The sequence below is a fragment of the Leuciscus leuciscus genome (assembly GCF_965113295.1).
Source record: "Leuciscus leuciscus genome assembly, chromosome: 25".
NCBI lineage: Eukaryota > Metazoa > Chordata > Actinopteri > Cypriniformes > Leuciscidae > Leuciscus > Leuciscus leuciscus.
In genome coordinates this window covers 24,067,188-24,190,562 of record NC_138724.1, presented here as the reverse complement: position 1 = coordinate 24,190,562, position 123,375 = coordinate 24,067,188, and the positions used below count along the sequence as shown (strand labels likewise).

The 123,375-nt window shown below is 38.7% G+C and overlaps 3 protein-coding genes across 3 annotated transcripts; 2 read left to right on the top strand and 1 right to left on the bottom strand.

The window, feature by feature from the left end:
• Positions 1 to 4,231: 4,231 nt before the first annotated feature.
• furinb (furin (paired basic amino acid cleaving enzyme) b) lies at positions 4,232 to 88,370 on the bottom strand. Its single transcript, XM_082159887.1, has 16 exons — positions 87,903 to 88,370; positions 83,782 to 84,060; positions 42,306 to 42,404; positions 38,237 to 38,332; positions 35,620 to 35,748; positions 33,632 to 33,708; positions 22,377 to 22,465; positions 20,913 to 21,085; positions 17,438 to 17,650; positions 10,996 to 11,096; positions 8,443 to 8,546; positions 8,232 to 8,349; positions 7,875 to 8,054; positions 7,164 to 7,288; positions 6,627 to 6,755; positions 4,232 to 5,081 (listed from the first exon to the last, which is right to left on the bottom strand). The coding sequence occupies exons 2-16, from the start codon at positions 83,959 to 83,961 to the stop codon at positions 4,429 to 4,431; spliced, it is 2,466 nt and encodes an 821-aa protein (XP_082016013.1). The 5' UTR covers positions 83,962 to 84,060; positions 87,903 to 88,370; the 3' UTR covers positions 4,232 to 4,428.
• A 1,441-nt stretch (positions 88,371 to 89,811) lies between these two features.
• accs (1-aminocyclopropane-1-carboxylate synthase homolog (Arabidopsis)(non-functional)) lies at positions 89,812 to 108,824 on the top strand. The gene is made up of 15 exons (XM_082159886.1): positions 89,812 to 90,717; positions 94,616 to 95,220; positions 96,315 to 96,374; positions 97,309 to 97,379; positions 97,491 to 97,560; positions 97,691 to 97,757; positions 98,857 to 98,954; positions 99,087 to 99,164; positions 99,991 to 100,091; positions 103,630 to 103,719; positions 104,044 to 104,089; positions 104,175 to 104,316; positions 105,038 to 105,180; positions 105,297 to 105,450; positions 106,894 to 108,824. The coding sequence occupies exons 1-15, from the start codon at positions 90,120 to 90,122 to the stop codon at positions 107,298 to 107,300; spliced, it is 2,730 nt and encodes a 909-aa protein (XP_082016012.1). The 5' UTR covers positions 89,812 to 90,119; the 3' UTR covers positions 107,301 to 108,824.
• A 921-nt stretch (positions 108,825 to 109,745) lies between these two features.
• On the top strand, positions 109,746 to 115,419 carry LOC309490686 (uncharacterized protein). The gene is made up of 4 exons (XM_082159893.1): positions 109,746 to 109,913; positions 110,030 to 110,223; positions 113,806 to 113,997; positions 114,083 to 115,419. Exons 2-4 carry the CDS (start codon positions 110,034 to 110,036, stop codon positions 114,391 to 114,393), a joined length of 693 nt encoding a protein of 230 aa, XP_082016019.1. The 5' UTR covers positions 109,746 to 109,913; positions 110,030 to 110,033; the 3' UTR covers positions 114,394 to 115,419.
• Positions 115,420 to 123,375: the final 7,956 nt, after the last annotated feature.

Here is a 123,375-nt window from a genome sequence, read left to right as displayed (position 1 = left end):
ATCATGTTCTCTGCCTTAGTTCTTGACACAAAAATAATTGGTTGTTGCATGTCTCGTAACCAAACACAATTTTTGAAAATGTGAAAGTGAAAAGGATATTCGAGAGGATTTTTCGGCAAGAGACTCAAGGCCCATTCACATGATAATGTCCGCACAAATGCCCAATAATGTTCTTTCATTATAAGTGAGTGCAGAAGATATGGCTTTTAAAGGGCTGTTGACACCAAGAACGATAATTATATATTTTCCAAGAATGCTGTGGTTTTGTCGTCTGCTGCTTTAAAGCTCTAGATTGGATTCTGATTGGCTCTCAATGTTTTCATTCATCGGCTTAAAAAAAAAAAAAAAAAAAAATCCAATGATATAGTTTCTTTGTCTCGTTATCAGTGGCGGATTTAGCAAATCGGGGGCCCAAGGCGAAGGTAGGCTATGGGCCCCTCCCCATCCAATCTTTAAAAGAGAACGAAAAAAATATGTACCGACTGAATGGTGGATAGGCAGGTAAAGCTAATCTACGGGGAAGTAAAGGTTAGAGAGGAGAAAAAAAACACCCCCTTTAAATCCTGCATACACTTCTTTACTCCTAAACAGAAACATGTTACAATGTTTACATGGTACAATTTCTGGTAGGCTAAGCTATGTTTTTTTTTTTTTTTTTTACCATTTCGATTCAATTCTTGTGATTTGATTCAATATTGACTCATTTGGATAAATATTAGGTAACGTTTCACAAGATAGGCATTACTTTTTCTCAAGAAAAAAAGCCCTATCAGCTGGTATAATTTAAGGTTAAAATAAGTAATATAGTACACATATTTAGCCAAATACTCTCTATAGCTCTTTTTTTCTAGCCAATTAAATGGCTTTCCTGAGGTAAATGTTATGTGACGATTGTTCTCCAGCTGTTTTACCTCTTTCCGCGGTTGAAAAACACTTTGATTGATATTATGAATGAGGAATATACATTTCGGTAAGTTATACTGTATCTTTCAACATTGTTAATTCGTGTTTATTTACTATTAGCTAGAGATGATCAGTTCACGTGCCGCTATAGGAATCTGTCACGTCACATTAAAACGGCAAAAACGGTATTTATTGTTTGAATTTCGTAATAGAATTGACAGAATCTGAGAGCTGAGATTTTTTTTAAATATCATGATTCAATTAAACTGCTCAGTTTTGTCTGTCGATCTCCGTGTCCTCTTTGCTTCACGATTTTTCTGTGCATTGGACGTTGTTGTTCCTGATCTGTATCCCCAACAGTAGCCGTAAAAAAGTTTGTCATTTTTGCCAGCGTTCCCAAATAACGTTACTTATCAGCGTCTTTTCACTTTTTTCTTTTATTTGAGCCGCTTGGGTAACTTCGAAACTTAAAATTTTCGCGTTTAGACTCGTCTTGCTCTGTTTGTGTATTTCCTAGTCCTCCTGTTACTGCGTGTTGTTTATCTTTCGCGGCGCGCACCTTTACAGACTTTTTGCTTTCCTCCCGCTTCCTCCTTTTTTCAGCACCGCTTGGATAGCTAGCCTCGCTTCATTTTTACTCTGTCTACTACTCTGTCTGTCAATCACTTCTTTTTCTCCATCAGTTTTTTGGCACAGCCTTGTCACTTTCGCAGATGCTCAGTAAGTGAGATAATGGAATAGTCCAATGTAGTGAGGCGGGGGGCCCCCTCCTGTCTGCGACACTAATGATTTGATGCCATTTTTCGCAAATGGAGTTTTAGAAATATATAATAAAAAAATAAAAACCTTAAGCATAAGTTAATAGGGCATTTTGGGGGCCCCAAGGTAGCTCGGGGCCCAAGGCAATTGCCGACCTTTGCCTAATGGTAAAGTCCGCCCCTGCTCGTTATTACAGTTACACAAATATAATATGGTTTCAGAAGACTTGGAAAATAGCACACAAGTAACATGAAGCAGTTTTAAAATGCTTCGTTATTTTTGGAGCTTGACAGCTCTTGTATTCATTCTATGAAAAAGAGCAGCGTGAACATTGTTAAAAACATCTCAAAAAGAATTAAAAACACAGGTTTGGAACTAAGTAATTTACCATTAGTACTATTAGTCAAAGACATGCTTGTTACATTAGCGGTTGGATGGCAAATCAATGGGAGCGAGCGGAGCATGGTAGAAATATATTTCCAATATTCCCTTTAGAAGAGCAGTGAAGATGAGAAACATCATGACATCACTCTCAGGAGTAGCTGGACCATCCATATCTCTGTCTTATTGCTCAATTAGTATGTATGTAGCAGCCTCAGTCTCACTTATAATGCCAAGTAGGCAAGAAGCTTTCAGCGCAGAATATGAGATCCTGTCCCTCCCAGCTGAGCTAATTACGGAAAGCATTTTAAATGTGCCATTTCCATAAACTAGATCTCTCCTCCCTGAGAGATCTAACTGAAAAACAGTGTCTCTGCCTTCATGGAAACATGAAAAGTTTAGGCCATCCTATAAAGTACACATGAAATATTGATGATCCTCCAACTGCACACCTCGTAGCGAAGTGCATAATGTGTGTGTTATTAATTTAGACTGATGGTGCATGTCTCCGTGTGAATTATGGCAAATTGGCATCAATAAAAAAAACACATTTCAACAGATATTCAAGTACTTTTAAACGGCATCAAACATGAATGCAACAGATGTTTGTAATTAATGTAATGACTGCAGTATTGGCAGCAGCAACAAAAATGTTAAATGCTTTAATGTAATGCTGATAGATCTGTTAAAATGAACCATTCTTCTGATGAACATAAAAGAAGATATTTTGAAGAATATGGGTGACCAAACAGTTTATGACTTTCATAGTATGGAAAAGAAAAATATTATGGAAGTCAACTGTTTGGTCACCGAAATTCTTCAAATATCTTCTGTGGTGTTCAGCAGAAAGAAAGAAATTCATACAGGTTTGGAACAACATGAGGGCAATTTTTTTTTTTTGGGTGAACTAGCCTTAAAAATGAGCTATTTTACCCATTTTTGAGTGTATTTTTCATTATTTTCATCATTAGCTTAGCATCATGCTTAGTCAACTCTATTTTAATTAATTATGAGTTTGGATGTCTTTGTGGCTGCTTATAAAACAGCTCTCCAAATCGGTAAACAAGCTGCCTTAGAAGGTAGTATACTAGCTCTCTGGATCAGTTGGATCGTAGGGTTTGTAGTGCTATTGTATTTCTGTACCACTCAAATGTCACATGATTATGAAAGAACCCAGCAAGAGCTCCTCAAATAGGAGTTGAATTCATATCTCAGGGCTGACACTGACCTTTTGAGAAATATATGACACATTTCCTCTTGAGGCTCCTCTGTGTTAGCGCAGGCGAGTTTTGAAGTCAAAATCTGGTGTGAAAATCATTAAAATAACCTCTGGGACAAAGTTTTCTTTTTGTTCAAATACTAATATTGAAAACCCACTATAAATATCCACTGAGCCATTGGAGAAAGAACAAGCTAATTAGTTCAGAGACAAAACCAACATAAACGATCTAAAAAAGTACTGTAAAATAAAGTTAACAAAAAATCATAAATGTGATGTTTGTCAAGGTTTTTTGTTGTTGTTGTTGTTGTTGATTGAGAGCTCCTCATATCAACCAAAGATAGTGCTGTCTCTAGCTTGACTGACAGATAAGATCTCTGCACATCGAGCTGTTTCAGTTCAGCATTTCGATCGTTTGTCTATGATTCCCACTGTTCTGAATCCGTGCCGGAGGCTCCTAGCAGGCAGAGGGTTGTGTGTGTTATCTAATTCCATGATGTTATGGTTCACTCTTGCTGATGTTGTTGCAACATTTCTATTGCAACAGAAGTTATGCACAGTTAAATCATCCCTGATCGAATCAGCGGAAATGTCCCGGAGCTGCCTTTGACTAGCAGAGAGAGCAGAACGCAGACTTTATTTTCAGGATGCAAGGACTAATCGCTCAAATGATGCCAATGGAGTAATGGAAGTTATAGAAAGTGCAAGAAGTTTTGTGCATAAAACAGTCCGAACTTTTAATAAAAAGTTGACTGGAACAAATTACAGCCCTTTTTCGTGTTACAAAATCTGCTCGAAGTTTACTCAAGCCCTGCACACTCACAACAAACACATCTACGCGCCGTGGCACGCAAACAAACACACACCCACTGATGTTATTGATCCTCTTTAGTGGTTCAAATCTCAGGGCAATAGAGCCAGACCAATAGGACAGATAAAAGTGAAAATAAAGGGAATCATTCAGCGCAGTGGAGATGTCCTGGGTTTAATGACATTCGGGTCAAACCACAACTGCAACATTATAGCTCATATATAGCATTCTCTCTCTCGCTCAAACACACACACACAAACATCTCGCAGTGGATCTATAAGTCTAAGTAGTGCAGACTAGTTCTGTATCCCAGTACGAGGAAGACAGATGTACAAAAAATGCCCAACATGGGGCGTTAAAGGGCACTCTGAGTCCGTATAAAGGCAGTCTTTTCGCTGTGATACTCCAGCTCTTCGCTGTCTGACTCAGAGTTCATCGCCATATCCTCGTCCCCCCACACAGTGGGGATTCCCCGGTACGACACTTTTCCCCGGCTGAGTCCAAACCCAAAGCCGACTCGTATCCCCCCTCCGCTTGTGTCCGTCACCGGCAGTTTGGTCCTCCGACAGAACGGGGCGCTGGCTGCTCCGGAGTGCAACTGAAGCAGCACGAAAACGGCTGCGAAAGTGGCCAGGATGAAGGCACAGCTGAGCACTGCCACCAGCGCCGGCAGTCTCGAGGACAGCCCAGGTTCACGCAAGGATTCCTCCGAGCTCGGATCCACCTCGTGCTGGAGCACAGGAATGCTGGGGGATTTCCGCTGCACCTGGTTCTGGTGCAAGCAAGAAGTGACCGTTAAGTGACTGTGGGGGGGACAGGAAAGACACTCGTTCTCCCCAGACCCGAAGCACGTCAGACAGGCCGGGTTGCAGGGCAGGCACGCTTGTACGGTAGAGTGCTCCACCCAGTTGTCCAGCGACAAGTTAAGCACCTGCAGCCCAGAGCTGAAGCCGGGAGGACAGGACTTCACACAGCCTTGCAAGAAAAGCGAGAAACCCGTGCTGCATTCTGGAAAACAGAGATCAGAAGAACGCTTAATCGCAGATGTTACGAATCTGTAAAAAAACACGAAATTGCATTTTAAACATATTGTACTTCTGTAATGTGACACTTTTGTGAGGAACAAAAAGGATTGTGGGCTATGATATTGGTTAATATTATTTCCCCCCCCACTCATGCAGGCTTGGTTTATGTCAGTAGAAGAGAAATGGTTGTTTCAGAGGTTGTGATGAAAGTGAATATGGAAATAAACATTTTGGTAACACTTTACGGTACATTAGTTACCATTAGTTAATGCAATAGGTATCATTAACTTTTTTGTTTGTTTGTTAAGTTAGGCCATGCCAGCTACACCAGCCATATTCATAGCAAGAGTGAAAACATACACACACACACACACACACACACACACACACACACACACACACACACACACACACACACACACACACACACACACACACACACACACACACACACACACACACACACACGTTAGTATATGAAGAAATTAACATCAATGCTATACAATGTATGAAAAATGGAGTGTTCACTGTTAATTCATGTTAAATATTGTGCTGACCTCATTGTAAAGTGTTACCACATTTATTTTTATAAAGAATAACATAAAACAATAAATAACCTTGATTGCAAATTTTTCTAGCTATGCAATTTTAACACCACACAGAGATCTGAAATGTGTCAGAAAGCAAATAGCGGCCATTAACTTATCAGCTCAACTACTGCCAAGGTGGCTGTTAACTTCAGTTAAACTGTCAACCTATTTATATCTAGTTTCCTGGTCAAAACAATGAAGCAGAAATTTGAAGGAATTTACTTTGCACCCTTTAGTATTATGATTTGTTGCCACGAAATACGACACAGTAAGTACATACTACGGTCTGCAAACTTTCAATACATTAGCTAAACATTCACGTCAGTATTTGCATTTGTTTTTGGAATAAGACCAGCTGACCAGGTAGGCTACATTTATTAAAGTCAATAGGGTCAATTTATACTGATTTTCCTAATAGGACAAATAATTGACCTTGTAAAATTCAGTAGTACCTGCAGTCACAGTGAGAACACCTAATGAAAAATGAGTAAAATAACTTCTTAGCAAAGTTTGTCCTTGAGCACTCTGCAGTACTGCAGGCACAATATGAGGCCATGATGGAGAAATCCATCAAGTCTCCACAGCAACTTTAAATAATACAATATTCGTTTAACAAAATTAAGGTTTGTTTACTGCCCTCTGAAGGAGTGTACGACTTCTTTAATAATGCACCGTTTATTAAATTTAAAGCTCTCTGGCATCACTCTGAAGTGCAATATTTATACTCATAAACAAATATTAATATTCATAAGCACAATGGGTAGTCATACTGAGACAATTATTTTTATTTTTTTTCTTCTTGTTTTGTCAAGGGAATTGCTGTGTTTGAGTGTAAATATTTCCTTCTGGTCATGAATGTCTTCACCTATAAAAGCTTGTCTATTAAGGGTTGTGTATGTTTATTTGAATGCCCCTTTGGTCCAGGGCATGTGTCTTACCAATGCAGATCTGCTGGGTGTCAAAGGTTTTGCAGCTGTTGTTTGAAGGCCGGGTGTAATCGGAAATGGACGGATCTGTTGCACTAGAGCCGGTGCCATATAAGATGAGTGTGAACTGAGAAAGTACACCTGTGGAAAAGACCTTGAACTTTAAAGAAGCTGTGACCGTCAACAAAGACCCAAATAGAATAGACCCAATAGAATAGAAATAGAAATCCTTTTCTAAATCAGTGTTTTTTTTTTTTTGGTCTTGTTTTGCAGTAAAAGTACTTAAACATCATTAAAATAAGATAAATATACTTCAGAAGCAATTTATGTAAGATTCAGAGAATCTATCTTGAATTAAGTTTATTTTTCTTTCAAGCATAATTCAAACAACATTTTGTGAGATTTCTTTTTAAAACTAGAAAAAGCTATTTGCCAGTGGGGTAAGAAAACTAAACTTAATTCAAGATTTATACTCTGAAATGATGAAAGGATGTTTGAAGTAAAAAAACAAGACAAAAACACTGATTATAAAAAAGCTTATTGCAGTACCATAGTCATTAAGTCCAGCCACATTCTCGATCTCCAGGGTCCATTCTCCCCGAGGGTCCTCATCCCAGGAGTGGGTGGTCATGAACGCCCAGTCGTTGAAGCCTTCGGCTGAGTTATCCTGAGGCCTGAAGACAAACAGAAGAGAAAGAAGATCTCTATGTGTGTGCAAGTCTATCTGAGATGTGTCAATAAGATGAATTGAGTGTGTATTTACAATACGAATAATTATGTTTCATGAATGTTTTCTTGGGCATCAGATGTATTTTTTTTAATTTTTTTTTGAGCTGATGAGTTGATTTAGAGTCTATGCATGTTACGGTTAATCGATTACACATTACCATTCAGAAGTCTTATATTCCGCAAGGATGTATTAAATTCATAAAAAAAGTAAAGACATTTATGTTACAAAATATTTCTATTTAAACAATCCTGTTCTTTTGAACTTTCTAAACAATTTTGAAAACAGTTTCAACAATTAACAATTTTCTTGAGAATCAAATATCAACAAATTAGAGTGATTTTTTAAGGATCATGTGACACTGAAGAGTGAAGTAATGCTGAAAATTCAGCACAATTAAATTACATAAAAAATTATAATATAATTGCACAATATTACAGTTTTAATGTATTTATGATCAAATAAATGCAGCCTTAGTGAACATAAAAGACTTCTTTCAAAAACAAACTAATAGCGTGTCTGAGTGTGTTTACCGTGGAGCCAGTAGCGTGGAACGAGTTCCCAGTGGGCTGATGAGGTGAACAGCCAGGTTTCCTCTGTGGTTATAGGAGAGGGTGAGTCTGGCCTGCACGTGCTCCAAAGAGCTCACAAAGTCCGGCTGCCCTGAGCAGGCCTCTACACTTCTGCTAAAGATCAGGTGGTTTCTTATGTCCCTGCAACACAGAAGAATCTGAAATTATACTCCACTCTCACAAGCAACTGTATAATGATTATGATATAATATAATTTAGTTTGCCTGCCCTTAAAAGATGACCTCTGTCTCCCCAGGTAGCAAGCATTAGTGGGCATTACCCACTATAGTGGGCATTAGTGGGTTTGACTGTCATTACCTGGGCTCGGTCAGCATATTAATGACACATTTGTGCTGTGGCCCAATGCTGGTCCAGTTCTGGGCCAAAGCGACCATGGCACTTGCATCCAGCAGACCGTAGCCGTAAGAATGGCTCACTGCCACATAGAGAGAGATGGAAAAATTAACTAGGTCAGACATATCCAATGAATAAATAAATAAATTGATTGGTCACGTGAATTGTCATTTACCTAATCGGCCCACGCCATTGGTCCTCCAGTCGTTGGTTATTAGGTGGGCGGGACGTGAGGTTCTTACTACGAGATGCTGCATGTCTCTCCATGTCAGGTTCATGCTGGATGTCATACAAAAAATGAAAAGCGATATGAGCATTACATGGCAGCAGGGCCACAGATTTTTTTTTTAGATTAAAAAGATAATTTGCACATAATTATCCCTCTTGGATGTGACAGGATGTCTTTTTGAAAGACACATAACTAAAGCTTTTCTTTTACCCGAGGCACAGAAAATTGCAAATGGAAATATTACGTCCCGGGGGCCATGCATCATTTTGCAATTAAACAGCAGACGAGACCTTTATCTCCCCCAACTAAAGACCCAAAATTGTATTCCCTGAAAATGCAGCAAATATCAGATTCAATTTATAACAGTTTTTCCTTGGTTCACGACTCCAGCTTATTCGTTTTGTCGGCTGTAGCTCTACATGGTGGAAACAAGCAGCTTTGGGACTCGTGCCCCCCACGGGCAAGGTTGAAAAGCCCTGTTATTTCTCAACAGGGTATTTCTGGGCAAACCATGTTTGCGATTGACAAAAATACCTGCATGAAAAGCCATTTCCACCCAAATGAAATGGATTTAGCGTAAAGATGGAAAGGGAACAGTATGAAAAACATCCTGCTCTGGCATCCGTATAGTTTTCAAGGTGATCCAATTCATAAGCTTTCAATATTTTTGACCTCACAATAAATGACTTAGGTAAATTCTTGGGTAAATTCATGTCATACGCACAATTTATAAACCAAAAGACACAGCACAGATGCAGTGATTTACATTCAGTGATTAATAGATGCCAGACTACTGAAATTCTCATGTTGTACATAGAAGGACTTGCACAGATATTGAACAGATACCCCTTTTATATGGATGAAGTGCCAGTGCTGGAAAACATGCCAGAGCCTTTAAACATACTGGACTCAAACCAGGAATCAGAAAATTAATGGAAAGGGGGAAGAATGCCCTCACCACTCAAAGGTTTCATAAACAACAACAATACGGCTAGACTTATGATAAGCAGCACTAGATCACTCCTATAATAAACAGTAAATTACATTAGAAGCTTTGAGACGCGCATTCATTTGGCAGACACCCCAATCCTGCTTTCTGTCTCTGTATATATATATAAACACAACATATGATACTATAAATATATATATATATATATATATATATATATATATATATATATATATATATATATAAAACAAATACATTTGAAAAGGCTGGGGTCAGCCAGATTCTTTTTAAAGAAATTAATATTTTATTCAGCAAGGATGCATTAAATTGATCAAAAATGACAGTAAGACATTTATAATGAATGTTGCAAAATATTTTTATTTTAAATAAATTATGTTCTCTTAAACTTTCTATTCATTAAAAAAATCCTGAAAAACAATTATTCATGGTTTCCACAAAAATATTAAGCAGCACAAATGTCCTCAACACTGAATTAATTTCTTCAGCAAATCAGCATATTAGAATGATTTCTGAAGGATCATGTGACACTGAAGACTGGAGTAATGATGCTTAAAATTCTTTGCTATCGCAGGAATGCATAATATATATATATATATAAAAAAATACAAATCTTAATATTATTTCACAATATTGTCGTTTTACTGTATTTTTTTTAAATCAAATAAATGCAGCCTTGGTGGGTATAAGAGACTTCTTTCAAAAACAAAAAGTCTTACTGACCCCAAATATATTTATGTATACACACATTTTACATTTTACATAATATATTTTTTAATGTTTGTTATATTACAAATTAAAATGCAAAATTACCTCTGAGACAGGTTCAAAGATCCCCTGGCCAAGCGCTGGCTCAGGCACAAGCACAATTACAGTGGAAAATGAGTATGACAGCCTTTCTTACACACAGACGTTCAAAAGTCACCTACAGCGCGACATCACAAAGACTTCTGCCCGACGAAAAGAGCAGAGCTGTGACAGAAAGAGAATAGAAATCTAGGACCTTAGAAAACATTTCTCCAAAAACGTCCCTATCTCTTTCATTGTGGGGCAAGCGCAGTCAAAGCTGGCACCAGCGGGGTTAACAGCCCTGAACAGCAGGGGGCGAACTCACACATAAACAAACACTGTGTACGAACTAGGAGCCCCGAGACTCCACCACACACAAAAAAGACAAAGAAACCCGACGCTTGTGTGAGACGTGAATTCCATGTCTTATTACCGCCTCACAGCATACAGGATTAAATACTCTGCAGGATCTTTTAATTGAGCATGATGACTTGATGTTGTACAGGGGCCTTGGGGTCAATCGGCCCTGAACGAGGAGTGAAGATTGGCAGCCATCACACGTCTCTTTCCATCTCTCCTTCTTTATTTTGGATGAGCAATGTCAGAGCGTGTCAGAGGGCTGAAGATGATGTGCATGGGGTAATGAAGTCTAACCGATGAGGGGGAATGATGGACAGGAGTGGGTAGAACATGTGTGTGTATGTCTGTCCGTAGAGACAGGTGTCATTGTTGTCATCACTCACTTGGCCTCCAGAGCGAGAGCGATGATTCCAGCGGCCAGGGGAGCCGAGGCGGACGTGCCCGTGTGCGAATCTGTGCACTTCTTCCTCAGGTCCGTCGTCACCTGTACAAACAAAGTTAGATGGAAAGGTCAGACGTGTTATTGGCCAGTTATCAGAAAGGACATAGGTTGTAGCTATATATGAGGTGTTGGTGTGGGCGTCTGTCAGCCAGAGGCGCCTGCAAAGTGCCTGACAACAATGCAAGTCCAAGAGGGAAGGAGAAACCTCATTCACTGCAGCTTCAGTGATGAGATGTGTGACAGCTTGGGAGACTTAATAAGCTGGCACCTCAACACCTGAGGGTTTGGGGTTTTAATCATGCCGTAGGAGACATGGGGACATGTGTGATTGACAATGGTCAGGATGAGAGGGATTCCAGCCCGAGGCTACAGAACCATCAGTGCATACACAGGTGAGTACCTGCCAGACACCCACACATACTCGTTCTTTATCATTGTTTTATTTGTCTCTGTCCCTTTCAGTCTGATTTAAACATGTACAGACACAGACACATAAAATCCCACCCCACTGCTGTCGGCAAGATTGCGTCCATTTTTAAATTGAATCTGTTATTGCCTTTGTCATCCTAATGGAACAGGGGGTCTCAGAAGAGGGAGAGGGGGAGTTATCGCAGTCAAACATACTGGGACAGCCTTGACATCCAGCAAACAAACACTCTAAAGCCACCCGAAACATCTCAGATGAGCTTCAGTGAGCTGGCAGAGATAGACCTGCCTGGAGAGTCTGAAATCACTTTCACAGGAATGAGCATATCAGAGATTCAAACAGAGCTCGGATAACTACCCACAGCACAAGAAATCATATTTTCCCCTCAATGTGAGTTTGAATTCAACTGAAATAAATTGGTCAAAAAGACCCAAGTTCACAAGTTATCAGTTTGAATATCCAATATTTATTTTGCTAGCTATATAAAATTAAGGAACATAAAAAAAATTGCAATTTTTTTTTTAATACTATTTATTTGTCCATTAAAAATATCTAAAATGTGTCATATTTTGAGTTAGTTCTTTTTGATCAGATCTTTCAATCAATGACTTAAACAGATCATTCCAATTACAATGAACAAAATTCCCAAATTAATGAACCAAGTCTTTGAATTAATGATTCAACCGCATCATTCAAATTCCAGTGAGCAAATCATTCAATCATAGATCAATGAATCAGATCTTTGAATCAATGACCCAACCAAATAATTCAGAATCATTCATTAATCAGATTTTTTAATTACTGACTCAACTGGATCATACTAATTTAATTGAACAAATCATTCATAAATCATGAATCAGTGTTTCAAATCTTTGAATTAAAGTCTTAACTAGATCATTCCAAATTCAGAGAACAAATCAATCATTAATCAATGAATCAACCAAGTAACTAAAAATATCAGTTGATTCAAATGAACAGCACACAAATGTAAGAACCAAGAAAAGCTAGAGGAATTTTTCAGTGAATAACAACTTGTCTATCGGTCAGTTCCTCACACAACTGCTGTTTTATGACTTAAAAGACTTACAAAAAACAAACAAAGGCTATTTTATGCTACCGTATATAGACCGCCTGGGCCTTACGCTGATTTCCTAAAAGAGTTTGCAGATTTTCTCTCAGACCTATTAGTCAATGTCGATAAAGCATTAATTGTTGGAGATTTTAACATACACGTAGATAATCCAAATGATGCGTTAGGAGCTGCGTTTACAGATTTATTAAATTCATTTGGGGTCAAGCAAAACGTCACCGGACCAACACATCGTCTTAATCATACACTCGATTTAATTATATCACATGGAACCGATCCAACCGATATAGATATCATTCCACAAAGTGATGAAGTCACTGATCACTACATGGTAACTTGCATATTACGTACTGCTGTAATATGTCATGCGGCGTCGCGTTATCAACCAGGCAGAACAATCCTTCCATCCACCATAGATAATTTCTCAAATTGCTTATCTAATCTGTCTCAGCTGCTGCCTGAACCCAAACAAACAGATGAACTAGAAGAACTAACTAGCACTATGAGCACCATTCTCTCTAGAACATTGGATGTGGTTGCACCTATTAAATTAAAAAAGGTCAGAGAGAAAAATAAAGCACCATGGTATAACAATACTACGCATGTTTTAAAGAGAGAAACCCGTATTTTAGAGCGTAAATGGAAACAAACTAATATAGAGGTCTTTAGAATCGCGTGGAAAGACAGTATGTCACGTTATAAAAAGGCCCTAAAAGCGGCCAGGGCTGAGCACCTCCGCAAACTAATAGAAAACAACCAAAACAATCCAAGGTTTTTATTTAACACCGTGGCTAAACTAACAAATAAACAGACGTCACCCGAACAAAATATCCCGTTACAGTTCAGTAGTAATGATTTCATGAACTTCTTCACTGAGAAAATAGAAAGCATCAGAACCACAATTGTAAACGTTCAATCTTCAATCGCGCCTTATAATTCAGCTTCAATTATCACCCCGCAAGAACAATTACAGTGCTTTACAACTATAGAACAAAAAGAGTTAAATAAACTTATCACTTCATCTAAAACAACAACATGTTTATTAGATCCTATACCAACTAAACTACTGAAAGAAGTGTTACCTGTAGTGGAAGAGCCTCTCCTCAATATTATTAACTCGTCTTTATCTCTAGGTCATGTTCCAAGAACATTTAAACTGGCAGTTATAAAACCTCTCATTAAGAAACCACAATTAGATCATAATAATCTAGCAAATTATAGACCCATTTCAAATCTTCCATTTATGTCTAAAATATTAGAAAAAGTGGTGTCCGCTCAACTGGGCTCTTTCTTGCAACAAAATGATATCTATGAAAAGTTTCAGTCTGGATTCAGACCGCATCATAGCACTGAAACTGCGCTCGTTAAAATCACAAATGATTTACTTTTAGCTTCTGACCAAGGCTGTATCTCAATACTAGTTTTACTTGATCTTAGTGCTGCGTTCGATACTATAGATCACACAATACTCTTAGATCGACTACAAAATTATACTGGTGTTCAAGGACAAGCACTAAGCTGGTTCAAATCATACCTATCTGACCGCTACCATTTTGTCTATTTAAATGGAGAAAAATCGATCATAACTCCAGTAAACTATGGAGTGCCGCAGGGATCTGTATTAGGCCCTCTGTTATTTTCAATATATATGATGCCACTTGGAAATATTATAAGGAAACATGGAATTAGTTTCCATTGTTATGCTGATGACACTCAAATATATATTTCATCAAGGCCGGATGAAAATACAAAATTTTCCAAATTGACAGAGTGTGTTAAAGATATAAAAGATTGGATGACGCGTAATTTTCTTTTATTAAATCCAGACAAGACAGAGGTAATACTTATCGGTTCAAAAAACCGCCCACAAAACCTTGCACAATACAACTTTAACATCATAGGATGTCCTGTTACTTTATCCTCTACAGTAAAAGACCTGGGTGTTATACTCGATTGCAACCTGTCTTTTGAAAATCATATTTCATATGTTACAAAAACAGCCTTTTTCCACCTTAGAAACATTGCTAAGCTACGTAATATGCTATCAGTTTCTGATGCAGAAAAGTTAGTTCATGCATTCATGACCTCGAGACTAGATTACTGTAATGCTTTACTAGCTGGTTGTCCTGCATCCTCAATAAACAAGCTACAGTTAGTCCAAAATGCCGCCGCTAGAGTTCTTACGAGATCAAGAAAATATGATCATATAACACCGATTTTATCATCACTGCATTGGTTACCTATAAAGTTCCGTATTAATTACAAGGTATTGCTACTGACTTATAAAGCCCTAAACGGCTTAGCTCCAGTCTATTTAACGGATCTTCTATCGCCCTATAATCCATCGCGCTCTTTAAGATCACTAAATTCAAGGCTTTTGGTCATACCTAGGATATCCAGAACCACCAAAGGAGGGAGAGCATTTTCACATTTGGCTCCAAAACTCTGGAATAGTCTTCCTGATACTGTTCGTTGCTCAGACTCGCTCTCCCAGTTTAAAACTAGATTAAAGTCGCATCTCTTCAGCCAGGCATTCATATAATCCCACAGTTCAAATACAATCCGGTCTCTAGCTCATAAATGCCAGAGGAGAACTGGCCCCCGACTGAGCCTGGGTTCTCCCAAGGTTTTTTTTTTCTCCATTAGGTCACCTGATGGAGTTTTAGGACACCATTAGGTCACTTGATGGAGTTTTTCGGTTCCTTGCCACTGTTGCCTTTGGCTTGCACAGTTGGGGATATTTTGGGGATATTTAATTTAATTTTATCAATCAATAAATTCCTCTTGAAATAAACTTTGTTGTATTATTTAAATGTAATACTGTGAAGCTGCTTTGATACAATCTGTATTGTGAAAAGCGCTATACAAATAAACTTGACTTGACTTGACTTATGACAGAAGACTTAAAATATTAAACAAGCTATATGGAGCACTTTTATGGTGCCTTTATCGATATTGACATCCCCAGTCCTCATACACTTTTATTATATAGAAAAGAGTGACTAGGTAATTCTTCAAAACAACATGAGTTTGAGTATTTGACAGATTTTTCTGAAAAGACTTCTTCTAAATTTTAGAAGTACTAGAAACTAATAGCAAAAATGCTCAAGATGATCCAAAGGCAAAGACCATCAAGATGACTTTTAGAACTTCTTTTTATAGGCGTCTTTTGGCCTAATTAACGTGCTCTAGTTAAAAAGCCTACTCAGACACTCTCAAATACAGCTTATGCAGATAAAACAATGGTATGTAACTGAAAACGAGAACCAAACTTGCAAATAAGATCCAAAGATTCTGCAATGCAGCATATTTGGTATTCAAAAATTGCTGTCTCTGTCTTTTGCTTTTTCACTTGGTCTAATTTCTCTGCTCTTTCTCTCTTTGCTTTTTCAGACACCCGTTTCTCATTTCCATTCTTGGAGGACACGCTGGGGACAGAAAAGCAGATGTGTACGGCATACAGCAGCGGCACCTGTGATGGGGAAGTTTTCAGACGCTACTCTAAAGTGATTTTTTGCCTCCTTAGGGCATGGTGTTCTTGAGCTCTTTTTCATATAGCCCACAGGAAATCACAGCGGCAGATGTGGAAATCATTTCACCGCCTGACACTTCATCTCCACCGCACGCTGAATGGGGCGGCACTCAATCACTCACTTTCCCCATGTACAGTCGTGATGTGGCCATTTAAACCATGTGCAAAATTTGGCACACACACAAGCTGTCTGCTCTGACATTCACAGTTCTGCTGACAACTGAAAATGGCAGTATTTGTGTGAAGAAATGAAGGTTTGTCTGTGCGCTGTTAACGTGTAAATGTGAATTTATTCTATTTATGGTGCCTTTAATGAGACGTGGTTGTAGCAAAGTGTGTATGTGTTTCACATGATCCTTCAGAACCAGCAGCCATATCACCCTGTAGCCCAAGACCAATTGCCCACTGAAGCTAAGCAGGGTTGAGCCTGGTCAGTACCTGAATGGGAGACCTTCTAGGAAGACCAGATTGCTGCTGGAAGAGGTGTTCGTGAGGCCAGCAGGGGGTGCTCACCCTGTGGTCTGTGTGGGTCCTATTGCCCCAGTATAGGGATGGGGACACTATACTGTAATACGCACCGTCCTTCGGTTGAGATATTAAACTGAGATCCTGACTCTCTGTGGTCATAAAAAATCCAAAGGCAAAGAGTAGGGGCGAGACCCTGGAGTCCTGGACAAAGTCCCTCTATTGACCTTTATCAATCATGGCCTCCAAATAATAATCCCCATGCTTTCAGGTGGCTCTATCACTCTCTCTCTTCTTCACCTATCTGGTGTGTGGTGAGCGCACTGGCGCCGTTCTTCTGTGGCTGCCGTCGCAACATCCAAGTGGATGCTGCACACTGGTAGTGGTTTAGGGGAGACCCCCTGATATGATTGTAAAGCACTTTGGGTGTACAACAGTACATCGTAAAGCGCTATATTCTCATTTCAGAAATCAATCATTTGCAGCACAATAAATATTTCTTATTATCAGTATTGAAAGCAGTTGTGCTGCTTAATATTTTTTTGGAAATCATGATTTTTTTTCAAGATTCTTTGATGAACAGAAAGCTTACAAGAATAGCGTTTATTTGAATATTACATTATATATTTGTTTTATAAACTGAAAAACTGCCAAAAAATATTTAAATGTAATATTCATAACTATTAAATTATAAATACTCATAATATTTATACATCTATATATATAAAAATAGAAGATTTTCTGTAAGAGGATGCATTTCTGTTTCTGTATGAAAATACAAAGAAAAATTAGTTTATTATATGACTCTAGTCTAATGTGTGACTACAAAGATTTGTTTGCACATATGAACGTGAGTGTTAAATACATACAATCTGTTTCTCGTTGAGGTTTCCGCTGCTGTAGGTGGTGGCAAGGGTTGAGGAACAGGCCTCGCTGTACCACGGCACATTGCCATACTGCGTGGTGCTGCTGATGGAGAGCGTGTAGATACTGTTGGTGTATCCATCACAGTTGCAGCTGTCCCGCTCTCGCCCTCCGTTACCCGACGCCCACATGAAGATCGAGCCCAGCCCACCTCGACCCTAAAACAGATGCACTCAACCTGGTCATTCACTCTTTCCAATGTATAGTTGTGAAATATTATAATTTATGCAAATCTAGCAACGCTGAATTTCCAGCATCATTACTCCATATGCTGGTTTGCTGCTAAAGGAAACATTTCTTAAATGTCTTTACTGTCACTCATCAATTTAATGTGTCCTTGCTGAATAAAAGTATTAATTTCTTAAAAAAAAAAAATCTTTCTGACCCCAAACTTTTGAACAGTAGCGTAAATAGAGACAGACACCTGCTGTCTAAATGTATTATAGTCTCATCCCACAGTCTGTTCACATAACTGGCACGCGGCAACTGAAAACTGCCACTTCCAATCTGATTGGCCGGCCTTTTGAGACTTGGTGCACAGGTTTTTACCGCCTGGAAAACAAACGGTAGTTTACAGTTGCTGGGCTGATAGAAACATTATAAGGTAGAACTAATCACAGGATTTGCGAGTTCTGTGGCATCAAATCTTTAAAAAATATAAGTGGGCGATTCTTGGCCGTAATAAGCTGCTGATAGTTTTTATGCAAATCAAATGTCTGGCTATGTGAGACAAATGTATTTATGAATCAAACATCTGTGTAGTGTCCATTAATGTCCGTGCGTACAGGCCTCATCTCTATTACAATAGCCCACAAAAATCCAATTGAACGAGCCAATTATGGCTGTCATGATTAATTTAAAACCAATACTGTGACCTCTGAAATCTGCTGTATTTAATGCTTTAGTAATTTTGGCTGGACAGCTGACAAAGCTCCACTTTTCTTTTCCCATATATTAGTCTCCTCTCTCGCTGCAGTCAAGCACGTCGGCAGAATTTGATTAAAGTTTCTGTTCTATCTTCTGCAGTCCATATGGGTAATGTTTACAGCTGACTGACTCAGGATTATTGTGGCAATAAATGGGTTGTTTGTTTGTTTGAGATGCCGCAATTCGGTTGAAAATATTCAGAGGCACAATTCTAAGAAAGAAAAAATTGGGGATAAAAAAACGGTAGTGCAGAGAAACAAAAAGCGAGTCACTGCACTGAGGCAGATGTTTATATGAAGCGTAATTTGAGTAAATTACTAGAGGGGGAAATCAGTTTTAAACACCACCAAAATTAACAGCAGTCAAACTCATTCTGCACGGCTGTTTCATAGAGCCATTATTCTCACAGACGAAACAAAAGATAAACGAGACGAAACGCTCCGACAAAAAGCTTGTCTGTGATTACCAAGGACACGTTCGGGATGAAACAGAAGCGGCACTCGCAGCGGGCAGCCGTCCTAAAAAGGTCAGATCCTTTGCCTGTCAAACACGACACGCTCTATTCTCGCTGCATCGAATCTCATAATTTCTGCAGAGCGAGACAAAGGCAGGTGGGTTTGGATTTAATTCCATTTAATATATTTGACTAAATTACTTCGAAGATAACGCAAGCTGTTAGAATGCATCAACACTCACGGGGGGAAGATGTGCGAATTTTCATTAATGCTGCCGTGAAATTCTGCCTGAAGAGATTCTGAGCATATGCTTTAAAACACTTGATAGCACAAGGTTTATAAAAGGTAGTGGAATAAACATAATATTGTAATGAACAAACAAGATCTAGACTTACACATCTGGCTCAAGTGTCTCTTTCAATTGTTTTTTTTTTCACTTGTTTTATCATCACCCGGGCAAAATCACAAGTCTGATTGCTTAGAAAAGTAATAGCGCTCAGTAATAGCCTCTTCTCTGTAAGCTGCACGATTTGAGGCATCATTCCTGTCGGTAGCACAAATGGAGCGTGATTCGCTGAAATTTAGGGGTTTGTTTATATCCATTCTCGCACATACACTACAATTCAAAAGTTTGGGGTCTGAAATACTTCTTTTGAAAGATGTTAATACTTTTATAGCAAAGACATATTAAATTGATCAAAAGTGACAGTAAAAGACATTACAAAGACTATGTTACAAAAAAAAAAAATCTATTTCAAATAAACGCTGTTCTTTTGAACTTTCTATTCATTAAAAATTCTGAAAAAATGTATCACAATTTCTACAAAATTATTAAACTGCACATTTTCAACATTGATAATAATGAGAAATTATTCTTGAGCATCAAATCAGCATATTAGAATGATTTCACAAGAATAAATTATTATTAAATTACAATATAATATATTAAACTAGAAAACAGTTTGAAATTGTAATAGTATTTCACAATAATACCATTTTACTGTATTTTTAATCAAATAAATGCAGCCTTGGTGAGCATAAGAGACTTCTTTTAGAAACATTTGAAAGTCTTAACGACCCACAAATGGGAGTGTATGAGCAAAATGAACAGTAGTGTGTGCCTTATAAAACACTACAAAACAGTAGAAAAATGAAAAAAGACAGCCATCTTGTTTTATCATGGATAAAACAAATTGATTTTCATATTCATAGTGCAACGTTGTGTATGCTGAAATTCTATCAAAGTATGAACTCACAAGGGATAATGGTATGTGTGGCACACAGGAAAGCATTAACATATCAAAAACGAAAACAGAAAACAAATGCTCATCTCCTGCCAAGATCACAGAAATCCCCCTAAATAAAGTATTCTCTATAACCGTGTGTTTGTGCTTCTACAATCCTTCTCAATTCTCTCTCTGTAAAAGCATTTAAACAGGCGATGACATCTTCAACAGCTCACCCCGTCCAGCCCAGTTCCTCTGTCGGCGGTGCTGATCGAAGCCGATGGCAGCTGTGACACATTTAACGGATCTAAAATCTGCTTGGATGACCTGACATGAGCATTCATGCTGACATTGACTTGAGGCGACACTGCGAATGAAAGTCATTCATTTTCAGTGAGATTTGGTGATTTCTAGTGACATGAGTGATTTGTATGTGTGTCTAGTGACTCAACAAAATTGAGAAAAGTTTAAATTTATGCAAATTGGCATCAATGTGTTTCCTATCAGATAGTTGAGAGGACTTGTTTCTGCCCACTTGCAGATATAAAAAAATAATAGGTAAGACAGAAAATTTCAGCATTTATAACGCATTACGCACTGATATACAAACGCTTTTTAGCAGGAAGGAATTATTGTAAAAATAAAATGAAATCTTTCTGTTATTGGCAATACATCTCATTTGTAAATCAGATTTTCAAAAGCTATGGCCAGTTATGCAATCCACCAACAATGATAAGGCTTCCAGTGGCAGAAACGCCAATAAGCAACTAACAGTACTATGACCCAGGTGACCTCCAGTGGTAAAATCTGACCTCGGTGACCCCCTGCAGGAAAGCTTCTTTGGCCAGTTTGGCAGGGCCATCCACTGTCTTCCCATCATCCTCAGGGCCCCAGCTGGCACTGTAAATGTGGATGTGCTGGGAGTTCAAGCTCAGAGACTGAGCCTCCACAACATCTGTTACCTCTCCGTCCAACATCCGCACACCTGCATGCAGAACAGAGGCGGACAGAAAGCACGTTAATGTAGAAACCAGAGAGAAGGGAAAAATGGGTTTTGTAAAAATTTACTGTCTGTAAATGTGAAGGATATTTGGAAAAGAAAATGAAAAGCAAATTAGGAAGTTGCACAAGTTTCCAGCACAATTTTGTTTTATTGGCACTGAAAGTGAACATGCCGTATAAAGACAAAACCACAGCCGACCAGAATATTTTGGGATTTGACTGAGGTTTTTAAACTTTCTAATGCCAAGGACCCACAAATATGATGATTCACTTGTGATGAACCCCTTAAAAATAAATAAAATAAATAATAATAAAACATTTTTTTTATATATATAATAATAATAATAATAATAATAATAATAATAATATAATATAATATATATATATTATAATATATATATATATATATATATATATATATATATATATATATATATATATATATATATATATATTAATAATAAAACAAATAAAAATAAAAATGTGTTAAATTATAATTTTTTTTTATAAATTCGTTTTTATACAATCAATTTCATTGCAAACTGTTAATTAAGTTAAAAGATTTTTTTGAAAATGTAATTTTCAAAAGCCTGACTTCTTTAGTCTGAGATTAATTGCTTGTTGCAGTGTGGTGTCCTGCTAGAACATGATGTAAGATGGGAGAGAGCATCTAATTAATAAGAATGATTCTGTGGCTATTTATTTGATTAATAATAATCCTAGCAACAGGATTCAGACACTTCACACACCCCCACACACGGCCCAGCGGCCAATTAGAGATCAGCAACATCTGCTCTCTTTATACACACACACACACACACACACACACACACACACACACACACACACACACACACACACACACACACACACACACACACACACACACGGGCAGACTTACTCTCTTATTACAAAGATACACACACAAGAACACAGAAATTACGTGCAGGCTCAGGCAATACCCTCTGCCGTAATCACCCTCATCTAGATGGAAAAATATTTTCCTACAAAGACTATTGGAAGTTGTGTGTGCCTGTAGCGATGTCTGGCGCTCAATGTGACCAGAATATTTCAAAGATATTTCACCTTAATAGATGTGTTTTATAATTGAAAGATAAAGCGTTTTAGATTAGTCCAGAGAAGCGTGATGACAGATGCACAAAGGGGGCAGGAAATGAGAGAGAGCTTGGATAGTTATAATGCATGACCTCTTTGATTGATCTTATTACCATATGCAAAAGTCTAACCGCCAATCATTCGGATTCTTCACTCACCTCCAATTTTGGCATTGTAGGCCACACCCACTCCACAGACACCATTGTTTGCTGCGGCCGCCACCTCCCCGGCACAGCGTGTCCCGTGTCTAGAGAGACAAAGAGAGTTTGCACTAGTGAACAGCGTGGCATTGGCAGGGTTCACATCCAGTTCACATTCAGTTCAACTCGATTCAAATTCAGTCCACGTTTGTACAGACAAATTCTTGGGGCGCTGTCATCGAAACGGAGAGGCAGCTCTCAGTGCACCCAAATACAGATGCATTATCTTTATCCTTTAATTAAAATCTAATTAGATCTTTGCAGGCGACATCAACGGCAATAAATAAATAAATGGCTGATTATGGTTGTCACTTGTGTGTCTGATCGTCCCTACAGTACAGCAGACAAATCTCAGCAGCTCTGTGTCATGGTGGGGATGAACTTCACTGTTTAAAGAAATAGCAGCAGGCTTTGGGTTTTGTATGTGCACTGCAAGAGCTATTCTCTCCATTCATCTGCGTCCTATTGGAGCTCATTGTTTCCTCGAGACAAAGCAGAGAAGAGGACGATAGGGACCCCAGAGTAGGACTGGAGAGCCGATGAGACTGCAGATGTTTTTGAAACGGCAGCATCTCTTTACCAGAGACAAAAAGCACTCAAGAACAAGACATAAACACAACACAAAAGCGACACAAAAGAATACGCTTCATGCTCTTGGCCACTAAGCACTCAGCCATTGTTGCTATAAAAACACACACAAATAAATGCAGCAAATGTAAAAATTACAAAATTACATTTATTCATATTTATCATAGATAATGATATTTTAGTATTTCTTAAAACAAAGCATGTAAAATGCCAAAGGGAACATCCAGGAATTTTTTTTTTGTGATAATGCAAAGAAATCATTGAACCATTAAGTCAAATCAAAGGTTTAAAATAAAATAAAATCTGTCTCATTATACTCACATGTCATGAACACAAGGAGCAGGTACAAAAATGGGTGATTTCTTTAAGTGTGTAAAGCTCAGGTGGGCAATAATAGATTCTAATTAGGGCACTGGACGTCTTGCATTTCATCAAATCAATAATTGCTGAGGATGGAGGTGTCCATATGCAGGTTGTTAAGATCTGTTTCTGATTACTGTGCAAATACATGACATGAAAACACTCTCAGCCTTCCACAAAACCTGCTGTGTACAAGTAATTGAAAACGAACTGTAATTGTGTCTGAATGTATCCTCCAGGGGATGAGGAATTACAGTATATACCTTCAGGGTGAAGTCCATTATCATATAGAGATGAAAACGAGTCATTCAGATACATCCATCAGAATCTATCTCTCTCAAACTGTGAATGAGATCAAAACTATTTTATGCCAACAAGCATGTTAGCTGGTTAACCTGCCTAGCAGGCAGTTAAATATGTCCCTTTCCTCACAATAAATATAATGCAGACACATTTATCCATGCTCATATGAAGGGCAACAGCCCTGAATTTCCACAACAAATACCTTCCGTGCTGAGGGTGTAAAGCCTTCGTTTGCAATAATCATCATTTTCTACCTTTTGTCTTGTGTGCGGTGACAGTTATCATGATGAATAGTTGATAGCAGGGAGCACCTCATGAATAAACAATACAGTTTTTATATCAGCTTGTTTAGGAGGTTGTTTGTGGCTATAATGTATTGCATAAGGGAACAGTAAAATAGATTTTATGCACACCTTTTTATATGAAGATGTTACTCCATTTTGAGGAAGGCTTAGAATGGCCAACAAGTCAGGTAGAAGCAAGGTAAACTAGAGTGTTCAGTACACTCTGTGCTGACTTTAACTGTTAAGGTGTGGTTACATTAGTGTAATGACAACGAAGTACGAAGCACACCTCACACAGAAGTCACTTTCAAACCAAGCAACTTTCTGTTGGTCAAAATGGTGAATTCGGATTACAAACTGAACCGGATGCAAATTCTGTGTTGGGAAATCTTTGGTTACACTTAATTTCGAGTCTATTTTAGACATTCTATAGCCTGGATGACAGCCGAACGTAGCACCGCCCACAACATTTGAGGTCGGGAAGTTCGGTCTGGACTTGATCCGTTGTGGAGCAACTATGCTCGAACCAGAGCTGTTCGGACCAATCAAATTGTCAGGGCGGGCTTTAAACGATGATGGACAGTAACGTAATCATCCACGTCACCAAAGAGAGCTTGGGTTGAATTTGTTTACAACAAAGATGGCTGCCGCTGGAGAATTGAGATGTTAAGATTCCGCCATCGCGTCTGTTATAGAAGATATCGACAACGCATTCATTTTAAAAGAGGAACAGAGAACCACGATCAAGGCATTTGTCGATCGGAAAGATGAATGAACAACATACGTCACTTACTCTGTTGCTCTGATTGGTTGTATGTCTATCCAATTGAGTGCAGAGGGATTTTCTTTCCTGGTTCGGTTGAAACGCCCCATAATCACAGCCCAATGGAGCAGAATCATAATCATATTCTGACTAGAATCTGAGTATGATGACGTCAGGCTAGACATTCTACTAACTATTAGTAACTTTGCAATTACTTGTCAACTAACCCTCATTAATTTGCAACTACATGCCAAATAACTCTTATTAGAGTATTAGTAGATCGTTAGGTTTGGGTTACAGTAAGTAGAATAAGTTGACGTACTTGCAAAGTCACTTATAGTCAGTAGAATGTCTGTTGAGAGACAAATAAAATAAAGTGTTAGCAGATATTAAGCAGACAGTCAACTAATACTCTAATGACTCGTAGTTGACATGTAGTTGGAAAGTGTTACCAAATATTTTGCCCTCACACGAAATTCCAGTTTGTGCGAATTTTAATTGTACCGAGACCCTAAAGGGACATGGAGATGGAAAAAACATATGTGATGGGAGAAAAAAATATATTTCAATGCTTTTGAGTTCTTCCACAAATGTTTTAAATTCCCCTAAGAAACTCAGTGCTCACTTACAAAAAAAGGTTTTGTGAGGAAATTCAAAGTTTCTCAAGACAAACTCAAAAATTTTGCAAGTTTCTTGAGGGAACACAACATTTTGCAAGAGAACACAAAAGCATTGACATTTTATTTCTTATATTTTTTCCATCACCATGTACTTATAGGTGCTCCGTACTATTGAAAATTATTTGCCGAACAATGCTAAATGTGAATGCAGCTTTAGACTGCAGGTTCAATTTAAAATAAAAATTGTACAGGAATTCCTTGAGATTGACTGATAGTGATTCAAAGGTGAGTGGCCATATAATCTTATAAGGATGTGTAATGATCAAACAATTCGTTGAGATGCACCTTGCAAGAGGTCTGATGCTGTAATATTGCTTCGATTTGCATATTCCCATTCACAACTTTCAAAGACACCCACATGCAGTCAGAAAGACAGATCAGTGGCCTTGTCCTGAACTCAAGGGTTTAATGGGTATCATTATGGAGTCATGGCACAGCCAAGGATAAGGGCAGTTCTTTTTACACAGTGACTTTCAAAAGAAGTCATAGGACCATAACACAACCTTTTAAATCACAAACAGTCCTTCCTGACAAAAAATGAAAAGGTCTTTCCTTCTAAAGTCAGGAAACACATCAAGGTCACTTGGCTGGCAGCCATTCAGGCATAAAAGCAATCAAACTATAATTTAATCCTGAGTGTGGACAGCACAGCCTGTGCCTGTCAATTCGTAAAAAGTTAATGTTTGTTCTTTAAAAGACGTGGTGAATGTAAACCTGGAGGCCCAGCATTCATTCATTCACAACGATCCTTGATAGTGACTCTAACATGGGCTTTGTTTCATAGCCAAGTGCATCTAATGTTTCACAATCAGACTTTATTTGGCACCTTGTGGCCAGATCAAATCTACGGCTTTATAAATCCGAAACCTCATTCCAGATGATTAGAGCTCCCTACCACAGAGAAAGCTTTTTCCACAGAGATGCTGTTCAGCTAATTTACCTTTCACAGCTCAGCGAGGTGCGAAAACACTGATTCAGATAACTATGGTCTCAGTATTTTTAAAGTGCCACGCGTCACAATAAAGCTGACGAGCTGAAAACAACTTGATGATGTGTAGTTGTGGAAAAGAATGCCAACATGTGATGCAAGTGTCCTTGTCACCCTTTACATAAATGATGGTCCAATCAAAAAACTGTAAAAAGGAGGTGGCAAAATGTTAATTAATTGGCTACACATCAACGTCAAAGTAACACCGACACAGTGCACACATTTGGATTTGTGCTTAATGAGAGGTTTATTTGTATAGCGCATTTCCCTCACACTGGTAGTTTCAGTATCACTTGAAATAATTTTTGTTTATGCTTGGCATTTGTAATAAATGTTGTTAGCCACTATGATTTATATAATGTCTATATAATCTTTGTATTATACTTTATTTTTCATTTCTGTTCTATTCTGAATACATTCAATTTAAAGGATTTGTTGTGAGGGGAGCTAAAATAAGTGTTATAGTGTTTATAGTGTTTGTAAATGTTATAGTTTGTAAACATTTTGTTGTATTTGCCAGTATTTTTTATAATTTGTGAATGTAATAATAAAATGTGACATAACAACGAATCTGTTTCTTTTGCAACTTATAGTCAGGAAAATACATTACCTTATGTGGTTCCAAACTTGTATGACTTTTTTTCTTTAATGCCTCTGTGTTTTTTTTTTGTTTTTTTGTCCATACATTTAGAGTCGATGGGAATTAAAAAATCTTCAAAATATCTTCTTTTGTGTTCTGCAGATTGAATAAATTATGGTATAATTTTCTTTTCTGGGTGAACCATCCATTTAAAGGCAAAAAGTGAAGTGTTTGTGGATACAACTTCTTACCTCTAAGAAGAAAAAAACAACATGGTGGACTGGATCACTTTCTTTTCTACTTCCCTCCCTGTCTTACCTCTATTAAGGTGCAAAATTACCAACAATCCTTCTCAACCTTCCCTGCGGAGACCACAGCAATCTGTCTAAGGCCCACCAGGGAGAGGCAGAGAAGAGAGTGTAAATTAACTTGAATAGAAGTCGAGTTTTTTTCTTTTTCCTTCCCTGCCAGCAACAATCCCACCACACTGAAACTAGGACCGGAGACATGCTCTAATTCTTTCCGTCTCCTTGTTTTTTAGCCCTCTATCGGCTTGTTTGATGTTCCTTTCAATTCCCTGATTCATGCATTTACAATTCCCCTGCTCAGAGGCATAGGTGTGCCCTTGAAAACTCGTGATGTGTCTGTGTACAGTATGCTGTTTGGTAGACTGATGGAATCCATCCATGTGTCGTAGAGTAGAGCATCTCTATTCCTCTCTTCAATAGACCTGGATTAGGAAGCACTCTTAAAAGGATTAGTGTGTTTTCCAGCCATCTAATCTCAGCCCTCGGGCAGGGTTTCGGAAACACACGTCCTGAATGAGAAAGGGATATGGAGAAAGAGAAGGAGGTGGAGAATCATCAAGCAATAGAGAAAGAGAATCTATGGCATGAGAAATGAGAGGATGACGGAAGTGGTGGCGAAACCTTCGCAAAGTCTTTGACGCTACTACAGAAGCACATTCCAGAACTCAGAAGCACCATCTCTAGCCTGTCATGGTTAGTCTCTAGCTTCAATTGCCTGGCTGGCGCGGAGCAGTGGATTCTAGGGCAGATTTCCAGCATCTCTGATGAGATTCCAGAGGCCCGACAGCGCTGGAAAGGCAGGCTAGCAGGTCTGGGTCACGTGAGCGGTTGAGTGGAGAGGCAGAGGATTCGTGCCTACCAGTGTTATTTAGACCTCTGGCTGACAGCCACCTCACACAATCCATCCATCAACAGGCGTTATTAGAATTAAAGAAAGAGAAAGGAAGGAGGAGGACTTTTAAGGTCTCGTTTATTGATTCAATAAAGCCAACGAGACCTGGATATTGATGTACAAAAAACAAAGAGTCTCCAAGCTGACTTCTGCCCAATTGCAAAAGATTAGTCTTTTAAACACCAGAATTAAGACAACAAATAAACAGTTAACATATTCATATAAATGTCAAGCCAGAAAAGCCTGCGCCACAATGCTGCGGTGTTCTGGATGGTTGCTAAGGCATTACTAGAAGGTTTATAGGGTGTTATTTTACAATTCCACACTTACAGCATTTAAAATAATGGATTTTATTTAATTTTATATACAGTCGTGCTCAGAATTAATCATACCCCTGGTAAATATTATCAAAAATGGCTGTAAAAAAATAAATCTGCATCGTTTATCCTTTAGATCTTTCAGAGAAAGTTTAGAAAAAATTAATTTAACCTTTCATTGAAGTAAAATAATTGAAAGTGGGGTAATCACATTATGAAATAAACGTTTTTCTCCAAAACACGTTGGCCACAATTATTCATACCCCTAGAATTTTTTATGAATAAAATATCTCTGAAGTATATTCCCATTAATATTTACCTTTTTTTTAGCACACCAGGGTGACTAGGAACATGAAGTTGTCTAGCTATGACTTCTTGTTTCACAGGAGTTTAAATATGAGGAAACACAAAGGCCAAATCCCCTTAATCATCTGTCACAATGAGTAAAACCAAAGAATATAGTTCTGATGTGCAGCAAAAGATTGTTGAGCATCACAAAATAGAAAGTGGCTGTAAGAAAATAGCTAAAGAATTGAAAATCCCCATTTTGACCATCAGGGCAATAATTAAGAAGTTATAATCAACTAAAGATGTTACAAATCTGCCAGGAAGAGGACGTGTGTCTATATTGTCTTAATGGACGGTGAGGATGAAAGTTTGAGTGGCCAAAGACTCTTCAATAATCACAGATGGAGAATTGCAGAGATTAGTTGAGTATTGGGGTCAGAAAGCCTATAAAACAAATATAAAAAAATAAAACAACCCCTACAGCCCCACATATTGTTTGGGAGGTTTTCTGCTGGAGGTCCTGGACTTCTTATTCAGATATATGGCATCGTGGATTCTATCAAATATCAACAGATAAAAAATCAAAACCTGACGCCTTCTGCTAGAAATCTTATAATGGGCCGTGGTTGGATCTTCCATCAGGACAACGATCCAAAACAAACATCAAAATCAACACAAAAATGTGTTAAGGAGCACAAAATGAAGCTTCTGTCATGACCGTCCCAGTTCCCTGACCTGATGAGTGGAGTGAACTGAAGAGAAGAAGCACAAACATGGATCTGGGAATCTGAAGGATCTGGAGAGATTCTGTATGGAGGAATGGTCTCTGATCTCTTGTCAGGTGTTCTCCAAACTCACCAGGCATTATAGGAGAAGACTCAGAGCTGGTATCTTGGCAAAAGGAGATTGCAAAAAGGTATTTAATAAAAGGGTACCAATAATTGTGGCCAACATGTTTTGGAGAAAAACATTTATTTCATAATGTGATTTCCCCCCCACTTTCAATTCTTTTACTTCAATGAAAGGTTAGATTTGTGCCATTTTTTTGAATGAAAGATCAAAAGGATAAACGATGCAGATTTATTTTTTACAGCCATTTTTGATCATATTTACCAGGGGTATGATTAATTCTGAGCACGACTGTATATAAAAATTTAATAAAATCAATTATTTTAAATGCTACAACTGAATCACAATATTATAATGTGCAGTGTGATAAATGAATATTCACTTACAGATTAAATCAGTCATTATGTAATTAAAGCTTAAGGATAAGGAAAGATTAAAGAAAGGTATTCTAAATATAAAAATTTAGGAAATAACCATGCATAATTAAAATTCCAAAATTAAATGAAAAACAAAATGCATACATTTGCAATCGGTGGTCCAAGCGGCAAAAAAAACGTATAAGAACAAGTACGCCCATATTTTTCCTACTAATCCACAACAGCAAGCGTCTCACTTATCAGAACTACAGCACAAAGAGAGAAAAGTAGAGAGACCCTTAATGTCCTTACAGCTCTCAGTCTATGCCAAACCATTTGTGCCACAGCTATTTATAGAATAAGCACTTTACTGTCCAATCATCATTGTCAGAGAGTTCAATCCAAATGAGCTAGACCCACTGAACTACTGTAAAAGCCTTAAATCCTGGAAATGATGAGTGCTGGTGAAATGGGTTATGGGGATTCTGATTAAAGCAGGTGTATGCAATCATGGCTACTAAAACAAAGACGTACGCCATCATCCTCCACCCTCTTCAGTTGTTGGATGAATATCTAACATTAGCATGATGCTGCTAAAATGACTCAGAGCATTCAGCTCACTTGCACTGCCTGTGTGGAGAAGGTTCAAAGAAATGTAAGCAGCATTTTTTGGATATCAGACATTTATACACAGGAACAAAGAGAATATGAAGGTCGTATAAAAGAAATTAACATCTTACGATGCCCTTCAATACAGTAAACTGTCTCTCTAAGTTTCTGTGTTTGCTTTCATCTCTCTCTCAGTAGATACGGATTCATATAGTCTCTTGGTGCCACGTTCTGAGAACGTATCACAGAACGGCAGCTGTCTTTGGATCAGCGCACTATTTTGAGCACCTGGCGATGTCCCGTGGGAAAGAACATGTTACGTATTAATATGGGATCTCAATTGTTTCTCGAAGATAGAAATGGAGAGCAGATGGAGAACCATCTTCTGCTTTTTCAGATTTTTCTCTTGAGAAAAAGACTCTCAAATGTGTCTCCGTTAGAGTTTCAGAATAAACCTATATCGACAAATCATTGATGGTGAGCTGGTTAACAAAGCAAGTCTGACTGGTTAAGTTAATTGGTTAAGCCTTGTTGGGCACCTAATGTCTATAATCACATTTACATTTATGCATTTGGCAGACGCTTTTATCCAAAGCGACTTACAGTGCACTTATTACAGGGACAATCCCCCTGGAGCAACATGGAGTAAAGTGTCTTGCTCAAGGACACACTGGTGGTGACTGCTGGGATCGAACCAGCAACCTTCAATTTACCAGTTCAGTGGTTTTAACCCACTACACCACCATCTCCATAACCATCTTTGTTTTAATCAGCATCTAAAACAAAACATTTTAGTAGTGATGCAATCCACATTTATTTTAAGCTCTTAAAATATCTTATTTGTTTATAATTTAATTATGGCTATCAAAATAAGACTAATAAATTAATCTTAATCGACTGACAGCCATAATTCTTATTTATTTTGAGAAATTTTAGGACAGTCATCAAGGACAACAACATCATCATGAGAATCTTGAGCTATAAAGTGTTCAATATTCATTCAAGTTTGATAAGGACCAAAAATGTGTTCAGTTTCTTTATAAAGTGAGACTGCAGAGAAAAATACAGTGACAGACTGAAAGCTTTTTTCTGTAAAAAATAAATAAATAAAAATAATCGGTCTAAAAGCTGTTCTACCCCTCAATCTTCCTGACAAAACAATGAAAAGCCTCTGCTTCTAAAAGCACTGGTAGCCGTCCGTGCATAAAAGCCATGAAGCCAACAATTATTCTTCAATTTGGAAACCTACGCCTGTGTCAATACATAGGCTATATAGAAACATTTGTTTTTGTCTTCAAAAGATACATGAACGCTAATCTGGCAACACTGGCACCATCTCCAATTTAACCACAGTGAAAACGCTTGATGACTCTCAATAGCCGAGGCTCCAATTCATCTCAAGATCAGATTTTACAGGGAATTCAAAGAAAAGAAAAAACAAGCCGCCTTTCATAAGAGAAGCACGTTTTTCGGTTGCTCTTTACAAAATATAATTTTGATGAGAATCCATAATGTGCCAATGAATAAATCCCTCTGATGTAATCTGCCTTCTATGAGACCGCCTCAATGTTTCTGGTTATTGACACAGTCATGCATTTTGCTTCTCATTTCATGGACTCAGATTCAGGATAATGATTTTGACAGCCAAGGCGCTCGAGATGTGCTGCACTTCCTGTGCACCGGGTTGGCGAAGGTGTGGGGATGGATTCCCCCATTTCTATCCACTGATTGATCATGATATGTGTGCGCGCCTGGACACCAAAAGGGTTATGAATGCTTGTTAAAGCTCCACTGTTGCCACAGAGCGGCTGTCACACTTTAAGAAGCTGCCGAGGGTATTAGCAGGTATGAAGACAGTAACTTCAGCGAGTTAGAAGCTGAGTGAGGCGCTCCGTCACAACTATAGCAGCGTTAACAGATTTGTTAAAGAAGATTTGCTTCTGCAACTTTGTAAGCTGCACTGTTCTGAGGAGATACTGAATTTGGAGTCTTTCCTCTCCAAGCTTCTGCTGTGAGATTCTGAAAATAATAGGAAAAAAACAAGAGAAAGTAACAGGAAAAAAAGATTTCTGGCAGTGAACCCAGAGTGCAAGAGATTTGAAGCAAATCCCCCTGACAGCAGAGTAATGGGCTGCTGGGAGATGGGCTTCAGGATGGAGGGATGGAGAAACGGTCTGGGGGTTAAATGGATCTTCCCTCCATTACAGCTGATCAAGTGGCGCTTAATGGGCATGAGTCTATCAATAAGAAAGAATAAACATCCCAACGTCTTCAGTGCGCTAAATTAAATCTGAGCCGTTTTATGGAGCAAGAGGAAGATAAGACGGAAGACAGATAAATTGTAGATTGTGCATCTCTAAATCGTGCTCAAAATGCTCTTAAAACATAATGATGTAAAAAATGGAAAGTGCCGTGGAGAGTGAAAGACGAGAGAGAGACTAGTCAGTTAATTTCAATGGTGCTGTAGCAGGCAACTGATAGGCACTACTTGATAGACAGAGATGCAAAAAAAAGAAAGACAGTCAAAGCAAAAGTCTGAGGAAGAGCTCCCTATGGAGGAACTGACGGCACATTGTGCAGTTATGAGATTTCCTCTCAAATGCATTTTTCATGAGTATTTAACAGCCGTTGGTGCTCGTCTCTGAACTACAGGTGCTTCGCTGACAGCATTAAACCCACTGAACGATGCGGTTCCAAACCACTTTATATCCCTAACAAAACACTGAAAGCTGCAGTTACTCGTGGTACATCACAGCTTAAATCAGTGCACCAAAGAGGAGAGAAGCAGATGCAACACCTAGCGAGCAGCCTACCTAGATCAAAAGCACCAAAAAATGCTATCTAGGTAAGTGGCTCGCTAGCTTTTCAAACACAGTTAGCAGTATGCATGTTTGCACAACGACAGATTCTGGCTCTTACCTGAAAGAACCTCTAAAACATTTACAACCTAAGAGCTTGTTGCAGGCCCACAGATCTGGCAACCCTGCTGTGGATGCACTGATTGGAACGGCGAAGAAAGAGACGGGAGAGAAAGAGAGAGATTCTTACCTGTTGTCATTCAGCTGTGTGTATCTGGGCTGAGGGTCTGGATCTCTGTCATTCACATCATAACTGGCATCGGGATCCTTAAAATAACACAGCATAAATCAAAAGGATCAAACTGCAAAACTCAACCTTCAGTTGTCACTGAGAATACACTGGATTTTTTTTATCTTGCATTGCTTTAGATGCACACCTACCTAGACTGCATTTTTAGGCATCGCAGACATATTTGGATATTCACACTACTATTAAAACTACATTTTTTAATAATCAAGTAGGTATAATTAGGCTAATTCAGGGTCATGTCCGCCGCACCAACGTGTCTCTTAAGGAGCTAACTGCCTGCTCATTTGAATTCAATTGGTAGAGATGGCTATGGTGAAATGCTGCAAAGCCCTGAGACACCTGAGGCAAGAACAATTTGAGCAGAGAGTATTATGGGATAGAATGTACAATAAGGCTGAACGGGAATTTTCGGTAACATCTCCAGATACCTCATGAAGCCTTTGTGAAGAATGTCATTTCTATGCAAAACTAGGTATTAGGCAAAGTTTTCATAATCCTGAGTATATTACTGAAACTACATTTCAACTGTGCAAAGTGCTTTAACAGGAAATGATGTTTTTGTGAATCAGAACATTAAGAATTCAGTGGACCACAAATGTTCAAAATTACATTTCAAAACCGACTAGTATGTGGGCCATCTGAATGACTCATCACTGTTAAAATAGCCCTGTATAATTTGGCTGATTTAGGGTCACGTCCACCACACACAGATCAGATGCGTTTCTTATGGGTCGCTCATATAAGATGTGTTATAAGAAGTGTGATTTAATTTGTTCTAATGTTATGAATTTAAAGATGCAACTTCACAGATTTTACCCTGACAAGTGCTGACAGTCTAACAGCACAACATGCCAACAACAACATGCTATAAATATCTCCAAAAAGTTCCATCTCTTAATTTTATCGCACCACTTCTAAAAAAATAAGAAATAGAGATTTCTGCATGATTTAAAAAAAAATTTTTTTTGAGACATCAGACTATTTGATAATTGATTGATCACAACAAAAATACATATTTTCATTGCATTTAAAATTGTATTTCAATTAATTTAATTTGTTCTACTGTAGTTCAAAAAGGAATCTTTTAATTTCATTGTTTTTTCAAAAAAAAAAAAGTTAAAATCACAACAAAAAGAAATAAATGTACTCTATCGTTAAAAAGTTTGTAGTTTGTGGTTAAGATTGTTTTATTGTTTTATTTACTGAAATATTGAGAAATATTAAAATTTAAAATTACAGATTTCGATTGTAATGTATTTGTATATATGTCACTTTTGATCAATTTAATGTGTAGTAGCAAAACTAGTATTAATGTAACGGTCACCAGCTGGAGTGCCCTTGAGAGCCACTCCACATAAGACTATTATCACTCACACACTACATTTCCCAGAACTCACTGCCCGGACTCATTATCATTGATTGCATTCACCTGTATCTTATTACCCTGTTAGTCTCAGCCTATTTATACCTTGTACATTCATTCATTCCCTGTGAAGTCTTGTTTGTGTCACACTGCATTTCTGAGCGTTTATCCTGTGTTTTGTTTATCTGGTTTTTGATCTTGGACTGTTTCCTCATTTGTATGATTGTTATCTGCCTGGCCTGACTTGGACTGTTCTTGGACTTTTGATTATTGCTGCCTGCCCCGAATTCTGCCTGTTATCTGGATTACCCTTGCTGTGTGATCTACATTGCTCTGTCTGCCCTGTTAGACCCCGCCTGTACGACCTTCCTTATTAAAAGCTGCATTTGGATCCTCTACTCTCGAGTCTCGGAGCAGTTCGTGACAATTAATGTCTTCATTAAGTATTAATTCCTTAAATAATTACTGACCCCAAACTTTTGATATTGACATAAGTATATAGATATATACTTATGCCTGCTCTTCAAATAGCTTTCTTTACAGTTTGTGAAAAAAGATGGCTCACATAGTTTCTCGCCAGATCGGGGTGATCTTTCTCAATGCCGTCGTCAAGGATGGTCACGACCACTCCTCTTCCTGTGAAGCCCTGAGCCCAGGCCTCCTTAACATTCAGATCTCCGTGACTGGGATTGTACTGCAAGGAAAAAGACTCTTAACCATTACTAAGATTTTACATGCAAGTTCACAAGAGGTGGGCAAAACAAGAAATAATATTTCAGTTCTTTTATTTCCCCCTAGCAAAGGCAAATGTTGGACTCAGCAAAGCTCCTGTGTACGGCGCAGAGGAACATGAGCCCTCCAAGCCATTCTGGGAGGAGGGGGAGTTAACTGAGTCTCACACAATTTGACCGAGACCTCCCAGTAGGGGAAAGCCAAACTGCAGTACTTTACTCACACACGCTGATATTTTACCCTTGCCATTGAGAAAGGTCCAGCCGCTGGAGCTAATGTAAATGAAAGATGACTGCTCACACACGGTCACACACTTTTCCCTCCCAGATGGCAGCCTGTCAGCAGAACAATCCCAACAAGGTGCAGAAACTCATTCCTTTTAAGCCGACAGCTTTTTCCCCAGTGAAGTTCTCGTTCTATCTCCTTTTCTCGCTCTATTTCATTTCTGCACACTTTGCTTTATGTTCAATGCCATCTGTTAAAACGGCACAGCTGAATATTTCCTTCAATGTGGAAAGACGAACAGAAATGTGGAAATTGGGTGCAAAAACACAATGAAGAACTTAAATGGGCACGTCTTCAGGTAACTGCCCCCTTCGCAAACCTTCTCTCCCCGACAAAAAAAACATAAAAATAAGTAGACAGAATAAAATTGCTCATCATTCTGTGTTGCTTCTTCAGAGTAAACAACTTAAAAAGCATTCATTCCCTTGTCAACAATGATACAATCTCCATTTTCTAGTATAAAAGCACAAAGCACAAGCGTTTCAGGTGATGTTTGACAGTAACACGTACAGATGTGGATTAAAAAAGGTTGTGAAGGAGCCGAAACTTTAACAAACAAGTATGCTAATGGAGAACGGCAGCTCTCGCATTTGTTTTGTCATCCTTGGCCTAAGATGCTCTTTGGTCGTTCGGTTCACGCATTAATATGTTTTAGACTACGGCGTGTGCTCTGAATACAGAACGTAGCTTTAAAAGCAGTTATGCAAACAAACATTTGAAGACACACAGATGTGAGCGGGCATTCATACATACACCCACACACAGTCATTATTTTGTGTACGTTTTGTATACTCAAGTGAGTCAGACTCTGTCATCACGTAATAAAGCGAGTTAAAAGATTCTGCAAAGGTTAATATGATGTTGTGTCTTCTCTGTCAGCGAAACGTGACTGCCAATACATTAGCTCGCTTCACTTTTGGTGACTGCCTGTGTCCATGTGTGTGTGCAGGGTATGTAAAATATGTAAAAACAAATATTGCATCACAATAATAAGTGTAATTGTGATTGTCAAAACATTTGGTAACTAAATAGAATTTTATGAAGTTTAGTGACAACATGTTACAATGTTTACATTGTACAATGACTGGTAGGATACAGTTTTTATTATTGCTTGACAAAAATTTCAAGATTTCAATTCCATTCTTGTGATTTGATTCTGATTTTGATTCAATATTGACTACTTTGGATACATGTTTATTTTAAATTTTATTTAAAAAATAATCTCACCTAATGCTGTAAACATAGAGGGCCCAATCTGCTGGTATTATTAAAGGTTAAAAATAACAAATGAAATTAAATATAATAAAGTTTTTGTTACAACAACAATTATTTAATGACATAAGTAAAAATATAATAAATATGTGATATAGTGCTCAGCAAAATCTCCTCTCTAGCTATTTTTTCTATTCAATTAACATGCTATGGTCATTAAATGGCTTTCCTGAGGTAAATGTAACGTTATGTGACATAATTGTTCTCCTGCTATTATATATTGACCTCTTTCCGTGGTTGAAAAACACGAATTAGTTGATATTATGTATACTTTCGGTAAGTTGTACTGCATCTTTAAATAAAAAAGTAACAGATGATCGGTTCACGTGCACTTGAACTGAGGCGCTCAGCGATCTGTCACGTCACATTTACAAGCGCCAAACGTATTTTTGTCTGAATTTCGTAATAAAATTGACGGAATCTAAGAGCTGATAATTAGTTTAATATTAAAAGTACCTCTTTGCTCCGCAATTTTTCTGTGCGTGAGAAAATGGATGTGTGGCGTGAGAGCGTGTGAAAAGTGTCAATTGCGTGAGTCTCACGCTCAATGCGTGAGAGTTGGCAGCCCTGCATTGTGATGAAAAATTCTGACAAACATTTTTCTCCTTAGAATAACATGCACTGATTTTTCTTTTACAATAAGAGCAGACATTTATTAACCAAGAAAAAGGGTCTATTTTGATGTTATGTCGTCTTGAGACTATGAGCACACAGAATATTTATATATTTCAAAACAGACATGGGGGATTTAGAGCGGGAAAGAATCAGAGCGAATGTAAAAGCTCACAAATCAAGGGTGGATGCCTTTCCACTGTAGAAGCACTTTAGATACATTGCATTTAAAAGCTCAATGTACAACCACAAATAAATATATACAGTAACTTTTAACATACCAGGTACCACTGCTGAGGGAATTTTGGATCTGTGGGTTCAATATGAATGTCTCTCTTGCATCTTCGCTTGGAAATCTGCTGCTCTGCCCAAATCACCTGAAAATACACACACACACACATAATAGAGGCAGTTTTTCAAATATTACACACCTACATCCTTGAAAAATCACTCTTCTCTATTTTCACCTTTAACTCAAGGTATATGTCCCTTCTGCACAGCTTGTCCTCACTCTAAAAATAACTACATTTCACACTATCCCCCGCTGTTCTTTTCAATCTGCTGTGTTTTATAGCGTTTCATTTAGCTCTGTGTGAGCATTTGCGTATTAATTTTTTTATGTGGTTCTGTGTCCCACCCAAAAAAAAAAAAAAAAAAGTCTAATTTTGTCTAAATTGTCTAATTTTATCTCTTAGACAGCAATCTAGAGTTTAACGACTTTTCGACAGTAACGCGATGACATGTAAGTCTGTGTTAATTCTAATGCCTGATGTGTGATTTCTGATATATAATGATTCATACACTCAGATGTTCTTTGTGTCAGTAAATCAAACCAGTGACTAAACGGTCAACTTCACATTGTTTAGCTTAGTAAGATGAAAATAATCTATTATTTAAACTGTGATTAAATTACATAGGCTATAGAAAGCGATCAAAGAATGCTCCCTTTGCAATCGCTGGAGTTGTCAATCAAACTTTTTAGTTTAACTTTTGAGTTTATCAGGGACTGAGTTCTGGACTACATTGTGTTTGCACTGTTAGTTATGATGAAAGCATTCCTTAGTGTGCAGAAATCGAGTTGCAATAAGGAGATCACTGCATTCATGCGCTCAACATGTCTGTGATCAACTACAATACACATCACTGCAATCTTTCATGCCACGATCTAAATATAATGCTATAGATCTAAATATAATGCTATAATTAACACTTTTCACGATTGGTAAACTGTGAGAACTGTAATAGTAAAAACTTGCTAAAAGATTTCGAGAGAGTTAAACTCTCTTATACTTAGCTATTTCATTAAAAATACTTAGCTATTTCATATGCAAAAGCTGTAAGCCAATCACAGCAGTGGGCATTTCACTAAAGCCTCACAGCAGACACGCTCCTTCAAACAGAGCGTTCAAATCAGATGGCAAAAATCAGGCTGGAAAAATGCCTTTTTATTTCTAAATTATGACAATTTTTTATGTAAAAATTATAAGTGCACCACAGGAAACATTATAAAACAATAAAAAAATGCAGTTCATGACCCCTTTAATCAGCAATTATGAAAATGGGTTCAGTAACCACACACATTTCTTGTCTAGTGTTTCATACGAGATCTCAAAACGCCTCACATTTAGCTCAGATTTACAATGATGCCAAATCTCCAATGAAGAGTGAGAGATCTGTATATGAACTCAAATAATTCTCTTTCTATATCAAATTATCTGAGCAATACTACCCACTTTATCCACTTACTGTTAGTCTATTTTTCTCTCTAAGGGAATTTTAGTTGAAACATCTGAGACAAACGCTTACATGAAACATAACTTAAGAATTGCATTAAGTCTATTGAGCTATTAAAGAGCAACCTCTGAGCAAGAAAAAAGTCCTCTGGGCAGTTTTGTGTGATGAGATGGACATGACTAACACGGCGCTCAGACATTAGCATTCACACTAACTGAGAGGTATTAGCAGTGGAGTATGAAATCTAATTAGGGCCCAAAGACTTATGGACGTATGAAGTGCACTTTCTGTAAAACAATTGTTTTAAATGAGCTTAAAGGTCCACGGACCCTCTGCCTCATATACAGGATCCATTTTTCTTTTCACAAGGGGACGACCAGAGAGTCCACAGATTAAATCGATTAACTCTTGCCTCTTTCTCATTCTTAAGTCAGTTCTATCAACTTCTCTGAAAAAAATCCCACAGATAAGTTAGAAGAAACTTTCCTCTTGGAAAAGACACCTGAACAACACTTTGGCGTTTCACCACACATCATTGTTTACATAATTACATGTGTGCTTGGAGGTAGTAATTTACTCTCTTTTTTATTTCAGTGTCTGTGGGAAGAAAACGAATCATCTATTGGTTAATGGATAGGTGATATGAGGAAGTAAATGCTATGTGACTGTTTTGGAAAATGAGAAAGTATTAATAGTGTTTGTCTTTCTGTTACGAAAAATATAAAAGCAATCTGTAATACTTTATCATATACAGTTTACTTTCTTTGTTTAACAGTTAAAATCTAGTAAAGTATTAGATCAAATTAGAGACCATAACTAATGAAGACGGAGAATGGGAGCGATGTGTGCTCAGGCGCTGCTGTTCTCAGAGCCGGCGTTCTCAGCGCAGACAAAATAAAAGTCTTGCTTTCGACACATCGGCTAAACAGAAAAACTTACTGGCTGATGTTGATATTTTAAAAATGCTAAATATCGTGCGATATATCGGCCTTGGCGATAAATCGGTCGACCACTACACAAAAAGTTGTCAAAATCCCAGATTTGCATTACCAGATAGCAATGTAATGTGCTTCAAACCAAACCAAAGGATCATCTAAAAACTGTATGTCAGTGCAAAATAATGAGCTTAATCCTTCCAGTCTAACAATACAAATCATTTTATTATTATATACTTTTAAGTAGCAAGCGTTCACAGCGAGTATTCTTCTGAAAGATGAGGGAGATTCACACAAACAGAATACACACACACACACACACACACACACTCAAAATCCTGTGAGTGAGTCGTCCTTTACGCCCTCGTTTTACAGTAATGCCAGCACTGGTCTAAATTTATCATGAAAAAAGCAAATGTGGACTAGGGCCAGGTCAGATTTGGAGGAAGAATGCATTTCCTGTTCCTTTCACGTTTTGCTGCCCTTCGTTCAGCAGCAAACTTCTGAGGACTCCAATTTGACTTCTTGCGAGGGAATGAAATTCCGGTTAGCAAGGGAGTAGACGTTCACGTACTTGCGTTCAAATTTTGTATAAATTCCCATCGCTTGAGGGAATGTGCTTACAAGCGGCAGCCTTCAGAAATCTGCTTTATTAGCATAAAACCATGCTGAACTCGGAATGCAGAGCAGGCGTTGCATGTGTGTGCGTTGTACGTGTGAGGCTTGTGCCAAGATGAACCCTGGCAACAAGAACGCTTGACCCACCGCAACAGAAATAGGCCCAGAGCGGAACCCTGACGCTGTTTGCCTTGCATAAATAGAGGCTAGCACACAAGGGAGCAGTAATCCAGCTTGTATCTTCCCCTCTCTCGTTCTCTGCTGTCATGGATCAGTGTTAGGAGTCATCTATGTCTTTCGCTGGCATCTGGTGGGCAGGTGGGGTCTGGGAGGGCATCAGTATTAGCCATGTAGTTGGATCTCCGGAGCGTGCACAGAGTTTTAACTAGCGGCTGAAGCTTCAGAGAGTGAAGATAAGAGGCTGGTCAGCAGAAGATCTATGGGAGCCTGCAGCCAGCGGCCTAAATACGCAGTCGCCTGGGACGCCTGAGCTGCTCTCAGATAACTTATCGGCACCAGATTGTCCCATCTCCTTTTATCTTGCTTTTTTCTCTCCCTCTCTCATCCTGTCTCATGTCCCCCCCTTCCTTCTCATTTTCTCTTCTCACATCCATCTCTTCATCTCATTTCATCCTATTTCATCTGTGGCCCTTTTCCCTCATCTCTTCTCCTCTTGTTCCCTTTCATCACATCTCCTCCTGTCTTGTCTCCTAACTTTTCATATCTTCCTTTCATCTCTTCTTTTTTCCTCCACCTCTCATCGAATCTCAAACCTTCCTGTCATCTTCACTCTCATCTGCTGTTTTCCTCTTCTCTCCTCTTTTTTCTCTTTTAATTTCTCCTCATTTCTTATCTTGCCTTCCCCCCCTCTCATATACTCTCCTTTTCCTCCCCCCTTTCTCTTTTCATTCATTTTCCTCTCATCTCCTCACCTTTCGTGTTCTCTCATCTCTTCTTGTTTCATCACCTCCCACTCTTTTCTCACCTCTATTCTCCTCCGACCTCCTCTTTGTGAGCTGTACAGTCGTGTTTGTGTGTGACTTTGCGTGTGGCTGGTTTTTACCTTTGGCTCTGCGTGCAGTCGGACATGAACCCCGTGATGGCCGGACAAAGATCTCCTCACCACACCCCTGTGCTGGAAATGATAATAGTCCCTGAAAACCTGCAGACACACACACACACACACACGGAGGTGATATATTAGAGTGTTATTCCAAAGGAGCCATGTCTTACCCACCACACAAGGTCATACGGTCTTACACTCTAGAGGGAAACACACTCATTAACTCCAGCACCTGCTCACAGACCTGGCCATCTTTCTCTCCAACACACACATTTAGAGCAGAGCTGCAGGTTCAGCCGCACATATTATTTCTACAAAACATGCAACAGATCCAAAAACACAGATACACACACCCTAAAAAAATCTTCCCACTGAGGGACAAATTCTGTGAAAATTATGAAAGGCGGCTTCAGGTACTTTTTGCACACAAAACAGAGCAAAATACACAGTTTGTGAGCAAAGCAAAGGGGATGGATAAGTGCAAAGATATGCCTTTCTTTCAATAATCCACAGAAGCTGCGATTTTGTTGTGCTTCGGCTCAATAAAGCATCACACTGAAGCAAAAATTTCACTGTATCTGGACCGCCACACACTGATGTGTGGGATCTGGCACTCAGCAGGGCAGCTCATAACCCTGGGTACTTTGAGCTTGTGTGTGCGTATGTGAGAAAATCATGCCTCTATCATTACTCATCTTGTTCTGTTCCCAGTAGAACACGGAAAGCAACTTCTAGACGGCCGAATACCCACACACTTCTTTCAGAAGTGACGTCAATGAATAGATCCTGCACTATATAGTCAAGTGTCTCCTTCCTAAAATGACATTCATTTATCAAAATGCTTCCCTGCTGGGCTTCTGTTCCCCTGATGCTTCACTGCAGACGGCTCTCTCAGTTTCCTTTGCCGTCTCCGTCTCTCTCTCTCACTCCATGTCCTCGTGATCAATAACATGACCTCTGCTGCCATCATCTACTTGTCTCGCTGAAACTACAGAGGTGTCCCCTGGGATCACACGAGGACAGAAATGCTTTCCGAGACCAGCAGGACTCAGCGTGAGCGTCTGAAGTGCTAAATTGGGTAGGGTCTTGCCCGGTGTTCTGGAACCTCTCAGAAAAGAAAAATCACTGATCTCATTAATATCTCAGCTGTTTATCCTAGACGGCAATGAGAACAAAGCAAATAGAGACTTTTGCTAAACTGTCTCTTGAAAAGATCTCAACAATGTCACAAACTGTGCCAGCTGTTGACTGCAATCTAAAGTCAGTAATTTCAATAATAATAAAATTCTCATTAAGCAAATTATGTGAGCTTTGACATTCATTTTTATGTTATAGCTCTATACTCCTACTTTATGTCAACTAGTGTTTGATGAGCAGCTGAATGTACAGCGCCACGGCAAAACAAATGATATTTTATCTGAGTTATGAGTTTGATTTGAATGTGATGAGATAAACAGATTGGGGCACCACGAAAATAATACAAAAACACATGCAATCTTCAGAATGCAAAAAACAAACATACAGCATCGCCAGTGTAGTCCAATTCAGGACAACAAATTACCCATATGAACCAGTTCCTTCAATAAAATCCTTCAAAAACATTCACAAAGTTTAAGTTTGGTTTGAATCTACTGACAATTTGCTCCCTGAATTCTTCAGGGTGGTGACAGAATCAGTAATTAAATATAAAAATAAATTTAAATAAATATTAACTAAACATAACGACTTAAAAATTTGTAGTATCTAGTTAGTATCTCATTAAATTTTAAAAGTTATTACTCCTCAAGTATTGTATGATAAACATCCCTGCTAAAGTTACGTAACAGCTCCATTAAGGCCGTGTGTCCACCAACGCCAGGCGCTCTGCTGAAAACGTCGAGCTATGGGCGCTCGAGAGCGTTTTGGCAGCGCAGCATTTTTTTCAGTTGAAACGCTTTGCTTGTTATGATACGGAATATCCGCAAAAGTATTACTAGTATCTAATTTCACACATATTTTGTTTCTATGTTGATTCTATATTAAAATGTCGATACAATGTAACGTATTTTCTCTGGCTTTTGTTTTAAATTATTTTGTTCCGTTATTACGCTTGTTGTCATCATCTGTTGACGTTGTACAAGTAGAATGTGGCGGTTGGTCGGTGTGGTATTTGTCCCGCCCCTCCTCCACTGTGATTGGACAGTTGTGTAAAAAGTGACCGTGATGAGTGCTGCGTTTTACCCAAAGTAGAACATTCTTCAACTCTCGGCGACCTGTAAAAAACGGGTAATTACAAAATCGATATTAATTCAAATGAAATTGCTTTATTTTTGTCCTTGCTTGAAGATGAGGTTGACAGAAGTTAGCCACTTTCGTTTCAACAGAGGATGAAATGTGTCGTTATCTATGAGTGTTGAGTGACGTAATATAAGTGGACGCGTGAAAGCGACGCGAGACTGAAAGCACTGAAAAGCCCTCGCACTACTCATATGCTGAGAGAGATAAGACAATAGAGCTGCACAATTCATCTTTAAAAGACTGTGATCTCGATTCAAACACCCACGTGATCTTTCAATTCGTCTATTAAACTTTGACAAAATCATATCGCAACATTCAAATCTGTGTTGGCGCTGCCGCTGACCTGGAGAGAGTTGTCATGAAACAGCTTCACAGTCTTTTCAACCTCATAGTATCATTATTTCTGTGATACAAGATGTTTAAAGTTCAAATATGAACACTGATGTCTACGATAGCCATCAGAATAGAGTAAATCAGCTTTTGATAGAAACTTGGCGCTTAACTCATTTATCGATTACATTGTTTCAAGTGACTGTTAAAAAATGCATTTGTTATTGAATCATTTATTAAAGAGGATGTAGTACTGTATGATGCTTCTGAAATAAATCAGAAAGATGTGATGAATTGTTTTTGTAAATATGACTCATCTTAAACATCATGTACAGTCTGTATAAGTGTATGATTTATCTTTTCCCCATGGTCTAGTGTAAAAAACAAACAAAAACAAAAAACAATAAATTGCAATATCGACTTGCAATACTTGTAGAATCACAATTCTTTCTTTTTTTTAAATCGCAATACATATCATATCGGCCCCCAAGTATCGTGATAGTATCGAATCGGGAGATACATGTATCGTCTCAGCCCTACAATTCACACAACACTACCTCTTTTCAGTCTCGTTTTATAATTTATCAATCACAGTTATTCTCTCTTACACCTATAATAAGATTTTAATACTACTTCTGTGTGTATAAGTATGTTTGTGAGCACATTCTAGCATGTTTGTGTGTGAGAGAGAAAAAGAGACAGGGAAGGATAAAGATGGAAGCAAAAAGAGAGATGAAGAGAAAGCTGGATAAAATTTAACTTTGATCTACAGAAGAAGTTAAAGTGAACATCATTACTCTCTTTGGCCTGATGTGCAAGTATATAATTCATAAACTCACAGACCAGAGATCTGAAAGATTCACTGCTTTCAGCTCACTGCTCTCAGAGCCAATTCCTCTGGACATGACACATACGGAGAAACTGTGCCTTTATTAGACCTAAAGATGGTGAGGTCGCTTTTACTGGCAGCCTGCTAGCACAGCACACCAAGAAGAAGGAGCTACAAAAGGAAGGTTCACACATAGAAACGTCTGTGAAGTGAGGCATGCATGTTACCACAGTGCTTTACTGCTGTAATTATTGCATCCTGTAAAAATAATGTAAACTTTTAAAAGGGTCATATTCCGCACTTTTGAACCAGTTTTTGTTAGTCAACTTTTCTGGTTCTTTCATGGCCATTTTCCACACTCTCTCTAATCTTCGGACCTAAACAGGATGTTGAAGAAAAAAAAAAAAATACTGTTTTTCATATGAGCTAAATCTTTCATTTAGACCATCGAATGCAGCTTATTTTGGTCAAGAGCTGCCTACTTGTACATGAAGAGAACATTTCAGTAATTTAAAGGGTCAAACACAATTACTTTTGCTTATGTGTCATTTTGGGTGGGTTTATATGAAATAGATGAAAACATTGAGAGAAAATGAGAAAATAAATAAATCATCTTGAGAAAAGGTCATCTTGAGAAAATAAATAAATAAATAAATTTCAAATAATGGCTATCATATTCCTCTCATCCTATGAACGGTTGTACAGACAACAATGAAAGAAAAAAATAAAGAGCAGAAATGAATGTAGACTTTTGTCCGAAAGTAACAAGTACAAGTTTTTTACAGACAAAGAAAAATGGTCAAATACAGTGTCGATCGTGGTTGTGTTTGCTCAGTACTACTTGCATCAAACAAAAGATTTGATGCATCCAACCTTACCTGACAAACTACGTTTTTTCCCAGAAAATTATATTACATCAGCAAAGTACCTTTTAAACAGCTGCATGAAGCCAGTCATCAGAGATGACATTTCCCCCCCCCCAAAAGTCTGGCTTTAGCTACACTGGCAATTGAATTTTCAATTCTCCAAATAGTTGCACCACTGCCAAATTAATCATTATGATCACAACTTGCAATAATTGTGTTATTAGATCATTGTTTATGCCTGAATTAAATAATCTAACCGCATGATTTGTATTATCTTAGAACTGTACAATTTTGACATATGGACACAGTCACGTCTAGGGCTGTGCAAAAATATCGCTACAGCTAACTATCGCGTTTTTTTTCCCACAACTGTGTATCGATATTCCAACCTCTAGTATCGATACTTTTTTAAAAAAATCATGTTTTAAACAGATTTTAAATCCCTCTGTGTCAAACGACCTCCTCAGTTCCTGTAGATCGCTGACTCGCTGTCTCAAACGCTAACAGTTGCCCGTCATTTACATTCATACGGCCAATGTCTCAGAAGTAAGAGGGAGCGAGCAATGGCGGAAAATATAAGAGCGCCTCCAGCTTGCAGAGCTGACGTGTGGGGGGTGCTCTTTGTTTTTAAAATAAGTCAGGGAGTAATGAATTAGATTAAACAAATACTAGTTGTAAGCTTTGCCAGGCTACACAAAAATATTCAGAAAACCAACTCAGAATAAATGGTGGCACTTCAACCACAGCCGAAATCGGTTGATTCAAGGCAAACTACTGGATAATAACACCAACAAGCTTCCGTCTACCTCAGCTGTGCAAAGAACATAATGGAGTCGGTGGTGCATTTCATTTGTAAGGATTTGCGGCCATATAGTGTTGTTGAAAACCCCGGCTTAAGGCATATGGTGAACACTATGGATGCGCGCTGGGCCACTCGGACTCACAGATGAGTTTTCAAAATATCAAATATCAAAAAATTGTTTACAGCATAGTAGGGCATAAGTGTAACGCTGCAGGTTGAAGCAGGGAAGGATGCAGGATCTACTTGCAGCAGCTTTTATTTAAACAAACTCTAACAATCATAAATTGGATCACAAGAAACAAGAACAGAACAACCAAACATTACGCAACAACGACAGACAAGGAACAGACTGAAACACAGGGCTTAAATACACAGAACAGATCAGGGAAACGAGACACAGCTGGGACAAATGAACTCATAATGACTAATCAACAAGAAAAACTACAAAGGACTACAAAACATGGCTCAAAACAGGAAATAACATAAGTCCAGGAATCATGACAATAAGTCACCTTTATTTATATAGTCTAGCGCTTTTTACAAAAAAGAGACACAAAACAGCAGCTCTGCAAAAAACAGTGATGTCATCGATCAGCTCAGTTCAGTTCTCATTTAATGGTGTCAATGCAGGCAGAGCAATAATATTGTTAAATATTAAGCATAGGCTACTGACTACACAATATGCACTTCATACATTTCAGTGTGTTCACTGTTCAGTGACACTGTGCAATGCAAATAGCTTTGCTAATAAATTGGAGTGGAAGTTATTATTATTATTATTATGAGTTATCAATGTAATGTGATGCACATTCCAGAATACCTCAGGTGGTACACAGCAAGTTGCATTTTTACCTCTATTATTAAAAAAAAAAAATAAAGTATTGCAATATATCGCAATATATTGTGATGTATCGTATCGTGATGCAAATATCCAGCCCGTCACCTCTGATAGCAGATTACTCTAAATGATAAATGTAGAAACATGCATTTTTTTGTAAAGCTGCTTTGAAAAGACATGCATTTTGAAAGGTGCAATACAAATAAATGAGAATTTTGCACCCTCAAGCATTCTTTTATTATTATAAGAATAATTATTTTTCTATCACCTGCTTAAAATTGATTTTCAGGGGTGCAGTCCTCATTTCCAGTCTCATGTTTAGAAAGTCATGAGATATTTTAATTGAATTAGGCCACTGATGTAACCAGCAATACCAAACAGAACGCCAAATCTCATCTGAAAAACATGTGACAGCTATTGATCATGTTACTTACTGCCATCAATGGTACAGTTGCATAATTGGTTTACATAATACCACAAATCAATAAAAATCTATTTTTCATAATTGCAATCGCAGTGAGTGGTAATGAATGGATTCATGTTGGATGCAGGGACGTGTGGGAAATGCAGGGAAATCATCTTAACAGCCTTTGCTGCCGCACTTGGCTCCAAAGTAAGCGATGGAGCCACTGACATTGAGCTCCTGATGTTCTCCAGCTAAATTCAATTCAGAGAAGACAGAACACCTTACGAATACAGAACTGAAGCAGAAATTGCCTTCGATCAATAGGAATCTTATCAAGCATCCTTTTCAAATCCCATTTTTTGGGAGAATGAATGAAGTCAAGGCCCAGGTGAGGGACAGAGAAGGATATTGGCAGTGTATCTGTGGTTTCTGTTCTTTGGATTCTGATGGATTCTGATTCAGACTAAACCAGGCCTTGCCTGTATAACTCACTCTTCCTCTTCTTTTTCTGAATCATTTCTGGTTCAAACATATATGACTAAATTAAACCAATATCTGTGTCTGTATTTGTGAAATAACTGTAGCGAGCACATCCACAACTTTTAATAATACCATGATGCTGACCTTTGATTGACATTCAATGATGATGTTAAATAACGATTGTGTTTAATTAACCGAGATGTGTGTGTTTGTGTGTGACAAATCCAGAAAGACCGCAGCAGCAAATTCAAGAGGATCCATATAGTTGAATCATAAGTTTTAAACCTCCCAGAGGGCTGAAGAATATGTTCAACTAAATTAGTATACGCCGCATATTTCCTCAGGTCGATGATGCATAGGATATGAATCTGCTGGCAGTGTTTCATACGTTTTTCGCCTTAAAAATGAAACACTCTTTTACACACATTCAGATCTAAGAGTTGCTTTACAGTGGCTGACAGGGGTGATGGAGCAGTATTTCTGTCCTACCTCCGCAGTCACGAAGGATAACATTAATCTAACTGCGATGAGAGACCTTTTTCAACCATGGAGGTTTTCTTTGATAATATTACATTTTTTAGAATAAATGAAAGAAGGAGGAAGAAGGAAGGGCAGAAACAGAGAGGGAGTGGAGTGCAATGAAAGCACATAAGTGTGTGATATCTAGTAGAGGTCTTCATGGAGGACCCGAGACCCGAGGACCTTGGAACCTATTTTAAAATGGTCAGCCGGGTCCGGGTCGGGTCTATTACTTCGGGTCCCAATCTATTACTTCGGGTCCCAATCTATTACTTCGGGTCCCGGGTATGTTTAACATTGTGTGTAATACCTGAGTCGATCGGAGAAAACCCGGCCGTAATCAGAGTCAATAAGCGCTGTGAGTGTGTTTTGTAAGCCGGGAAATAAGGTGAAAAAAAACACGTAGCCGGCAGAAGCAGTGCGGACTGAGTTAATGCGAGGTCACGTGATCATGAGTTTTCATGTTCCTATTGTGTGCAACAGTAGACGCAAACAAACTTAAAATCTCAAAAACTGCTTGCAGCCTCACATTTAAATAACAAATTTCAAATCAGCGACAAAATCTGAGATGAACGGTCACATTGTTCTATGACGCTCAAAAAAGCTTGTTTCAGGTCGCTCCAGATAACGCGGATGTGCAGTCTCAAGCACTTAATTTCTCCTATTTTATTATTAATATCACAAAAGAACCGTCTAGTTATAGCTAAAATTTTTGGTCAGACTCGGCTCAGAGAGCACAGAGATGATCGCAAATAAGTAATGCTAACGTCAGCGACCAATACACTGAACGAGCAAGCGTTATACTTCAAAAGGGCAAACAGTCGAAGTTATCATATTATGTGAGTTGACTCAAGATACAAAAGTGCAAAACTGAAAAGTCGCATTTGTCATCCGACACCGAGACACCAAGTGGACTTTTGAAGCTGGAATAATGAGTGGATTAAGCATGCTCTTTCAATCGGAATAACATGGATGGAACTTTCTTGGCAAGGATTATTGTAATGCATCACATTCAGGTACAAGGGAGAAGGCTACAAACATTAGGTACTGTAATGTATAATCGCAACTTGATTACTGACTTGTTAATAGCAATTTGCTATGGAATATGATCGGGCCCAGTCTGGTCTGTGTCTTCCTGTATGATGGTGCACTTTAAAAATGAAACGTGGACAATCTTAAAAATGACTGTAACAAAGGTAGCAGTAATTTGTCTCCCCTGCTGAGTGACTTTTTTCTTGGGGCCAGATTTTCACATATTTCCACATTCCTCAACCGACACAGAGGGATATGTAGTCATCTAATGCTATATCCACCGATGCTTTACCTCTCTCATGCCTTTTCTCTGATTTATCTTCCATAGTGTGAATGTGCGATATACCATTTGGTACAATAAACCAAATGCAAAATTGTGATTGAATTGAGTGAATGACCTCAGGAGTTAATAAATAACATATGGATTAAGACTGCATTATATCTAACAATTAGAATATTGGAGAATACTTCCAAAACAAACATGAAGTTTGATACTAGGGGTGTGACGGTTAGTATATAACCGTGAGACCGACGACTATAGTTGAACACCGTCATTAGAACTCTATAACCGCCAAAACAGTGTTATTAAAATATTTTTTACAAACATTTTTTATCATAGAGAATGTTTAAATACTAATTAAAAACAATTGTTAACAGTCTGTGTTATTAAAAGTCTACGTCGTTTCCAACTGTATTTGATTCTTTGCCAAGTAGGCTACCCCCTGACCGACCACCAATCATTTGAGATAGAAATAAAATCTATGACTATGATATAGTGATGTGCCATCATTATGAGATTTATTAAACAAATTAAAAACATTTGCAATAATAAACATTAGCAATAAACATTTGCAATAATAAACAACATAGCCTATCATAACCGATAACTGATCGTGCCGTTTAATTACCCCTTGACTGGCCCCAAACATGTTTGATAAAAGAAACATATACAGTGTGTATATAGCCTATATGATTTTAGCTCAAAAACAATTGTAATAAAAGATAGGATCATAAGATGCGCAATATATCGGGAGATATGGTTTTTACCACTTAATGAAATTTTGTTTTGTAAATCGTCAGACATGATTTTTACCACTTCATTAAGTTTTGCTTTGTAGAAAGCCTTTCTTTAAAGCGAATTTCGATTTGTACAAATTGTATCTTAATTTTAATAAATGTTTCATCAACCAATTGCATGTATTTAATAAATAAAAAGCAAATATAGCAGACAATATAATAACCGTTACATAGAGGCACCGGCGCGCCGCGTTCACTTGCATTGCATTGTGAACTAGAGCGCATCTCATCGTAAATGAATGAAACTCAGCGTAGGCCTATGCCTCATACATTAGCATTAAATATCTTTGCTGTCCTTTCTAGAACAGACAAGGGCTTTCTTGCGGCTCGCATCAGCAGAGCATTGCATCGTCCATAGACCGCAAAACAATCAGCGGATGGCGGGCGGGTGCGGCTTTGAAATTTGGTCAAAAAACGTTGGTGCGGATGAGTTTTGTGATGCGGTTGCGGATGAAATAATACCCCATCCGCGTATCTCTATCGATAACAACATTGAACACTACACAAATATTAATTTAATTTTTTTAATTTAGGCGATCAAGTAGCTAATCAGTGTCTGCTCATTTATTCAAACTAAGTTGTCCTATATGAATAAAATATGTATGTATACTTTATTCAAATGTGCCGTCCACAGTACACTGCATATTTTTGTGCGACATACAACAACTCAAAAATGAAAAGCTAAACATGTCACACATCTTTGGAAAGCTGAGACTCTTGTGATTCGAATCAGTGAGTCAGACTTCACTGTTGGCACAGAATATTTTCATTCTCTACAAAGAACAGTTTCATAATAGTTAGGCTATCCGTTCAGGAATCGAACCAGATTGCTCACATTGTACCTTTTTGATTCCCTAAAAATAATGAGTTGGAATCATGCTCAATGTAAGAAATTTACTTTCCCTTGATTTGTGACCTATATAAAATACAATCTGTTTATTCTACGTCAGGTGAAACAAAAAAAGAAGATATTTTGAAGAATGTTCAGCTGTTTTTGCACATACAATGGACACCACTATATGGACAAAAACAAAACAGAGACATAAAAAAATTTTTTAATTTTTTTTTATCATTTACAGGTTTAAATTAGATCTTCAATGTGGTTTCAAGCTTTTGGACCACACTGCATGATGTTATAGACCAAATCAATAATTTAAAAACACAGTGCAAAAGCCCAAATGCTTGCTTATATAATATTCCTCAGTCAAGGCCAACACATCAGTTCAACAGAAGTCATATTAGCAGACTCGCAATATCAAAAAACCTTTTGCACAGCCACAGTAATAACACACCATTTATTTCTCTCTCTCCCTCTCACTCTCTTTCACACAGGCAGAATCTAAACCTTACTTTTCTTTTCAACAGTCCATACCCTTTTTCTGTTTCTGCAGTCATGTTGTTTCTATTCTGTTTCCCTGAAAGACACACGCACACACACTCGCTCCAGTCTATATCCCCACAGACTGTGAGTCAACACGTACGCCGCACATTCGCTCCTTCTCCACCAGTCTATTTTCTTCTCTTTCCTCCACCTCTCTTTCTCTACCCAAATCTCACTCGTCTCCGTGTTGAAGAAATCAAATCATCAGGTGTGCCGTGTGACAACAGCAAAATTCTCATTTGATAATGACTTTCCTGGGAGTAAAAAAAGAAAAGAAGATTTGAGGCTATCAGAAAAAATCACGGTGGCTTTAACCCTCAACTGACCACAGATCAGATGACTGGTGTTGGCGATCGTTATCGAGATGAAATTCCATTTCACCTAATCATCATTGTCATTTTACGCAATCAGTACAGCAGCCGGGATTGATTGGTTATCCATTACAGAGACACCCCAAGATCCTCAATGTCATTGTGCACACAACGTGAACGCACGTCAGTTTGAGAACAAATGGATGGGAATTTCATATGGGCTAAAATTGGATGCAAATCAGTCAACGATGAAAATCCATGACTGGAGAGTTAATTTACGTCAACGAAAATATGTTAGAATTATTCAGACTATAACATTTTATAGCTCCAAGAGAGAAAACATTCTTATACCTCAAGGGCAACCAGGCATTCCAAGGTCACAAGAAACACCTCACAATCAAAAGGCAAATGACTGTCTGAAGCCAAAAAGAGAGAGGCAGACAGAATGATACAGTCACAAAGTCAGACTGCTGCCGAGAGGAAAGGGGTCATTACCTGGGAAACGGAGACAGAACTAATGACACGGAGAAAGGCATTCCAAGTTTGGAGTGCACACACACACACACACACACACACACACACACACACACACACACACACCTAACCAAAAACACATGTACACACAGACACACGGACAAAACGAGAGATCATTAGCACTCTGCTCAGCTCCACTCAGATGTGAGGGAGTTTCAGATGCGCACAAACACAAACAAACACACACACACACACACACACACACGTTAATCTCTCAATGTATTATTCATAAGAAGTCGTTATTACTGTCATTAAAATCTGCCTTTGATTCATTGAAATGATCAGTGGGAACTGTGAGATCTTCACTGTCTTCTAGACCCCTACTGAAAGGGTGACTGAACTAATCTGGTAAAACAACTCATTATATACCATCGGGGGTTTCCACGTGATAGGACAATCACACAGCATCGCTCCAAGCTAACGGTTCATCAGAGCTTGTGTTTATCAACAGGTTTCGGTTTCTGAAAAACATCAAGGACATCAAGTTGAAGGACATTTCAATGAATAAAGGTACAAAAACCTTTCATACGAGCACACTGATTTAGTGGTCGACTGATATTGTTTTTTTGATGGCCATGGCGATATCAACATTTCTATCAAGCAACAGATTAGACAAAATAGTTAAACAGAGACCATAACTAATGAAGACACTGTGTTCTCAGCGCCGTCAAAATAAAAGTCCTGCTCCCAACACATTGGCCAAACAGAAAAGCTGATGCCGATATGTAATAAATACCAAATCGACCACTACACTGATTCATGTAGACTACCATTTAAAAGTTTGGGGTCTGGGTTTTTTTTTCCTATAGAAATTAATACTTAAACTCCGCAAGGATGCATTAAAGGTGCAATAGATGATTCTCCAAAGAATATATATTTTTAATAATGCTGGTTGAAAATCTCTTCATATCCTGAAAGCAATCACTTTGTTAAGCAGTCTAAAAGTATTTTTATAAATATAGCCTATATCGTCTGAGGCTATATGGTAGGACCATAAAATAATTACATTTGGTCCGAATGGCGATTTGCAGGGAGGTTGGGATCGTATGCTTTCAATGCTAGCAGGCTAAAGTTAGCATTTACCAGATCACTTATTGCACTTTTAAATTGAACAGAAGTGAGAGTAAAGATATTTATAAGGTATTCTATTTCAATAAAGTTGGCTATTCAATTTAAAATAAATGCTGTTCTTTTGAACCTTCTATTTATCAAATAATCACAAGCACAAATCTTTTTAACACTGATAATTATCAGTGAATCAGTAAATCAGAAAATCAGCATATTTAGAATGATTTCTGAAGGATCATGTGACACTGAAGACTGGAGTAATGGTTTCTAAAAAAATCAGCTTTGCCATCACATCACATGAATAAAATACATTTAAAGAAAACAGATATTTTAAATTGAAATAATATTTCACAATGATTGCAGCCTTGGTGAGCATAAGTGACATCTTAAAAACCTAACTTACCACAAAATTTTAATAGCAGTGAAGAAAAACATAATAAATGTCAAATTCCCTTATTTATTTTAATTAACTTTTTGTTTATCTATTTAATTTATTTATTATTTGTACACAATTTGTTCTGCCTTTCTGTGAAAGAAGCTCTCTACATTAGTAAAGACATAAAATGTCTTATTAAAAGGCGCAGAGAGAACATTTTTCTGCACAGAAAAGGCAATCAAACATTCCACAAGCGTTGTACACGGGAATAGTCTGCACAACAAAACCATGCTGATCTATTGATCTGACCTATAGTGGAATCTGGCATCTGCTAATCACTCCTGTTTGCAACAGCATTTTCATACTGATCTAGGTGCTGCTTTCAGTCCTCAAATCCAGTTGTAAGCCAGTGTAAGGCAGATGACAACCAGCACTAAAGGGATATCGTCGCTCCCTTGAGCAGGTCAGAGTTGCAGTGAAGAGGTGAGAGAATGCTAAGCTCTCCTGAATGAATCAGTGTTCTTTTTTCATTTCATGAAGCAATTGCTTCCAGCTTTCTCTCTTCCTCTCACACACCACTGAGGCTGACAGACAGAGATTTACACCGTTCTGATGGTGACTAATGAGGCTTGTTTCGCTTTAGTGCTTTACAGCCACATTCAGTCTAAACCAATGGTTCTCAAGCTTCTCCGGCCAAGTACCTAGTCACAATAAAGCTCCCTCTAATTTTCATAATTATGTGAGCAAATTAATAATCAGCACTGAGCACACTGACATCAATGCATTGTAATTTGAGAGCAATTTGAGCATATATTCCTGTAGTCCAGATAAATCAATCTTGATCGGCCCTTTTTCAGATCTGTGGAGGCATCCAGAACAGCAATGGCTATAACAAACATACTACTTTGTCAATTACTCTTTTTTTGCAAATTATATTGTTACATTGTTGTTTCAGTAAAAAAAAACACGACCAGCAAAAAATACTCTGCAAAATTTCGTCTGATAATCATTATCGACAAGAACCCAGAAAATATTGAGATATAATTTTGTCCCAATATTGCACACCCCTATTTTTAAGTGAAACCATTACACAAGTGATTCATTCAGGAACAAAACAAGTACCTGACATTATGAGTCAGTCAATTAATCATTCACTAAAGCCATTTTTTTTCGAACACTTCAAAACAAATCAAACAAGTGGTTTGAACCCAAGAATTCCAGGGTTTTTCCTGCATTGAAAACATTTTGGCGGCCACCAAAACGAATATTTGTCCAGCCAAAGATTTATTTGATAATTTAATGTGATCATTTAATGAGATACCTGCTGTTCTCTAGTACTGGTACGTGCTGATAGTCGGCTAATTCCCGCTCCCGTGAGTGTTTTATTTACAACATGTTTTTGCGTTGAGCTTGCTGTTGCCTTTGGCTTGCTCAGTTGGGGATATTTTGGGGATATTTAATTTAATTTTATCAATCAATAAATTCCACTAGAAACAAACCTTGTTGTATTATTTTAATTTAATACTGTGAAGCTGCTTTGATACAATCTGTATTGTGAAAAGCGCTATACAAATATACTTGACTTGACTTGACTTGAGCAATGTAGCAAATCACAGACATATCTGTTGAGCGTGTGAATGCAATGGCCAATCAGAGGCGTTTAAGTTAGTCAGAATCTGCTCAAAACGGTGGAGTTTTTATTCATCGCAAATTCTGCACACTCGTGAATCCTTTCATTAACCAGTAAAGTATAATCACGTTGTCAATAAGAGATTTATTGCAGAGCTTCATTAATAATAATGGGAGTTTTCACAAGAGTGCAACTCTGTGTACCTTGCGATGCAATTGACAGATTCAGTGATTATAATGGCAGTGATCTTTGCTCGCTTTCTGTATATTATATATATATTTTTCATGCTGCAAACGAAATATTGCAAAGTTTCTGGATTGACAACTGAATTTAAACGCAGTTGAATCCGATTGACTGTAGCTATGTTTCCACCCAAAGTTGCGAATTTAACTTGTGTGCAAAATTTGAATATCTGATAAAACAAACACCATTTCCATCCAGTGAGCCGAAGAGAACAAAATCATCACTTCCTAATAAATTGGCGCTAAATTTCACCAAGAAAAATGGAAGTTGCTACAGTAGGAGAAATTTTCGTATATAATAAATGACCTGTGCCTCAGAGCGCACAGCTGAAATGCAATAAAGTTATTTTACCATAACAATGGACAGAACAAAATAATCTGATACCGTACGTTCATGAATCTGAATGATCTGTGCAGTCTTTGAGTGCAAATGCATAATCCTGCCACTTTTTGTGTTATGTGTTACTTTGTTATTCACTTTTCAAATCATTCACTCAGTGACTTTTTAATTTAAATTTACAGATTTTTAAATATAAAATAGTTCTAAGGACTTTGCTTTATGATCTGTCCGACAGTGATTATTTTCTATTTTAAATAGAATGAGATGAGATGAGGTAAAAATAAAAACTGTTTCTTTGCAATTAAATTAATTCATTGTCAGAAATGGATTCGCAGTTAACATGGGTAGTAGCCTGGGTTTCCCCATGCTGCCTTGCACCCAGCGTGATTTTATTCACGCTGCTAGGCAGCCTGGACACCATGGACCAGATTTTCCCATCAAAAAGGGAACCAATCACAGAACGGGGAGGGAGCAGCAAGACGATGACGACGTCTATGCGACACACCGAAGCAGTTTGTTTATATCTATGGATCCAACATGGCATCAGACGCGAAGTTACCTTTCGATGCAGCCTTAGATAGTGTTCTAAGTAGTTTAGAACGCAAGTTTATTTCGTCTTCTTCAGGGCTCGAGACTAACGGCATCCTATCGTCCTGGGGACGATAGAAAATGTGTTTAGGACGAACAGAAATATTCTCCAGGACGCCTACAGGACGAAATACATTTTTGTATGTGTGTTCATTTATTACTAGCCTATTAGGGTAACTTACTTAGAAAATGCCAAAATTAACCGACCAAGCGCTGACTACAACAGAACGCGTCTTCTCATGCTGTTACTATAGTTACTATCACTGGCCGGCTACTCACCCGGAGACTTGTTTCGCGGTAGCCTACATCTATCACATGGCTTATTTTCACAGACGAAAACGAGACGATAACTAAATAAAACCTAGTTTTGAATGACAAAAACTATGACGAAAATCTATTGACATTATCGTCAACGAATAAAAACTAGACAAAAATGTTAGATAGTGACGATTTGGGAAGCGATCCAGTCAGAACTGATGTCCTGCGTTTGTGGTAGATGCGCACATTTGTACTGTGACGTGCTGATCTATCCAGCGGCACACGGGTTTACATGCGCTGCATGTCTCATAAAACGTTAAAAAAAAGTAAACGTCTGGGAGAATGAGTAGAGCAGACATATAGATCTGAATAAGAGTGACGACGCAAAAAAAGAGCTCTATTCGGTACGGTTTTCTGTGCGCACACACCCGATAGACACCTATACAGCGCGCGAGTACGGAATTGAGCTCTCTTTCGTGTCTGAATGGACAAATACACACAACATTATGTCTAAATGTTCGTTTTGGAGAGTTCACTATAACTATGTTGGTTATGTCTTAAACAGTTTTGAATGTATCGGATGTGCATCAGTGCATCAGCGCACGTCATTGGACATGATCCGATGTCTTAAAGTGACAGTGATAAACCTAATGCAGTCTGTGTCCTTAATATTGATCAAGCAACAAAAGAAAAAGAGAAAAGCATTCACTGCTCGTTAATAGCTTTAATAAGGATTCATTATATTTAATTCATACAAATAAATATGTCTGCTGCTTGAAAGAATAAAGAATGATGATATTTTTAAGATACTGTATGTTGTCACCAGTATTTATTTGTTATTTTTTAATCCAACCAACTCAAAAACGTTTTGAGCTGTATGTATTTTTCTCTTCATTTTCGTATATGTAAAAAAAATAAAAAAAAATAAAAATAAAAATAAAGATTTGTTCTGCATGAATACAAAAAAAGCATTTAACTCCTGTTATTTTTTATTAAATCTGTTTTTTGCCTGTTTACAGATAACTACTTTGAATGGAGCTAAATAAATATAATAATATATATCATAAACATTTTAATGGTGTTTTTATTATGTGACTAACAACAACTAACAACTATAGATGATAATAACAAAGTACAGAAATAACATATTTATTTTGGGACGGTTGACATTCACTTTAGGACGGTTCAAATAGTTTTTCAGGACGGTTCCAGGACGGAGGTGAAAAAAGTTAGTCTGGAGCCCTGGTCTTCTTCCTCGTCGAATTTCTGTCGCTCTACATGCGTCATCTGGTATAATTGAAACGCTTGGCTATGAGCTACGAACAGGCGCATTTGATAGACATTCGTAGCGCCCAATAAACGGCTCTGGGCATTCGTAAACCACGCCTCAAATACGAGAAAATGAACATGTGGTTCCCAGACCATGTCTCAATGAGAAAGAGGTCTGACGTTAGCCAGGCTACATGGGTAGGGTACTTTGTGTGAATGACTGTGTTTGTCCGCCACCATTGAAGACTTTTTTAACCCAGTTGACGACGGATTTCGGTCTTTCTCTTTTCGATTAGATGTACAAGCTGTATTTATAAGGCAAAAAAAAGCTGTCGAGTGAACCAACTTGCTTTACAGGGACTTTGACACGGTCAAAACCTTACCACTTCACATTGCACATTATAGGGGATGAACTTAGAAGCACAAAGAACTGTAGATAAAACAGGGGAAAAAAACACCAGGTCAATGAAATAATTCATTTCCAGAGTCATGTTAAGCACCATCTGGAGCATTCATCAACATCAACCCAGGGATCACTCTTATAAATGCTGCGTATTACAAACTATGACCTTTTAAAGAACTCCTAAAAGAAGATGTATTTTCCACAGACCCAGAATTACATCCCAAACCCAGCGTAAATGCTCAAAAGGGCTCATTACTCAGATCGACTTAATAGGAATACGTCTGCTGACAATATTTTGCTACGTCTCCAGGGAGCCATTACCTGTCCCGACCAGCTTTTACCTTATTCTGAAACGTCCTCTACACAAATGCCGTAATGACAATGATTCATTCCCCGTGCGCTTCAGCATTGACACACAGGAGATTCGGTAACAAATCGATGGGGCTCAGATGTCCCTGAGCAAGAGTTAGTTATGCCCGTTTCTCCACAGTGGCTCATTTTCTTTTGAATCTCAGAGGTGTGTGTGTGTGATTTTTAAAAACACAAGGTCTGCTTGTTGATGTTTTATTCAAGTGTGAAACTCGCGGAGGCGTGATCCGAGGATTGATGGCTATTGAGCCGAGGTTAACCAGCTTGCACAGACACTCATAGAATATGTTTCCCAACAGAATGATGGCAGTTTGAATTATACTGAGCATCTCTAAATACTTGCGTGTCATAGAGGTGGCGGACCTAATTATGACCAGAAAGTCTACTCTTTTTTTTTATATTAAAGCTACAATATGTAATTTTCTTCTCCACTAGGAGTTGCTAACCTCTTACAATAACAAAGGCGTAGGTTGATGACGCATAAGCGGAATTATGGAACTTGCCGTCATGCCGAAGGATCTAATAATGTTTATGGATGAGTGAATGCATTGATGTTTTTAACATGACTGTGGTATGAAGCAGGGCGCGATTGCTAATGAGAGACAGATATCAACGCCACACGTGAGTCTCGGGGATATAAAGGAATAAGGACATTTAATTCGACCGAACTAAGTTACCCGCAAGTGCTGAATTCCTACTCACACAGGTTAGTTTATTAGATGAATGAAACTTGTGAGCTAACGCAGCGCTGTTTCACTTGGTCTACACTATCACACTAAACTGCATTTGAGCGTGTTGAAAGTTATAATGTTATTCTATCTGTAAGTTTGTCTGTACGAGACTAGCAGTAAGCTAGATCAACATTAGAATAACATACTGATCATATTCTAACATTTCATCATGTTGAGCATTGATTTGTTTTTATGTACATTTGCTCACCTGTCTAATAAAGTGCATGCAGGAGCGGCATCTCTGACAAGTCGAAGTTTGTCACGGACGTGGAGCTCTCGGCATCTCGAAAACGCTACGCTGATATTGATCCTCGTTTTAGTTCTCCTTTTGTCCCAAAGTCTGCTTGCCATGGTCCATAATGTTAGAACGAAACAACAACAGCGTGAGCGTGCCGCTAGACGTAACGCAGTTGTCCACGTCTGTCGCCATGGTTACTATAGAAGTACGAGCGGAAACCAGGGATAACGCGGATATTACGTCATTGACAGGCGACAAGTGAACAGGGACGAGCCATTATTTAAAATAGGAATTTCTCTGAAATTAAAAATCTTTGGGAACTTTTGGGATATTGTAAGCACACTGTGCAAGTGATTTTTGGATATTTTATAACAAAAATCTTACATATTGTAGCTTTAATGATGTGAGATTATTAAAATTACTTAATTAACTGTACTGGGAAAGACCTTGAATTAAAAGGAAACCTTTCAATTTCCACTTCAACTGTGACAAAAACCACCGGCAGTCCGGTGCGGTCAGTCATCCTAAGTGGTCAGTAACTTTCTCCAGTTGGTGGGACCTGATTATACAGATGACATTCAAAGAGAAAAAACCTCAAAGTGACACCAATATAATTCTCTCAGTAGACATGCCAGCTGAAGATGAAACATGCATCTGTGTATGTTTGTGCGTACGTCTATTCCATGTGGGAATGATGGGACAGGGAAAGAAAAAAAGAAAGAGAGAGAGACCACATCATCCACACTTTAATGTCAGCCATTTCAAAGGTGTTTGTGCCTCAGAAACAGGAGGTTTCATCCCTTCTCTCAGCCTCTTTTACCCTGACAAGCTTTCTCTCTGCCTCTGTGGAAAAAAGCTCAGCATGAAAGAGTAAGAAAGTCTTTCCCTAGCAGCGTCTGCATAAACTGGCCTTTTGAAAATAACTGGACTTAAACATGGCATCATAACATACACATAAAACAGCAATATTGTGAAAAATTACAATTTCAAATAACTGTTTCCCACTTTAATATATTTTAAAATGTAATTTATTTCTGTGATGGCAAAGCTGAATTTTCAGAAGCAATACTAGTCTTCGATGAATAGAAAGTTAAAAATAACAGTATTTATTTGAAGAATCTTTTGTAGAATTATAAATGTTTTTACTGTCCCTTTTGAGCAATTTAATGCATCCTTGCGGAAATTTAAAAACTGACCCAATACTTTTGAATGGAAATGTAAAAATGCTGTAATGTGTCTAATATCTTGATTTCCACATTTCCTAAAAAAACTTTTTTTGGCAAATGACCATGCATAACACAGCAAAGACACTATGGGCCTGTTTACACCTGGTCACTTCATGCATTTTCTCTGATCAGATAGCTATGCGATCACTCAAACCACTTCAGAAGGTGGTTTGAAACACATTCCAGATGAAACTGGACAAGTGTAAATGCATTGGGTTGTTTGAAGCCACATATGTAAATGTACTCCTCCCAAAATTGTAAAAATATAGAGAGCGAGAGCGTTTTAGGCTACCAGCTCTGGTAGCCAGATATGACAGCACTACTTCAACACGCAACGCCAGATATGACCCGCCACAGATGAGTAACTGAGGATCTCCTCAGCAAGCCAACGTGCAAACTGCCACAAAGGAAACTGAAAGGTGCTGCATTGCATCCTGAAGCTAAACACACAATCATCTTCATTAAAAGTAGTGAGACTAAATGATCTTACCAGTGCTTATACCACTTTCTCTCCTATTGTGATCTTTGATCTTAAAATTAACTGATGACTGTTGCTTTTTGTATTTGCATATAGCGCAATTGAAGTGTTTTAACAAAATGCTATCTGATCAGTAAAAATGCATGAAGGGACCAGGTGTAAATAGGCCCTATGGTGTTGTCAATGTGTTTATAGTAGGGCTGTAGTACTCGAGTCCGGACTCGAGACCATTTTTCTATGGTCTCGGACTCGCTGGTATTCGGACTCGGACTTGTCTCTGTCTCGGCCACTGGTCTTGCCAAATATGGCTTTTGATTTTATAACAAAAAATCTTACATATTGTAGCTTTAATGATGTGAGATTATTAAAATTACTTAATTAACTGTACTGGGAAAGACCTTGAATTAAAAGGAAACCTTTCAATTTATTTTAAAATTCTGCAGTTTGTTCTCAAATAAAAAGAAAATGTTAAATTACACTGTGTTCATTGTTGTTTAACCAAACTTGAATGTTTTCTGAAAATACACGTCTTTCCTATTAACCCACGTCCAAATAACAATATAATACAATATGTTTTTCAGGGAAGGAATAAACCAACCATAGGGGTACACTCTGTAATACTGGTCACTTCTTTTCTACACTACTGTACATCTGGAGTGAAGCTATATTGTCATTTAGTTGCTCAAATGCTCAGTACTAGTACCTAGCAGTGGTAATAGTAGTGGGTTGGTGTTTGTATATCAGTTCTAACACAGCTATTATGAGGTATCACCATATGTCATCATTCTGTTTTCTTTAGATTAGAAGATTATATGATATCAAGGGGAATGTCTATACTTAAAAATCCTGAGTGTTGTGACACTGTTTTTGCTTTTAGATCAACAAATAATAACCCAAAATGATTGTCTTGATAATGTCATGCATAATACTTTTTTTTCCTGTCCTGGACTCGGTCTTGACTCGGACTCAAACCTTTTTGGACTCGGTCTTGTCTTGGACTCGAACCTCTTTGGACTCGGTCTTGACTTGGACTCGAACCTCTTTGGACTTGGTCTTGACTTGGACTCGACTAGTCCTGGTCTTGGACTTGTCTTGGACTCGACAAAGGTGGTCTTGACTACAGCCCTAGTTTCTAGCTTATCGCTATGTGGTTGCTAGGGTGTTTTGGGTCGTTGCTCAAAAGAGCCCAAGTATCTAGAAATGCATTGGGTTACATTTTTTAAATTCATACACTGCCAAGCAAAGGAGATGACAATGAAGGCTGAGATAAACCAGCACTGAACATTACAGTCATAAATCAGACCTCAGATCTGTTTAAAGATCACTGCCTAAAAAAAAAGAAAGAAGATATTTAAAGCCAAACAGCCCATGAGATTTTCTGGGATGTGACATTTGAAAAACAGAAAATAACCATTATGTTTTTTTGGAGATGTATGTCAAGCATTATAATACGCCCTGCAAAGCTCTTCCTCCACGCAAAGTTTGTGAAATCATTACGATGATAATGTTTGCTTCGCTTGAAATCCTTCCTTTGTGCCTGTGGACATTTCGGAGGGAAAATAAATAAATACCACCTCAATTCAGAAACATCTTCCCTGAAGCTTTGGTGCTTATTGTGAATGCTTTTAGAACAGTAATGACTATAACTAGCCAGTGCATTTCCTTCAGTCTTTCTGTCTGTGCGAAACACCGCTGTAGTTGAGAGATGACGGCTCTGGAGGGATTTCTCACATGGCTGAGCTGTAATAAGACTGAAAACGTCCTCTAACACTTCATATTTCTATGGAGACTTTCTCTGTAGTATACAGTTGACAGTGTGAAAAGAAATAGGCCTGGAAGATCAGACATGTTTTCAGTGTATTTTTAAAAATATATGATGCATTCATCAGTCCAGAAAAACAGTGTGCATGGACAGACGAGAGACTTGTTTTCTTTTCAAGCTCGAAACACGGGTTGAGATCACTGTACCATGAATGAAGATCCGCATTCAGAAGCAGCTTGGGGCAGTTTCTCTAAACACTGCTGTTGAGCCCCCGAGCAAAAAGCCCTTTCTTGTGGGTGTGTGCAACGACTTTTCTTTCTCTCTGTCAGTCTGTGTCCATCTATTTGACAAAATCAGGAATTTATTTCAGAAATTAATTATTTGAAAGTTTTGTGGGGCGATATCTGGAATATTTGCGAAATGTATTACAAACAGTATTTTGCTTTATAGAAGTATTTTTTTCAATTTCATTTGAATGCATTTTTTTATAAGTTTCCTAAAGATTGTAGAAATAGACCAGCTTAATGTTTACTCTTAATGTGACAATTTTTTTTTTTTATATATATATGCATCAATATACCATGCAATTAATCATTCAAATGTTTGGGGACAGTATGACTTTAGTGTAAGGATGCACTCAATTGATCAAAAATGACAGTAAATGCACTTACAGATAAATGCTTTTCTATTCTAATAATTATTTTAAAAAGTTATTTAAAATAATGTCACAATATTACAGTTTTTACAGTATTTTTGATCAAATAAATGCAGCCTTGGTGAGCAAAAGAGACTTCTTTCAAAATTATTATTTTTTTAAATCTTACTGACTACAAAGTTTTGAACAGTAGTGTATATAGTTATATTGGTGCGCATAAGAAATGAAGAAGAAAAAAAAGAATGTGAAGGAGAAAAGATAGAGGAAACGACCAAGCAGAGATGGTGAAAGGAGAAAGAGAAAGCTGCAGAGAACAGAAGCAGTGGGGGAGTAATTATTTAGCAATCTCCTGCGAGGAACTCCTTTTCAAAGGCAGAAAAATACCCCATAATCAGACATACTCGCTTTACATTGTTAACCAAGGTCATTTTCACCATGTGTGGATCGTGTGTATGTGTGCGTACTGTTCAAATAACAAGCTTGGGATACAAAAAAATCCATCACTGAAGACAAATGGTACCCGTGTGCTCCAGACGGGGCGTGGTGCCACTGCACCTAAAATCGTTAAATGAAAATACAGAAATGAGAAGATCAGGGTGCACTTTGGCACGAGAAGTATGCCGGTGAACAACCTTGTTATAAATTCCTAACTACAACTTTTTTGGAGAGAAAAAAGTGGAAGGATGAGGCATGATGTGGCCTTGACCGGCTATTCCCCAAATCCCTCATCCAATATATGAGGAAAAAAAGCATAGATCAGCGGAGAGATAGCAGGATCTTCCTCTTAGAATAGGTTACTTAGATAAATGCTAATTCAGAGTTGTGATTAAGTGTCAACGGGCATCGTTTGAATATTAACGATTTTGATTCCGTTTATCGATTCTGATTCTTATCGATCCCTAATTTCGATTCCAATAAGGTAAAAAAAATTACCTTAGATGATATTCACATTAGGGATGGGCGATATATTATTGTTTGCGATATACCGGTAAAAAGTCTCTTCACGATAAGAATCAGTATTCCCGCGATACTAACGATAAAGCCAAGTTGATGACGCATTTCTGTTTGGGAAAACAGGGAAAGTTTTGCTCTCCATCAAGCGGCCCGTAAAGCGCACTATTTCAGTTCATCTCAATGAATGCACAGTGTATTTGACGCTATAGGGATGGGTCCCGAAACTATTGCTATAAAGACGTTCTCTTGCAAATTTGATCTCACCAGCCATATAATAATATTAAACCATTTGTCTTTGATGCATTTTTGCTATTCGTAGTCCAGAAGAGAGAGAGAGAGAGAGAGAGAGAGAGAGAGAGAGAGAGAGAGAGAGAGAGAGAGAGGAGAGAACTGTCACGAGGAGCCATTTTGGCTTCCAATGATTATAAAAAGAAGATATCTGAGGTAAAAAGATGAAAACCTATAGTCACATTCTGTCTAGCGCAACTTCCTACCTGTCACTTTGTCATTTCTCCCTAAAACTCAAACTTAACGTCAGAATCAGCACAATCGGTGATTGTTGTAAAATGCAGTCTCTACTGCTGCTAAACTACGGGATGTGTTTTATAATAAAACTAGTTTTTATGAGCACAAAAATCTGCGCAAGAGACGCTGTATCCAAGGCGGCGTGCGCTGCAAAACGGTCCGCAACGAGACAAGCAAATTATACTTTGTGCTACGTGTGCGCGTCTAACTGATCAAATATACACCAAAATATGTCAAAATGACCGGCTTGGAGATTCACTTAAACACAGTTTATTTATTTTAACACAGTTTATGTCTTAAATGGACATAGATAGTTGGGAGAAAATATAGTGCAGTAGCACTCTGTCTTAAAGGGGCAGCAGTCTATTAAACCTGCTGACGATTACGCCAATAATGCTAATCAAACGACAAAAGGCAAAGAGAAAATCAATTATAGCTCCTGAATGAATTACTTTATTTAATAAGAATGAATCTATCTATCTATAAACTATGCAGCGTTATCTTACATTTGATTACTTCTTTATATGCCATATTACTTACCTGAACAGTAATGTTAGTAGACCTTCCTGAAATTAAAGCACTGTGTATATAATTAGTATCTTTGTTTTATTGTTTACTTCTTTTATTTTTTGTTTGACCATGTTTTTGTACTTTGTCTTTGCTTATCGTGTCCTATGTATATAAAACACAAAAAAGCCTGCACACTGCTGCATAACAAATAGATGTTTTATTGGTTTAGTTAAAGCATTGCTTTTTCTTTTGCCATAGATATTTGTTTTTTTTATAACAAAAAGAACTGATAAGAATACCGTTAAAGTACCGGATCGATAAGCAGTATCAGTAAGAGTAGTAATACTGCTAAAACCTTAACGATACCAATCCCTACAGTAAACACAAGTGTCAGGCGCCCGACTCGCCGTCGCTTTGCTGAGAGCGCTCAGTGTTTCTCACATATTCAAAGAGAAAGCGAGAGTTCATCTGGGTTCATTCTTTATGAGCGAGCAGAAACTAATGCAACAAACGCAGACGTGATTAATATTCATGAACCCATCAGTTCATCCTTAGTGCGGTTTAAATTGTTATTAGTAGTAGTATTATCATCTTATCAGTATTATTGTTAGTCTTTAACATTGCAAACCTGTAATTGATTTGAATTATTGCGTGTAATTATTATTGTGTGATGTTTTTCAGTACAGTTGAACTATTTAAAAATGATCTGCAACTTTTCCATTTCTGCAAGGGCTGGTGTTTAGATTTGTACAGTTTTTTTTGTTTTGTTTTTTTGTAAATGGTATATTATAGGAGCCTATTTGATGATGGGTACGTTTTACTTTAGATCAATGTTTGTGTTTCTGAGGCTCTCAAGAACGCATGCAGCTATCACTTGTAGACAAAAACAGTGGTGAATGATACTATATTTATATCGTCATTGCTATCATTATCGCAATAAATATCAGAAAATATTGTGATATAGTTTTAAGTCCATATCACCCATCCCTAATACACATTTATTCTAAGTCTTATTGCAAACAACATTTTATTGTAGCTGAATACCATGAATAAAAATCAACAGGCTAAAGATCACTTACACAAGGAACTTGTGTCTATAGTTTAAAAATACCATATAAACAACTAGCCTAACTAATATCAATTTTAAGCAATATTAAAGACAAGTAAACACTAAAAAAGAACAAATTGGCAATTGCACAAATAAATACAACTGAACAAAGATGTGTTTTAAGATTTTCAGATATTCAGGTACAGAAACTGTAATCAAAGGTAAAAAACACTGCATATACTAAATAAAATATGCATTACAAATATAGTTACAAAAGTTATTCAGTCAACAGCAGGCTTGGGAGGGTTACTTTAAAAATGTATGGCGTTACAGTTACAAATTACTTCATAAAAAAAGTATTCAGTAATGTAATCCAAGTACTATAATATGAAAGTAATGTAACTGATTACTTTGGGATTACTTCAAGGTCACGTATATAAATAAAGTCAAGCAAGAAGAAATATTATTTAAATATATATATTTTTTTATTTTTTTATTAAGAATTTGGTCCAGTGTACAATATTTGCAAAATATACACACATGCCTGAATATATATTTATGTAAAGGGCTATATCTAGTGGCTAATGTATGGTATTACAGATTATTTTGTTTTATTTTTAACTAAAAAATAAAAACACAACATTTAAAATTTTTACACAATCTACATATTAGTTTATTTTAAAATAGGCCTACATGTTGACTAAAGCCGTGATCTTTCTTAATTTGCCTGACTGGACGTGGGGCGTTGGCAGTGGGAGTTCCCCTACGTTACCTAGACAGCGCACACCCCGTTACGAGAGAAAAGATTAAGAAAGGACATTTTGGGTACTAAAAAAGCTACTCTCCTAATTTCTACAAAATAGCAGCGGAATTTCCATGAATTAAAAGTGATTTTACCCGCAGGCAGCATCGTTTCTACTAGCAGCAGTGATTAACTCTGCGTCTGAGGAGATTGTAGAAAGCTGTTATTTGCACATGCACCAGCACACGTGAGTCATTACTGGCAACAGAACCAGGAACTACTGTATAATCAAGCAGCGCTTAATATAGTGTTATTATGCCAAAATACTGATTTATTTCGTTTTAAATGAAACCATTGTAATCCTGAAAGTATTCCCCCTTTTTTCAAAATGTAACTATAATCTGATTACAACGTTTTTTGACGTAACTGTAACGGATTACAGTTACTGGATTTTTGTATCCTGATTACATAACGCCGTTACATGTATTCCGTTACTCCCCAACCCTGGTCAACAGCGAGTGAATTTTCTGTCTTTTTTTGTTGTTGATTAATGTTATTATAGAGATGGCAGCAGGACCATTAGGCTGTTGTTACTTCAAAGCAGCACTCAGTAACTTCGGGACTTCTTCGCTGTATTCTCGCTTTTTGCTCGCAGGTTTCTCTCTAGAGCTCCCCCCACAGCTTCGGAATAGATATTTGACAACACTGTCGTAAAAACTCGTTGTTGATTCTCAGACACCAGAGGCTATAGATCAAAGCAGATGGGACGTTCTTTAAAACGTCTTCTTCATTCGGGTTCGGACAGCGTGAGGGAGCGCAATAATGACAGCATTTTAGCAGATTTCTTTTGGCCGTAAAGCAATTGTTTACATCGCGAGACCTGATATCACGCGAGACTTCCTGACGCGGCGGCCGGCGGCCCGCCGGCTCAAAGTTGCAAGTGCGTATTTTCCGCTCACGGGCACCAGGGGGGTGCGAAACGACCACCATTCAACCCAAAATAAGTAATATAACCATTCCAATGACTCCGAAGCTGTTCAGTTAAGGTAAAAAAAGTTACTTAGTTCACCTTTAAGACCTGCACGGATCCAATATACTGTACACATGCGTTTTCTTCAACTGTTTATGTTCACTCAAGACATAACCGACTGTTTACAAGGATATTTTGACATATTTTTGTGTGTATTTGTCACAGAAGAAAACTACAGTATTGCGCAGTGTACAGTATGAGAGGCATCTTTCTGTACGCTTGTTTTGGATGTGTGTGCAGCACAGAAAACAGTGTGTGGGTCTCCTTGTGCTTGAATGGTTTAAAGTCATATTAAAATACACACAAAGGAATCGATAAGAGGAATCGAAATGTGCGCGTCTTATCGAATCGCTGGACACCTGATGCAAGCTCTCTGGTCCTGTTCTAAAATACAGGAATTTTGGTCTAAGGTTCATAACTATATTCAAGATGTGGCAGAATGTTGCTTTTCAATCTGTCCAGGTATTTATGTCTTTGAAGACCCATCTTTTCTAGGCTCGGATGTAGAGATGATCAATGGATTCAAATAAGAATCATGATATAGAGACAAATTATAAGTTAGACAAAAAAAGAAATAACATCATAAACTAAATTCTGTAGGAAACACTGATGTATAACGACGAGAACATGCTCGAGGCAAGTGATTCAACATCCATCAGTAACTGTCTTAATATACTGAATGTAGTGAATAGGTTATAAGAGTAGTACGAAATATGAGATAACCTGAAGAGAAGTTACATCTCTAAATTCATCCCCTTTAAACCAGTGCTTAAAAATATTTGTAAAAAAAATTAAGTTGATAAAAGAATTTATTAGATTTATATTTAATAATAATACAAAATAATAAAAAAATTAATTGACCTAAATAATCCTAAATTTGTAACCAGACACCTGTTTGAGAAAGGATCATGATGTCATCCCCTCTTGCAACAAACAATGCCCGGTGGTGGCACGTGAGTTGAGACGGATGAGCAGTCCTACTGGTTGGTTCAGGGAGTGCTGTCGCTGGCCTTATGAATATTCATTCCCACCCCGCTCTACTGTGACTCACTCACCCAGAACAGCTCTATCTGTACAGTGAATTATGGAAATAACGATACAACAGAGAATGAGAGACATTCATCTCCTTTTATTGTGGAACGCCGGTACAGAGAGAGAAAGGCGACATGTAATAGAACGAGTGAAGATGGGCGATAGGGAGGGAGAATGACAGATTGCTTGATGGAAATCTTCCTTTTCTGACAGCTCTCTTTGGAGAAAGGTGCAGTCAAGTAACAACACAAACAAATAAGATGAAACAGACTGGAAATAAACAACAGTTGTTGTTTTTTTTATCTTCTTGTTAATAAAACCCTAATCTTTTTGCGCTGTGTTTAAGATAGTCTTTTCACAGGCGTTGACATGCATGTATTCCTTTTCAAGTCTAAAATCCAACTCCTGCCAGAAAGCAAATGATGCAGCTTCTTGATCAGGACATCACTGCATGAAGACATCCAGAGTTTCCAGCCGCTTTGGGCCGCTGTATTATTTATGAGAAATAAATTCCAATTGCACATGAGAAGTCAAATATCTGTTCTGAATGTAGAAACTATACATTACAGTGTGTGGGGAATTTATTTAGAATTAATTGTGCCCACTAATAGCACTTTAATCATGCAACTCTGGTAACGGCAAACACACACAAAAAAAGAAGGGGAAAAAAAGGGTTAAACATACTCTGTATGCCACAATCTTGCGGATCAGTTCTGAATGCTCTGAATGGATGCCTCAGTGAAGTTACTGAACACACACACTGCTTAAGTGCTCTCACTTTCTTTCCTCCACATTGACTCCCTTGAGTCACACTGAGCTCGCCAGGACATGATATTTCAAGTTCCACCATCTCTGCTGATCGTATCAATCTCACATCGACCTCCTGCAGAACATCAGACAGAATCGTCTCCAGCTGCAAGACAGACTCTCTTCTCCTCTAGTTAGAGTCGGCAAGAGGAGAACCTTTTCATCAAGCGCTTTGTAACTAAAAGTTTTCTCTCAAGTGCTGTGGGCTACACAAAACAGATGAATCCTTTAAAGATTAGAGGAAGTGCTGTTTGAGGCTGATGGATAATTAGTCCTAAAAATTAACGTGTCTTCTTTGCGTACTTCTCATCGTCTCAAATCAACAAATGCTTTTGAAATCCGCTGTGAAGTATGTCAAAACCCAGGCAGACTTGAAAAGCAATGAAAGCTCCGGGTCACGGCACCAGATCAAAGCAAACAGTCTAACCGGCCCTGCAGCAAACAGCACGATCCTGTATTCCTCTGTATACCAGACTGCCAGGAGGGATCAGATGTTCAGAGAGAATGCAGCAGGCTGAAGGGCCTTTCACAGAGGACGTGTTCATGCTTAAGAAACAGATATATAGAGCGCAACGGAATAGAACAGAAGGTGTGTTTATTGGCGTATTCACCATCGCTAATATAAACACTTCACTTCTCTATATGTAAATACACTTGTTCATTTGTAAATATGATTAGCCAACAGATTCTTCTGATTGGCCCACTACTTGAAAGTTGATGTTGATCCACTAAAATAACTTGAAATCAGCATTATGGCCAAAGATGTCAGTGTAATTGATAAATGTAAAATGAAGTAAAAAAAAAAGGGAATGCAAACACATTTTGTTTGAACTGTCCCTGTACGTTTGTTTGCACAGCCTTAGAACTCTGTGGTAAATTTGTCCTCTAAACTTTCTTGACAAACCTCTGATTGCATTTCAACACCCATGCTGTCAAAGTAAACGTGACTTTTCAGATATTGTCTCATCTCAGCTCCATCTTTGAGTGGATGTGTGTGCGTGTGTGTGTGTGTGTGTGTGTGTGTGTGTGTGGTGTTTGCGACTGCAGAGCAGGTCCAACAATACGTATTCTTTTCTTAGTGTGCTAAAAGCCTTGAGGAGGGTGTTCAACTTTTTCTAGCTCTCCAGCCATCTTAGAGTAATGATTTCTGAAAAGTTGGCAGAGGGGAAAGCCTTTGAAAGTATTTTGGCAGCAGGTAGATAGACAGAGAGAACAGGAAAGAAACAGACAGCCAGGCAGTGAGAGTTCTTCATTAAGGATGTGTATACGTGAATGATGGCCAGGATTAGTGTCTGCATCTGGGGACTTTCGACATTAAAGACTTTTTGAGATTAAAGAAATTTGAGAAGAGTCAATGTGGGGACCAAAAAAACGAAGAAAAACGACATCATTGTAAATAAATTACATGTAACAATGTGCTATCTGAGTTCTATAATGAAGTCAACAAGAAACAGTGCTCACAACCCAGGCCGAGACATTTCTTTTTCCATCAGAAATTGATTGGAAGTTGTTTTTATATTAATTGGAGATTCATGTAGAGCAGGGGGAAAAAAAGGGAAAAAAGTAGGAAAAGTCATTTCAGAGGCAAGCAATTTACTGCATTTAGATTAAATATTAAAAATGTTTAATAAAACTTTTTTCTTGTAGACAATTGGTCACATATGCTATATAGATAATTCACCCAAAAATGACATTTTGAAAAGAAGATATTCTGAAGAATGTTTGACTTTCATTTTGTGAAAAATAAATACAAATAAATAAATTATTATTATTATTATTATTTGTGTGCCACAGAAGAAAATAAGGAATACAAATTTTGAACAACATGAGGGTAAATGATGTAACAAGGCTCAACACTGACGGGCTAAGTCTTGTTCACACCAAGAATGATAACTATAAAGATAACTATATAAGCGTCCACACCAGCAGACGATATCGTTCTGTTTATTCTAAACGTGTGCATCTCTGTCACTTTAAATGCTTGAGCTCGTTACAGCAGGATAGATTCTGATTGGCTGTCAATGTTTCTATCATTCATCAGCTGAATAAAATCATTCTGAAAGTGATTCCAACGATACTGTGCCGTTATCGTTATAGCTGTGGTGTGAACTCTGCTATTCTTTAATATTGAGAATGATTTTTAGAACTATATCTTTATTGTTATCTTTACACTTATTTACACATCCTTGGTGTGAACAGGCCTTTACTCATGAATTTCAAATATTGTTAAAGACAAGTAAATGCTCCGTCATAAAATAAGTAATCAAATTATGAGCAATCGAACAAATAGATACAATAGAACAAACATACAAATGAAATAAACAGTGCTGTCCAGGTTTTTTAGGCTGGTCTAACATTAGTTTTCAGGTGCAGATATTGAATAAAGTAAACAAATGTAAAATAACACTGCAAAGTCTTCACTGTGTAATTAAATATAGATTAATCCTTAAAGTAACAGAAGTTAATTCAGTCAAGAGCAGTGAGTGATTTTTTTATCATTAAAAAGAGACCGCTGCAGGTTTATTAGGCTGCTCTCACTTTAAGAGCTGCACGGATCCAATATACTGATAAACATGCATTTTATTTCTCAACTATGTTCACTTCAGACATAACAGACTGTTTACGAGGAAACTCGCCAATACAGGCATTTTGACATAATTTTGTGCGAATATGTCCATTCAAACACAAGAAGACATGAAAGAGAACTCAATTCAGTATTTTTGCAATGAGTATTTGTGTCTGAGGCGTGGCTTTCTGGGTGCGTGCTTCAGGTGTGTGTTGCACACAAAAAACTTTGACTGAATATTTAAATTGGTACGGCTTGTAAATGACATGTGTAAATGATCAACTTTCGTGACGATGCAGAGTGACAGTCGTGGAGTCGTTCACACTTTATTGTCGAGCCCTGTGTAAATTAGGGATGGGCATTTTTCAAGTTTTAAAAAAAAGTTTGTCACCATTTCTGAACAAGCTTACGATTAGACAATATACACAACAAGCTTATGATATATCTTAAGGTTTTCTTTTAGTTGAAAACATCGAACAATATGTGTAAACAAAAACAATATAAAGAACAAAAGCATTTGAGCTCAAGCAGCGCGAACGGGGGGAAAAAAACGCTAAGAGACTACGCCAATTATCGTACAGAACATACATAGACTCGAGTCGGCATTTGGTTATCGTGTTTATATTGTTTCACGTTCATGTTGAGAAAAACAATGAGAAAACACGCTGCGCTCACAGAAATTGCAGAGTGCCACATTCTGATTATAAACTTAACTCTTCTAGTTTGAGATCTTGTTTTCCCTGTTGGACACACATTGCTGTTTTGATATATTATATTATAATAATGCTATTTCTATAACATCATCTTCACAGTGGTTGTTTCAACCACTTTTATGATTTGAAATCATGCTGGAGTCGGTTGAGAATCTTTCAACATCACATATACATTTCCTTTAGTCTTTTAGCACCAAATCATCACTCCCTTTTAGGTGTTAAGTGTACTTGTGCGTTCAGCCAAACACTAAAAATCACTGGAGGCAAGATACCAAAGACTTGATCTGTGTACCAAATCTCAGGACCTGTCTGATTCTAAACTAACAGAAGACAATGATATTGAGGCACTGTAGCAAAAGCAATCAGCCCACAATACACCAGCCACCATTTCCCTCACCAACAGCTATGAGCGCAGAGAGGCCTTTGAGAGCTGTGCTCAGCGATGGGAGCAATCACGAGTGTTTTTGTGTGCAGACGCAGAGAGGTGGGGAGAGATGGGTGAAATGCGTCACTAAAGTGTGCTGATCAGCTGCCTGTTAAGCTGCAATTCATACACACACACACACACACACACACACACACACACACACACACACACACAAACAAACACGCAACATTAACGCAGCACTTGCAAAAACAACACCAACTGCAGTCAGGACAATGAAAAGCTGCTCAAATCCCAAATTAAACCCTCACAAATGCTAGAATCCTGTTCCAAATGCAAATCCCCAACCCTCCTCTTCTTTTCTGAAACAATGCCTTCGGCATTCAGCGCTACAGTCTTTGGTTTAGCCCAATGAGCAACTGGAATAGTTTAAGGGTACTGGAAATATAATAAAATGCTTTTTGGGGACAAGAAGTAGAGTGGCAGACTTGTGGGACCTCAGGCGGTAGAAAAGTAAAAGGTAGTGGATAAAAACCCATCAGGGTGCTATATTATATCTATTTTCTATGTATAGCAAATCACTACAGATAAAAAGGTATGCTAAATGGCCATTGACCTTTAAGACACAGAAGGTGTCAATGGTTTCTGAAGCTACAGCAGCGAACCACCCTAATGCACAACTAGAGCATATGGCGTTTCTCTGCTGCTAATTATTTTATCTCTTTTCCGCTGAATGGGTTCAGCAGCTGTTCACAACTCTCAGGTTGAGGATTCATTTTCCTGAAATGCTCCCTAAACTCATTCCTTTTAGTTTCAGTGAAAAGAACCAGTTGTTTCAATTTTTTTCCTTATTCCCCATCTGAACGTCTACATTCCTCAGGTATGCTCATTACAACAGTGGTGGAGAAAAGTTGCAGGTTTTTGGACAGTGGGAGGACCTTGAAATGTCTAGTCATGAAGATGGGAAAGTCAATTTGACTCAGCTTGTGTGTTACACCGTGTCCTAACCAGATGTGATGTGATAAGATCCCAGCAACAAATAATTTATCTCCACACTAGACGCGACACGACTGTGAGATACGTCAAAATCAATCAAAACCCACAGCCAATCAGAACAGCGTGTGGGCGGAGTCTCGCGGCGAGTGCACGGCACCAGAGAGTAATCTTGACGGCACTCGCAAGAAAATGGATAAGTAGGCTACATAATCAAATTCACAAATATTACACCATTTAAACATTATTAAAAATACATAGGCTGAGTTACTAAAACAATCTTTGTCAAAGAATACACTTGTTTGTTCACAGTTTGAACGTTCTTGTTTCCATTTGTTTAGTTTCAAGATCTGAGGTGAATTATTATTGTTGCTTTTACAGCTACAAAGCTGGAGCAATAAATGATATTCAAAGTCACATTCACTTTTAACATTAAATAAAACACATAAACAATACTTGAGATTATCATTGCCACACTTTTTGTTTGTTGTTCCAGCGCGACGTCGCAGAAAAATAGAACCCGCTCCTAAAATAGAATCGTCGCGTGTCGCGGCTGGTTAGGACAAACAGTCTGATTAACATGGAAAATATACCTTTTATCGCTTGTCGCGGCACGTGTAGTTAGGACACAGTGTTATACAGTGCACTTGTGCGAGCTCTTGAACTGGTGATGGAAATGACGGGGAACAGGTCAAGATGTATTTAACTGAACTGTACAATTACCTGCTCAGCAGGAATTTTTCTTTAGTTATGGCCAGGGATTGGTAAGGTGTTGAAAGCAGGCTTAAGAGACAATGCACACACACACACACACACACACACACACACACACACACACACACACACACACACACACACACACACACACACACACACACACACACACACACACACACACACACACACACACTCTTCACCTGTTCAGTGACATTCACAGCCTCCAGCGTGAGAGTGTGTGCGGCTCAGTCTTACTACCCCCCGAGTCTCCTCCACCTACCTCCACCTCCTCACAGGAACATCCTATCGCTCTGAGGGATGGCAGCTCTAGAAACATGACATTTAAGCCCCACTCTCGCTCCTTCATCTCCATCTATCTCCATCCTCGTCTGTAAACAGGCCAAAGCCTTCCCCGCAGGATTCCGGACAGGCAATCAAGCAATTATGGGCTTGGATAAATGTCTCGCACGTTTTTCAGAGGAGAGTGACTGGAGCTTTCAGAGATGAATAAGATGTCTTCTGTCATTTCGGGTGGGTCATTTGTTGACCTGATGTCACTTTTGTCAGCCGTAATCACTGTTTTGGGCTCGTGCTGAGCCTCAGGGGCGACCAAAGACACTACAGACTAAACAGGTGCATTTTGTATTATACTGTGTCTGAACCAGGCATGACTCGATAAAAAGTGTTATTACTTTTTGTTTTAATCAAGCCACAATCTCAATCTCTTCTTGCAGTATTTTGGTCTATGTCTAATATCTTGGTCTTTATATCCTGCCTATTTTTTGCTCAACTTTCTTGTTATCTCAGAGCCTTAACTGCACAGCTCTCTCTGAATCATTTTCTTGCTTTCATCCATTTTTTTGGGCTACTTATTCTCTTCCCATTTTCACAATCTCTCTACTTTTCATCACAGCCTCTCGCTTTCTGTTCCTCCCTCTATAGAACACATTTTTGAAGCAATATCATTGCAGCGGTGTAGGATTTCTGATGCAAGGAAGCTCCACGCCAAGACACGGCCACAGCAGCGGCTCAGATTAGCGAGCCACGTCTTCTTAGCCAGAGAGCTGCATCGCAAATCTCTTAGCTAAAGTTGCACTATCTGAGCAGAAAAAAAATAACATCAAATGGAGGAGAGAGAGATGGAGACGAGAGAAAGCACCATATGGCATCAAAAATTCCACTCAGAACACAGGGATCCTTCAAGGACTCTCACAATCTGTCTGAGAGTCTGAAATGAATAATGAAAAATCAATCCGCCGTGCTGGGCGTGAAAGTGTCCCGTGTTTGATTGACAGGTCAGTGTCAGGCATAAATAAATGGAGATGCAGGAAGAGCTTGTTCATTATGCCACACTAATGAACGCCAGAAATTCTGTGCAAACACAAAAAGAGCACGTACTCACATTACAGTCTATCACAATGCAAGCTTTTTAACAAGGATGGAGTGAAAAAAGTTTCAAGCTGTTTAAATCAAACTTTATGCGTGTCTTCGTGTGCACCTTGAATGGTGGTTTGTGCATTCATTTAAGGGTCATCTACACTCACATTTTTGTTTAAGAGCACCCATATACCTACATTAAAGTTACATTTTTGTTTTTCTTAAAGTTCAAGACTCTAATTCATGAAGTCAAGTAAACCAGAATAGATTTGGGAAATAAGAGAAAATAGATGAAAGCTACGGTGGCTCCAAAAAATATTTGGACAGTGAATTTTTTTTTTTTTAGGATTTTCAGTTCCGTTTTTCGGTCAAGTGCATCCAGAATTGCTGGTTTCGGCCCAGAATTTTCATTTCGGTGCATCCCTTGGTACCACTGAATCACTCACGCTGTTTTCAGCTTTAAAATTCTGTACATTTTATCACAAAATATACAAGCAATAAATGTTGTTTTGCCGCTCTGTAAAGTGTCCTGAATGTTCAATCAGCATTTTGACCTTGAACAGAACGTGTATAAAACAGCTTGAGAACAATCATGTTACGTAACGTCAAATTTACCTCAGAAAAGCCATTCAATGCTCATAAACTCATTAGTCAGCAATAACTATGAGAAAGGGGCATTTTGCTAAATATATGGCCTATATCACATAATCCTTATATTTTTACTTGCAAGGAGCTACAATTTTTTAATTCAACACCGCCCGTATATTAGCATATGAAGAGCTGCCTTTCACCAAATTTACCTCTCAGATATTACTAACGAAGAAAATAGATTGGGTGAGTGCAAGACATACTACAACGTTTGTAGGATGCATTAGGAGGAGGCCAAACTATACTGATGCTGACATTTTTATGGTTTGTGACACTGGCTCAGATTCTGTGTAAAGAACAATTCTTTGCGACTGTATGTAGTTCTCAAGTTGGAAAAGCAATTCAGTTCCTACTTTCCCAGGAAATCCACAAGATAAGATGCAGATGCTGATGCTGTAAAAGGAGGGCAGACGTGACAACACATGACAAAATTAAAACACATTTATTCTTTTGTGGCACAAAAAAAAAAATGTATTTGGCGCCTATTTTTTCCCCTTATAGGAGGCAATGGCTCCTTAATTAATTAATTTGTTGTCTGGAGGCCAGCATCTGTACATTTACTCCTTCCTAAATGGCAAGAAATAAAGGTGTGAGAGAGTGTTATCAGCTCCCTGTAGCCAGATACCACAGCATGACTGCGACACGCATCTCCACAGATATGGCCTGCCGAGATGAGCATCTCTCTTCAGCAAGCAGAGGCACAAACTGCAGCAAATGAAACTCAGCGTTCGGCACTGCATCATTTTGCATATAGTGTGGGAATTGAAGATGGGATTTATATTCGTTTTGCGGAAAAACACATTTATGAGGCCAACTGTAAATGGAACAGATTGAACAAATCAGACAGCTAGGCCTATCTTACACATGAAGTGACAAGTGTAAATAGGTCCTAAAATCACCTCAGATGCTAGACAGACCATTATGGAATAGAATAAAATACAGAGTCTTGAGATGCTTTTTTTAAAGTAAAGAATTTGGTGGCCTTGATAGAATGGCCAAAGACATTCATGCATGTGTGCTATGACCAACAACTAAATAATAACACGTTTACCCTGAAGGTATTATATACACAACTGCAACATTTTTTGAAGCGGTGTGCATAAAAAAAATTGCGAGATTTGCTCACATTAATTTTCACTGGCACTGTAGGGCACTGTTTTCCTTTTGTCACCCCACACACATAACCATTAATGTGACATTCTTCCAATGGAAACTTTTACATTCACATGCTTAATAGGTAGAGCCCTTTCCTACTGATCGGTCACCAGTTGTTTTTCATGCAACATATTATCATGACTTTGGATCAGAGGAATAATTGAGTTTCCACCAGAATAGTTATTTTAATGTGTTTGGTTGACTTCTGACACTACATAAACAGAGGAATTAAAACTGAATACTGCTACTGCTCTGAGATGTGTGTATCAGAATCGCTGGTTTGTATCAGTCAAAAATGAGTGACTTAATTAGTTCAGCTCTGTCAGTTTACATTAGAGAGGCGACTTGTGATAGATTGAATAGATAAACAAAACCCTTTAATGACAATAATAACAATACAATTACCAATTAATATTTATACTACTACTAATAATTATAATATCACTAAAATTATATAGGCCTGATAACAGTCTTTAGGTCCGAACACAGCACAAATCAGCCATCAATGAAAAGGCCTCGCATTTTAGGTGAAATATTTCTAAGCAACATGACATTTTTCTTCAACACCAATTCCATCTTTGCTTGCAAAATGATGGAAAAAGATGATCATTCTCCATGATTATAAAACAAAGTAAATAATTAAATAAACGAATAAATAAACAAGTAAATAAGTACATTAATAATCAAATAAGTAAACTATTGATGATAGGATGATATGACCATGAAGAACATCGCCCAGCACTAATAACCAACCGTGTTTAGGAGGATACCCGCTAGGGCTGCACAATATATCGAAATTATCGAAATATCGCAAATGTATATATCATGATATGCATATCGCAACGGCTTGCAATAACTGGGGTCTTGAACAAAAGACGAAGAGAAAATCACTCACTGCTCTTGGCTGAATAACTTTTGTAGCTTTAATAATAATCAGTATATATATTTAATTCATACAGTGAAAACTAAGCAGTGTTTTATCTTTACATGTGATTATTCAGTTTCTGTTGTTAAATAAACCTAATGTAGGCCTACCTGAAACCCCAAACCCCGTGGTTTACACTGATGTTAAAGTAAAGGGGTGGTTGATCATGATTTCACTTTTCTTGCTTTAGTTAGTGTGTAATGTTGCTGTTTGAGCATAAACAACATCTGCAAAGTTACAACGCTCAAAGTGCAAAGCAAAGGGAGATATTTGCTTTTAAAGAAATCACTTTTTAAGGACTACAATAAACAGCTGGTAGGGACTACACGATATTCCTCCCGGGTTAGTGACATCACCAACCCAAAAATGTACATGAACCCCGCCCCCGGGAACACAATTTATAGATTATCAAGACAGAATATGCTTATCAATGACTAGAAGATAACTACTCATCAGCTACATAAATTCGTCAACTAACCATTCAGAAATGTTGCCTACACGTTGTCACGTCTTCTTGAATCTCTCCATCTTTGTCTGACTCCGGTTGGAACATAAAAGGCTAAACGTTTTTTGAAATGTTCAGTGTGTCTCTGTGTGAGGAGGTAATCGAAGCTCCGACCCCTGTGCTGGGAGCAGCAGCTCATTTGCATTTAAAGGGACAGACACAAAAACAGTGCGTTTTTGCTCACCCTCAAAAAGTGACAACTATATAAAAATATCTGTGGGGTATTTTGAGCTAAAACTTCACATACACACTCTGGGGACATCAAAGTCTTATTTTACATCTTGTGAAAAGGGCATTATACCACCCCTTTAAAGTAACACTTCTTATGCTACAGTAAAACACTGCCGGTCACTTTCAGAAGCTGTAGGGATGTTTTCTTGTCACAAAAAAAAATGTGAAACACGTATGTTGGTTATAAAATAAATAATTATAAATATATTTTAAAGATAACTTAAGTCTATTTTACACACTTGAAGTATTATCGTATCGCATATCGAATATCGCATGATTTAATAAGTTATCGCATATCACATTTTTCTTCAATATCGTGCATCCTTAATACCCGCCAAGACAGACATTTTGACAATTTTAAGTGTATTTGTCTGTTCAAGCACAAGAAGACCCAAAGGAGAATTCAGACAGACAAGATAGAACATTTTATGGAGTTACATTACTGCGGTTTAATTTCTTATTGCAAATTAAACAAAGCATTTAATCGAAAAATATTATTATTTCTATAAAACTTACATGATAAAAATAAGAACTGATCATTTCGTGGTGGGGCCAGTGAAAATGTTGGCAGGGCAAGTAAAAAGAAATACTGGACCAACTAGGTCAAGACATTTTTTAAATTGTCATAATCTGGATTTCAGCGGGGTTAGAAGTGTTTATTGTTTGTGGTCTGATTTACAGTAGGGTAAATGTGAGAGGGAAGGAGAAAGGAGAGGAGGAGAAGAAGGGATAGGAGAGCTTCATTTTGGCAGCTCTTTCCACTCCTGTCCTCCCACATGTGCTATTCACAGACTCCTCACAGCGAGCTCAGAGGGCATTGCACTCACAGGGATTAATTCACATACAATGTTTCAGCTGTCAGATACATTCCTGCTTTTCGTTTCCCAGCTAAGCGTTTAATACCATAACAACAGAAGAGGGAACATCTGGCGAGACAAATGAGACAATGCGGGCAGCAGGGAAACAGAATACAACATAAGCCGAAATTAATTTCCCCAATCACAGCTGACGCATCTCCATTCTAAAGAATTGAACAGTGACAGATGCACGGGAAAGGCGACTCGACAAGCATCTACAAGGACTTTTTGGAGGGGCCGTCGCAAATTGTGTGAGCATGTGTGTTTGTGCAAATCTGTCTTCCTCTTGTGTAAAAGCAACAGAGCTTGACGGCAAGAAGGTGAGTGATGTACTAGAACATCACTACAAACCTCATGCAGCATTATGTCCACATACACAAACATAGCAGCTCTCACAAGAAACAGGAGATAAATTTTTGATAAAGCATTGATACCACTCACCTGCCCATGACTGATGAATCCATGTTTCTGTGCAATCCTCTCAGCCTCCTCGGCTCCCCCTTCAATGTGGACGGCCCACGTGTTGGTGTAGATGCCTTGGCCTGTAATCAAGCGTACCTCAGAAGCCAGGAGGACCAGGTACGCCCCCAGAAACAGCGGCAGGGTCCAGCGGCCCTCCATGAACAGGAGTGCTTCGTCTCCAAGCCTTCTGGTCTTCTAGATGGAGTTTGTTTTCTAATGCATCTGTGGGTTGCACTGTAAATTCAGCACAGTAATAACCTGGAGAAGACAAGACAGAGTGTCAAAAAAGAAATACTAGAGCACCAGGAGGCCCATCGTTTTCTATAAAGCTCAGGTTATCTAAGCATAACTGTTCTGTCAGAAAACATCCTCAGAGGGACCGTGGCGAGTCATATATTTTCATAAAGGTGTCTTGAGTGCTATTGATAGCACTACACAAAGGGAAACTGGGATACAAACAACACTTTGTAGGACAAGGAGGAGAATGTGCGTTTCACAACTTGTACCCACTTGCTATGTGCTTGTATCTAGAGCAAGTTCACAAAAAAGGACATGCTGATGTTGCTTGTCTTAAAGGAACGGTTCACCGAAAAATGTAATCCTGTCATCATTTCCTCCCCTTCGTCATTCCAAACCGGAGACTTTTCCTTCTTCTGTGAAATAAAAATGTGCAGTGTTTTCTATGCTCTTTCATGCAATTACAAGGGAAAATAAAGCTTTCATATATCAAAAGGGCATAAAAGCACCATGAAAGTATCATAAAAGTAGTGTGATCTGTCATTTAATAGCTGTGTGTGAGATATAGATGGGAATTCAAATAATTATTCACTGAAAACCTTAATATCTGTCCTAGCTCTGGAATGTTAATAAAAAGTCGTTTTTGTCAACAAATTATTCTTCTGAACTGGATGAATGAACTTCTGGATGAATGAACTTCTGAATCAGTTGCTTCAATGCACAAAACTGGTCAAAAAGATTCTCTCAGAAATCAAATTAATGTTGTTCTCAAAGCTATAGTATGACTTCAAATGAAAAATAATAATAGTAATAATAATAATAACAATATTATATACATATGTATATATATATATATAATTTATAGATAAAAAAAAAAAATCTATATATAAATGCCTTTATTATCACTTTTGATCAATTTAATGCATCCTTGATAAATAAAAGTATTAATTTCTTTCAAAACTACTGAATGGTAGTGTATATCCAGTATAAGTATGGACTACTTTTAGAATGCCCTTGAATTCTTCTACGGGAAGAACATTTTAGGAACAGCAGTCAGGGTCTGTTAAAGACAGAATGTGTTTTATTCAAGGTTTGACATATACATTGGGATGATGACCATGTAGCTTGAGTATTGCACCATCCGTCAGAGAAGCTCTCTCCGACAGCAAGAGGGAGTCCCGTGAGAGTTGAGCAGCTCCTTAGAGACAGCTCAGTTCTTGCTGACTGTGTAAATAAGCTCAAAGCTTGGCTCAGGGCATGGTGTACAACCCCAGACACCCTCTACAACAAAACAGAGCATGAACAATACATCCTGGCATGTGCTTTCAAAGAAAGCAAGCGTGAAAATTCATAGTATTTTCCTGCTAGAGTAAAGGCATAACACATGAGGTCTAGGAATAGTGTTAAAATTATAGCGCCAACCTTCACAATGTCGTTTAAAACAAGAGAGTGCCATTAGCAAAACAATTCCTCCGAGTATGACGGCTACAATGCAGAGTTTAGCATTTAAATAGCAGCTCCTGGTAGGAAGAAGTGAGGATCTTGGTAAAAGGCCTGCTGAAGAAACAAACAAATCGTCACGTCTAAAATCTGCATTACAGAGCTCATTAAGGGCTGGCACAGTGCAGTGAGCTGGAGAGGAGAGACGAGAAAACCATGTGTGTCTTACTGATGAAACCTGTGAATGTCACACCTCCGCAAGCAAGAAAATGAGAGAGAGAGAGAGAGAGAGAGAGAGAGATACTGTACCTGCACGTTTTATAGTAACAGAAAAAGCAATGCCTGTCATATCTAAACCTAATCGATTATTTGAACCAATTAATAGATTTCATTAAGCTCATTTTAAGCAGACTGAGTCTATTAGCAGCTAAGACAAATCTACAAAAGGTAATGGATGAGAGGTCAGCTCTTGGGAAATTATTCGCCGCCTCTAGCACTCTTAAACATAAGACATTTTCACTATTGTCAAATAACTCCCTTTCAGGTTAACCAATCCCCCTCATTCAATCTTTCGCCTGTCTCGACAAGACTAATTTAATAATGCAGCCACTTGTGAAAGCTTCTTCTAATGGATAAATGTTGGAGGTAATGAAGGGCTCACCTTCAGAGCACAACATATGTAAGATGTGACAGAAAGCCTGTTGATTCCTAGTCTGTTGCTGTTCCGACATACAAACAGGGCTTGTGGCTTGTCCTTTCTTCTCTTTATTTGGTCTGACAAGGTCTTTGTTTTGCTTTTTGTTTTGGAAACAACACAAAAGACCACTTTTTTTTTCAGCTTACAAGCAGAACGTGGAACCAGTCCAGAGGGAATTCTGGTAATTGCATTGCAACCGCAACACTGACCAGAAACGGAATCAGAATAATTGGTTATCAACAGCCTTCCTAGACCTGAACATCAGTGCGTTTCTAGTAAATCATGAATTCTTGGTGCTTCAGGAACAGGTCACAAAGCCAAAATGACATTCAAATGTGAAGCCAGTCACGTAGAACATTTTGGAGGTCGGGCCATCAATCTCGTTCAACACTTCAAATGACTTATTTTTCATATTTAATGACTCTGAGCACCCATTAAAGCCTGAATCGAATGGAGAGTACGATTATCTAACTGTCCCTGAGGATCTGACAGATTGCATGCTTGCAAGAGGAGAAGTCCAAGGCGATGCTACTGTATGCTGGCTAGGAGGGCCAAATTTTTATAGCGTGCTCTCTGGGGAAGAAAGAACAGTAATTACTATGCCTTAGTAACTCCTCATCAAACACAACTACAACTAAACCTTTTATGATCCATGATGGGCGTAAGGGCAGGAACTGAAGTGCTTAGTCACTCATTAGAGAGGGACAGACGGCGCACAAATACTCTGTTTATCTCTACCTCTTTCTTTCCTCTCTCTCTCTTGTTAGGATCAATACAGAAAAGGACCACACTACCTGTTCTAAAAAATCCCTGTGGGTAAAAACAAAAACAAAACATGTTTCATAATCAAACCTGCCAACAGAATGAATGTTTCGAGGTCAAAAGACACTAATAATAATGCTATTCTATTCTGAGGATCATTTCAGTCATCATATGAACTAAATGAGACAAAGAATAGCACAATACTGCATTCGTTTATTGCACTAAACGCTATGAATTTTCATTGGGTTCACGCGTTAAGAGGAGCTCACGTGCACCGTAAATCAGTCAGACCAACGGAAATCATTCAATTACGCTGAAAGCACTGGGCGTGCAATGCGATGATAAATCTATGAAGGATTTTGAGTCAGTTTAAAATATTGTTATGTGCTAGAATGACTTTCTTTCTTTAGTGGAAGACAAAAAGAGACCGGTCACCATTCATATATTAGTAGTATGGAAAACAGGTGCAATGAAAGTGAACGGTGAGCGTTACTGTGCCGAGCATCTCCTCCTTTTGTGTTACTGAGGAAATAAAGTCATAGGCTATTGCTTTGGAACAACGTTATTTCGGGTGAGTAGGATGACCGAATTATCATTTTTGAGAGAAGTATCTCTTAAGTCACCTTTTTTGACGTTACAAAATATACATCTCATAACAGTTTAACAAAATGTGTACGTTAAGGCAAAACTTAACGGTCGATTTGTCTTGCCATCCGAAAACAAACAGACAAAAAAAACACAAATATACTGTACGAATGAATAAAAAGGGTTTAAAAAACCTCACAAAATTATTTCGCTCAAATTGTAAGAAATGTCTCTCAGAAGTTGGGCGAAAACGTAACGTTAAAAGCTTACCACGGCAGAAATTCAATAAATCAAAACTTTCTTAACGTTACCGTTAACTTCACCTCAGTTTTCCGTTCTTATTAGATTAAATAAAGACGACACACGAACTGTCATTTACCTCAGAAATGAGACCGTTGACCCCTCCTCGAGCACAGACCGAGCTGTCATTGCGCTTCAACACAGCCTCGGAATCCGGTAACGAGCTCACATTTCTCTCTACAGCTCCGGAATGAACTCCATTCACGACAGAAATGTTAAGTATATCCTCTGAGAAACCATAACGGAGTATATTCGCGTCGTTCCGCGACACCCCGCGAACTCAACTCAGCATCACACGCGGCGAGCGCGCGCAGATCGATGAAACTTTCAACAGTGCGCGCGTCTTCCTGTAATGTAACGTTATTCCTTTATTTTAATTATTTATAAATCTCGTGTCTTGCAGATCTCCGTGCTATACTTATTATCTAAATGTTTGCAAATAAAATGAAAAGCTCTGTGCCGGTGTCATGTGTCATCGGTCGCGCCTGCTTTATTGTTCTATGGAAATAACGGGATACATCCGTACACAAATCTCTACTAATCACAAATGGCCTACAATTCCCAGGAAGTACGTCATGGTATGAGGTTTCTGGACTATTTGTGGTCTGCTATTCTTGGGCTCCATCTGCAGGATTCAGACACACTGTTTCAATAAAATTATTATTATTTTCCCTCATCGCAAAGCTCTTTCAAATGCAGTAGCAAATATGTATTTAACGTTACTTTAGCGTCGAAATGAAATTCTTAAAGAAACATTTCACCCAAAAATTGAAATTGTTGCCATTATTTGCCCATCCTTATGTTGTTCCAAGACTTATTTTCTTTGGAAATATGTTGGGAATGTTAGGAACTGTTCATTTTCATGGAGTATTTTTCCACACAATGAAAGTCAGATTCATAAACTTGAGGGTATAAGTAAATGATAACATAATTATCATTATTTTTTGCTGTGAATTAATTAATTACATTTGGATCCTTCTCAATGTGGAGCAAGGGCTACATGTAATCACCAGCATCGTTTTTGCTTTGACAGACATAAATTAGATTAACAGTTTTGCCAATATTTTTTACCCCGAAAGCAGAAGCATGCAAGTCACGAAATGAAAACAGAATTTCACTCAAGGATTCCTCTTCGCTGACCCAGCTCTACTCCTGCTAAGCTGATTTTATTAGTCCCTGCAGCTCTTTTTTTATTGTTATTATTTTGAAACTTTTTTTATTTATTTTTTTATTGCCAAAGTTATCACAACTTTTTTTTAAATGAAAAATAAATGCAAATGTACAGGCTTATTATAGTTCATATAGGCTAGGAGGGAAAAGCCCCAAGTATAAAATGAATTTAAAAAAATATATATATATTTTTTTTAATTATTATGAAATAATCTCTACAAAATAAATTGCATCCTTTATAAAAATAAATGAAAAGGGCTGCCTTGTTTTAACCCTGCAGCTTCCTAAAATACTAAACCATGCTTTATTTACATCACATTTTCAATCTCTTTTAGAAAAAAGGAGGGGAAAACAAATATTTCACAGGCAATCCAATTGGAGCAATATCAGGGGCACAACAATGAAGGTATGTCCAGTAGGAATAATACTGCAATAATAAAAATCACCATAAGAAAACTTTCAATATTTTACAATAATGTCCCATTAGTTAACATTAATTAGCAAACATTAACAATAAGCATTACATTTATTACAGTATTAATCTTTGTAACTTTAATATAAAATACAACATAGTAGTTAAAAAACAAAATAGATTAATTGTCATTATAATATATTTTAATTTGTTTGTTGTCTAATACAATAATATAAACAAATGCCAATCCACCTCACTAATAAGTAAATGTGAATAAATATCGCGCAGTGGCTCAAAATGCTAATGTAATCACTAGATGGCGCGCCCGAGCAACAAGTGAGTCTCCTCAACGGGCCTCTTTCAGCGCATGCGCAGCGCCGTTCTTTGTTGTCACGGTCCAAATTTATCCCGGAATAAGGACAGCACGCATGTGCCGTGAACCCGGATGTATCAGGACTTGTTTGAAAAAAGAACAAAAGCATCGAGCTGAAAATGCACCAAGACTGTTTTAGAAAGTAAAGGAATCTGGTTCCGGTCTGGGTAAAGTAGGCGACCAGTGCTCGTTCTAGATGATTGATTACAGTAACACACGCTGGAGTTTTAATATTTTAATGCATTTGCTTTTAGTCACATAAACGCGGTGCCATACCAATGCGTGAACATATTTGCAGCAATCTATAAATATAACACTGTAGCTTTATTTGTAGTGCTGCGATGCATTTGATTCACGTGTACGGTAAAAAGTACGAACGCGGCAGCAACTGGTCTGAACCAGAGGTACTGGAGCTGCTGCAGATCTGGTCGGACGTGCCGGTCCAAACCGAGCTGGTAACCTGTCTCAGAAACCAGCATGTGTTCAACAGAATCGCCAGCACTCTGCGGCAGAAGGGCATCAACCGGACCGGGGATCAATGCAGGGAGAAGATCAAAAAGTTGAAGCTTGAGTACAAACAGAAGACTTTGAGATCCGCGAGGTATTACGAGCTGATGGAGAGGGCTCAGAGTAACCGATCAGCCGCAACCTCGGGTTCTACTTTGCCCTTGTGGAGCGGTTCGGTTGCGAACCAGGTGATCGGACTGCAGGGGTCAGAGACTAACCCGCCCAGACCAGGCGAAATCCTGGAGATCAAGACGGAGGTGATGAGCTCGGATGATGAAGCGGCGGGCCCTCCCGAGATGCTCTACGAGTTCGGACCTGTTGATGAGGAGGATGAAGCCGGTGCTGAACACAAAAATGCTGGTCCAAACACAGACGAACAAGCTGAGATGGACGGAGAGCAGGGAAACACGCATGTCATCTGTTCCCCATCAGGTATCATACACAATCAGTTGATGAATAGATAAACAAACATGGATGTTTATGGATGCATGTCAGTGATTTCAGTACAACAGCAACCAAACAGCATCTGCATTATTTAGTGAACACAGTATACACAGATATTGCACAATACAGGCACTTGTTGCCTATATGGCTAGAAAGATATAGGCCTAGATGAGTGTGTATGGGAGTGTGACTCGATAATAAGGGTTATTTGAGGAGACAGTAGGTCTGACATGTGGCATGTGATGTAATACTATACATAACCAATTGGTTTGTAATATTCTAATCTACTCTATTCTATTAATTAATGATTAAAAAAATACGCTTTTGCTCACAAGGCTGCATTAATTTGATAAAAAATATAATAATGCAGTTATATTGTGAAATATTATTACAATTTAAAATAATTGTTTTCTATTATAATATATTTTTTAAATATGTAATTATTTCCTGTGATGACAGCTTAATTTGTCATGTGGAGTCATGTGATTTTTCAGAAATCATTCTAGTATTCTGATTTGCTGCTCAAGAAACATTTATTATCATCAATGCTGAAACTGATTGTGCAGCTTAATATTTTTGTGGAAACCATAATACATTTTTCTTTTCAGAATTCTTTGATAAACAGAGTAAGGTATAAAAAAGAACCACATTTATTTGAAATAGAAATCGTTTTGTAGCATTATATAGTTACTTTCATTTTTTTTGTTCAATTTAATTGAATTTTTTTGCCTTGAAAAGTTGAAAAACATCAAGATTTTTAAAGGGATAGTTCACCCAAACATGAAAATTCTGTCATCATCAACTCACCCTCATGTTGTTACAAACCCGTAAGACTTTTGTTCATCTTCGGTGCACAAATGAAGATATTTTTGATGAAATCTGAGTGCTTTCTGTCCCTCCATTGACAGCTACGCAACTACCACATTGATGCTTCAAAAGGTTTATAAAGAGATCGTAAAACTAATCCATATGAATTAAATGTGAATAAAAAGTCAATGGAGAGTACAGAACTGGCTCAGATTTCATCAAAAAGTTCTTCCTTTGTGTTCTGAAGATGAACAAAAGTCTTAGAGGTTTGGAATATGAATATCTATATCTGCAGAAGACTTCAGCAGCACACAACATTAAAAAGTTACCATAATAAAAGTAAAACCATTAAAAAGTACCATAGTAAAAACCTGTAATATTGTTAATGCATATAATAACACAAACCTGTGAAATGTTGCTGCGCAATGTTGTGGCATGGCATTATTGATTTTCATTGTGAGTCTCAGTGACACGCTGAATACGTGCTGAAGTATCTGGAGCGTTCGAATGTGGCATCTCAGGGCTCTACGCTAACTTTTTTCCCAAGGAGTACATGTGCTCCTAAATGAAAAAATTTAGGAGCACACAGAGAAATATAGGAGCACAGTGAAAAAAGTTGATTATTCATATGGATTAGTTTTATGATCTTTTTATGAACTTTTTTCGAAAGCATCAAAGTGGTAGTTGTGTAGGCTGTCAATGGAGGGAAAGAAATCTCTCAATTTCATCAAAAGGTTCTTAATTTGTCTTCCGAAAATGAGTGAAAGTCTTGCGGGTTTGGAACGACATGATGGAGAGTAATAAATTACAGATTTTTCTATTTTGGGTGAACTACCTGTTTAATAATTATGCAATTATTATTTTTAGGCTACTTCAAAATATATAAAAAGAATGAACACCTCAATAAAGTATAAAGTGCTAAAAACAAAACAAATGCCCGCTTGCTTTTTTCCTTTGCAGTACTTGCAGTAGACTACATTAAGTTGTCCTCAAATTAGTTTTTGTCGTCTTCCTGTCCTCAGTGTTGACTGATTTGGTCGTAACTTCAGTTTCTGCACTTGTTCTTTTGGTGGGACCTAAACGTTGCTAATAAAATGTTGATACTCATTTGCAAGTATTGATAGTGTGCCTGAGTTCCTCATTTTGTTTTTTTGCACTTGGTCTTTTGAGATAATGACTATAGGCTTCATACTGTGTTGCGTATCTAGCTCACTAAGTGTTTACTTGACTTTTTTTTTTTATGGTGTAGGGGCCTGTTTACTTGCGTTTTTACCATAGACTGTAAAAAATATGGACAAAGCGTCTGTGACATCACCCATAGACTTCTGAAGAACGGTTTTGAGACCGTTTATGGGGGGTATGGGCGGCGCCATATTTCAATACAAATGTTCAGAAAGGATAACTTACAGGTCTGATGTGTTGTGTCAGATCATGGCCGAGACGTCAAATTTCAGGAATTCCACTCGCCGCAGCCTATGCTCGTTGTCAGCTGTCAATCAAGCTGTCAATCACGCCCTTATTTGTCATACATTTTATATCTAAATACGATCTAAACTAACGAGTTAGAAAAAAATTCACCCCCCTCACAGTTGTCAGGCACTCGGAACCTATCGAAAAATACAATAAAAGTCCATGGGACCAACCTGTAAAAACATGAATTTATGCTGTGAAAACAGACATTTTAACATGGGGGTGTATGGACATTTGCTCCCTTTTGGGACCTGCCCCTAGCGGATTTTCGATGTATTGCAGTTTTTCGCACTTCCGGGTAGGCTTCATTTTTCAGATTAGAATGTTGCCGCTTGGTTTTTACTGATCAAAACGATTCCATTTACACCTAACGTTAGTCACATAAGTGTGTTTTCGCAAAACTGATATAAATCGGATCTTCTATTCCCGCGCTATATGCAGATTTAATGTAGGCCTATGCAGAGTTCACGTCACCAAAAACAACAGATATGACCTGCATTTTATTGATCAAAAGCTCATTTCAAAATCAGCGATAGGAGAGAGCGACAGCAGCACTGTAGCCTAATCTCATTTCGTTTTTTTACTATTAATGAATATGATTGTGTGTTGAGCATCTACGACTTACTTTCACTTACATTTGAGGCAGTTTGCGCGTTGGCTTGATGAATAGATCGCTCATCTGTCGTGATGCGTGTTGCAGTAGCGTCATCATATCTGGCTATAACATGACATATAGCCAATAACACGCTCTCACACCTTTATTTTTAGCACCGGTGGGGAGAGTCACTTGACTCTCTCACATAAAATCCAGCAGTTCCCGCCCATTCCCACACTATTTCAGTGATTGGCTCATTGGTTGCGAATCATCGCTCTCATTCGAATAAAGTTAAGCGCGTCATCATGTTATGTTCAAATCGCGCAGTTGCGACCCCGTCCTCTTGCTTGCTTTCAATGTGAAACCAATGGTATGCGTCGCTTCATCGCGCTGTTGTTCAGTGTACTGAGAACATCCCGTCACTCGCGCACTGTGCTCGTAAATTATTTGTCAAGTTCGCACATAACTATTTTTAGGCGCAAATGCGAGTGAATTACTCGCACTGTAGAGCCCTGCGGTAATATAGTGTCCTACTCTGCCCCTCCTCATGATGATGTATTTGCAGCTGTTTCTATAGAAAAATCGCCCAAATATGTTTTCACGTTCGCACGCCGAAATATTTACTCGCATGTGCGAGTGAAATGGGCGCACTGTAGAGCCCTGCATCTACATATACATATCAATGGACCTGACCTACCAGTTTTAACTGATAATCCATATTCATTTAGGCGGACTGTGCGGTTTAACAGTGCATAGGCATTGCAGTGTTTATGCCAAGTGAATTGTTGTGTCTGCTGTTGGCACTGTTTGTTATCCAGTGCCTTACTTTCAGCACTGCAGATGTTCTCGACAGCATTGGCATGTTATCACACCAACTGTTGTTTTAATAGAATTTTGAGAGGATTGTTTAATCCTTAATTATGTTATCAGTTGATGAGTTTTTTACTATTACATTTTTTTACTTTAAACAGGACTGATTTAATGTTTTTTTTTTATATATATATCACACTACAGATTGCAGTGACCAGAACATGACTGGCTCCTCCGGTGCAGGTGTATCCCCGGCAACTGCTCCCATGGTGATGAGAGACGGAGGTAGCCATGGTAACCAGGAAGGGGTTTCCGGATCGTTCCATCAGAGGAAGCGTCGGCGGGTGCTTCGTGGGGCAGATGGGGGGTTATCAAGCGCTATGGCTGGGTATCTAAGCTGGCAGCAGACAGCAGAAGAGCGTTTCCTCGCACTGGAGGAGGCCCGGATGCGGCAGGAGGCGCGGGCTGAGGAACGGAGGGAGCAGCAGGAGGAGAGACGAGCGAAGCAAGAGAGAGAACATGAGTTTCGTCTTATGTCCATGTTAACCAGAGTCCTGAGCTCGGCACGTGGGACGGAAGACCAGAGCGCCTTCACCAGCAGGGAAATGCCCCCTGTGCCCAGCTCCTCACAAACCTTGATACCCAACAGTGCCAAAGCTGTACCCAACATGCTTTGGGGTGATCAAACACCCCAGTACAGCCAGTACCTGTCTCGCCGGGGCAACAGCATGCGGCTGCACCAGGGAATCCTGCGGGAAGGCTACAACCAGTATCATGACAACAAATACGACGAGAATTCAAACCCTCATGTTAGTCTCCCTGGAAACAGTACCACTTTATTATTATTCATTATCAGTGTTTTCAAAATTTAATGAAAATGTTGCAAGTTTACATTTTAATTTATTGCATTTTTATTTGCATTACAAATCATATTATCAGCATAACTATTTAGGGAAAGTTTCTCATGTCATAGTCTATATATGTATGTGCTGGCAAATCATCTAACATAAAAGTTTGTAAATATGTAATATAACTTTTATGTTAGATGTGATTAGTTATCAATTAGACAACACCGATAGATAGATAGATAGATAGATAGATAGATAGATAGATAGGGGGTAGAATGTATACAAAAGTTTGGGGGCAGTAAGATTTTCTCTATATATTTAAATTCAGCATTGAAATTAAAGACAGGTATAATGTCTTGCAAACCCCACACTTTTGAATGTAGTGTAAGTATATAAAGGTGTAAAATGTATAATTTATTTTTCCAAATTCAGACATACACCATCAGTAAAAAAAAACAAAAAACATTTTACTGCACAGTGCAGGCCCACATGGTAGTAAATCATAGTAATGAATAAGAATGAGTTAGTTAAGAGGGGCTATACCCAGTTTAAATTTCATATTTTCAAAATTTAATTTCAAGTGAACATTTCTGTGCTTGGCCTTTTTGTAAAATTTAATAATCTTTTTCTTTAACTAGTTCATTTGAAATCATCTTGCAGTTTGACATAAATTTTTTAAAACAATATTCCAATTACAGGATAATATTCCATGTAATATCTGATTTAATGATTTCATAAAATCTGCTTATATTAGAGATTATTGAGACAAATTACTGCATTTTATGTCAACTACCCATCTGTAGTCACTTCGGTCTCAATTCGGTCTCTCTCTGAGAGTTCTCGCTTGTTCTGATATTATAAGCCTTGTATAAAGAAAGTCTTGGTTTTAAGGCACTGCTTTGGTTGACGCAGTGGCCACAAGTCTCTTGGGACTTCTGGGAAATTCAACTGAAAATCTGTGGTTTTTCTCATTTGAATACACTTTTTTGTGTGTGTGTTTATCTAGCTTCTGCTGTGTGGTAATTTGCTGTGGTTTTTTATACTATTTATTTCAGGGCATTATAAACTTGGGAACCAGTGAAAACAAGCTATGCTTTGACCTCCTACAGAAAAGGGTAAGAGATGTGATTTACTTGATTTGCGTTCATTAGCGAAGATACTTTTTCATTCTTTTTCTTTTTCGTCTGGTGGGTGAATAAAACCTGTTAAACTTATGCTTACACGACAACGATGTACTAAAAATGGAAATTTTTTTTAGTAACTAACTATAAATAAACCTTAATTAAGGAATGTAATAATTAAGTAGGGATTATTCCTGTATGATATGACGCTGTAGCCACATTAGACAAGCAGTTTGGAAAATTAATGGAGTATTCAGCTGCGGGCGCCATCTTCTGGTCAGACACGGAATTAATACGGCGCGACTCTCACAGTGCATTATGGGTATTCTCTAGCTGTTGAACGTACATCAGTTGTACACTCGTTTTGGTGGTGCATTGTGGGATTGAACGAGTGCACTCAATAACGTCCACTTTACGTCCACGTCCACTTGGTTTTGGACACCACTACAAATGGCTGTCCCCTCAAATAGTCCACCATTTAAGGCTACGGGGGCGATTTCAGACACAGCCGTGTCATGTAAGCACTCCCTTACTTTAGAAAAAGAATGTGAGCTATATATCACAATATCATGGAGTCTTGAGGATGTGCTATTTTAGCCAATGAGCAACCACCCAAAACACCCTAGCAACCGAATCTCTCAGAATATCTCTCAGAGCCCTATAGCAACCGCATACCATGAATAAAAACAAGCTAAATGCCACTCAGATCACCTTAGCAACAGCATACCAATGTCCTAGCAACCACCCTATTAAGTTTTGGACATGCAAGTGCCACTTGCATTGTCTTCAGAAGAATAATAAAGTGTTATTACAAAAAGAAAGCCTTTCAAAAATCTTTGCATGCACAAAAATATAAAGAATTGTCTCACTGCCTGGATATCACTTTTCAATGTTTTTTGCACATTGTGATTCTTGGTTTCTCCGACAGCTGATGCGACCTGACATGCTTCACATTGACCCTGCTTTCTTACAATACCACGATTGGAAAGGCCACAGTTTGTAAGTTTACAATACCCATAACTGTATAGAAACTATAATTCCTTGAAATCAAGTGCTTAGGTTTTTATTTCACAGTATTGATGTTCGTGTCTGAATTCTTTTCCCCCAAAGCCTTCGAGAGGAAGTTGCTAAGTTCCTGTCAGACTACTGCCATTCTCCCAAACCTCTAAAACCAGAGAATGTGAGTTTTTCTGCTTTTGCACACATCAGCATGATATTATTAAACCATCTGTGTTATTTCTGTTAGTCTTCCTCTTTCTTGAGAAAGATAAATCCAGTCCACATGCTTATTGTCTTTGTTTTTTTTGCAGGTTGTTGTTATGAACGGTTGTGGGTCTCTGTTCTCGGCTTTAGCTGCAACGCTCTGTGACCCAGGAGGTATGAGACCATCTGATCACTACAGAATACAACTGCACTTTTTGTCTTCTCAATCTCATACTTACTATGAATTGCTGAATATGCTGATTTTTCAGCATCATTACTCCAGTCTTCAGCATCTCATGTTCCTTCAGAAATCACACTAAATGCTGAATTTGCTGAATGCACATTTGAATGGTAGGGTATATTGGCCAGACAAATTAATCAGTTCATATTTAGCCATTTTGAAATGGCTAGCATAGACCAGTAGCATTGGCTGCTTTCCGAATAACAAATGTTTTCCTTTGTGTTTCAAAATATATTGAAATCATTGGATATGGATAAACAATTTCTACAGTATTTACAGAGTATTGGATTGATTTGAGAAAATATGTACATTTTATTATATTTTAATGTAAAAATTTTAGCTTTTTTAGTAATTGTGTAAACATTAAAATCAAAATTGAGCAAAATTAAACAAAATAAGTGACTATATGTGTCTGAAAATATTACCTGATAATGTGTGCTTAGTTTACAGATATAAAAAACAAAAGAAGGAATCCACACACCAAACAAGTTCAAAGTCCAAGATCCATCGAAAAAATGTTTTACTGAAGATTCTCATGTAAAGTAAAAATTTCTCAATGGATCTTGGACTTTGAACTTCTTTGATTTCTTCTTTTGTTTTTTATATTATTTGAACTGAATCTGTGTCGAGTTATCTGGGAATTGTACACATCAGTTTCTGTTTATAACTCGAAAAAAGCATCAGCCAACCACAGGGGACACAGGGAACAACTCTAAATCACTTTTCAGCTCTTGTATTTGGCAGGTTAGACAGTAATTGTTCAGTTTGGTTCAAATAGATTCAATTAGGTTGATAACCATCAGTGTCGGTGACATGACCGATTGCTGATGCGTTTCCTGTCTTGTGCGTTACTCACTGCAGTCTTTTAACTTTTCTGTGTAAGATATCTTCATACAGAAAGTACTTGAACAGTTGATTTTTCTCAGCCGAATGAATTCAACTTCTCCATTTCAGTGATTTTCTTTAACAATGCATCAATCTTAAACACACATCTGAGGACATTTTCCCAATTTTTTTTTTCATCTTTTACAGATGCCATTCTCATCCCGTCCCCCTTCTATGGTGTTATAACGGAGGACGTAGGCTTGTACAGCAGTGTCATCCTACACCATGTGCCACTTTATAATCAGGTGCTTAGCGAAAGCTCAGGTGTAAGATTTAATAATGTAACACTGACATGTTACAGTAGTTTTCTGTTTTATTTTTGTTTCGTGTGGCTATTCTGTTTATCTTTCTGTTTGTATATTTTTGTGTTTGTGCAGCTCACAGGAAGTGATGTCAGACCTTTCCAGCTTACTGTTGAGAAACTGGAGAACTCCCTTAAAGATGCCAAAAAAGAGGTTATTTTATTTAAAGTGCTCCTATTATGCGTTTTTGAATATTACCTTTCATGCAGTGTGTAATGTAGATGTTTGTGAATGTAAAAGGTCTGCAAAGTTTTAAAGATGTGCACGATAAATACATTTATTGTCTCCCAAAAGAAAGAATAGATTCTGAACTGCTGAAACGAGTCGTCAGCAATTCCAGTCTCTCTTCCTGTTACAAACGTATGTAACAATGTAACAAATTTGCATAATGCCAGCCTATGGTCCTCATTGGCTGCCTGTGAACAACGTCTACACTGTAGTTGTAGCTGAAGCCTGGAAGAGTTAGGTTTGTGTTGTCAACATGTCGAGAAGGTCATTTTTAGCACTGCGGATGAGGACTTGCGTTGGAATTGACACTGTCGTTACGGTTTGTATCATTGTGTATCAAGTGCTGAGTAAGATCCAGTGGTGAACTTCAGATTTGGTAATCGCCGTTTTGTTTTCGACACTCGTTGTAAACGGTAGACCAATCACAAGTTCACAACAGACTGGGTCGTCTAACGAATAAGAGCAGAGTAGTCTCTCGGAAAGGAGGGATATATAAAGACTGAATCTCCGAACTAACCATTTTCAGATTTTCAGACTCTGAGAAATGAGGTGATGTGCAATGTTTATTATGAGAAAATTCAAGTGTTTTCTGACCTTTTAATGTATTGAAACCTATTGTGGGCGACCTCCATAACACAGTTAGGAGCTTTTCAAATACATAATGAAGACACTTTAACTTAAAGATACAAACAAATGTACACACTTAAAACTCAATGTATGGATCCCTTAAAATTGTATTTTCTTTATATAGGGATTGAACATCAAAGCCCTTATCCTGTTAAACCCCCAGAATCCACTTGGAGAAGTGTACTCGGCTGAAGAGATGACCAGCTTTCTACAATTTGCCAAAATGTGAGTTCAAACAGTTTCTCACAAGCATTGAACTAAAACAGTTAGTGTGTTTGACTTGAAGCGGCGCTGCACAGACCAATCGGTGTATGACGTCAAAGTATAGTGAGAGCGATTTGAAAGCATATGGAGCCGTCTGCTCTATACACCTATTGGTCTGCACAGCGCCGCTTCAAGTCGAACGCACTTACCCCCGGTTTCACCGCTTAAGCTAGTCCCAGAATAAAATGCATTTTCCAGCTGTTTTAACTGAAAGCAACTTGCACTGACATATCTTAAAATATGTCAGTGTCATTGTTTTGTCTCAAGATGCACACCAGTAATGTTTTTTTCTAAGGTATGTTTATTAAAGCTACTTAAATGCCCTAATTAAACTAAGGCCTAATCCTGGCTTAACATAAGCCCTGTCTGTGAAACTGTCTGTCCGTTTCATTCAGATTTAGATATTTGATATCTGGAAGCCAGTGAAATTGTCAATATAAAAATATGGAAGGGATAGTGATTCCAAAATTGAAAATGATCATATATTATTCACCCTTATTCTGAACTTAGACTTTCTTTTGTGTAACAAAACAGCTGTTTTTAATAGGGATGCACGATGACATCGGCACAATATCGGTATCGGCCGATAAAAGCTTTAAATGACCATCACCGGCATCGGCCGATATGAATATTTCTGCCGATGAGCCTTGTCGATAGGGTACCCTGTTTCCTATGTGCACGTGACGACCGTGAAAGCGGCACTAAAAGAGACTGCTTTAAAACTTTCACAGAGACCTCAAACAGAAAGCACAAAGCCTTTCTAAGTGAATTTCATTTTGTATTAATAGTATCTTAATTTTAATCAATGTTTCATCAACCAATTGCCTGGATTTAATAAATAATAAGTAAAGCAGATAATAAATAATAGATATCACGACACGGAGGCGCCCGCGATTGAACTGGAGTTAGTCTCATAAATGAAACGAAACTCAGCATAGCCTACTTGCCTCACAGACCTGAGAAATATATCTATTATCTACAGAACGCTTGAAATAATTTTTTTAAACAGAACAATTCAAAACGAAAGAAAACTATGTAATCCGAAATGTGCATTTCTCTCTGGCGCGTTCACTACTGCGAAGATCGCGAGTCATCGTCCACTTCATCTTTGCAGCCGACAGAAAACACTTGTTTATTAATAAACAATTAAAATGTCTCCTTGCTATATTTGACATATTCATAATCATTACTTTTGCGGTTCTTTGTGACAGCTTTTAGTTGCTTTATTGGCAGCGGCACCCTTAGGCTATGTTACATGAACGCGTCACCACTGAATCAGCACCGAAAACAGGGAAGCATTTGGTAGACCTGTTCAAGTAGCAGATGTAGCCTATATTTTTTATTTGGACATTTATTTTTTTTTATTTTACTTCTAAGGACTGAAGTTTGAAGTCTGAACTTAAAAATAAAATGTGGCACTGGCATATCATTTATTCTCCAAGTGAAATAATTTACTTATTTTTCAGAGGTGAATGTCTGTCTACATTTGTAAAATTATACATTTATGGTAGAATCCAGAGATGGGGACTCGAGTTTGAGACTCGGACTCGAGTGCGACTTAAGTCGCACACAGCGTGACTTCAGACTCGACTTGAGACTCGTCCTCGAAAGACTTCAGACTCGACTCGGACTCGAGCTGCGGGACTCGTGAACAATGTTTATTATTAGGAAACGTCTGACGAGCTCGCTGTTATTCCCCTCCCTCCGTTACCTATAACCCTTCTACGTAACTGCGGCGCGCGGCCACACATGAGAGGACAACAAACATTTCGACTGCACCGGCCGCTGGCTGCTGTGCCATTCATCGTAAGCTTTGGGTTTAAAAACTTCAACAGAACTGCCAACTGTCACGCATTCACCGTGAGACTCACGCGATTGACACTTTTCACACGCTCTCACACGACACACATCCATTTTCTCACGCACAGAAAAATCGCGAAGCAAAGAGGACACGGAGACCGACAGACTAGACAGAGCAGGTACTTATGATATAAAAAAAAAATCTCAGCTCTCAAATTCTGTCAATTCTATTACGAAATTCAAACAATAAATACCGTTTTGGCGCTTGTAAATGTGACGTGACAGATCCAAGATCCCTAACGGCACGTGAACCGACCCTTTCTATTAGCTAATAGTAAATAAACAAGACGCTGTTGAAAGACACAGTACAACTTACCAAAATGTATATTCCTCATACATGATATCGATCAATCAGTGTTTTTTCAGTGTTTTTCATCCACGGAAAGGGGTCAATAAAAGTATATTTTTATAATAGTATATTTCACATCATTTGGTTCGTTGCAATAGTGTTTTGCATTTAGCTACAATGTGATGTTTTGCAGTTTTGCACTAAATAGGAATATGTCAATGTTAGTACTGTAAGTGTAAGGTATAACATTTTTATATATTTGGTCTTATAGCCCCACAGAGCCAGCACAATAGGAGCCAAGGCCTTTCATTATAATTCAGCGACAGACAAGGGAGTCCTTTTTCTTCAGAACAAAATTTTTGGTCTGTACTGTATGTTCATGCTACAAGGCAAAATACAGATATTAACTTAAAAGTAAAGCATTCTTTGTGTTTTTGTCATGTTGCAATAGCCTGTTTACATTGAGTATATACCAAAATCAAAGCTGATACTGTAATAAATAAAGGAGTCATAATAACATATTACATGCTTTGAATTCCTTATAGCTATGCAGTGTTCTAAGTAGCCTGGATGGGTCGCTGTACGTGATGCAACACTTATTATAACCACAATAGACTTGAGACTTGACTTGGACTCTAGCTCAAAGACTTGAGACTTGACTTGGACTCTAGCTCAGAGACTTGAGACTTGACTTGGACTCTAGCTCAAAGACTTGAGACTTGACTTGGACTCTAGCTCAGAGACTTGTGAGCATCTCTGGTAGAATCAAATGTTGTTTTGTTTGTCTTGTGTATTGCCTTATCTACAACACATGAGTGTAATACGGTAAAGATACTGGAGAGAGACTTGGATTTCTCTTCAGTAAAATTAAAGTGTAAATATATCAGGGGGAAAATGTGTATATATATCGGTATCGTTATCGGACAAAATTAGTTTGAAAATATCGGCATATCGAATATCGGCCAAAATGCAATATCGTGCATCCCTAGTTTTTAAGAATGCTTATGCTGTTCTTTGTCCCTATAATGAAAGAGAATAGTGAGAGCAGAGTGCTGCTCTAGTCACTTTATATTTATGCAGTATGTAAAACGGCATTCATCAAAACTTCTTTGAAGGTTTCGAACAACATGAGGATGAGTAAACGATTTAAAAAAAATCTTTTTTCATTTTTTGGTTGGCTAACTAACTGGGTCTCTGATCACACATTGTTTTCCAAATGTTTTCATATGCTTCATTAAGTTGCACATTATTGATGAGAAATTGCATTTGTGTTCACGCATGTCATATGAATGTTCATTTCTAGCCTCAACTGCACTCATTTACGCTTTGTTTCTCTCTCACATGCTCCAGGCACCAGCTTCATGTAATCATAGATGAGATTTACATGCTCTCTGTGTTCAGCGAGACAGACACTTTTCACAGTGTTCTCAGCTTGGACGGGTGAGAGACATGCACATAAACTATCTCTCTATTATTTCTGTGTTTTGTTTATTCTAATTTACTTAGTCTTGTGTATATTTATCTGATATGCCCTTTGCTTAAATTGAAGTATACATCATTAGTTGTCAAGTTAAATTGAATATTTTAATGAATTCAAGTCAAACCACTTAAAGGTGTACTTCACCCATAAATGAAAATGTTGTCCAAATAAAAATTAATGATTATTTTAATCTTTACTGTAATTTCAGAAATGGCTGCTTTTATTCAGGGTGCATGTGAGTGTGTTTGTATTAATCATCACAAACTACACCAATGTTTCCACAGGTTGCCAGATCCCCAGAGAACCCATGTTATGTGGGGCGTCAGTAAGGTAATTTGAACTGTCAGAAAAGCCTTTCCTCGGATTCTTGGCATTGCAGCACTGCATTCAGACTTTCTGTTATGTACAAATATAGGACTTTGCAATGGCAGGGATGCGAGTTGGCGTGGTCCACTCGGAGAACAGAGATTTGGTACAGGCCCTGGATCAGCTGGGCGCCTTCCACGGAGTCCCAGGACTCACACAATACCAGATGGCCCAGCTTTTCCGAGATAGAGGTACACACATTTTTTTCCTTGCTTTAACATTTTTCCGATTCACAGTTCCCATATTTTCTTTTCTGTCTATTATGCAAGATTAGTATTAGTGTGTCCCAAATCACATTGTGTCAAAAGGATAGTACTGTTTCTGGTTGTTTTTTCCCCATGCTTTTATGGACTAAACCCTTTGTGCTAAATGCAAGGGCTCTCTTTTTCTATATTAAAAAGTTTTTATGCTGTTGTGGAATTCAAAAATGTTGCCATACTGGCTTAATTCTTACTCAAAGTATCTACACTACTGGTCAAAAGTTTGAAAATTGTCTCTCTATCAGCATATTAGAATGATTTCTGGAGGATTGTGTGACACTGAAGACCGGAGTAGTAATGATGCTGAAAATTCAGCTTTGAAACAGGAATGAATTACATTTTAAAATGTTAGCCTTCAAGCTTCCAAAATGCACCATACAAGTATAATTAAAATGGTCTATATGACTACATTAAAAGCCTTCTAAGTCCATGAATATGCCAAAATATAACACATTATTTCCTAATAATCTTTCCTTCCAGTGGGCAATTAACCATTGCTACTGGATCATAAGTCATTGAGTTGAACTCAAGAACCATAAGAGCCTAATTCATGAACAAATCATTTAGACTGATTCATTGACAAGATCTGACTCAAAAGAATGATTCGTTCACAATAGCAAATGACCTAAGGGAGTTTTCTTGCTGTTTCCAGACTGGCTGAATAGTGAGTTCCTCCCGGAGAACAGACGCAGACTAAGAGAGGCTCACATCTTCCTGACGGAAGAGCTGAAGAAACTGGACATACCCTTCCTGCACAGGGGTGGGGGATTCTTCATCTGGGCAGATTTGAGTAAGGTGAGGTCACAGGGGGCGTTTTACACTACAGAATAACCTCTCACAGCACCTTTAGAACAGATATCTGCATCTAAACTCTTTAAAGTTCAACAAGTTTGTGTGTGATGTTTGTGTAGTTTCTGAAGGAGAAGACGTTTGCTGAGGAGCTGTCTGTGTGGAGGTGTTTCCTCAAGCACAAGGTTCTGCTGAGCTGCGGTCAGGCCTTCAGCTGTGGGTCTCCTGGCTGGTTCAGAATCATCTTCACTGATCAACAGCACAAACTACAGCTAGGTTTGTTGATCGATCTCATTTACATTTTAGTTCTGATCTTCTTATAGTATCTTGTATGTAGTTAGGGGGAGTGGGGTCAGATGTGTCAGTGGGTAAGCTGTCACTAATTTGCTTTTTTTTTTTTTTTTTTTTTTTTTATGTGACCATTTTATTTATTAATATTAATAATGATACAATTATTAAATAACAGGGTTCATACAAGGTGCTTTAAAGGTGAACTAAGTAACTTTTTTTACCTTAACTGAACAGCTTCGGAGTCATTGGAATGGTTATATTACTTATTTCGGGTTGAATGGTGGTCGTTTCGCACCCCCCTGGTGCCCGTGAGCGGAAAATACGCACTTGCAACTTTGAGCCGGCGGGCCGCCGGCCGCTGCGTCAGGAAGTCTCGCGTGATATCAGGTCTCGCGATGTAAACAATTGCTTTACGGCCAAAAGAAATCTGCTAAAATGCTGTCATTATTGCGCTTCCTCACGCTGTCCGAACCCGAATGAAGAAGACGTTTTAAAGAACGTCCCATCTGCTTTGATCTATAGCCTCTGGTGTCTGAGAATCAACAACGAGTTTTTACGACAGTGTTGTCAAATATCTATTCCGAAGCTGTGGGGGGAGCTCTAGAGAGAAACCTGCGAGCAAAAAGCGAGAATACAGCGAAGAAGTCCCGAAGCTACTGAGTGCTGCTTTAAGTACTTTGACTTTTTGAAATTGAAGTCCTGGGAAACCCTTAAAAATAGCCATATTTTTGAAGAGGTACTTAAAAAGTGCTTGGATTATTGAAAAACAATATGAAAGTAGTGTTTCATTTTTTCAATGAAACAATATTTTCATGCAAAATGATGCTTGCTGATATAGATATGAAGATGACTATGGGCTCTATAAATACTAGTTTAGACTAGTTGAAGACTATTGCTCATATAAATATTCAAGTATTTGACACAGCTTTCATTCTTCAGGTACATCATATATTCATGAAAAAAAAAATCAGTTTGAATAAGGAAAGCGATAACTTTGGCATAGTTATCCTTTCAATGGTTAAAGTTGCCACAGTCATTGCATACTTTGCTTTATTTGTACATTTTTGTTTTATTAGTATATTTTTATTTAGCTGTTGACCTTTTTTAAGACCTTTTTATTTGAAAGATAAGAAGGTATCCAAAAAAGGTATCTGTGGGGTAAAGTGTTTCACAGGGTTTGGGGTAAACTGTGCCAGGGACTAAACTTGTGACTAAGTTTTGCCTCCAAAGCAGGAAATACTATGACAAATACTCCTATTATTTAAAAAATAATATTGCAGATTGATGAAAAATCGCTTTTGACTTCAAAATATTCGAAATAAAAAACATTTCCTAATTTATCAAAATGCAAGTGTTGTGCAGCAATTTAAATAAGTGCCCAAACTATCTGACATTGGCATTAATTCTTCTCACATCACTGTTCTTCAGGTGTGCAGAGGATTAAAAACGCATTAGAGGAGCTTCAGGACTCTTCGATACCTGAAACACAGCGGACAACAGACAAACGGGATGACGGCGGCGGGACAGCGAGGAGGGAAGACGCTAAGACAATAGATGAGTGCAAAGAACAAACACTCAAGAACTCAAGCGCTCAAACCAAACATGACACTGTGCACATTAAGGCAGAGCCCGTCTCATTGGCTGATGAGAGCTTTGTGATTCTAAATGGCCAATCCGACATCCGCTCAGAGAGTCTGGACACTCTGATTGGTACTCTGCGGCAGCAGATCCGCTCGTCTGATTGGCTGGAGAAGCACAAGCCTGAGCTAGCTGCCGGAAAGGACCCAACGCAATTGGATGTTTTCACAGACCTGCTAGAAAAAGCCAGGAAATAGAGTGACAGTTGGTAGAAACAAGTTACAAAACAAATACTTTTTTAATGAATGATATGTTCACCTTATGTACAGTTTAAAGACAAAGTCTGTTATTGCAGAAACGGCACCACTGCAAACCCTGTAATTAGAGACTGAAAAAGAATTGTGGAGAGTCACCGCAGCAGTATAGGAAGGTGTTGTTATTCTTGGATGTGTTTTTATACTTCAGTTATTACCATGGCCGTCACTGTAATTGGAGACTGGCCCTTTAATTGGGCTCATTTCAAATTCTAAGTATTCAATCTGTTGTCTTTAAATTGATTTAAAGGGGTCTTATCATAAGGAACTGATTTTATTTTTTTTAAGTGAAAATATATTGTAACTTTCAGAACCTAAAACTTGCTTCTCAGAGTGCTATTCGCTGCAAAAACAATCCCATTATTAATTTTCCTCTTAAAATATCAAGGAAATCCTTAAAACGAGAAATTTACTTGAAGGGATAGTTTACCCCAAAATTTTAATTGTCCTCACTTACTCACCCTCATGTTGTTCCAAACCTGTATGAGTTTCTTTCTTCTGTTGAACACAAAATAAGATATTTTAAAGAATGCCAGTAACCAGACAGTTGATCGGCCCCATTGACTTCTATAGTATTTTTTTATTTTTTCTTCATACTATGGAAGTCAATGGGGCCCATCAACTGTCTGGTTACTGGCATTCTTTAAAATATCTTATTTTGTGTTCAACAGAAGAAAGAAACTCACACAGGTTTGGAGCAACATGAGGGTGAGTAAATGATGACGCGATTACATTTTTTTGGGTGAACTATCCCTTTAAGCATCACTGCGTATATCATTAATACAAACTGTATTTGATAGTGCAGCAAGACAAAAGCCTTTTCAAGATAGTCTGTCAAGTCTCAATATTTTATGCTATTGCTTTTCAAGTAAATTTATCCTGTTAAAGATCCCAACATTTGAAACGAGAGACAGATAAGACCCCTGAACTTTTCAGTAAAATGTTAACAATTTGAGCTGTTGCAAAAAAAAAGAAAAAAGAAATGTTGCAGCTTTGTGAAGAGACTTTTATTAAATTAAAAACTTTTATTGACTAAAGGCTGCAAACGGACCTAAGTGTCAGAGAGAGTGCAACATGTACAAAAACAGAAAGATGAAATGTTACTAACAGTATAAAGTGAACCTCAGGTGAAATGATAATGTATATTATGACCCCTCTAAATTGATTTAAATATTTTTTTGATTTTGTTGGGGGGGAAAAAAAGCTTTTTAATTGACTATGCTGTTTAATTTTGGGATAAAAGTTCACGTTTGAAATATTTCTTTACTTTCCAGCACTACTTATCTTTACAAGATGAATTTGTTTCATAAATGCCTTGTTCTTGACACCAAGGGTGTTTTTCAGTTTCTAAGGAAAACATCTTTGAAAGCTGTTAGTTTGAGATCTTCATTGGTGTTAAATGTTTTAAGGGCTCCTGACTGAACGAATGAATTCATCGTCAATTAAAATGTTTTATGTTAAATTATATTTTCATTGTGTTATGTTGCTCCTTTACAACGAGCTGGGACCAGAGGCCGCTGTCTCGCATGTGTTCATAAGACTATAGCAAAACTGATCTCGGCTCTGTGGCAGAAGCAAGCAACAGGAAGCAACCATTTTTAGGGGTTTCCGGTGAGCCCACCTTGCCGGAGAGAGGAGAGCTTTTCTTTCCTGTGCCGTTTAGCCGTTGCCGTGACGACACAGCAACACGTGATGTATTCCTATGGTCACTGTGGTTCAGACTCTGGTGTCACCACTATGACAATTAAAGCAAAAAAAGGATGAAGTTAGGGGCCGTTTACATGCTACCGTTTTCAACTAAATGAAATGCATTTTGTTTTTTTGGGGACCTGAAAATGCTAACTTTTAAAAAACGTTTTGAAAGTGCAAGTTTTTATTGTTATCGTCTCTGTGTAAACTAAAGAAAACGTGAATTTGTGAAAACTGTGTCGCCATGTGCATGAGTATTACGTCTATAGGCGCATAGTGTTTCTTTACAAAGTGACCACTATATATACACACACACACACACACACACACACACACACACACGTGTGTGTATATATATCTTTTTATATATACACATACACAGTACATATGTGTATGTATGTATGTTATATAGTTTTAGTATCTGTTTCTTACAATCCAGTTCTAGATGTTTAATGCAAGTATAGTCAAATATAGGCTACACAATCTTCTCCGAGCACTGTAGACTGATTTATTAAATATCATTTTCACTTTCCAAACCTCACTGACTCACAGGGGTTTCTGTAACGGTTTCACAACGCGAGTGGTTAAATTCCCCCAGAAACCCCTGTGTTTTTGTGTATACCTGTTTATGCAAGGGGGAGTTTCCATTGCGAGTGGGTCTCCACTGTAGGCAGAGGGAATCAAATCTTTACAGTCTCATATTACAGCATCGTGAGGGGGAAGTGAGAACGTGTCTGTACATCCTCTTAAATCTGATGTTTCTGCGCCTCTGACTCATTTGATATTTGAACGTGATCAGTCTCTGTCGTTGTACTGTGTGGAATCAAATCATTTGAATTCATTTTAAAGACTTCACAGCCAGTCAAGGTAAGGAAACCCGTCAGCGATTAACAACTGTATTGTTTTGAGTACAATTTCCAGCTTCAATATCAACTTTGTTCAGTTAATATTAGGTTTAACTATTATTTGTTTTTAATTATCAGAGCAATGCAAGGACCAGAACTGGTGGACTCGAGGAGTCGTTTTCGATTTATTGAATCATGTCTTGGCTTGATGGGCTGTTTGTGTATCAACTATGCGATCTGGACATCTCAGTGGCTGGATGACAGGGGTCTGTGGTCCTCAGGGAATGAGACCACACCGGACAACAGCTGGCCCACCGAGGACATTACTAAAGGTGTGTGATGTCTCTGCTTTTCTCACATACCTTCGGGAATGAAAGCTATTCAGAAGTGTCATTCTATATCTATCTATCTATACATATACATATTTTCATATATTTCTGGTCATATTTTATCTTGCATTGGGAAAGAAGTGAATCATGACTGCTACTAGTGCCCCCTCTAAAACCATATGTTCATGACGAAGCTCTTTAACTTGGCTTTGACCTGTTTAAATACACGTGGGGGACAGAAACATTTCAGTAGCCGTCATGTGGCCCACATTCATTTTATACAACTGCTTTGGATCTTAGAAACTTGCATTCATGTGACTTCTATAAAAGATACGTTATTAATAATGCATTCCTGTTGTATCTTACTTTTTAGGCCTTTGCTAGCATTGCTTTTTTGAGTCTAAAAATACCATACGGTCTGATCATGGGGGCTGATAGAGGAAATGTGGCATTTTTTGCAAGTTTTGACCTGCTGAGAAGTACAGAGCAGCCAAATGAGAGGAATTGTGAAAACATCTCCTGAATTTTTCTGAAATTTCCAACGTTGATGTAAAATAATGATATGGTTTTGTGTTGGTGGGGTTTCTACACTTCGGTGGGCTGCAGCAGAAAGGCTATGAGATGCTGAACTCACAATATTTGCATGTTTTATTAGTTGTAGCCTGTCTGGTTTTCCCCTCAGTTCATTTCTTCTTCAGAACAAGACAAATGAAAATGATGATGGATGACGTTATGACAGATCAGTTCAGTTTTAAATAGTTTCACAATGTGATGTTCTTCAAGAGCACTCAAACTGAAATTACTTGTCATGGTTTTTATGCTGGATGTTCTTCAAGTCAAGTCATCTTCATTTATATAGCGCTTTTAACAATGTAGATTGTTTCAAAGCAGCTTTACAGAGATAAACGTATAATTTATGGTAACAGAGATTGTTTTGGCTTTATAGCGGTTCTTTAGTAAAGTTATTTCCAGCTAAGGTTAGTTATGATTGATTCGCTTCCGTCGCAACAATCATTTGTTATTAAATTAGGGGCCGCTAAGATGACACCATTCTCTCTACATAGACTTTAAACGCGAACCTGTGAGAAACGCTGATGGCGTTCACATGCGCATTAAGAATTGGTTCTATAGTTATGTGCGTTTGAATATATGTGCGCAGGTTTGTAATTCCCTACAAACCAAGCCTAAACAAAGTACTGGTGTTTCCTTATAATTTTTGATACAGAATTTTATTTTATTTTATCAATTCGGGGTAGATACGCGAATTGAGTTTCCCGACAACGCTTTATCTGTAGAGTGGTAAAGGGATCCTCCATAGGGAGAGACTAGTTGGCACTTCAGCACTGCGTTGTCATCGGCTCCAGGTGAAGGTCCTTCATCAGATCTGGATACGGCCTGGATCCGGCAGGCTGCGGGAAAACCTCGGGATAAACAAAGACACTCAAATTAGCGTAGATGCCATTCTTCTTATGAAGTAACGAGTACATCAGGATTTATGGGAAGTGTTCCCGGTTCCAGCTGACCTAATCTATGCAGCCTAACATTGAATTATAGAAGTCTATAATGTATTATGTGAAAGCTAGGTCAAAGAGATGTGTTTTTAGTCTAGCTTTGAACTGACAGAGTGTGTCTGCTTCCCGGACAATGGTAGGAAGGCTGTTCCAAAGTTTTGGTGCTAAATAGAAGGATCTACCGCCAGCAGTCGATTTTGATATTCTAGGTATTATCAACTGGAATTTTGAGATCGCAATAGACGTGGAGGACTATAATGCGTTAAGAGCTCGCTCAAGTACTGCAGAGCTAAACCATTTAGTGCTTTGTAAGTGATCAGCAATATTTTAAAATTGATGCGATGTTTAATAGGGAGCCAGTGCAGTTTTGCCAGAACCGGGCTAATATGGTCATACTTCCTGGTTCTGGTAAGAACTCGAGCTGCTGCGTTTTGAACTAGCTGTAGTTTGTTTATTAAGCGTGCAGGGCAACCACCCAGTAGAGCATTACAATAATCTAGCCTTGAGGTCATGAACGCATAAACGAATTGTTCCGCATTTGTCAATGAGAGCATATGACGTAATTTAGACATATTTTTAAGATGGAAAAATGCAGTTTTACAGATACTGCACACGTGACTTTCAAATGAAAGATTGGTATCAAAGAGCACACCCAGGTTCCTAACCGACGACGAAGACTTAACAGAGCAGCCATCAAGTGTTAGACAGTATTCTAGGTTATTACGTGAGGACGTTTTTTGTCCAATAATTAGAAACTCTGTTTTTTCAGAATTTAGAAGTAGGAAATTACGAGTCATCCAATTTTTTATATCCGCTATGCATTCCGTTAATTTTGTGAATTGGTAAGTTTCGTTAGGTTTTGAAGAAATATAGAGCTGAGTATCGTCGGCATAACAGTGAAAGCTAATGCCATGTTTCCTAATGATATCTCCTAATGGTAGCATGTACAGAGTGAACAGCAACGGTCCTAGTACTGAGCCTTGTGGTACACCATACTGAACTTGTGATCGATGAGACATCTCTTCATTTACTGCTACAAACTGATAACGGTCAGATTAGTATGATTTAAACCATGCTAGTGCAATTCCACTAATGCCAACATAATTTTCGAGTCTATTTAAAAGAATGTTGTGGTCGATAGTGTCAAATGCAGCACTAAGATCGAGTAACACTAATAGAGAGACACAACCACGATCGGATGATAAGAGCAAATCATTTGTGACTCTAACGAGAGCAGTCTCAGTACTATGGTACGGTCTAAATCCTGACTGGAAATCCTCGCAGATATAATTTCTTTCAAGAAAGGAACAGTCAAAGGGATAGTCAACATTTTGTCTTCTGTGGAATACAATGGAAAATATTTTGAGATGTTGTGAACTGTACAGCTTTTGTTCTCATTGGCTTCCGTTATGTGGAAAAACAAATGTAATGGAAGTGAAATGGGAACCAAAACAAACATTCTTTGAAATATTAGCTTTTGTGTTCAGCAGAAGAAAGAAATACAGGTTTGCATAAAGGTTTGGAATGACATGAGGTTGACAAAATTATAGCAAAAAAAATTCATGGACAGTGTCTTAAGCCGTGACTTAATGTATTAAGACTTAATTAATTAGAATTATTAATAACTTAACATTATATACTGTAGCCTATTTTACAAAGTATACAAATATATAGTTTTTTTTTAGGTCTATAGATTTAAGTATATGTTAGACTATAAGACTTTAAGATATATGTTGCATTAACATTACATAATATAAACTGTTTATAAAATAAATATAAATGTGTGTGTGCATTTATATATAAGTTATTGTATGTAATGTTGTCTTTTTTGTATAGAATTAATTAGGTAATTTATACACTTAGGGTCCATTCAGTGGAGTATCATCATAAAATAATTTAACTCGAGTCTAAACTCAATAGCTGTTTAGTTTCTGGACAGACAGGGTCATCACTTAAATTCAGTGTTAATAGGGGTACCCCCTTCCTTGGGCCCTAGTGAGCAGGTTATACCAAACCAAATTCGCTGTATATTAAATTCTTGAATATTAAAGGTGTTTTGGTCTGCTTTCAACAGCTCTGGAGGCTGAGAGAGTGTTTGCTGTGGTCGCTTTCCTGATGTCTGTGAGCTCTGGAGTGCTGTGTCTCATGTTCGGCCTCTGCTGGACGTCTCAGACGGTGCGCTCCTATTCCAACACTCGCTCACTGCTGATGGCAGGCCAGGCGCTTGACCCGACCTCCCTGCTAATGCTCACGCTAGTACCTACAGGTCAGTACCTCCATATTTAGCTTTCTTTTTGAAATGTAATGCACATGTTTTAACCTTCTCCCCATTTTCTTTTTCCTCGCCACAGGATTTTTCTTTTTTCTCTGCTGGACGCTTTTCACCCATCAACATATTGATGAGATCAGGGATGACATCACTCGACTTGGACTGTCCTATTGGTTGGGAGTGGTGGGCTGGGGTTTGCTATTGGCTGTGTTGCCTGTAGTCTTCCTGGCGGAGAAGTTTGTGGTTCCTGACATCCTGCCGGAGCTAATAAAGTCCACTGATACGTGGTGGAATGCCCCGGAGGTTGCACACGCACGATCGCTTAGTGAAGGTTGCCCTCATTCACAGCACAAGTCTCATCCTGACTTCATTAGGTACATGTCAATGCCTTGAACGAGAGGAAAGAGGTAGCAAGGAAATGCACAAGAGAAGAGACTCTGGTCTCATTGGTCTTGTAGCCAAATATATGAGCAGAGCATGTGTCTCAAAACAGGTGTCAAGGACCAGGATAAGAAACCTGTAACTGTTCTCCAGGATATGGGACACAGAGCTACAGGATATATTAAGGTTCTGTGCCGGCTTTGGCAGTGATTTCACAGCTGTACTTGGACGAGGATGCCCCAAAATGTGGTTTTTACTCATCAGAGTTCACAATCTAAGTGTGAAACATAATGTTGAAAGGATCTTCAACCGATTATTTCTCCATAACTTTTCATAGTCGCCTGCAGTTGTCAATGAGCGAATAATTTTTTTAGGGAGGTCAACTTAAATTCATGAGTTTAAATGCATTTTAAGCATCTAAAATAAGTGTATATATATATATATATATATGTATGCACAATTAATTAAATGTCAGTTATCTTTAAAAAAACACTACATTTGTTTTTGCAAACCTATAATAAAGTGATGTATAGCAATAATTTATCAGCGTAATGGCTGAATAGATTGCGATGGGAATCGTTCAAGCAGTGTACGGTTATTGTTACCTCAAACACATTCCTTGATACCTGATAATAAACAATCTGAATAACTAAATTTCATTACTGAAACATTTGAAAAACCGTACGAATTATAAACGTTCTTCTAACAAGACACACTTTTAAGATCCACCTTTTGTTCTATCTAATTTGCAGTTTGTCAGTTGTGATTGTTTAATTCCAGAGTTTTCTAGAGTTTTACAGAATATCCTGATTCAAATAGTCTCAAAGCACTTTTATACTGCTAACACTTAATGTGAGGGACTCCCAGGTGCTAATGCAGAATTCAACACTACTTGATGGTGCTACAGTTGATCTTTTTTTAAAAAAAGTGCCAACAGTGCTCTCTACTGGTGATAGTACAAAGAGCATCATGTCTATATAAACTATTTTAACTATTCTTTTTGTACTTTTTTTTAAATAAATGAAATGTATACATTAAGTTGAGTCAGTGTCCATCTGTCTATCTGTCTGTCTGTCTGGTGGTGGGGTCAAACATCTGAGACCATTAGAAGCAGTTATATTTTGTATTTAAATATGTTTTCTGATTTACAAGTATGCATTTTCTTTTTGTTATATTCTTTTTGCAATATTTTATATAAATATACAAATAATTTTAATTTAGCTTTAATTTATTTCTGTTTGGTTTTAGTAATTTTAGTGAATCAACCTAAACTAATTTAGTTCACTTAGTTATTAATAAAGCAAAATTTCTCCTTTTTATTTTATTTTTTGTTTACACATTCTGATCCCACCCACGTCGAGATGAATGAACTGGCTGTGTTAATTGTGCATTAATCAGGTGCGGGTCTAATTAAAATGCAGTTTCGTACTTTTAGAAGTGCTTAATAAAGTGCTTATTAAATCCACAGAGAATTGTTTTGTCTTTTTAATTTACTATCAGGAAAGCGATTAATTGACCCTCTCAGAACACATCTCGAGTGTCCTTGAAGGTTGTGACGCCGGGAGATTGAGAGCACACCGGTTGACATCGACGGTTCCCCGAAGGGAGTATGCTGTGTGTTCTGGATGCAAGAAGCCACTTAAATCATCGTTTGAGGAGAATTTCAGTGCAGTGCAACTGTCAGAGCAGAGGCACTCGCTGTCCACAATGCTGACAAGCAGGTGTGCTCTTTTTCTGCGGTGTAGGCTACGCTTTTGAGTGTTATTTATGATCGTTTGTTCCCAGGCTGGGACCTCTTTTTCCACTTAAAAGACAGCTAACTTTAGCCTGGCCTTAAGTGACCCCGTTGGTCAGGGCATATAGGTCTACTGTTCAAAATTAACTTCTGATTACCCTTAGGCCTATAACAGGACAGCCAAAGTTCCTACAGTAGTTAGGCTACTACAAAAATACTGTGGTAATTTGGTATTTGGTCCTTGTTCCCTGCAAAAACTTTGTATTCACTTATTGGACAATGTCATAAAATGATATTTTATTATTTCTGACACATACTGTTTTCATTTCCGTGTAAGTGTTAGTAGCCTAGTTCAACTGTGCAGATTCAGCATATGTTGCTGTTCTCTTACGAGAGGTCTCTCGTACTTGCGTAAGATATCTTACGCTAGGGGAAAACCTCTTTTCCTCGAGATATTGAAGCCAAAAATTATCCTTAATTTTGCAATAATGTAAAACGCATTGCAGCAGCATGCAGACATGGGCGAGACAGCTCGCGCGCCCATTGGCTGCTCTGCGGCAACTGCACCAGCCTATCGATAGAGGCTCCTCATGACGTCAGAACCAATGAGGGCGCTTCGCGCCCATTACGTCATGTCCCGCCGAAATCGGGTGGGGCCAGGGCTATAAATACGGCCCAGAGAGGCTGGTTTGGTCAGTTTTTCATCTCTTCAGCGGGCCTTCGCATCGCTGGATCCTGAGAGGAAGCCACGCCGTCTGAGTCAAGCACCCAGCGGGATTAGTGCATCTGAAGCTGCTGGTCGACATCTCGCCGCCTTCAGTCGCCGTTTCTGCTGACGCTTTCCGGCGTACATATCCTTTTCTCTTCTACTGTGTTTTGTGTATGTGTGTGTGTTCGCCGCCGCGACACACACTCTCATTGCACTAAAAGAGCCGGGCGTCTTTTTCAAGACGCCCCCTTTCCCCCCCAACCCGCAAAGCTCGCCGGTGCGCCCGCTTGCCTTGCCTGCTTGGAGGATGATACCTGCTCTCCCTCTGTTCGAGCCGCGCAAACCGCGCCGTTCACAGGGGATGTCAGGAGCGGACGGTCACGGGGCTAGCTTTCTCTCTCCCTCTGTTCGAGCCGCGCAAAATGCGCCGTTCACAGGGGAGGCTGGAAGCGGACGGTCGGGGTTAGTTTTTCTTTACGTACAAGAAAGCTACCCTGCCTCTGCGCCCCATTCACGCGTCAATCACCAGCGGAAGAAAACATATTGACGCTATTATATGCTCGTGCATCTGAAAGCCTTTGTGTTCCCCCCTGTGGCTCAGTAGCGGAATCTTTGGTTTTTCACACGAGAGACCGGAGTTCGAATCTCGGTCTAACGGCAGATTAATTATGCCTCCAATGCTTCGCTCTGTCAGTTCCCTGAAAGGCGACTGCAGATGTGCATTTTGCAGCCAACGAGCGCGTTGTACAACCCGCTCGCCTGCACCCAAACACCGTTTCTATGGTTCCCGTGCGTCACTGGCGAAAGGAGAAAAGAGTGTTAATGCCCCGCTGCGGCCGGGCCGAATTCTATTTCTCATTCCCCTCTGAAGTTCGGGCGACTGGAAATGTCATACTGCAGTGAGCGAGCCTGTTGTAATGCACGCACCAGCATGTTGACGCTCTCTGTTTCTATGGCAACTTCTCGCTCGTTCAGTTCCAGTAAATGCGACTGTTCCAGTGTATTCTGCAGTAAACTAGTCGGCGACACAGCCCGCTTGCCTGCTCACAAACGCCGCTTTACGGCTACCCAGATAAATCCCCTAGAGTGTATTTTCTGGTGTTCCGGCCACGGCCGATGGTGTTATGAGTGTAGACAAAATGCCCACTGCCTGCCCAGTGCTCATTCCTACACGGAAACACAGGTTTCTCTGATAATATTCGCGCTATATAAAAGCCTTTGTGTCTTCCCCTGTGGCCCAGTGGCAGATTCTCAGATTTTCACGCGAGAGACCCGTGTTCGATCCCCGGGTCTACCGGCAAAAAAAAACAAAAAAAAAATAGATTTTTGCCGTCAATGCTCGCTCTGTCAGTTCCCTGAAAAGGCGACTGCAGATGTGTATTTTTGCAGCCAACGAGCGCGTTGTACAACCCGCTCGCCTGCACCCAAGCACCGTTTCTATGGTTTCCGTGCGTCACTACCTCCATTCTCACACATTTCTCTGGAAAATGTCAATATTGCAGTGGACGAGTCTATTGTAATACACGCACACCTGCAAACAAACGCCAGCGTGTTGACGCTCTCTGTTTCTATGGCAACTTCTCGCTCGTTCAGTTCCAGTAAATGCGACTGTTCCAGTGTATTCTGCAGTAAACACGTCGGCGACACAGCCCGCTTGCCTGCACACAAACGCCGCTTTACGGCTACCCAGATAAATCCCATAGAGTGTATTTTCTGGTGTTCCGACCACGGCCGATGGTGTTATGAGTGTAGACAAAATGCCCAGTGCTCATTCCTACACAGAAACACAGCCCGTCACACAGGGCTCGCGCACATGAAATCGACCCAGATCGATTGCGCATTAAATGTGGTAAATGTGCCCACTGCCCAGTGCCCACAAACACTACGTTCTGCATGTCTCAAGGTTTCTGTAAAACGAAACCAACATGCATTCGCTCTGCTCAGGCAGACAATGCTCTCAGTGTTGTAAATGTGCCCGCTATCCCACGCCCACATTCACACATAGATATAACAGGTCTTACGGGACTCGCCCAGCCCTCCCCCTCTCGATTGACCACCGCAGAGGAGTCGAGCGCGGGCAATCTGCCCGCTGTTATCAGCGCGCTCCATGCCTCAAATGTCATAAGCTTATGTTGCAGCACACTGAAGCCCCTCTGTCGCTGAGCGACCAGAGCTGGCTTCGCATTCAACCCCTAGCCATTCGTGCAAACGCATGGGCAAGGCTACCCGGGGTTTCGAAGTGGGTGCTAGACATTATAGAAAGAGGCTATTCGCTACAGTTCGGTCCACGCCCGCAACGCAAAGCGGCGCGAATCGATACTACGGTGAAAAAGGAAGTAGCACACCTACTTCGGGCCGAAATAGCGAAGTTACTGAGCAAAGGGGCTATAGAACCCCTATCACAAGCTCAGAGCGAAGGGGGCATGTACAGCAGATATCTTCTGGTACCAAAAAAGAAGACGGGGGTCTCAGACCCATTTTAGATCTAAGACGACTAAACAAAGCACTTCTGAAACGACGGTTCAGAATGCTCACGACCAAGAAAATCCTCTCGCAAATTTGCCAAGGGGACTGGTTCATGTCGATAGATCTGAAAGACGCTTATTTTCAAATACAAATAGCGTCACGTCACAGGCGATTTTTGAGATTCGCCTTCGAGGGCCAGGCATATCAGTTCACAGTCCTGCCATTCGGCCTATCCCTGGCACCTCGCGTATTCACGATGTGCATAGATGCAGCGCTCGCACCCCTCAGGCTCCGAGGCATACGAGTGCTGAATTATTTGGACGATTGGCTGGTTCTAGCTCGATCACAGCGGAGCTCATAGAACACAGGACCATATTACTCGATCACCTCGAGAATTTAGGTCTCACAGTCAATTGGGCAAAGAGTTCACTGTCTCCCAGTCAGAAAATATCTTTTCTGGGCACAGATCTGGACTCGCTGTCTATGACAGCACAGCTGTCGCCGCAGCGCAGACTAAGTATTCAGCGCATGACAGAGATTTTTCGCCACGGCACTTTAGTCCCGCTCAAGAAGATTCAAAGGATGCTGGGTCTCATGGCTTCAGCATCCTCAGTGCTTCAGCTGGGTCTGCTTCGCATGCGCCCGCTGCAGTATTGGTTGAAAGCGCGCGCCGCACAGAGCTTGGACCTCCGGTCTCGCGCGCCTCAAGGTCGATCAGAAATGCGTCGCAGCTCTGAAACCTTGGACAGTGACCGACTGGTACCGGTCAGGTGTAAGCCTGGGGACTTCCTCGAGTGTGAAGTTGGTGTCTACGGTCGCCTCAACCTCGGGATGGGGAGCGCTGCTCGAGGGCAGACCGTTATTCGGCCAGTGGTCGGAACGGGAAAAGCTTCTGCATATAAACTGCCTGGAAATGATGGCAGTCGACAACGCGCTGAGGCGTTTTTTGTCCCCAGATAAAAAAGACACCACGTCTTGGTCCGTTCGGACAACATGTCAGTGGTGGCTTATATAAATCACAAAGGAGGTATCAGATCCAGAATCCTTCACAGGCTGACGGAACGCCTCCTGGTCTGGGCTCAGCACAACCTGCGCTCGCTCAGGGCAGCGCATGTGCCCGGCCATCTGAATGTGGGACCAGACAGACTGTCCAGAAACAATCTGCCGACAGGAGAATGGTCTTTTCATCCACAGACAGTCAAAATGCTATGAAGGACATTTGGCAGAGCGGAAATAGACCTATTTGCGTCTCAAGAGAACGCTCATTGTCAGGAATTCTTCTCCAAGAGCAGGGATGCGCTGGCTCACGCTGGCCCCGCTGCCCGCTCTATGCGTTTCCCCCTGTCACGCTCCTACCCCAGGTGTTAGGGCGAATCAGGGAGAGCAGATGCCCAGTGCTACTCGTCGCCCCATTTTGGACAAACCAAGTCTGGTTTCCAGTCCTGATGCAGCTGACGAGTCCCGCCCCGTGGCCGATACCGGTGAGGAGGGATCTCCTCGCCCGGAGCTTTGGTCCCTACATGTGTGGGCCATCAACGGGTACCCGTTAACCTCCCAGCGGGAGTGTTAAACACGATCACGCAGGCTAGAGCTCCATCTACGAGGCGGCTCTATTCCTCAAAATGGTCTGTGTTCACTAGCTGGTGTACAGCGAGTGGCACCTCACCCTCACGCTGTGGGGTGCCGGAGGTTCTCTCCCTTTTTTTACAAGAGCTTCTGGATAAGGGCAGAACCCCATCCACGCTCAAAGTGTATGTGGCGGCCATAGCAGCGTTCGCTGAACCACCGCTTGGCCAGTCATTAGGAAGGAACAATCTGGTCATTCGCTTCCTTAGAGGAGCTAAGAGGCTGAACCCTCCCAGACCACCCTCAGTTCCCGTTTGGGACCTTTCCACGGTTCTGGAAGCCATGAAAGGTGCCCCATTCGAGCCAATACAGTCAATAGACCTGAAACCCTTGTCTTTCAAAACAGTGTTTCTTCTGGCTCTCGCTTCAGTGAAGCGCATAGGGGATTTGCAAGCGCTCTCAGTGAGCATGACGTGTATGGAGTTTGGGCCGAATGACTCGAGAGTCATACTCAAACCAAAGCACGGATATGTTCCTAAATCCCTCAACACACCGTTTAGGGCACAGGTTATCTCCCTGTCGGCCCTGCTGGTATCTGAGGAGGAAGGGGACGCAGGCTTCCTTTGCCCGGTCAGGGCGTTAAGAGCCTATGTGTCTCGCTCGTCTGTTTTCAGACAGACGGAGCAGCTCTCTGTTTTGTTCAGCTGACGTTCTAAGGGACTAGCTGCGTCAAAACAGAGTCTATCCAGATGGATAGTTGATGCTATAGCGCTAGCTTACACATCCAAGGGCCTGCAAATGCCCGATAGGTGTCAAAGCGCACTCCACAAGAGGCATGGCCTCGTCGTGGGCTTGGTCCAGTGGGATTGCCTTGCAAGATATCTGTATGGCAGCAGGCTGGGCCTCCCCGTCTACATTTATAAGGTTTTATAACCTCAAGGTTCCCGCTTTGCAAGCTAGGTTGCTTTCGGTTTAATTTTTCAGTATTGCCCGCCCGATGCTATCGGCTCGGGATGCTGAAACTGCTAGAGCGTCGATCACTGATCGCCTATATACTTCTGTGGGCAGTACGTAAGTCCCCCATATTTACCAGTCCAGGCTGAGTTCGCCCTGGCTGTGTGGAACACTTGATATAACATGCTCTTATCAGAGCTCAATATCACAGGAATGATGCTATTCTAGCCCCTCTTCCCGGATTCTCTGTGAGTCCCTTGTGATTAGGCACTGTATGAGCCCCGGGCACCTGCCCTTGGGACTTTAGTGTTATGTCTCAAGCACGCACGGCGTTTTACATTGTGTTCCCCTAGCGTAAGATATCTTACGCAAGTACGAGAGACCTCTCGTAAGAGAACGTAACCTCGGTTCTCTCTAGAAGAGGGAACGAGTACTTGCGTATCTTGCCGTGCATGCGTCATGTTCTGATTCGCTTCAGCGATGAAAAACTGACCAAACCAGCCTCTCTGGGCCGTATTTATAGCCCTGGCCCCACCCGATTTCGGCGGGACATGACGTAATGGGCGCGAAGCGCCCTCATTGGTTCTGACGTCATGAGGAGCCTCTATCGATAGGCTGGTGCAGTTGCCGCAGAGCAGCCAATGGGCGCGCGAGCTGTCTCGCCCATGTCTGCATGCTGCTGCAATGCGTTTTACATTATTGCAAAATTAAGGATAATTTTTGGCTTCAATATCTCGAGGAAAAGAGGTTTTCCCCTAGCGTAAGATATCTTACGCAAGTACTCGTTCCCTCTTCTAGAGAGAACCGAGGTTACGTTAGTAACCGAGTACGTTTTTAAACACTATAAAACTGTCACAACTCCATGTCAATGCACAAGATGTTGTGGGAAATAATTGATTAAAAAAAAGCATAGGCCTACTGTTGGAAATGGTACCTTTGGCATACTAACACACTAATTCTGATCTTGCTTGCTTTGTATTAAGGTAAGTGTGCTAGTTGGGACATAGCCATTGTTTTACAGTAGTAATATTACTGTGTTCCATTTGACTCGTAAATCAGAATTTCCAATTTGGAGAAGTGTAAGTAGTGAAGTAATGCACAAATAATGTTTTTTTTTTCTTCAATGTTGTTAATTGTTATTGTTATTATTTAAAACTTACATTTTTGAAACTTTTTTCTTTTTCTCTTTAGCTGATGTCACAAATCCCTTTTACTTTTCAGGCCTGCTCTTCAAAATGATATGGCTCAATAAATGGCTCCCTGTTTTCATGATCAATCAGTTTCAAATGGATAAAACAATATAAGGACTTATTTTACCTACAGTATCTGCTATGATAAAAGCTATTTAGCAAACATTTGCAAAGATGGGCATGTAAAACGCAGTTAATGAGCTTCTCTGATAGTAATCTAACTCCTGCAAAATAAGTGCAAGCAATATGCCATTGAGTTTATTTCTATATCGTTATTCTGAGATTTCAAGAATAGGCTATCTCAGATCTGACTTTAAAGGGTTAGGTTGCTCCTGACTGCAGCAAATTGCTAACTATGGTGCTTTGCAGAAATG

Bases quoted from the DNA above. Each gene is read 5' to 3' on its own strand.
- furinb (XM_082159887.1), bottom strand. From the start codon at position 83,961: ATGGAGGGCCGCTGGACCCTGCCGCTGTTTCTGGGGGCGTACCTGGTC. The intron at 35,749-38,236 runs GTATGTTAAAAG...TTTTCCTTGCAG, and splicing joins TCCCTCAGCAGTGGTACCTG to TACAATCCCAGTCACGGAGA. The intron at 6,756-7,163 runs GTACTGCAATAA...TCTTTTCCACAG, and splicing joins GGCTGGACTTAATGACTATG to GTGTACTTTCTCAGTTCACA.
- accs (XM_082159886.1), top strand. From the start codon at position 90,120: ATGCATTTGATTCACGTGTACGGTAAAAAGTACGAACGCGGCAGCAAC. The intron at 95,221-96,314 runs GTTAGTCTCCCT...TATTTATTTCAG, and splicing joins ACGAGAATTCAAACCCTCAT to GGCATTATAAACTTGGGAAC. The intron at 96,375-97,308 runs GTAAGAGATGTG...TTTCTCCGACAG, and splicing joins TTGACCTCCTACAGAAAAGG to CTGATGCGACCTGACATGCT.
- LOC309490686 (XM_082159893.1), top strand. From the start codon at position 110,034: ATGCAAGGACCAGAACTGGTGGACTCGAGGAGTCGTTTTCGATTTATT. The intron at 110,224-113,805 runs GTGTGTGATGTC...TGCTTTCAACAG, and splicing joins CACCGAGGACATTACTAAAG to CTCTGGAGGCTGAGAGAGTG. The intron at 113,998-114,082 runs GTCAGTACCTCC...TCCTCGCCACAG, and splicing joins GCTCACGCTAGTACCTACAG to GATTTTTCTTTTTTCTCTGC.